This window comes from Anolis sagrei, chromosome 3 (assembly GCF_037176765.1).
Source record: "Anolis sagrei isolate rAnoSag1 chromosome 3, rAnoSag1.mat, whole genome shotgun sequence".
Taxonomy (NCBI): Eukaryota; Metazoa; Chordata; class Lepidosauria; order Squamata; family Dactyloidae; genus Anolis; species Anolis sagrei.
Window position 1 is genome coordinate 209,269,118 of NC_090023.1, and position 126,401 is coordinate 209,395,518.

Below are 126,401 nucleotides of genomic sequence, written 5' to 3' on the forward strand. Positions count from 1 at the left end.
CAGTCAGCTATTTAAACACATCTTGTGTTGAACTCCAGGCCTGGAAACACCTATGACCACCACACCACACAAGAGTCCATGAATATAAGCAAACAGTTTATTGTAAAAACATATAAAAAGCATATAAAAATCAGGAATAAGGAAGGAAGATATATAATCCAAAAAGGTTTAGCAACAGGTGATAACCAGACAATTATCCAAATGTCTCATAAAGTTCCAGAAGTGACAAAGTCCAGGAAGAGCCAGAAATCACAGCTACAGATTAGTCCACAATCCAGAAGGTCTAACTAGTAAAACTTGAACAGGACCATAGAAAACTTCCAGGATAAATTAAATCAAAAACCAAAGCTTGACTTGAACCAAGAACAAGAGAACTTAGACTTAGTTTCTCACTCTAACGCAATGTTACCTGAACTGACCTTAAGGTAAACAACTTATCTAATAGAAACCCATGAAATCTTTTGGGTTCCTGTGAATTTTCTTCACAACTTTCCCACGTAATCTCTCTGAACAATGCAATCTATTTTCAGCTCTGATTTGTAAACAAAGGCTTTTGTTGACCTCCGTAGCTACAAGTGGTTTATCATGGGAACCCTCCTTATTACTCATGAGCCCCCAGTGGTGTAATGGGTTAAACCCTTGTGCCATCAGGATTGCTGACCGACAGGCCAGTGGTTCGAATCTGGGAAGAGTGGGTTGAGCTCCCACTGTCAGCTCCAGCTCCCCATGCAGGGACATGAGAGAAGCCTCCCATAAGGATGGTAACACATCAAAACATCCAGGCATCCCCTGGGCAACGTCCTTGCAGATGGCCAATTCTCTCACTCCAGAAGTGACTTGCAGTTTTTCAAGTTGCTCCTGACACACACAAAAAACAGCTCTTCACTCGATTTCTTATCTGCTGTTGTTACTTCTAACTTCCCTAAATGCCCTTGAGGCCCTCATTTTCCAAGCCAGTTTTCTCACAGAGAGAACCATTATTTCACAGACTTAAATTTCCCATACTTGAGAGCCCATCACTTTGTGCTACAGGAAAGCACACAATCCTCTCTAAATTATCAGTTAAAACATCAGACTCTGGTTGATTTACAACATCTTGGCTCTGGATAACCCAGTGTCTCATCTCCAGATTCTGCTTAGAGTAAGTTCATTCTTCTTATTTGCTGAGATACAAACTCTTAAACAGTCAAATGCTACAACCTGATTTCCAACATGAAACCAGACATTACATCAGCCGCCATTTGCATATCAGTGAACTAGTAAATCCACTCTGGGCTTTAGTCCAAACTATAAAGCAGCTGTCCAATGTGGTGAACCCAATCCTTTTGAAACAGGTTAAGCATCATGGATAGCTCCTTTGAAAGTTGGATTAAAACTCAGGTTGGGTTCATTGTCCAATTGGCATGGGAGCCACCAGTTGCTGCTGCATTATACATGGATTGGATATTTGGGCTGGAGATTTTCTCCTTCTTTGTTCTTCATAAGAATTACTTCTCTTATAAGCAAGCATTTTTAGCTGTTATGGTTTCTAGGTCTTTCATGAATTGTTATTGGATTTAGAAGAGGATACTATTATAGCCCCACTTTATGTATCAGAATATTTGGATTTAGGAAGGCATTAAGAAGTGTTGTTGTATGTAGGAGAAATGAGAGAAAATTTGCTTGATCAAGGGCCATCAAGGGAGACTAGCACACATAAAATTAATAACAACAACAACAACAACAACAACAACAATTTATTTCTTACTCGCCTCTACTCAGGTCTCAAGGTGGATGACAATATAACTAAAAACACATAATCTGGTTCATTATATAAAATGCAAATATTAAAATGCATTTCTACAAAATATATACGATAATTACTTGAATCTAATGCTCACCCTTTTTTGTCTAAATGACCTTGCCAAAATTGGTATGTACATTAGATTCATGTCATACAGTAATCTTAGTGCTGAATCAAAACAAAAGGGGAAGGTGCTTCAGGAGCTGCTCCTGGAGCTCCTCTTTGAGGGACATTATCCCTAATTTAATAGCCATGGCCTGGTGCTATGCCATCCTGGGATTTGTAGTTTGGTGAGGCATCAGCATTCTTCAGCAGAGAAGGTTCAATACCTTGTAAAACTACAGCCCCCAGGATTCCATAGCATTGAACCAAGACAATTTAAGTGGATTCATTCTCTAGCATAGATGCACCCCAAGCTTTTCTTTTCCATCACTGCAAGTTTTAGTGTTCTAACACAACTATTTATAATGAATGAATTCTAAGCAGGCAGCAACTGTAATGCACACTTTTTTTTTTTTGGTCAAATTACAGAGAGCACACTTTGTGTCACTGAGCATTACATTCAGCAACACATATATTTTGTTTGTTTTCAGAATCTTGAAAATTGAGGTACTCATTATATTCGATGGCACATTAGACCCGAGTAAATAGGTGTATATTAAAATACACAGAAAAAAGTTTAAAATATGGTAAACACAAGAAGTGAGTTTAAAAGTCATGATTTACAGCATTTACAGAAGTAGTTCCCAACCGTTTTTGACCAGGAACTACCTGATCAGAGACCACTTTGACTAGTGACCACTCTCCAACATTAGTACCAAAACGGTTACAAATCGGTTTTTGGTCAACTCTAGTTTCTGATACAGAATATATGCCATCCAGTAATCACTATCTGCTCGCCCACAGAAAACCATATTTAATAAGCCTCAGCACTATAAGAGGGTTTTGCGAGACCAGTTGCTCTTGCTGCAACAGTATAGTAATGATGAGTCTGCGGACCATAGGTTGTGGACCACTGGTGGTCCATGGACCACAGGTTGGGAACCACTGATTTACGGACATGAGTCTTCTAGTCTAGCAGATATTCTGTATGTCTCCATCTGGGTGGCTGTCTCTCCCTCCCCATACTTCTCTGAAAGTGTGTTGGGGCAACTTTGTGCTCCATCAGCTTCAAGCAGGAGTTTGGTCTACAACTCACTAAATCTCAAAGTCAGCATGGCTGCTGGCTTTGCTGACTGGAATATTGTGAACGATATCGTCCTTGAAAGGAATTTCCTAAAGTTCTGTTTAATGTTGCATCAGTTGTTTGTTGGGAATACATCTGTACACAGTGTTTCTTCCCTTTCCCAAGCTGACAATAAGCTTCCTTTTCCTTTCCCCTAGTTGGCAATTGGAATTTACAATGTTGATCATTTATTCAGCCGAGGCTGTAGCCGTCTTATGCACAGAAGTGTGGAAAAGACTGTCATAAGGTAGCATGTCTGGGTCAAGATCAGAAAGAGAAAGAGAGAAAGTTATTATTTGCTATATGTGAGTAAACTCTAGCACATTACTGAACACCTTTTTCCACACCCCAGTGGACACTGTGAACACAAAGTTGCATGGCTATTCTGTTACATCTCCATTATAGTTTGGTTTCCAAGACTATTCTTATACCTATAAAGTATCTCAGGAGTTGGAGACCTTTTGAGTGTGATGAAGAAAAATTATTCACAAAATCCATGCTGTTTTGGGAGATGGACCTCCTCTTGCAACTTAAGAAACTAGGCATGTGTGAACCCTGGTTCTAAATGGTTCTAAAGTACTTACAAAACTATGAGGCGCTGATGCTTTGCTTCTAAAGTGTTTCTAAAGTTCTGGTGGTGAAAATTTCAGAACTCTAACAAAACTTTCATTTTTTTTATAAATGGCAGTCCCTAATTGGTTCTGTCATAAAAATCGCCATTAACAAAATAATAGTGAAAGTTTTGTTAAAGTTCTAAAGTTTTCACCACCAGAACTTTAGAAACACTTTAAAGGTAAAGCACCAACACCTCCTAGTTTTGTAAGTACTTTAGAACCATTTAGAACCATGGATTGCACCTGCCTAGTAAATACTACTGTGAAGCACAGGTAGAATTCAAAGATACACCTGTGTTAGTTTGGAATATGCATATGAGGCAGAGAGAAAGAAGTTGGCAGCATAAACTTTCAGAGACATATGTCTACTTCATCAGAATTAAATGTCTAGCATAAACTTTCATAGAGTGACATCTACTTATTTGTTTATTTATGTACAGCATTTATATTCCACTCTTCTCACCCCGAAGGGGACTTAGAGTGGATCACAGAACACATACACGGCAAACATTCAATTCCGTTAGACATAAAGGGCAGACAGACAGATAGAGATATATGTCAGCATTTTTTCCAACTTCAGCGTCCTGGAGGTTATGCTTGATTCCAGCCACAAGGGGGTGCTGTCACTCCATCCTTTATAACAATTAGCTTTTTCTATCAGACTTTTCTTTCTGTTCTTTGATCACCGACTTTTTTAGAGTTACGTAAAAAAACCTCCCTGCTTAAGCAGTGCCTAATTTCTCTACTCACCAATCATAGTTGTTTTCGAACTGCTTAGGTGGACAGTAAGCTAGGCTGATAGTCGGGTGCTCACCCCAACCCGGGCTCAAACTGCCAACCTTTTGGTTGGGAAAGATCTATTTTTGCTGGTGATTAACCAGATGTGCTAAAGCCCGGACCTTTCTTATTTCATCGGGTACTTCCGTTCTATGAAAACTTATGCTGCCAACTTCTTTTATTTTGTCTGAAACATGTAAAATGAAGGTATAATGTTGTAGATCTTTAGAGGGATATGTTTTGTTTATGGATTTCCACTGTTCTTTTCTCTCATTTTTGGAAGGATTTCCACTGATTTCTTCTGATTGGTTTCCAGTTTAAATGGGAAGAATCCCTCCTGGAATAGGAATGTGTACACTATGTATTTACACGTCACATTATTTTTCATCTCTGCACCCCTTTAGTTTGGTTCTGGAGATCTGAATCTAGAGTCTAGCAATACTGTTTACATTGGCCTTCGACAGGATCTTTTCCTACAGTTGAACGGCTATTGGAGAATTCGATCTCCAAGGAAGCTAACAGAATTTTGTCCTTGGAGATGCTGCAAAATCTAGCTTGATCACAGTTTTTTAAATTCAGACTTCTGCTTTTGTTTCTTTTCAATACCATTATGTTCTATTTGTACTTTTGCTATGCATTGTTTTTTTTAAATTTGTATATTACCTTGGGGGCTGTGAACATCAAAAAACTATCCTGAGGGGGAAAGCCTGGATGAAAGCATATTGCGATCATAATCAGATTGCTTTGGGCCAGTGTTAACAATGCTATCCTTCTACAGGAAAAGACTGAAAAGAACACGATGGCTGTGTTCTGTAAAACGCTGAAATGATGAGAAAGCCATGTCAGATTTCCAGTGGGTCAGTTCTGCTTTGGAAACAATGCTAAGCAATCCAGAATTTGAAAGCCAGAGAAGACAAAGGAAAACATTTAGAAGTCCACAGTATGTATTAATTTATGCAAAACAAGGAGGAAATGAAAGAAAGAGATAAACATGACTTTTCATACATTTGCCTGATTTTCAAGAAGAAAACCAGATATAGAGAGATGATTAAGTCAAAGACCACATTGTAGTAAGATTGTTGTGGCAGTTGGTGGTTTCCACATCAATGGGACGTTAACTATGTTCGATATTTTCTTCCAAATTTTAAAAGAGCTATCTATCCTTATGAACTTCCTCCAAGGGTGGCACCTTTGAAGTTCTGACTAAAACCCAAAGCAGATTCCCCTGGCATGCAAGCCACCAGCTCTAACTGCCAGGATTGCTTGCCATACAATGAAAAGTTTCATCATCACAAAGAAGCCTTCTCCAGCACAGGGAGTCCGGGGAAACTCAATTTCAAATATTTAAACAATTCTCTTTCTGGAGACGTGCCTATGATCTGTCAAGCTCCATGCCTCCGGCTGCCGTCAAAATATATTCAGATCCTGTTATAGTATGAATCATTGAATGATCTCTGTTCGGCAAAGTGCTACATCAAAGTGCTGCATGCCTCTTCCAAGGATGGGGTGGGCCACGCAGATGACTACAGGGAGCCACTGCTTTCCGTTCAGGAGTGGATGTGGGTGAAACATTCAACCATAGACTCATGGAGACCACAAGGGGCCATCCTGTCCATAGAATCATAAAGTTGGAAGAGACCTCGGGGGCCATCCAGTCCAACCCCCTGCCAAGAAGCAGGAAAATCGCATTCAAAGCACTCCCAACAGATGGCCATCCAGCCTCTGTTTAAAAGCCTCCAAAGAAGGAGCCTTCACCACACTTCGGGGCAGAGAGTTCCACTGCTGAACAGCTCTCACAATTAGGAAGTTCTTCCTCATGTTCAGTTGGAATCTCCTTTCCTGTAGTTTGAAGCCATTGTTTCCTGTTCTAGTTTCCAAGGCAGCAGAAAACAAGCTTGCTCCCTCCTCCCTATGACTTCTCCTTACATCTTGATACATGACCCTCATCGTGTCTCCTTTCAGCCATGTCTTCTGCAGGCAAAACATGCCTAGCTCTTTAAGCCGCTCCTCATAGAGCTTGTTCACCAGGCCCTTGATTATTTTAGTTGTCCTCCTCTGGACACATTCCAACCTTTCAACATCTCTCTTCAATTGTGGTGCCCAGAATTGCACACAGTATTCCAGGTGTGGTCTGACCAAGGCAGAATCGAGGGGTCACATGACTTTCCTGGATCTAGACACTATACTCCTATTTATACAGTTCAAAAACTCATTGGCTTTTTTAGCTGCCGCATGAAATTGTTGGCTCATGTTTAACTTGTTGTCCACAAGGACTCCAAGATCTTTTTCATATGTACTGCTGTCGTCAAACCCACTGCTATGCAGAGACACCCAATCAAAACACTCTCAACAGAAGGCCATCCAGCCTCTGCTTTAAAATCTCCAGAGAAGAAGACTCCACCACACTCCAAGGCAGCATATTCCACTGTCTTTTAATCAGAAGTTCTTCCTTGTGTTAGGTGAAATCTCTTTTCCTGCAATTTGAAATCACTGCTCCATGTCTTAGTCTCTAGAGCAGTAGAAAACAAGCTTGCCCCCTCTTCAATGTGACATCCTTTCACAGATATTTAAGCATGACTATCATGTCCTCTCGCTATCTTTTCTCTAAGCTAAACATATGTAGCTCCCTAAGCCAGTATTTATAAGACAAGCTTCCAGATCTGTTGGTTATACTGTGAGAATGTCATGGGAACCTTGTACAAGGCCTCACTGAAACCAAAATATGCCACATCCACATGGAATAATATGATCTTCTGCATTTTCTTTTACTTACTCCCTACTACCTCTTTTCGAGATTGAAAAGGTTACCTTTTGAACCACAGCATCTTGGACTTGTGGGTCAAAAAGGCACTTTCCCAAGCTCTAGCAATCACTTAAAATGACAAGAAGCAAAACTGATACTGATGGGCACAATCAGAATCTAAGGGTGTTATCCCATGCTGCCCCTCCCCTTTATAAACACTTATAATACACTAATTTAACAATGTTGAATGGACTTCCTCCTTGCATCCATAAAATCTCTTTAATAAATTGTTTCTGAAATTGTGTTTTTTTAAGGTTTTTTGGGGCTATATGGCCATGTTCTAGAGGCATTCTGATGTTTCGCCTGCATCTATGGCAAGCATCCTCAGAGGTGGTGAGGTCTGAGGATGCTTACCATAGATGCAGGCGAAACGTCAGGAGGGAATGCCTCTAGAACATGGTCATATAGCCCGAAAAAGCCTAAAAAAAACAGTGATTCCGGCCATGAAAGCCTTCAACAATACATGGTTTCTGAAATGTCTGGAAGCGACTCTTCTGAGCTCAGGAATTGCTATACTATTGGAGAAAATGACAAAAAAATGTAGGATGGGATCTGTCAGATTCCCCCCGTTGAACTGAATTAATGACATGGAGTAAGGGGCGATCCAGTGGGCGATCCCCTACCAAACATTTACATTTCTCTCCTGAAATCTGTCGCAGAAGTGGGCTTATTAACAAAAGACACGCTTCATACATGTACAGCAGAGTAACTTATTAGCAGTAGTGTGACCCAGTACCAGTAGCCCAAGGTGATAAAAAGAACAAAAACACAGAGACTAATGTTATCTCTTCCATAGGAAGCTTTTCTTTACAGCAAAATTGTTGCAACTCAGAGTAGGCATCACCTTGCTGCTAAACACCACCACACAAGAGCTGTAGATTTTGTAGTTTATTGAGAAAAAAATCCAAGTCAAAAACATAGAATAAGCGCTGCAAAGTTCCAAAGACAAAGGTTAAATGCAAAATACAGTTCCATAGGTCCACAGGTAAAAACATAAAACATAATCCTTTAAGCAATGGTCAAATCAGAGTCCTGAAACACAAGCCCCAAGAAATACGATGCCGGAAGCACAAAGCGTGCTGCTGTAAAGCCAAGATTATTCCATAGAAGCTTTCATGCCCAAAAGCCACGTTGAACTGATACTTTCTCTTCGTTAACTGGAAGCCTAAATACCTTTTGCTAACATGAAAACATTATGCTCTCGCCAACATGAAAGCATTGCAATGACCTTTCCCCAAGCTAGCTTCTCTTCTGCTGGCTAAGCGTGAACTCCTCCTGATCCGCAAATCAAGGCGTGCTTGCCGGATCAGGTCACTATCAAGGCTTTCTGCACTATCACCATGGAAAGGCAAAGGCCTCTCCACCTGTTCATTATCTAATTCATTGGCATTCTTTTCTCCTGAGAACTGCTTTGTTGACTCTCCAGCTGCACTATCTGTACTGTCTGTTGGAGCCTCAGAAAAAGACATAGGAACAGGTCCAGGAATCTGTGACACAGGAAAAGGGCCAAGAATCTGAATCCCATCATCCTCATCATCAGAGAACATCTCAGGCTCAGAATCACGCTGAACCACAACAAAAATAATATGGTTGCACTAGTTACAAAAACAAGGTTTTCATAGCACAAATAAAGTCCTTTATACTTCATTCTTTGCTTCCATGCTGGGATTCTTTCTCATGCAGATAAACAGCTTCACCCTCACAGAGCCTCCTCACACACCTTACTCAGGAACTTCACACAGTAGCTTTACACACAGCTTTACACATGTGTTCTTCAACCTAGGGCTTCTCTCACCAAAGCTTCTCATAGACAAAGGCCTACCTCACACTGTGAGGTCTTCTCTCACAGTCTAAGGCCTTCCTCACACTATGAAGCCTTCTCTCACAATCTAAGGTCTACCTCACACTGAGGCAAGCTACTAAGTTACAGGCACACCTGCTTATATAGAACTGCAGCTTTTGATGAGTCATTGCATCTATTTAACCCTTTCAGTGCTTGACTCACATCTTTGTAATTAAAAATACCTAGTTAATTTTTAATATTTCTGACAAAATCCTGCATCATGAGCCTGGCATGGTAATTTTTTTAACCATTGGAAATTCATATTATCATTGCTTTGTTCTTCCTGTCATTTCTCCTTCATGGTAATCTTGGCTTTCGAAATTGCGCTATGGCTAGCTTGTGAGATTGAGAGGAAAGAGAGGAGCCGAGAGAAGAGGGGGTGCAGATCAATGCCTTCCATCTCCTCAGGAGTTACAGAATTGGAAAGTCTATATCCCCACAGTTTTTTTCTCAAGCTTTTTTTTTTTAATTGAGTGGGTGGGAACCACACTCATTCATGTGATAAATCTGAAAATGGATTGTTTTGGGAGTAAAAGGCAAGAAAAAACAATGTGTGATGGGACATAAGAACAACACGATTTGCTTTCTAATGCAACAGGACATAACACTATGGATATATGATGCTTTCCCATCTCTTCCTGTGGGATAACATCCAAAACTGAGACACGTTTTGTTAGTGTCCTTGGCAGAGCCCTTTCAGATGGTCTATTCATGAATAGGCCCCACGTCATTATAAATGAAACATTAGTGTCAATATGATCATGCAAATACTAGAATCCCTTCTTGGTTTAGAGGACATTAATTCTGAATTCCGTGGGAAGTGTAATTTTCAGAACTGAATTCATCATGATGACCATGCTGCTAATGTGAGAAATGAGGGTGGGAGGGAACATATGAAGCTCCCTCATAAACAAGTCAGATGATACGAAGCTCCCTTGTAAAAAAGTCAGATGACTTGAAGCTTCCTCGTAAACAAATCATATGATATGAAGCTCCCTTATAAACACATCATAGACTCCATCTAAGATCTAACTCAGTACTGTCAACTTGGATTGTCGATAACTTGCAGGTATCTTCCTATCCTTTCCTAGCTGCATATTTGGAAGATGATCAGTGGCTGAGTTAGTACTCAGATGGGAGACCAACAGAGATGTCCAGGTAAGACTATGAAATAATTTTGCCTGAAAGACTGTCTGAAAGAATTGCAGGCAGAATTCTTTTCTAGTCTTTTCTGCACATCTCTAGCATTTCCTTGTCTTACTTGGACATCCTTTCAGGCAGAATTCTTTCCTAGCCTTACCTGGACATCCTGAGGAGCGTTCAGATATAATTCTCTCCTAACCTTACTTACCGTGGTGGCACAATGGGTTAAACTCTTGTGCTGCTGACCTGAAGGTTGGTGGTTCGAATCTACGAGATGGGTGAGCTCCCTTCTGTCAGCTCCAACTCCTGCCAGCCTAGCAGATTGAAAACATGCAAATGTGAGTAAATAAATAGGTACCACTTAAGCAGAAAAAGGCAAAGAGACACTCCAAGCAATTTTGCCGGCCACACAACCAGGAAGTGACAACGCAGGCTCTTCACCCTGAAAATGGAGACAGCATCTCACCAGAGCCAGAAATGAGAACCACCTCCAGAAGCTGGAAATGAAAGGAGAAGGCCTTTGTTTGTTTTCATGTGCTTCATTTTAAAGTCATTGAATGTTTGCCTATGTGTGTAAATCCACTCTGAGTCCCCTAGGGGAGAAGGGTGGAAAATAAACAAAATCTGTAGTTGTTGTTGTTGTTGTTGTTGTAGTTGTTGTTGTTGCCTGGGCATCTCTATTGGTCTCCCATCAGGTACTGCTCATCTGAAATCAGACAAGATCAAATGTATTCAGGATGGTATCCCTCTGGAAACCATACTTCCTGGAAAGAAACTAAACGTAGATTAAGATTTGTTTTGATTTTAACCCTCTTAAACTGGCTTTGAACTTGCCAAATTCCCTTTTCCTTTGGTCAGTTTTCTCAGCTAGAGCAGGAGTGAATCATAGCTCTGACTACTGAAAGGCTTTCTGACTAAAGCCTCTGATTCTATAGAAAGATCTCTGTAACGAAGGAAAATATCCTTGGCTTCTATTTTACCCAGTGAAGCCAGACCTGTTTGACAGATTTGATCACCGGTTGTTTGGCTTCAGTTTCGCTGCTAAAAGAAATGAACTGCCAATATCTACTCCACGGTTTAGAGAAGTGATTTTTTTGGAGGGGGGACTATAATCCCTTGAATCACCCAAGCAGCATGGCCAATGGCAATTCTGGGAATCGCAGTTCCCCAAAGTAATTTTCTGGGATTTCTTCTGCTATCCAGATGCCTGCCTCACAACCATAAAATCACTGAGAAGGAAGGCTCCTAAAGAACCTCCAATTCATCCCTTCCTGCACATTTCACTACATGGTAACCGATTCTGTTAACAATAAGCAGAAATTCCCTTCTGCCGATTGGGTCTTGATTTAATATCCAGTTTCCTTTTAACATGGTTTGAATTTTAGCAGTAGAGAGCTGGCATAGTGTAGGGCTGTGTTTCTCAACCTTCCTAATGCCACGACCCCTTAATTCAGTTCTTCATGCTGTTGTGACCCCCAACCATAACATTATTTTCGTGGCTACTTCATAACTAATTTTGCTACTGTTGTGAATCGCAATGTAAATATCTGATATGCAAGGTGTATTTTCATTCATTGGACCAAATTTGGCCCAAATACGTCATACGCCCAAATTTGAATACTGGTTGCATTGGGGGGGGGGGGTTGATTTTGTCATTTGGGAGTTGTAGTTGCTGGGATTGACAGTTCACCTACAATCAACGAGCATTCTGAACTCCACCAACAATAGGATTGAACCAAATTTGGCACACAGAACACCCATGACCAAGAGAAAATAATGAAAAGGTTTGGTGGGCATTGACCTTGAGTTTTGGAGTTGTAGTTCACCTACCTCCAGAGAGTACTGTGGACTCAAGCAATGATGGCTCTGGACCAAACTTGGCACGAATATTCAATATGCCCAAATGTGAACACTGGTGGAGTTTGGGGAAAATAGACCTTGACATTTGGGAGTTGTAGTTGCTGGGATATATGGTTAGCCTACAACCAAAGAGCATTCTGAACTCCACCAACAATGGGATTGAACCAAATTTGGCACACAGAACGCCCATGACCAAGAGAAAATAATGGGTTTAGTGAGCATTGACCTTGAGTTTTGGAGTTGTCGTTCACCTACCTCCAGAGAGTACTGTGGACTCAAACAACAATGAATCTGGACCAAACTTGGCACGAATATTCAATATGCCCAAATGTGAACACTGGTGGAGTTTGGGGAAAATAGACCTTGACATTTGGGAGTTGTAGTTGCTGGGATATATGGTTAGCCTACAATCAAAGAGCATTCTGAACTCCACCAACAATGGGATTGAACCAAATTTGGCACACAGAACGCCCATGACCAAGAGAAAATAATGGGTTTAGTGAGCATTGACCTTGAGTTTTGGAGTTGTCGTTCACCTACCTCCAGAGAGTACTGTGGACTCAAACAACAATGAATCTGGACCAAACTTGGCACAAATATTCAATATGCCCAAATGTGAACACTGGTGGAGTTTGGGGAAAATAGACCTTGACATTTGGGAGTTGTAGTTGCTGGGATCAAAGAGCATCCTGAACCCAGCCCACAATGGATCTGCACCAAACTTGACACACTACCTACATGGCCACCCTGGGCTTAGAGGGGTTGTTTTTGAATTCTGGGAGTTGTAGTTCCCCAACACCAAAAAGAAAGTGAGGGACAGGCGGAGAGATCTTCAGTCTTCTCTACCAAAAGGGTTCCAACCATCAGAAATACGTGTTTTCTGATGGTCTTTGGAGATCCCTCTGCAATCCCCCTTGTGACCTCCCCAGGGGTCCCGACCACTAGGCTGAGAAACACTGCTTTAGGGTTTCCATAAGTCAGAAATTACTTGAAGGCAGGCAATAGCAATTGTAACTGAGTACAAATCCAGCCACAGAGTTTGGGTTATTGGGTGATTAAAAAAAAGCAGTAAACTGAAACCCAAGAGATACAATTTCCATAGCTCTCTGATTCAGTTGCCATGGTTCCATCCTTTTCAATCCTGGGATTTGCAGTTTCAGATGAAGAGCTCTAGTGCTGCACCCAACTACAAACCCCATGATTCTGTAAGATGTTACCATGACAGTTAAAAATTGGGATCATCGTGCTATACTTTGGTGGTGTGTTTTGCAGTCATTTTGGTACTATTCCAAATATTTAAGTTTACATTTGTGGTTCCTTTGGAATGCTTTCTGTGCAGTTTTTGACTGAATCTTTTCTTTCACCTCTGAATTCTGAAGTGCCTTGGTCAGGGACGTTCTCAGCAGATGAAATATGTGCCAAGTTCATTCTTACCAGGGTAAGTGGGGAAAGAAACCCCTTTCCTATTAGTGGAGTTTGGGGAAAGCAAAGGAAATGAATGGCCAGGAAGAGTGCGAGGGTGCAACGACACCTAGTGGCCGCATCAGGTTCCTGCAGTAAAGTTTACTCTGTGGATCATTTCTGTCTCTTTTTCTGCTTTTATATCAGAAGTGCAGACTCCTACAACCATAACAGAGGGAATCTCAATGGGTGTAGCTAAAGTAAACCATTTCTCACCACAGAAGAAATCTTTTTCAGCCTCTCTCCTGAAATTTGCCTTCAGCCTCCATATTTCTAGCACTGCAGAGACAAAGAGACTGTTATTCTTACCTAGAAATCTTGTCTGTGTTCAATTACCCTCCTTCCTTTGGATGCCTACACTTTGCTTCTAAATGCATTTCTCAACTGGAGCTTTAATTTATTTGTGATGCTAGTTACGAAGGCCCCTTCTACACTGCCAGATTATCTAATTATCCAAAATCATCTGGCAGTGGAGACTCACATAATCCAGTTCAAAGCAGATAACTGGGATCAGATCCAGGGATATAGAGCAGTGTAGATCCAGTGTAGATTTCAACAGAAAGGAAAAAACCATAAAAATGAACAAAATCTGGTTACCAGTATTTAAAAACTCTAAAATTATAACAGTAAATAAAAAACAACTGAAACACAGGGGAACTCCAGACAAGAAACAATCAGGAACACTGGTCAGCTCTCAATAAAGGATTCCCCCAGGCAGTAACAAGCCACACCTAAAAACTGTCAGGCCATCAAATGCTAATCAAGGTGGCCAACTGAAACATTCACACCTACCTCCAACAGACAAGAGTTCTTTTTCCCACCCTGGACCTTCCACAGATATATAAACCCAATTTTTCTAGTTTCCAACAAACTTCACAACCTCTGAGGATGCTTGCCACAGATGCAGGTAAAACATCAGGAGAGAATGCTTCTAGAACATGGCCATACAGCTCGAAAAACCTACAACAACCCAGTATATTCAGTCTGAAGGAATATTTCTGGGGGGCATTCATGTTTTAGAAGTTTATCATATCAGAAGCAAATTGAGAATACAGTTAAAATGTATAGGAAAAACCACAAACAAAGTTTGAAACTTGGCATTATACTAAATGTCGTTTGACCAGAAGCCGGCCACTTCGAATACCTCTGGTGTCACTGTGAGAAGGTCCTCCACTGTGTATGTGGCAGGGCTCAGACTGCATTTTAGTAGGTGGTCTGTGGTTTGCTCTTTTCCACACTTTGTAGGCCCATTTCTTAATACTGTCTCTTCATCCCCTGGTCCCAGAGCGCACTCTGTTCAGCGCCTTTCAAGTAGCCTAGTCTTCTGTGTGCCCAGGAGGGAGTCTCTCATTTGGTATCAGACACTGATTGAGGTTCTGGGTTTTAGCCCGCCACTTTTGGACTCTTGCTTGCTGAAGTGTTCCTGCAAGTGTCTCTGTAGCTCTTAGGAAGCTGATTCTTGATTTAAGGCATTGGCTTGTTGACTGATATCTGAACAGAGAATGGGCTGGAGATGTCAATGCCTTGGCCCTTTCATTATTAGCTGCTACTTCCCGACTGATGCCAGGTGATGCAATACCAGCTAAGCAGTGTAATTTCTCCAGCAGTGTAGGATCTAGACATCCTGAAATAATGCGGGATATCTCATTAAGAGCCACATCCACTGTTTTAACGTGGTGAGATATATGCACACTGGGCATGCATATTCAGTAGCAGAGTAGCAAAGCACAAGGGCAGATGTCTTCACTTCATTTTTATAGGGGAAATGTCTTCATTTTGCCTCCCTCTAAAACCTCTAGAAATGTGTTACATCCATCTCCAATTGATGACTATTGACAGATTTACAGTAGACAAATGGCACCCCCAAAGTGTAGCATTAGTGCAATTTGACACCACTTTTAACCGCCATGGCCCAATGCTATGGAATACTGAGATCTCTAGTTTGGTGAGGCACCAGCATTCTTTGGAAGAGAAGGCAAAATACATTGCGAAACTACAACTCCCAGAAGTCCACAGCATTAAGCCATGGCAATTAATGTGGTATAAAACTGAATTCTACAGTGCAGATGCACCCTGGGTTTTGAAGGTTTGGAGTAATTTCCCAGTTTGAGGTAGTAAGCAGAAAAATATGCCCCTTTTCAAATGCGACACATGTATTTAAAGGTTTTGAAGTAGTGCAGCCTCTGTGAAGCAATAAACAGAAATCCTAAATCATGATTAAAGTTGAAGCAAACTGGCTGCCTAATGCTTAAAAGTAGATGCAATCTATGCCCGTTTCAAAAGGTTTACGGCTAGAGAGAATCAGCTAATGACTTTACAGCAGGACCAAGAAAGGGAGAAATATTTTTATAGGAAAGATGAAGTACGGGGATTAATACAGCCTCTCCAGGCACCATGGTGAATCAAATCATTGTGAAAGCGAACAAAGGAGCCGAGGGTGATGGCCAACTTCAGGGAGAGCAATAAGATCTCAATCTTGAAAACAGGTTTTACAACCTGACGTTGGAAACCATGCCTTTGGAGCTGTGGCAAATCAAAGAGCACCAGCTGAAGCAGTCGTCGTTAATGGCTGTCGAGTTCAAGTTATGGTGAACTCTGAATGAGAGACCTTTTAAGTATCCTAGGTAACAACAGTCCTTCTTGGGCTTTGCAAATTCTGAACCAGGCATTCCTTCACTGAGTTTATTCATTTGCAAACAGAGAGCAGTTTCCATATTCCACACTCAACTCTTTTCACTTTGGAGCAGTGGTTTGCCATCTGTGATCTGTGGACCACCAGTGGTCTGCAAGAACTAAAATATGGTCAGTGACCTCATCATTACTACACCATTGCAATGAAAGTTACAGGTCTCACAAAACCCTCTTATGGTGCAGAATTAATAAATATGGTTTTCTGATGGTGACTACTGGCATATGTTCTGTATTGGAAATTAAAGCTGATGTGGTCTATCCAATGCAATTTTCTGAATCAGCACCTTAGTCAAATGGTCTCTGGTCAAAGTGGTCCCTGCTCAAATGCCCTATATCCCAAGATCTGATCCCATATTATCTGCTTTGAACTGGATTATAGGAGTCTGTATTGCCAGATGATCTGGGATAAGAAGATAATCTGGGGTCAGATCCTGGGATGTAGAACAGTGTAGAAGGGGCCTGAGAGCATGCTAGCTTTGTTATGTATAGCCAGACTGGAATAGTGCAAACTCTTTTACACTATAAATACTATTCTCCAGTCATGTTACCTGTCCAAACGCATCTCCCCTTATGAACCATCTAGGATTTTAAGATCATCTGGGGAGGCCCTGCTCTCGATCCCGCCTTCATCACAAGTACGTTTGGCAGGGACAAGTGACAGGGCCTTCTCAGTGGTGGCCCCTCAGCTATGGCACACCCTCAGGTTGAGAACCATTGATCTAGACACTATACTCCAATTGTTGTAGCCTAGAACCACTTTGAGTCCCCCTAGGGGTGAGAAAAGCGGTATATAAATACTGTAAATAAATAAAATAATAAATTGAAACACATTGCCAGTTCTAGAATACTTGCCTTAAAAAATGTTACGCAATTAATGGTTGCCTTTCAATTGTTTCCAGCCTAATGTAAACCTATCACGGGACACGATCTGTTCTGAAAAGGGTTGACTTTGCTTTCCTCTGCAGGTGACAGGGCATGACGTGCCTAAGGTCACCCAGTGCTTTTCATTGATCGAGCAAGGATTCAAACCCATAGTACAATGCTCATTGTTCAAACCACTACACCATGCTAAGGTCACAGTAGCAATAGTTAGAAAACACTTCTAGACAAGATCATAGCCCTGTATTATCAATGGCCGTAGAAATTATCCTCTGCTCTTTCTAACCTTCCATATTTGTCCATGCGTCCTTATACATTAGATGTTCAGGCCCCTTCTACACTGCCATATAAAACCCAGATTATCTGATTTGACCTAGATTATATGGCAGTGTAGACTTATATAACCCACTTCAAAGCAGATAATGTGGATTATCTGATTTGATAATCTGGGTTATATGGCAGTGTAAAAGGGGTCTCGGCACCCATGGGCATAGGTAGATGTCAGATAAATGTTTTTGTTTGCTAGAGAATTGCTATTAAAAATAGACCTAACTTTTTTTTCCTGTGTTAGGAGCAACTTGAGAAACTGCAAGTCCCTTCTGGTGTGAGAGAATTGGTCACCTGCAAGGACGTTGCCCAGGGGATGCTTGGATGTTTTGATGTTTTACCATCCTTGTGGGAGGCTTCTCTCATGTCCCAACATGGGGAACTGAGGCTGACAGAGGAAGCTCATCCGTGCTCTCCCTAATTCAAACCTCCGACCTCCCGGTCTTTAGTCCGAGGGGCTCCTGGCTTAACTTATACTATAGCCCATACTATACCATACAATATACTCTGTATTGCCTTGATATTTATATTGAAAAGCAGTAATTAAAAGCAAAATACGACAAATAAAAACAAAAGTAACTTCATGTAACACAGTTTTACTGTATTATAAAAACAGCTTTCTGCATGGAGTATTACGTCTTCGATTTTTTAAATAGCAGTTGCTTGTGTTCTAGTTAATTAAGGCCCCTCGCACACTGCCGTATAAAATCCAGATAATCTGCTTTAAACTGGATTATATGGCAATGTAGACTATGGTGCCTTCTACACTGCCCTATAATCCAGATTATCAAAGCAGATAATCCACATTATCTGCTTTGAACTGGATTATATGAGTCTACACTGCCATATAATCCGGTTCAAAGCAGATCATCTGGATTTTATATGCCAGTGTAGAAGTGGCCTAAAAGTCTCTATTGCATTTTTTCCCTTACTCAACCATACACACACAAAGCATTGAGTAAAGAAAGATAAACTAGCTTTGAAATTATTATTTCTCAGTAGCACTTCTGGATAAATATTTCATCAGATAAGGTCACAAAGCAAATTAAAGCAAAGAGCCTAGCCAATACATGGGCAGAAGATCAAGTTAGCCTTATTACTTCAGAAGGTACAGTTAAGACCCCTTGTTAGGGCACGTGAAAACTAAACAATTTATTATAGCAGGAGCTTTTGTGGACTGTGACCTAAGTGTGTTATTTGAAACACAATGGAAACCTAAATCAGTAGCAGGGTTCATGCCAAATGCAGAAAGGAGCAAGAAAACCTGTATGAGAATGGCTGTAAGGCAACACTACATTAACACCTGAAGGCGAAAGCCACAGAAACCATTTGCACCAATTTAGAAGGAGCTGTAAATATTTCAAACCCAGTTACTTCAATGCTTTAGCATTTCAAAGGTTATGACTTTTAATCACAGAAAGATATATGTTACAAAGATAAACCTGGCCATCCACACCCTCACCTTTACTTTATTTATTTTACACCCTGCAGTCAGCCTTTGTTTTCAGCAAATTTATAGACTTACCAGTGTAAAGGTTGTACACCATATACAGTAGAAAGTAGGGATCTAAATCCTCAGTTACGCTCTTGAGTGTGAGGTTGAAACCTTACAGTAATTGATTTCCAGTTGCTGGTGAAAAAAAGTCTTTTTCTGCAGTATTCTCCCCATATTTGATTATTCTGAGAAGGAAAGTGGGTAAATTTCATGTCAAAATAACTCCCATTGGAAAACTATTTTCTACACAGAAAATAGGTTTTCTGCACAAACATAAATACGTTTTTTCCCATGCAGAATAGTTCTTTTACAGCATTTCAGGATGCTTGAATAACACACAAAAATGCAAAAAATACCTCTTGCTGGTCCATTATACTTCTTGACAAGATAACAAATAATTGTGAATATTCTTTCCATTCCTACTACAAAGGCTGTAAAAATTGTGTTGCAGGTATTTCTGTGCCGTGGAGTTACATTTCTTTAAAACAAACATCAGACACAAAGGAGTGTAGAAGGGGCCTAAGACAGGGAGAGTCTACCCATAACAGAACTATAGATTAGCTTATGGCTATTGAATGTTTGCCTTTTTTGTGTGTAAACTGCCCTGAATCCCCTTAAGGAGAGAAGGCAGTCTATACATAAATTGTTGTTGTTGTTGTTGTTGTTGTTGTTGTTATTGATTGTTAGAGTAAAAAGAGACTTCAAAGCTATCTATTTCAACTCCCGGCCATGTAGCATTATAAAACTAAAGCATCCCTTTGTTTACCACTACCAAAGGCAATCCATTCCACTGTTAAACCTTTCTTACCATAAAGAAGCTCTTCCTAAAGTTTAGGTGGAATCTCCTTTCTTGTGATTTGAATCCAGCCAAGCACAATCAATCATCCAAATCCTTTTCTGCTGTTCTCTAGACCTTCAAGGTCTCTGGGCCACACAAATAAATGGAGGTATCAAAATTCCCCAAATGGAAATATTTCATGTTGAATGTCTCTAGCAGGCTTATGCACGGATCTGTTTTAGCCATTTCCTTCAGCCAATCTGACTTGTTCGGCTTGGTCAGATGGCCGTAATGGCAAGGGCCCAGCTGTCACTTTTTTCATCCATGACCGGACAACGTGGCAGTCGATCACAGCTCCTCCTCTCCTATTCAGCATCACGTAGGAAGCCCAGTCTCCCTTGAAGGGAAGAAAGAAAAGGTTCCCAGGAATTGAAAGGGGAGCCTCATAAGTTCCCTATTGCTGCCAATGGGCTGTATCTAGCCACATTTTTCGGCTACAGACTGAAAATGGCTATCTGGCTACCCACTCATTTTTGGAAGGTGAGCAAACATGGATACAGAGGTCTACCATAATCCAGTCAGCAGAGACAGATCAAGATTCAGCCAAAATGCACAAGCCTATTCTCTAGAAATGGCCACTTTCTTCCTTAAGCCCTTCAACAACAACAAGAACAACAACAAGAACAACAGCAACACCTAAAACGATCACTCCCAAACACTGTGCACAACACCAAGTTACTTCTAAATATGAAAATAAACAATTTTTCTTCAGATTGATAGACCTATGGTATCAGGAAGGAGAGTAAAATTTCCCACATTCCTCATTTGTGGTTGTCTACTCTTATTCTAAGTGCATGCTAGATTCTTTAAAAGTTTTTCTACTTATCACATTGTCATCTGGCATCCTGGGAATTTTACTGAAAACTGGCCTAAAATTAGCATATACCCAAACACATGCTATGCACCACGCACACAGCTGTGTTGCAAAGATAAGTCTGAGCCATCCTAAAGATCCACCCTTTCAGTATATTTGCAATAATATCCTACCATTCCAGAGATATTTATCGCAGAACCAGTTTGGCTGGTGGGAAGCTGAGAAATACAATATTGACTCTTATGCTAATTTGTTTTGTACTAGTTTTTTCCTTAAGGGTGCATCTACACTGTTGAATTAATGCAGTTTGACATCACTTTAACTACCATGTCTCAATGCTATAGAATCATGGGAGATGTAATTTTACCAGGTCTTTGGCCTTTTCTGTCAAAGAGTACTGGTGCCTCACGAAATTACAAATTCCATAACATTGAGACATGGTCGTTAAAGTGGTGTCAAACTACCTTTAATCTACAATGCAGGTGCACCCTAAGCTAGGGACACTTAAAATGGTGATCCAAATATATCTTTTCCAAGCACTGATTCCCTGTTCCATCAAATATTGGAAATGGTCTGCATGCAGCAGTTCGCAATTCAATGATTTTTCTCACACGCATTTAGATTAAAGAGTGCTTCTCAACCCGATTATTAATTATATTGAGGAAATGCAGGTGAACGGGGTGATTAGTAAGATTTTAAAAATGGCACCGCTTCCTTTAATGAGATTACATACAGAGCATACCCCTGGAAGCTATACTAATTCTGACACTAGGTAAGAAAAATATATAAATCACAGCAGGTGTGGATTGTATAATCAGTACTGTGAAATATTCCTCTTTCAGCCAAGGCAGCTGCAGATGAAGAACGAGTGGTAACCAATATTAAAGGTGGGAATCTATCCATTTCTCTCCAATTTTTACCATCTTTCTTACACAGGGATTTCCAGCTATCACAGTTCAACACTTAAATAGTCTGAAAGCCTCTTCTTTGCTGCGAAGCACGATTTTCAAGCTTGAAACCTTGGCTCCAACTTAGAATTCAGCATTTTATTACAGACAAAAACTGTCTGCTACAAAACTTCCCTGCCACAGCCAAACCACAAAAGGCATACATTTATTGACCTAATAACTATGTACTCACAAATGCTCATGAAGAGGGAGGGTTCCCATGCAGAAGCAAAAAATACTTTGTGCATAACTGGAAGGCCTCAGTTTTTTCCCTGCGTCATTTTGCATGCATATTACGGATGTGCGCAGAACCATTTTCCTTCTGATCATCTGTTCTTTCGCTACCTTGGGGAGCATGTAACAGGAAGGCCCCTCCCGTTACTCACAAAAGTGAGTGGGAGCTCATTCCCAGCTCCTTGTCTGCTTTTTGTGAGCACGTGACACTCTATGGCTCCTTGCCTTGTGTGTGTGGCATGCAATCCCAGAAAGTGTGCACGCCTGCCTACAGCCAAGTGCCTCATCTAGAGTATGAAGGAGAACTTGCCTCCTTGCCTTGGAAAGAGAGTGCATGTGTGGCATGCAGGCCCAGAAAGCATGTGCACCTGTCTGCAGTGTAGCACCTCCCCTGGAGTAAGAGAACTTGCCTCCTTGCCTTGGAACGTGCATATGGCATGAAGACCTTAAAAACCACACATGCCTACCTGCAGCTGAGCACCTCTCCTCTAGAGTAAAACAGCTGAAATGCCTAAAATGACAGGAAGGGTGTCTAGGAAGCCTTCCCCCCCCCCCCATAATGGACCAATAGAAAATGAATATTTCGGCACCCCAGAGAAAAAACAGATATCTGCCCTCTCGATTTTGAGCAGCTCCCAAAAAATGGATCAGGGCCCCCACTGAAAGCCAGAACATGAAAGGGGTCAAGGATCCTTGATGTCTGCAGGGTTTGCTTCCAGGACTCTCATGGACACCAAAATCCACAGATGCTCAAGATCCATTCAATGCAATAGCATAGTACAATGATGCCCCTGATATAAAATGGCAAAATCAAAGTATGTGTTTTGGATTTTTTAGAAATATTTTCCAGCTGTGGAGGGTTGAATCCATGGATGCAGAAACTGTGAGTATGGAGAGCCAACTATATACCCAAAAGAAATTGGAGGTGCCCTCTAGAGTAACAAACAAGGATTAACCACATTCAAGAAAGGTCCAAATGAAGATGAAAAAGAACCATATGTGAATGAAACTGCTTTCCACTCAGGCATTTGCATCCAACCAGCCCTGTATAAATCTGAGTTTCTGGTTAAGGCATTTCATAGCTTACTTCTTAAAGGCCTCCAGGCTGCCACTCCATTAGGGTTCCTTCTAAATTGTCAACTAGTATTCACCAGGAGGCAGAAATTGGAAATTGGAAAATGAAGGAATTGTTCTTTCCCCATAAAAATTATCAGCAAATTTCTAGCATTTCAGAGAGTGAGACTGCAAATCATTCCCACCTAGGATTTATCTACACTGTAGAATTAATAAACTTTGATACCACTCGAACTGCCATGACTCAGTGCCATGGAAGCCTGGGAGCTGTACAATAATGAGGCAACTGCAATCTTGGGCAAAGAAGACTAAATGCCTTGTAAAACCGCACCTCTCGGAATACCCCAACGTAGAGCAGGCATGGGCAAACTAACACCCGAGGGCCTGATGCGGTCCCCTGTGTGTTTACCTCAGGTCCTCCTCATTTTCCCTGTCCTGTTTGAAGAAGGACACAGTGGCCTGCCATGTCTTTTGACAAAAAGATGGGGGAGGAAGGTACATAGCAGCTAAGAGCCTTCTGGAATGCTCTCAGCCATCATGTGTCTCGTCCTCCTCACGGCATAAGGACAATATAAGCAGCCCCATCCTTATGTCGGGAGGACACTCAAAGAAGGCATGCCGTGGCTGAGATCCCCTCGGAGCACTCTCAGCCTCTGCCTGTCTTGCCCTCTGTCTGGCATAATGCCAAGAGCACAGTCCAAGGATTTTGGAAGGAAGATTGGTGCAGTCGCCATGTGTCCTGCTTTCCTCCCTGCATAAGGATGGGTGCCAGGAGGACGACTTGAGGATGGCCTGGATCCTGCCCTGCCCCCTCCTGGGTCCTCCCCACCCAGTGTGTGTCTGCCCCCCCCCTTCCTGGCCGGCCCGCAATACAGCCCCAAGGCAAAAAAGTTTGCCTATGCCACCATGTGGTGTCAAACTGCATTAATTCTACAGTATGGGTGCTTTCTCTTTTTCGGATCACACTCCTTGGTAACATTTCTTAATCATAGAATCATAGAATCATAGAATCAAAGAGTTGGAAGAGACCTCATGGGCCATCCAGTCCAACCCCCTGCCAAGAAGCAGGAATATTGCATTCAAATCACCCCTGACAGATGGCCATCCAGCCTCTGCTTAAAAGCTTCCAAAGAAGGAGCCTCCACCACACTCCGGGGCAGAGAGTTCTACTGCTGAACGGCTCTCACAGTCAGGAAGTTCTTCCTAATGTTCAGATGGAATCTCCTCTCTTGTAGTTTGAAGCCATTGTTCCACGTCCTAGTCTCCAAGGAAGCAGAAAACAAGCTTGCTCCCTCCTCCCTGTGGCTTCCTCTCACATATTTATACATGGCTATCATATCTCCTCTCAGCCTTCTCTTCTTCAGGCTAAACATGCCCAGTTCCCTAAGCCGCTCCTCATAGGGCTTGTTCTCCAGACCCTTGATCATTTTAGTCGCCCTCCTCTGGACACATTCCAGCTTGTCAATATCTCTCTTGAATTGTGGTGCCCAGAATTGGACACAATATTCCAGATGTGGTCTAACCAAAGCAAAATAGAAGGGTAGCATTACTTCCTTAGATCTAGACACTATGCTCCTATTGATGCAGGCCAAAATCCCATTGGCTTTTTTTGCCGCCACATCACATTGTTGGCTCATGTTTAACTTGTTGTCCACGAGGACTCCAAGATCTTTTTCACACGTACTGCTCTCGAGCCAGGCGTCACCCATTCTTGCTCCTTTTCTCTGAGTGCTTAAATGTGATTACCAAATGCTTAACTGAAGTTTTAAACTACTGCAGTGCTATAAATTTGGAGACTGAGAAGCCGCATTCCTATTGGTAGTGGCAGTGTCATCATAGCTACAGTTCTAGGCTCAATATTTATTCATTTTTTCAAACTTTTCATGTTTGTTTGCTGTTCTTCTAAAAGAGGGAGTCCGGCTATATTTTGGGAAATACTCCTAGATCATATTTCCAGATTGGCACTTATTGATACACAAATATTTTTGATCTCTAATGAAAGGCTTCCCCAAGAATCATAGAGTTGGAAGAGACCTTGTGGGCCATCCAATCCAATCCCATGCCAACAAACAGGAAAATCACATTCAAAGCACCCCCAACAGATGACAATCCAGCCTCTGTTTAAAAGCCTCCAAACATGGAGCCTCCACCGCATTCCGGGGCAGAGAGTTCCACTGCTGAACAGCTCTCACACTCAGGAAGTTCTTCCTCATGTTCAGGTGGAATCTCCTTTCTTATTGTTTAAAGCCATTGTTCCGCATCCTAGTCTCCAGGGCAGCAGAAAACAAGCTTGCTCCCTTTTCCCTATGACATCCCCTCACAAATTTAAGGAAGAGAATATGTAACCTCCAGGATTTCAATTCTCATCAGCCCCAGTCACCATAGTCAGTAATATGTATGACAGGAGTTCAGGTCTGGGGAGCTATAGATGCCATATTTCTGTGGTAGACAATCATTTTACAATGGGACTTGGTTCATGTGCCATATCTAGCTATTGTCTCATCCTATTGTCCTTGAAAAAGTATAGATTCAGCATAGTGAATCCAAATGAATGTTATCCATTTAATCAGTTCAACCCACTTGTGTGGGGGATGAACAAAGGATGGGTGAGGCAAAATGTTAGAACAATAAGAAATGTGATAAAAAGCACACTGACCTTCCTATAAGTTTCCCAACAATTTTATTTCATTGTATTTTTGAACGAGAAAATACTGCTAGAACACAACCATACAGCCCAGAAACCACACAACACCCTAATTTTATTTCAGATGGAATATAATCACCCACAAATGCAACGTTCTGAACTGTTTTCACCAGACTGGTTGGTACAGAAAAGGCGTCACCTAACAAATATTTTCTATGGAAAGAAATATGGTATTTCGCAGTTCTTTCCCATATGAAACTGGCAAGGGCAAAAAAAGTGACATCATTCAATTCCGTGTAGGGAAAATGAAGTCACATTTTTGGACCAAAATATTTCTTTTTTCACCCTTTGAGATGTTTTGCTACATGAACGTGAGAGATAACCTAAATCCTAGAGGATTCACACAGCCGTGGAGGTGCAATCCATAGTCATCAGAGGCCGCTGTTAAAATACTGAGAATCTTGGTTGCTATTTCTTACAGAATTAAGTATTGCAATGCCAGAATATACGCTTGTTCCCAGCTTTTTCCTTAAACCTTGCTTCAGCATTTCTGAATCCTGTTCTCTGTGGTTCCGCCCTATAACTTTTAGCATTGGATTCTAGCCTATAGAGGGAGCCTTTGTGAAGGGAATTAACATAGAGTTGCAGTGATGGATAAACCAACACACTATTACCTAATAGCAATATCTAAACGATAGTTGAGCTGATATATTCATGCTTCTATATATAGAAGGGCATTTTTCAGTATCTAGAATTGAACTAAACTCTACTAAATAGAAGCTAAAAACTATGTGTCAATGATTACGAAATAAAGACATCTACATTGATAACTCCTAGACATTTATGCTCCAGCAAAGGATCACCGCCTTGTCGGGGCGCTGGAGCTTGAGCACCTCAATGATGTCATGAGCGAAACCGTGAAGGGACACCCAAGACGGGACGGTTGTGGCAGAGAGGTCAGACCAAGCGTGATCCCTGGGGAAGGCAATGGCAAACCACCCCAGTATCCTTGCCAAGAAAACTAAATGGACCAGTACAACCAGAGATATGTCGGTATGCCATTGGAAGATGGGACTCCCAGGTCGGAAGATGGCCAAAATGCTACTGGGGAGGAGCAGAGGATAAGTTCAACTAGCCCCAGATGTGATGACGCAGCTAGCTCAAAGCCGAAAGGAAGGCTAGCGGCCGACGGTACTGGAGGTGAACGACGAATCCGATGCTCTAAAGATCAACACATCATAGGAACCTGGAATGTAAGATCTATGAGCCAGGGCAAGTTGGATGTTGTTATTGATGAGATGTCAAGACTAAAGATAGACATTCTTGGGATCAGCGAACTGAAATGGACTGGAATGGGCCACTTCACATCAGATGACCACCAGATCTACTACTGCGGACAAGAGGAACATCGAAGAAATGGAGTAGCCTTCATAATTAATAAGAAATTCGCTAAAGCGGTGCTTGGATACAACCCAAAAAATGACAGAATGATCTCAATTCGACTGCAAGGAAAGCCTTTCAACATTACAGTGATCCAAATATATGCCCCAACCACAGCTGCTGAAGAAGCAGAAGTAGATCAGTTCTATGAGGATCTGCAGGAACTACTGGACAATACACCAAAAAGAGACATTATTTTCATTACAGGAGACTGGAATGCCAAGGTGGGAAGTCAAATGACAACAGGGATCACAGGCAAGCATGGTCTGGGAGAACAAAATGAAGCAGGACGCAGGCTGATAGAATTTTGCCAGGAAAACTCGCTGTGTATAACAAACACTCTCTTCCAACAACCTAAAAGACGGCTTTACACATGGACCTCTCCAGACGGTCAACACCGAAATCAGATTGACTACATCCTTTGCAGCCAAAGGTGGCGGACATCCATCCAGTCGGTGAAAACAAGACCTGGGGCTGACTGTAGCTCAGATCACGAACTTCTTATTGCCCAATTTAGAATAAAACTAAAGAGATCAGGGAAAATACACAGACCAGTTAGATATGATCTCACTAACATTCCCAGCGAATATACAGTGGAAGTGAAGAACAGATTTGAAGGACTAGATTTAGTAAACAGAGTCCCAGAAGAACTATGGACAGAAGTCCGAGACATTGTTCAGGAGGCAGCAACAAAGTACGTCCCAAAGAAAAAGAAAACCAAGAAGGCAAAATGGTTGTCTGCTGAGACACTGGAAGTAGCCCAAGAAAGGAGGAAAGAAAAAGGAAACGGGGATAAGGGGAGATATGCCCAGTTAAATGCGCAATTCCAGAGGTTAGCCAGAAGAGATAAGGAACTATTTTTAAATAAGCAATGCATGGAAGTGGAAGAAGACAACAGAATAGGAAGGACAAGAGACCTCTTCCAGAAAATTAGAAACATTGGAGGTAAATTTCAGGCAAAAATTGGTATGATAAGAAACAAAGATGGCAGGGACCTAACAGAAGCTGAAGAGATCAAGAGAAGGTGGCGAGACTATACAGAAGATCTGTATAGGAAGGATAATAATATTGAGGATAGTTTTGACGGTGTGGTGAATGAGTTAGAACCAGACATCCTGAGGAGTGAGGTTGAATGGGCCTTAAGAAGCATTTCTAACAACAAGGCAGCAGGAGACGACGGGATCCCAGCTGAACTGTTTAAAATCTTAAAAGATGATGCTGTCAAGGTGATGCATGCCATCTGCCAGCAAATATGGAAAACACAAGAATGGCCATCAGACTGGAAAAAATCAACTTATATCCCCATACCAAAAAAGGGAAATGCGAAAGACTGCTCCAACTACCGTACAGTGGCCCTTATTTCTCATGCCAGTAAGGTAATGCTCAAGATCCTGCAAGGAAGACTCCAGCAATACATGGAGCGAGAGTTGCCAGATGTTCAAGCTGGGTTTAGAAAAGGCAGAGGAACCAGAGACCAGATTGCCAATATCCGCTGGATAATGGAGAAAGGCAGGGAGTTTCAGAAAAACATCTACCTCTGCTTCATTGACTATTCTAAAGCCTTTGACTGTGTGGATCATAATAAATTGTGGCAAGTTCTTAGTGGGATGGGCATCCCAAGCCACCTTGTCTCTCTCCTGAGGAATCTGTACAAGGACCAAGTAGCAACAGTCAGAACTGACCACGGAACAACAGACTGGTTCCAGATTGGGAAAGGCGTACGGCAAGGCTGCATCCTCTCACCCAACCTCTTTAACTTGTATGCAGAACACATCATGCGATGTGCGGGGCTGGATGAATGCAAAGCTGGGGTGAAAATTGCTGGAAGAAACATTAACAACCTCAGATATGCAGATGACACCACTCTGATGGCCGAAAGCGAGGAGGAGCTGAGGAGCCTTCTAATCAAGGTGAAAGAAGAAAGCGCAAAAGCTGGGTTGCAGTTAAATGTCAAAAAAACCAAGATTATGGCAACAAGAATGACTGACAACTGGAAAATAGAGGGAGAAACCGTGGAGGCCGTGACAGACTTTGTATTTCTAGGTGCAAAGATTACTGCAGATGCAGACTGTGGCCAGGAAATCAGAAGACGCTTACTTCTTGGGAGGAGAGCAATGTCCAATCTTGATAAAATAGTAAAGAGTAGAGACATCAGACTGGCAACAAAGATCCGCCTAGTCCAAGCCATGGTATTCCCTGTAGTCACCTACGGATGTGAGAGCTGGACCTTGGGGAAGGCGGAGCGAAGGAAGATCGATGCTTTTGAACTGTGGTGTTGGAGGAAAGTCCTGAGAGTGCCTTGGACTGCGAGAAGATCCAACCAGTCCATCCTCCAGGAAATAAAGCCCGACTGCTCACTGGAGGGAAAGATACTAGAGACAAAGTTGAAGTACTTTGGTCACATCATGAGGAGACAGGAAAGCCTAGAGAAAACAATTATGCTGGGGAAAGTGGAAGGCAAAAGGAAGAGGGGCCGGCCAAGGGCAAGATGGATGGATGGCATCCTTGAAGTGACTGGACTGACCTTGAGGGAGCTGGGGGTGGTAACGGCTGACAGGGAGCTCTGGCGTGGGCTGGTCCATGAGGTCACGAAAAGTCGGAGACGACTGAACGAATGAACAACAACAACAGACATTTATGACCACTTTTTGCATAGTCACAGTGCTCATAGACTTGGAAGACATCCCCAAGGGCCATCTAATCTACCCCATCAGCATGAGTATTCACCACCAAAGCACCCTTGACATTCAAACTGAATCCTTATTATTATTATTATTTTACTGACACAAAAACACAGTATGTCACAGCAAATGAGATATATATGCTGGATTTCGTATCACAAAATCACAAGTCGAACACTTCCCAAGCATCTAGGACTGTGTGATGTATTTTCGAATGAGGTGCGCAGATCCAAGTAAGGTGACCCTTTTCAGTTGACAGATCGTGATTTTGTCAATGTTTATAATTTCCAAATGTCGGCTGAGATCTTTTGGCACTGCACCCAGTGAGCTGATTACCACTGGGTCCACCTATACTGGTTTACACCAGAGCTTTGCAGTTTGATTTTGAGGTTCTGATAACGGCTGAGTTTTTCCTGTTGTTTTTCCTCAATGCGACTGTCAGCTGGTATGGCGAATATCAATAATCCAAATTTTTTTCTTTTCCACAATCATGATGTCTGGTGTATTGTGTTCCAAAAATTTGTCAGTCTGGATTCGAAAGTCCCACAGAATTTTTGCATGTTCATTTTTCACGACCTTTGCTGGTTTGTGATCACACCAGTTCTTTACTACTGGCAGTTGGTACTTTTGACATACGTTCCAATGAATCATTTGGGCCACAGAGTTGTGCCTCTTTTTGTAATCTGTTTGTAGTTTTCTTGCAGCAGCTGCAGATATGATCAATGGTTTCATCTGCTTCCTTGCACAGTCTGCATTTTGGGTCATCAGTTGATTTTTCAATCATGGCCTTAATGGCATTGGTTCTGATGGCTTGCTCCTGGGCTGCAATAATAATAATCATAATAATAGTAATAATAATAATTATAATAGTAGTAGTAGTAGTAGTAATAGTAATAATAATTGTTGTTGTTGTTGTTGTTTCTGGGGAAGAGGAAGGAGAACAGTACATGAATGGAGTGTTTGCTGTGCTTCTTAAACTGTGGGCCCCATCCTCAAATGAGGCGCCCTTAGCTCAGTGTTGGGATCAAGAAAAAATTGGCATCAAGAAAAAATTGGCATCAGTAAAAGGTTTCTGAATGTTATCGTTTACACAAACCTATTAGCAACAACTTGCAGTGTTTACAGTGGACTTTGTAGAAAATGCTTCAGCAGTGCTACACAAAAAAAAGAAAATCAGCCTAATTAGCAAGCCTCACAAATGTTGAATTACAATCAGTAAGTGTTTGATTTTTTATACAAATTCTAACCCAGAAATGGGTTTTGAGTGTAAAAAGTTTAAGATGCCCTAATCTGTATAAATATAGATTGATATACTAATATATGATCAGCAAAACCAAAGCCAGACAGTTGATGATTAGTGTATTTAGTGTATTTTTGGAGATCTCTCATCCAGAGAGTAGCCATATGTTGAAGTTGACTTGATAACAAAATACAACAAACAACAAAGTTTGTGTATGTTGCTGTTGGTATTATTTAAGTACTATGGTTGTCCGGCCAATTAACTGTAAAAGCACCAAAATCTTTTTGAACTTGGAAGCTAAGCAAGATCAACTCTGGTTAGTACTTGGATGGGAGACTGTCAGTAAATATCACGTGCTATAGGCTATATTTCAGAAGAAGGAAGGTCTGAGTATTCCTTGCCTAAGAAAACCCAATGAAATTCATTGGATTGCCATACATCAACAGGTGACTTGAAGCACATATGGATATATGAATGAATGTTACTGTTACACTGTGTATTAAATAAATTTCAAATAAAGGCTTCATAATTAAGTTTTTAAAAGTATGGAATACTATGGTGGAAATTGGGCTGAAGGTGCTCTTGCCATCATAAGGTGAGAAGAGAAGAGAAGATAGTTGTAGTCCGCCAACAACTGAATAATTCCCAGCAGAGAAAACAAAGACATTCATAGACATCCACCCTCACAGAAACCACTAGTTCCTCCCTCTCAGACATTGTCATGTTGTGTGTTGATAACTACTGTACTCCCCAGCTCTTTGTAGATGCTGAAGTAAGATTGATTTGATCCCCAGGGCTTGGAGCAGAGCCCATAACAAATTAGCTGGCTCCTATTCCAGGGAACCGCAGTGGAATGTCCTTGTCTCTCTCCTGCACAGAATGGCAAGTCCTGTATCTGTTGTTGAAACCATCAGGAACCGTCACATATTAAAAATAACTAAGATGTCTTGGAGTGGGGAAATCATATCTACATTTATGCAGTCCAACGCTTGCTTTTTGGGGAAACCTAAATAATATATCATGCTTCTGTAGGCCCCTGGGGGGCTTTTCTGACTCCCAACCTACTGTGAGGTGGGTCTATCAGGAGGAGACAATGCCAGCCAGAAAAGTTAATTCCATCAGATAAAGTTTATAGTCTCCTGAGGGAATCTGAAAATGAGCCACCACCAAAAATCAACAGTGTATAGATTACATCTGTATGCTTTACACTGAACTGTTCATATCTACTAACTACCCATTGTGTTCTCTGAGCCTCTGCTTTTGTGCAAACAGGACTTAATATCATCATGGACTATTTTACATATTACTGCAAAACATTTTGCCTATCCGCTCCCTCTTACAGGGTGGACCTTCCAAATCTGATTTCAAACTAGCAAATGACAGCTGTTCATTTTTCTTGCCATCGAGGAGACTCCATCCATCTTTGATGTCATGAGGATTCCTCAGCTAATGAAGACCCAGATCCTGGTCAGATAAGTTTTCTGTCCAATCTGAGGAGGGCTTTGAATGGCTGTAAACAAGAATAAATGTCTTGTACTGTACTGCATGCTTTATGTCTAATCCTTTTGAGTGCAGACTCTGTATCAGACATCCTCTCAGGCCTGAAAACAATAAGCCTCTGTTTCTGTTGCCTTCAAACATGTATGTTCATTTGGTCTTCAAAGTAGCAGGGCATGTTGAGCCACAGCTCAGCCACATACCCAGTGAGTGGATAATCTAAGGTACATTTTAATGAACTGAAGGGGGCATTCCTATATAAATCTCAATTTGTGGTTAAGATATCTGAAAAACCATGTTCACCCATACAATCCGCAAGACATTTGAAATCCTTAGAGGAGGCCCTGTTGTGTGTCCCAAAACCATGTGATGTTAGATTGGTGGATACATGCAACAAGGCTTATTATATAGAAGTACCTCAACTATGAAACTTTCAACACAAGGACATTAACCTGGCCCCTTCTCTTTTAAGTTTTTGGTGGGCAGCCAAAATAGCACTCTTCTGTTTGGCATTCAGTGTTTAAAATTACTGCTTTTGCTGTTTCAAAACTGGATTTTAGGATTGTTTTGGACTGCATTTAGGCACTTTAGAGAGTATTTTAATGTGTTTTTTTAAATGATTTTGTCTGTGTATTGTTTTGATCAATGTCATTTGTCAATCACTTTGGAAGCCCCTGCAGGTTGGGATGTAATACAGAAATACTTTACCAGTAATTAAATAACAATAAATATCTTATAGGAATATCCTCAGTCAAGCAGTCCATGGACACAGATCTTCTTTCTAGGCGCTGACTGGCCAAATGCAATTGCCATTCTCTATCTAAAAGATACAACTGAATCAATGGAACTTAGATAAATGTATACTTACCAAGCTCCCGTCGATTTAATGGACCACAAAGACTGGTAGGGAAGATTGTGCAAAATTGCAGGCTTTCCACAAATCAGATCACATGGGGGAAGGTTTTAAGCTCAATAGGTTACCCAGATGCTTGTAAAAAAAATTAACTGGGATGCACTTTGTCATTATTGATTTTACCATCTAGAAGCAAAAAGCAATAAAAATAGGATATTTTTGCTATCCTTCAGAAAACTTGTAAAAACTTCTTTTTGCCTCTGTACAAATTGGGCCCTTGAGTGCAGCCCTTTTGCTGCTTACATCTGCCAAGTGCAGTGAGGTGTCAAAAAAACAGTTGCTTTCTGATTTTTTTCTTCTTCACATGCTCACAGAAAAATATTTAAAAGCTATTGTGTTCACAACTTGGGGTCCTATTTGGATTACCTCCCTAGATCATTGCAGATGTAATTTTCAGCCAGCCTCTGATATCTTTATAGCTGTAACTCCCACAGGTTGACGTTACTTGCAGACAGTTCATGCTTCACATTATTCTGGGTCATCATAAGAAAAGCACTTTTCAGGACATCCACAAACACCTTTCTGACTTTACTGCTAGCTGCTATCAATTGCATGATTATTGTAGCTCCAGGGCATAAAACCAGGCTGATGGAAAGATGGAATTGCCACATGCCAATGAAACTGCAGAAAATGAAAATCCCAAATCAAACCTTAAAAGGAGAGCCAGGTGCTCAAATCTGTGTCTCTAACAGAGAACCTACAAAGGACCAAAAAAGCTAATTTACTCTAAGGGTAAGACAGGCCCTCTAGCCCAGGATCTGATCCCAGGTTTTCTGTTTTTCTGTTTTTCCAATATTACTTTATTTACTTACTCAGGCGATATCTCTTAATCCGAGGATGATGGTCCTCCAAGTGATGTGTATTGCAGGTGGATACGTAGGTGGCTGTGGAGCCCTATTCTTGACCTGCATGTTCTCCCACAGTGAGGTCATCGGTTACCAGGTGGAAGGCAGTCCCGGTCAGGGTTGGCTTGATGTGTCTTCATCTTGGCACATTTCTCCCTTTCGCTCTGTATTTGTGCCTCTTCAAATTTTACAGCACTGCTGGTCATAGCTGACCTCCAGCTGGAGCATTCAAGGGCCAGGGCTTCCCAGTTCTCAGTGTCTATGCCACCGTTTTTAAGTTTGTCTTTGAGCCCATCTTTGAATCTCTTTTCCTGTCCGCCAACATTCTGTTTCCCATTTTTTAGTTCAGAGTAGAGTAACTGCTTTGGGAGATGATGATCAGGCATTCAGACAACATGGCCAGTCCATCAAAGTTGATGGCAGAAGACCATTGCTTCAATGCTGGTGGTCTTTGCTTCTTCCAGCATGCTGACATTTGTCCATTTGTCTTCCCAAGAGATTTTCAGGGTTTTCCGGAGGCTGCACTGATAGAATTGTTCCAGGAGTTGCATGTGACATCTGTAGACAGTCTACGTTTCACAGGCATATAGCAAGGTTGGGAGGACAATAGCTTTATAAACAAGCACCTTGGTATCCCTATAGATGTCCCGGTCCTCAAACACTCCCTGCTTCATTCAGAAAAATGCTGCACTTGCAGAGCTCAGGCGGTGTTGTATTTAAGTGTCAATGTTAACTTTTGTGGAGAGGTGGCTGCCAAGGTAGCGGAAATGGTCAACATTTTCTAATGTTACACCATTAAGCTGTATTTCTGGCATTGCAGACAGATTGGCTGGTGCCCCAACCTTAATTTCTGTCTTTATTGCTATGATACTTCATCATGTTGATGGAAAGCTTCCCACTGGAATGAAAATCATCTATCAGACAAACGGCAAGCTATTTAACCTCAACAGACTGAAAGCCAAAACCAAGGTTACTACAACATCTGTTATAGAACTCCAATATGTTGATGACAATGTCATCTGTGCACATTCAGAAGAAGACCTACAAGCCACTCTAAACACCTTCACAGAAGCATTAGAGAAACTCAGCCTGTCATTGAACATTGAGAAAACCAAAGTGCTTTTCCCAGATTATCTAGCAGTGTAAACTCATATGATCCTGTTTAAAGCAGAAAACCTGGGATGAGATCCTGGGATATAGGGCCTGTCCAGAAATATTTTTTAGGTCTCAGAGAACCCCTGCATGAAAAATGAATGCTGCTTTTGCTAATTGTCATCAAGTCAATTTGAACTTATGGCAACCCTATGAAAGAGACCTTTGAACCCCTGCTATATTGTTTAATAGTGACAGTCCAGAGTTTCAGAATTCTTCCCAGATCCACTTGCAGATGTCAAGGGATAAATCAGGCACCTTTGACAAACAAGACAGACCATACTAAATGGGTAGGCAAAGTTTTGTAATTTAAGTTCAAATAGCCTAAGTCCTAGGACCCATCGAAAAAGTAAAGGTTTCCCCTTGATATTAAGTCTAGTCATGTTAGACTCTGGGGGTGGTGCTCATCTCTATTTCTAAGCCAAAGAGCTGGCACTGTCCGTAGACGCCTCCAAGGTTATGTGGCCAGCATGACTGTATGGAGAGCCATTACCTTCCCGCCAGAGCGGTACTTATTGATCTACTCACATCTGCATGTTTTCAAACTGCTAGGTGGGCAGAAGCTAAGGCTGACAATGGGAGCTCACCCCGCTCCCTGGATTTGAACCACCGACCTTTCAGTCAGCAAGTTCAGCAGCTCAGCGGTTTAACCCACTGCACCACTGGAGGACCCATCCACATTAATATATAATACAGTTGAACTGCATTGAACTACATTATACTAGTCTACAGTTACCATATAATGCAGTTTCATACTGCATTCTATGGCAGTGTAGATGGGGCCCTAGTTACGATGAACCTGCCTAAACCAAGGGCATTGGGGTGGAATTCAGACCCTGAAAGAAGCTGGAGCAGGAGCTGAAATACGGAAGAGCCATGCAATCTCTCCTCAAAGAGAAAATGATAAATTATTAAAGTGTTTAAATGCAATCTGTCTGCTCCTGAATTTTCATGGCACACCCATTTCTCTGGAAAGTGCAAAAAAAGAGTCTAAATTCTTGCATTCTACCATGAAATGCTCGCTATTTTTTTTTTCCAAGGAGAGGACTCAGAAACGTATCTCTCTTTCCACCCGTCAAGTAAAAATGAAGCTGCCTTTTCAAGTTATGAGACATTGCATAATTTTCGGCTTTTCGCATTGCCCCGACACCATCTATCATCGTACTTGCATGAGCTCGCCCTAGGAGCTGGGATTACATCACCAGGTCGCATGCTGCCAGCTTGGGTGGAACTCTCTGACCTGTCCTGTATAATCCCCTACAGCCCGCAAATGCAACGCAGCACTTCTCTCCCATCCCAGAGGCAGACCGCATACCTCTGAGCCCTCACTCATGCAAAAGAGTAATAACCCATCTTGGCTTAACAACAGTGCCTCCCATAAAGAGGCATGAGGGCTGACTCAGTGCTTTGGGCTTGGCTGCAGCTATTAGTGAGTCCCTGCAGATGTTTATTGCTTCACGCAGCATAAATCAATAGAAAGAACCCTTTGGAGGAGGCACTCGTGTACACACAAAGCAAGATTTCAAAACAGCACCTTTCTTGTAAGTTGGAAAACTACTGCTGTTTTGACTTGAGCAGAATCTGGCTTTCTCAGCACTATGTACAGGAAGGCTCTGTGGCTTGATACTTCTGTAGGAATGAATATAGGATCTGTTGCAGAAATGGAGTTTGTGGAGCTGAATAAGAAAGGAAAGAGCCACAAAACGGTGGTTGTCAAGATCCTATCCATAGGTCCTGCCATGCTCTCTTTGACCTTCTATGTATGTCCACATCAGGCCTATAGCGAGGGGGTGGTTTTAGGGGTTCCAACCCCCCCCCCCCTGAAATGTTTCAGATTTTTAAAAAAAAAAACTGGTTTACTCATGAATTTTAACTGGTTAACCAAATCCCCATGCTAAGTCTATGAGATGCAAAAAATTAAGAGTCCCTCCAGAACTGTAAGCACTATCTCAAGCAAATATTGACAATTTATTCACACTGTCATTACTTGCAGCAATAGCCGATGTAGCGAAGCAACCAAGTTGAGGGGGGGGGGGTGTTGAATGCTCTCATTAAGGAGGCCAGACTTGGTGGAGGTGGTTGACAAGGGCGGAGCTGCAGGCTATTGAAGATTGCTCTGCCCCCTGCTGTGCTCTTTGCTTCAGCGTGAGCTAGGAGGCAGGTTTCAACCCCCCCCCCCCCCGAAATTGTCAACCCTCCCCGAAATTTTTTTCTGGCTACGGCCCTGGTCCACATATATCGACTATGCATATCCACAATGCATTACACCAGTAGTTCTCAACCTTCCTAATGCTGTGACCCCCCTAATACAGTTCCTCGTGTTGTTTGTTGCTTTATAATAAAATTATGTTTGTTGCTCCTTCATAACTGCATTTTTCCTACTGTTATGAATCGTAATGGAAATATCTGATATGTAAGATGTATTTTTCTTCACTGGACAAAATTTGGTATAAATACCCAATATGCCCAAATGTGGACGCTGGTGGAGATTGGGAAAATTTGGTAGTTGACATTTGGCAGTTGTAGTTGCTGGGATTTACAGTTCAGCTGCAATCAAAGAACCCCTTTAACTCCACCAACAATGGAATTGAACCAAACGTGACACACAGAACTCAGTTTATCAACAGAAAATACTGGAGGGATTTGGGAGGGATTGACCGTTATTTAGGAGAGATTAAGTTCACGTACCTCCAGACAACACTGTGAACCCAAACAACTATGGATCTGGACCAAATTTGGCAGAAATACCTGACACACCAAAATTTGAATACTGGTGAGGTTGAGTGAAATTGATTTTGCCATTTGGGAGTTGTAGTTGCTGGGATTTATACTTAACCAACAATCAAAGAGCATCCTGAACTCCAATAACGAGGGAACTGTATCAAACTTGGCACACAGAACTCCCATGACCAACTGAAAATACTAGAAGCATTTGGTGGGCATTGACCTTGGGTTTTGGAGTTGTAGTTCACCTACATCCAGAGAGCACTGTGGACTCAAATAACGAGGATTCACCATGTTGTTTCCAAAAAGGAAGAGAAGAACAGACCGAGAGATCTTCAGCCTTCTCTGCCAAAGAGGTTCCTTAGACCATCATAAATATGTGTTTTTGATAGTCTTTGGCAACACCCCTCGCGATCCCCCCCCCAAAGGTCCCAACACCTAGGTTGAGAAACACTGCATTACACTGTACTACAGTATATATCAGTTCTCAATATGCTTATATTGCACTATATTGTGATTGTTTGTTAAATGCTACTTGATACAATGATCATATATGCAATAGAGGTGACAGGTAATATCCAAAGCTGTTTGATCGAAAATAATTGCTTGGTACCAGGCTCATATGGCCAAAACATCATTAGTTAAGAATGCAAGCCTACCTTGTTTAGGCTGAGTTATGGGCCTTGTTAGAAAAGCAACGTAACTTAAAAGTTTTTCACATATGAAAGGCTAGAGAGAGAGGAAACAAGAAGCCAGTATTTTGACTAATGAAAAAATAATGTGCAAAATGTCTGAATTGTATGTACTATAACTATATTGTGCAAGCAACGCATGGCAGTTCTGACAATAACCGGGATATAACAACTTGTTTCTGTTTTTCATAAGTAAAGCTTTGCTGACTCAAAGTGAGCTTATTTCCTGACATGGAGAGAGCCCTATATGATAGTGGTAGATTTAGGTATATCTGCCGCCTCCAAATATGGAATTCAGATAAGAAATACCTGGACAATGGACTGCTAATCCAATCGTTATATATTACCTCTGGCTTCAGAGGCAGTATCCCCATTAAATAACAGTTGCAAAGAAACACAAGCAAGAAGTTCGGCTACTGCCCTCCTGTCCTGTTTATGAGCATCTAGTTAGCCATAATGCAGCAGAATGCAAAGAAGTCTTTGGTCTCATCTACATCTGATGTTCTTATATTCTCAGGAGCTTTGCCCCAAATCCTAGAAGTCAGTTGTCAGAGTAATTGTAGTTGGCTGAGACACAACGATGATCTCAAGCAGTATAAAAACAGCTCCTTATATCATATGGATTCTGTCCAGTGGTGGCTTTTAGCTAATCCTTTTCTCCATGCCAAATTGATTTCATGGGACAGCCCAGATCTGAAAATTGAGAAGAGGCTATTTTTATGAAAGATATGATTGGACGGGAATGGAGGGAACTGAAGCTAAGATTGAGGTGGGGTTTTTTTTTACTGGGTTTGAGTTGTCTGGTTTTAAGTAATAGACAACCCTCCATATCCATGGATTCCACCATCCACAGCTAGAAATTATTCCCTCCCCCAAAACATTTCAAAAACTAAATCTTGATTTTTACCATTTTATATAAAGGACTCCTTTTTACTACACTATTGTGTAGATTTTTGTATTCACTTGAGGTCCTGGATATCGAATGGATATCAAGGTTTCACTCTATATAATGCAATATGTATATTAGTCTTCAAAATTATTGTTATTGAATGTCTCGAACATCACTATGAGATTTGCAAATATGGGAAAAGGGTTAAAATATTGTACTGAATAAGTAAAGGAAAACTTGACAGATGTACACTGATGGAACCTTATGTTCTGACAGGTCCCTCACCTTGATAGATAGAGACATTTTGACACATGTCAGCATGCTGGAAGAAGCAAAGACCACCAGCATTGAATTGATTCTCCTACACTATCAACTCTGCTGTACTGGTCGTGTTGTCTGAATGTCCAATCACCATCTCTCAAAGTAGTTACTATACTCCCAACTCAAAAATGGAAAATGGAATGTTGGTGGACAGGAAAAGAGATTTAAAGATGGGCTTAAAGCTAACCTTAAAAACCGTGGCATAGATATAGAAACTGGGAAGCCCTGGCCCTTGGGCATTCTAGCTGGAGGTCAGCTGTGACCAGCAGTGCTGGGGAATTTGAAGAGGCACGAATGAAGGGCAAAAGGGAGAAATGCGCCAAGAGGAAAGCGCATCAAGCCAATTCTGAGCGGGACCGCCTTCCACCTGGAAACCAATGCCCTGACTGCGGAAGAGCATATGGGTCAAGAATAGGGCTCCACAGTCACCTACCTATCCACTGCTAAGACACTACACTCAGAAGTCCATCATACTCGGACAATGAGGGATCACCTAAATAAGTCAAGACAGAGATATAGAGATAGGTGGATAGATGGATAGATGAGAGAGAGAGAGAGAGAGAGGTGACTCCTCAGTCTTGAGCTTTTTGGTGTCTGCTTCACTCTGATAAATGTTTATTGAATCCTTGCATGAAAGGAAGCACACAAAAAAGCTACAGTCATTGTTTATAAATAATCGTTGTTGAGTAATAAATATCATATGCAAGATTCAGAATGAATGGAATAAAGAATTAGACTACTTTCTTGGATTGTTTAACAGTTGCTACCATACCCATTGTATCTATAAACATGAATTTGTGATTTTTTTCAGATATATATATATATGTGATAGTCTGAATTTGATAGGTCATCAACATCCCTCCTTGCTTTCAGAAGGAAGCTAAAAACCTGGATGTGGGACCAGGCCTTCCGGTAAGCTGGCAGATGGACAAAGACAACCAATGACGACCAGAGTAGGAAAGGATAATGACGATGCTAGATGGATTACGGACTATGAATTGGCGAACAATGACCACAAGATGATTTTATTGCTGCTAGTATATCATTTGACTGTTTTAATTAGTTATAATTGTTGACATTATATGGTAAATTTGTGTATTGTATATTGTATATTGTACTGTATTTTGTGAATTGTTAGGCATCGAATTGTGCCTTTTTGTAAGCCGCCCTGAGTCCCCCCTAGGGGGTTGAGAAGGGCGGGGTAGAAGCACTCCAAATGAATAAATAAAAATAAATAGCATTTACTACCTATAAATCTTATGTTGGTTGGCATTGTCATTCATCTGATGAATCTTTCCAATATAAGATTAGGTTACAGCTTCTTCTTAAGATGAGGTTGCTACTTGTATTTTTAATTTTAAGATGCCCATATGCTTTTAAACTGTCTTCTTGTTTCTTGGCAGTTAACTGCAGATCAGCAAGACTGGATTTGCTTACTGTGGCTAAAAGATTTATGCTGGAATACTGGAAAAATCAATGCCACCTTCTTCATTATTCAATGAAGATTTTATAGTCCTTTCAACATTTGAAGTTCTAGTATACTGGGGACGAATTAGTATGAGCATCCTTTGGCAACATTTGGATGCATTTTATTAAAATTTAAGCATTGTTAGTTTATTGTATAGCTTTCTTTTTTTCCCTTTGGTTTTTCCTCCTCTTTGTATGGTTTTTTAAATCAAGAAAATAAATGAATCAAAGTGCTAGAAGGTATTTTTCCCTCCAAGAAGAGATGGCCATAATAAAAGTGCAAAAGAGACCACAGAAAAAAACACAAAGCAATGATGAAGGAACCAAGGACAAGAACCAAAACTAGGTTTAATAAACTGCAATGAAAATGTTGTGAATACAACTCCATACATGTTGGAGGGGTGCAAGGTGTGAAAAAGCGAAACAGATGGATGGATGGATTCTCTAACTGGCAACTATTGCTCCGCTGTGTAGCAAAAACATACAGGCAAACAGGCTTTTGGATGTAACGTCCTTCACAGAAAGTGCAACAAAAAAGATTAAACCTCCCTTCCCCCTCACAATGTCATCTCAATCCTATTAAGTCCTAGCCTCGCTTCATGTGTGAGAGAAAGAGAGAGATACATCCATTCATCTTTGCTGTAACAGTGCTTTGAGTCCTGAATGTACTGGTTGTCAACACAGAGACAGCAGAAATTGGGTTCGAATTTATCACAATTTCATCAAACAGCAATGAAACCTGGAGCGTTGATGTAGAGCATTGTTTCTCAACCTGGGGTTGAGGACCCCTAGGGGGGTCACGAGGGGGTGTCAGAAGGGTCTCCAAAGACCATCAGAAAACACTGTATTTTCTGTGGGTCGTGGGGGTTCTGTGTGGGAAGTTTGGCCCAATTCTATACTTGGTGGGGTTCCGAATGCTCTTTAATTGTAGATGAACTATAAATTCCAGCAACTACAACTCTCAAATGCCAAGGTCTATTTTCCCCAAATATTTTCACATTTGGGCATATTGAGTATCTGTGCCAAGTTTGGGCAAGATCATCATTTGAGTCCACAGTGCTCTCTGGATGTAGGTGAACTACAATTCCAAAACTCAAGGTCATTGCACACCCAACCCTTCCAGTATTGTCTGTTGGTCATCAGAGTTCTGTGTGCCAAGTTTGATTCAGTTCCATCATTGGTGGAGTTCAGAATGCTCTTTGATTGTAGGTGAACTATAAATCCCAGCAACTACATCTCCCTAATGAAAAAATCTGTCCCTCCCCAACCCCACCAGCATTCTGCCAAATTTGGTCCAGTCACACTTTCTCAGCCAAAGGGAAACAATAGAATCCCTCAAACTTACCATGAGAGCTGATAGGTTATAGGGCCACTATAAGTCAGAATGGACTCAAAAGCGCATAACAACAAAAATACAATACTAAAAATGGCATTTGTTTGGAGAGCATAGATAGCAGTCACTCCCAAGAATGGTCAGGAAGTCTTGGTTATGAGTTCTTGGTCTCATCTGGTGGGAAACAGAAGAGAGTTTTCTGTGTGATTAATCCCAGGCTTTGGAATTCCCTCCCTAGAGAGGCTAAGATGCTCCCTCGTTGCTGGCCTCCCATTAGCAAGTTAAAACTTTTCAACTGTGACAGGCTTTTAGGAACCAACTGCAAGGGCTTTTAACAGTGTGCAGCTCCATTGATTTTTATCTTTAGGCTTCTTAATGGATTTGTCTTAAATGGTTTTGAATCTTTGAACAGTTTAATTGCATTTTAACTTTTTGTATGGTTTCCCTGATGTTCTTGTATGCACTTTTATCTGTATTTGTTTTAAGTGTTATTAAGTTTCCTCAAGTCTCTGCTTTGGGGGAAAGGCAGATATACCTATATGGGGGACAATGAGTACTGCTACTACTGGTTGTTAATTATGCAAAGACCTTGGTTGCCTGCTTTCCATGCTGTGTCATTCTGCCTGTGAACATTAGTTCTCACTCCTTCTGGTAATGTTCACCTTCATCTATTTATTTGGATCAGAGGCAAGGTGAGGCTTACAATCTTTTTTCTGCATTTCTCTTGGTAGGTTGTTGCAGTCACCCTGGGAGAATGAGAAAGGCTGAGATTTGTCTCATGATCTCAACTAGAATAAGACGGGGGAGAATAACACCACTTTGAGCTAGGATACTACTGACCATGTTTAGGGGTTGGACATTGCTAGAGACCATGGCAGTCATGCCAGTTCCTCAGTAATGATGTGAGAAGTAGCTTATGAGGCTGATGGGGGGGAAAGGAGGCAGCAGGAGGTGGTGATCTTGTGGCCCTCCAGATATTTTTGAACTTCAACCCTCAGCTGTCCAAACCTGCATCACCATTACTGAGGAATGCTTGGAGTTGCAGTTCAACAACATCTGAAGTGTCACACCATTCCTATCCTTAGTGGGCACATCCTGAACAAAACCAAACACCTGACAAAAGGACTGCAAACTGATAGTCTGGTAGCATTAACACAGTTGAGAAATGTATAAATCCCTGCTGCCTGTGGACACCTCACACTCAGACATCTCAGATTACTCTATCATTGCAGCATCCTGAAACAGAGCTTCTGCAAAGAATATTTTCTAGCTCGTATGACGTTGTCAACATCAAAACACAAAGTTTTTTAAAAAAATTACAAGAAAAGAGATCCCATCTAAGCATCAGCAAGAACATTTCTATAGGTCAAGAGTAGTTCAGTAGTGATGGTCTTCAAACAGAGGTTGGGTGGACATCTTTTAGAAGTATTATAGTTCTACATGCTTTCACAGCAAGGGGTTGGACTAGATACCCTTGTGGTCCTGTGAAGTCTTGGCTCTGCCTTCTCCTCACCTTTGCTTTAGTTCCCCCTGTTTATAGACCTTTACAATAGTGTAGAGACCTTTCTTTGTATTAGTTTTTGGGTGGAGCTTTAAATCCCCCCACAGGCCAGTTTTAGTTGGTCTATTCCATTTCCCTGTATAGAGCAATCTTGCCGGACTCCTCCCTTTCCTATAGTCACTAGAGCAGTGGTTCTCAACCTGGGGTCCCCAGATGTTTTTGGACTTCAACTCCCAGAAATCCTAACAGCTGGTAAACTGGCTGGGATTCCTGGGAGTTGTAGGCCAAAACACCTGGGGACCCACAGGTTGAGAACCACTGCACTAGAGGCTTGGGGCATTGTCTGGTGATCCTAGGCCAAGCAATCCAAAAACAGGCATTCTTAGCACCTGCATTTAGCAGTATTTTTATACTAGTCCAAAGGACAACAGAAGCTTTTGGCCAGCCTAAGCTTCACAAGGAAGAAGATTGAGACAGTTTATAACCATCGCTTTGCACCAGAGACAAGAGACTTTCAAAGATCCCAGAAAGATGACTGCAACCAGCAAAATCTCCTTTTTCCATGTATTGTTTTAAGTTACCTTATGATAGTCCCAGATGGAGTTAACCCTTTATTCATCTTGTTTCAGTAAACTCATTTGGTTATCTTTTAACCTTGCCTCAAAGTGCCTCTGTCTTAATCTTAACAGAAGGTATCAGATAGCCACCGAATAAAGCCAGACAATATAGTTTTCCCAAAGGCTTGGGCATGCCATCATAGGTCCCTTCCAACTCTACGATTCCATGATTCTATATAGTGGAGAAGTAGTTTGAAGAACATTATATTTGGGTAAAGATGAGCTGGGACAATTGATTGACTTAATCACACAGAAAGCAACTTGATAATAATTCAGAGCCTGGTTTCATAAGAGAAACATAATTGTCACCAATGAAGGGCTTTTAGAAAATGTGTTTTAAATTTACATACTACATGGCAGCCATTTTTTCATGCAAATGAAAAGAGGAAATGTTGAAAATTGTTTTTACAAATATAGCAGTTTGAGGGATTTTCTAAATTTTTCACTCAAGCTGCAGTCTTATACATTTATCCCAATAATAATTATAGCTAAACGGCCACAAAGAGAGGGAATTGCACAGTCTGTTTGTTATGCATCTTTCCAAAGTGTTGTTCTCAATCATCTCCTGATATTCTTCAATAGATCAAAAATGTATTCTCATAACTTGGCACTACAAATCCTAATGTTATCTTGGGGACATTGAGAGCTGGAGCCTAAAAAAGGAGAAAGGTTTCAATTTTCCTCCAGTATCCTCAACATATATTTCAGGCAAACAACAGACATCAGGTTCTCAAAAATGTGTTAATTACTTAGGATTTATCTTCATTGCCGAGTATTTATCCAGGAACTGTGAGGATCAGTCGCATTCATTATAAACTACATTTGAACCACATAGATCAGGATATTATAAAGATTGGGAGAATATGAATGATTACACAGATGCTATAAATGTTGGGGTGACAGTGCTATCTTTTAAGTACATAATGCCATGTTTGGTGAATTTTGGCACACTCTTATCTTAGTGAAACCCATATGATTAGATGGAGCAGAGATAGGCTAAAAATCTATACACATGAAAATAGCGCTGAACTATTCAAAGGGATAATTAAATAGCACAATCTGGAATAACCATCTGTTCGTACAAAGATTAAGGACCAAAAGCATCATTGCTTAACATTGGTTTCAAACCTTCTGCTGACAAAACAACACCTACTAGAAAATGGCTCTGAGGAAGTTACAGTGATCATCCATTTATTGGATATCACCCCTTGGAGAGATGTTATCCAATATTATCGTGGCTATTCTCCTCTTTCCTACTTCTAAACCTTATCTGTTAGTTTGTTTGATGATCACACTGATGCAGACAGGGTTTCATTTCTCCAACAAGATCAACAGGAGTTTAACACTCTTCTGATGTCTAGTTTGCCCTCAGCTATTGAAAAACAGAAGCACTCAAAAATCTGTCTGAGAAATAAAAAGACAAAGCAACTACAGGAGGCTTCACTCTTTGCAGAAGAGTAGTTGCTTAATCGTTTTTCTACTCACTCTTTTAACCCTCCCCGTGTTTTTCAGGTCTGGAGAGGTGGCTTTGAATGGAGAAATGGCCAAAATAGCCCCTTGTTCCTTCAAATGAAGTGTGGTCTTCTGTTCTTGTAACTGGGAACGAAGTGTGCACCCAGAGCTCATCCATAAAATGTCATTAGAAACTTGCTAATAGTAAGCTAGGATGGTTTTTATTTCATGGCAGGAGCAACTTGAGAAATTGAAAGTCACTTCTGGTGTAAGAGAATTGGCCGTCTGCAAGGGTGTTGCCCAGGGAATGCCCAGATGTTTTACCAGCCTGTGGGAGGCCTCTCTAATGTCACCACATAAGAAGCTGGAGCTGACAGATAGGAGCCCACCTCGCTCCCCAGATTTGAACCGCTGACCTTTTGGTCAGCAGTCCTGCCGGTACAAGAGTTTAACCTATTGCGCTACTGGGAGCTCTACGTTAGGATGGTACTGATAATACAAAAATGCTTCAAATTTACTATTTTTGTTCTTAGCCTTAAAACCTGACATATAAGTTCTCCTTGTAAAACTTCAACTCCTGTGATTCCATAACACTGAGCCATGAAAATTAAAGTGGTGTTAAACTACATTAATTCTACTGTTGATGCATTTGATGTTTGCTTGCTGCACGTTGCCTGGGAAGTGAGTGGGAGGCAATACTTTTTCAGAGACTTTGTTATACAGGTTGAGTATCCTTTATCCCAAATATTTAGTATAAGAAGCTTTTCAGATTTTGGATCCTCACCCCGATTTTTGTAATACCTGTATATTATACATAAAGTGTGGTACTGTCTTGGAGATGTCCAGGGAGACTGCAAATGAATGAGTAGAAGCACCCCAGCAGTCGCTATACAGCTCAACCTTCTTCCAGCCCAGGAGGCATCGCACAATCAGCAGAGTGAAGAGCAGGATCAACAATATTGTCAGAGAGGAAGAAAAGGATGAGGCGGCAGAAGAGTGATGAGGAGCAACAGGAAGCAGCAGGAGTTCAGGAAGGGAGGTCTTTTGCGGGTTCTCTCCCCTCACTCTTCTTGGTCGAGAACCTCTCTTGGACAGGTGGCCAGCATAGAGGAGCTCCAGGCTAGATCTCTGCAGAATCAGGTCAGCACTCAACCTCAGCAGCATGGGTAGTTTCTCTCAATGTCCTAAGTTTAAGCAGTAGCAACGATAACAACAAATTGAAAAACCCTAACTCCTTCTCAGGGTTGGCCAGCTTCACATTTTGTCCCAACTTCTCTTGTGGAGGCAGGGGCTCTCATGAAAAGAGATGGGGTGACTCGGCTGGGACTCATCCTCTTTCTCTTCCTCTTCTTTGATGCACTAGCCTCACATTTGCCTCCTTACGTACACAGAAAGAGGTGTCTATGTCTCATGTTAATAAAAGAATGGTGAGTTGGTGGCAATTTTTTTTAGTCTTTTGAAATTTTCCAGATTTTTGGATAAAAGATACAAGGTAAAGGTTTTCTCCTGATATTAATTCCAGTTATGTCAGACTCTGGAGGCTGGTGCTCCTCTCCATTTCTAAGCCAAAGTTGGCGTTGTCCGTAGACACCTCCAAGGTCATGTGGCTGGCATGATTGTATGGCGCACTGTTACTTTCCCGTCGGAGCGGTATTAATCCACTCATATTTGCATGTTTTCAAGCTGCTAGGTTGACAGAAGCTGGGACTGACAACGGGAGCTCACGCCGTTCCCTGGATTCGAACCTGTGACCTTTCATTCAGCAAGTTTCGCAGCTCAGCAGTTTAACCCACTGTGCCACTGGGGGCTAGAGATGCTTATCCAAAAATGATATGCGAAAGGGCTTGCTTGGTTTACCACAAGTACATGTGATCCTGGCAAAAATTGTTTTTCATAGAACATAAATCACAACTGATGAGAAGAAAAACAAATTTCAATGACACTTCGCTGCTTTTTTCTATAACAGATCATGCAGCACATGTATTATTGAATATGCCAATGAAGATGAGAATTCCCATAGGAGAGTGATTGAAATTAGTCTCCATGTTTTTGTTTCAGCAATGATATGTTTACTGGCAGGTTGCATCCTCCACTCCAAACCTATCAGGAATGATAATGAGACCACAAAAACTTGGAAGTCATTCTACAAGTTCCCAATGCTGGGAGGTTAAATGGAAAATGTAAAGTATGAGGTAATTTTGAGCTGCAGATTGCCTGCAGAGATACAGTGACTAGATACAAGCACAGGTAGCAATATTATGGTTTGACCTATCAGTTGGCATCACAGTAACAACACTGTAAAGGCAACAAAGATCAAATGAAAGGCATTCCAAAGAACTGCAGTCAAATGAATTAAATTATACAATCTTCCCGTGCTGATCTACATGTACATACCAGCCATATATGTGAAATTGTCTACATGGAACTCATAACTATATAGACATATTCATGGATGAAACAACTTTGGCAAGTTGTTAACTTTAGCAAGTTTCCACACATGAGAGAAACATTTAGTTCCCTCTTCTCATTTAACATCTGGAAACAACAGGCATGCAGACATCAACAGTGAGATGCTCAAAATAAAAGGTGTCACAATAAATTGTCGAAGTTCCTGTAACACTGCCTGGAATGTCACATCAGGGATATTACATTTTATATATAGAACCAAATTTTCCATATTAGCATGCAACTCATAATATAGTTTACAGCAACACAGAAACCAACCAGTTTACTTTGAGCAGCGGTGCTAACAAGAAATATCTAACTCTTTAACATCCTCTTAGAACAGTGTTTCTCAACCTTCCTAATGCCGTAACCCCTTAAGAGTTCTTCATGTTGTGGTGACCCCCAACCATAACATTATTTTCGCTGCTACTTCATAAATGTAATTTTGTTACTGTTATGGATCGTCATGTAAATATCTGATATGCAGGATGTATTTTCATTCACTGAAACAAATTTGGCAAAAATACCTAATATGCCCAAATTTGAAAACTGGTGGGGTTGGGAGGGGTTGATTTTATCATTTGAGAGTTGTAGTTGCTGGGATTTATAGTTCACCTACAATCAAAGAGCATTCTGAACTCCACCAACAATGGAATTGAACCAAACTTGGCACAAAGAACTCCCATGACCAACAAAAAATACTGGACGGGTTGGGTAGGCATTGACCTTGAGTTTTGGAATTGTAGTTCACCTACATCCAGAGAGCACTGTGGACTCAAACAATGAGGGATCTGGGCCAAACTTGGAATGAATACTCAATATGCCCAAATGTGAACACTGGTGGAATTTGGGGAAAATAGATCTTGACATTTGGGAGTTGTAGTTCCTGGGATTTATAGTTCACCTACAATCAAAGAGCATTTTGACCCCTACCAAAGATAGAATTGGGCCAAATTTTCCACACAGAACCCCTGTGACCAACAGAAAATACTATGTTTTCTGATGATCTTCAGCGGCCCCTCTGACATCCCCCTCACAACCCGCCTAGGGGTCCCAACCCCCAGGTTGAGAAACACTGTCTTAGAAACACCCCAATAAAACCATAGCCTTTTGGATTTGGAACCACATCTATCTATATTAAATTCATCTATCTATATTAAATTCAAATAATATAGTGTAATTTGTAACTAAATCAATTAATTAAAAATGCTGTTGTTGAGTGGTTTCTGATTTTGAGATTAATCCAAATGATAATAGGATTGCGTTCTACTGATATAACTCCTTTGCATGTCGTACTCATCTCCCCAGTGCCCGATAAGCTTCCATAAATCCACACAGCAACCCTACATTATCCTTATTACCCACCAATGAGGAAACTGACAGAATTGATTTGCAAAAGGCCACAAAGGAGGTCAGAGCCAGCATTAGGATGACAGAAGGAGTGGCAGAGAGGAAAAGGCAACACTATTAATAGCAGGCACTCTTTTACACTTCAGCAGGTGTAAAATTCAGAACCTTGCACGGATGGGTGACATTTTAGAACAAGAATGCTTTAAAGTTCTGGTTTCAAAAGATGTCAAGGTGTTTTGAGACAGCCACGTTTTTCCTCAAAGAATCTGGAATGCTTTTGCTTCTCTAATATTCTCACTTAACCTTGTGATAAAGTGAAACACTGCATACATCATTCGGGTTGTTTTATTGCCCTAAGCATTCCATGAAGAACGACCTTTCAATATGTGGACTCAGCCCACACTACCTAAAATGACATAATGAATACGAGCTGGAAAGTATTAAGAGAAAATAGTAGCTTTTGTATATGTGTCCTTGGAAGGAAGATCGCTTGACTCCGGGTAATGTTCCTTCTTTTCAATATAAGACATATAAGAATGCAATGTACATCAAAATCCTTTGGAGAGATTTTTTTTCCCCTTCTACCAAATGCAGTGATATAACCAATTGTTTCCACTGCAAGGCTTTCTAGGAAAAAACAGGAGGTAGAAGTTTTTAACCAAGATTCCTTTCTAAAGATTTACATGTTTAAATAACTTGCTTACTTTCAGACCAATTCCTTATCATGCAACTTTGGAAGTAAAGAGTAATACACATTTTAAAAAACCCTTAATGCTGGACAGAGGGGAATTTCTTTGAAAAATGAGGAATTATATGATGGAAATTAAAAACATCACTCATCCATGATGCTCCATTAAACCTATAGTCCAGTGTTTCTCAACCTTCCTAATGTTGCGGCCCCTTAATACAGATCCTTATGTTGTGGTGATTCCCAACCATAACATTATTTTTGTTGCTACTTCATAACTGTAATTTTGCTACTGTTATAAATTGTAATGTAAATATCCAATATGCAGGATGTATTTTCATTCAAGGGACCAAATTTGACACAAATACCCGATACGCCCAAATTTGAATTCTGGTGGGGTTGGGGGGAATTGATTTTGTCATTTGGGAGTTGCAGTTGCTGGTTAACCTGCAATCAAAGAGCATTCTGAACTCCACCAATGATGGAATTGAACCAAACATGGCACACAGAACTCCCATGACCAACAGAAAATACTGGAAGGGTTTGGTGAACATTTTTTGGAGTTGTAGTTCACCTACATCCAGAGAGCACTGTGGACTCAAACGATGATAGACTTGGCACAAATAAATATGCCTAAATGTGAACACTGGTGGAATTTGGGGGAAACAGACTTTGACATTTGGGAGTTGTAGTTGCTGGGATTTATAGTTCACCTACAATCAAAGAACATTCTGAACCCCACCAACGATAAAATTGGGCCAGACTTCCCACACAGAACTCCCATGGCTTGAAGGGACTTGCTGGCAAAAGCCTCCCTCCAGCCTCGCAGCTCTCCCTCGTCCGCACATGCGCACCACGTTGCCATACGCCAAGCATGCCTGCTCTCCCCTCCCAGCTTGGAGTCTCAGAAACAGCCCTCCCCTTGGCTCAGAGGCCAGTCAATCACAGCAGAGGAGGGCTTTTTGTGGGATGATTTGCCATTTGTTTCTGAAAAAGAAGAGAAGGACAAGCGGAGAGATCTTCAGCCTTCTCTGCCAAAGGGGTTCCTAAGAACATAAGAAACGTATGTTTTCTGATGGTCTTTGGAAACCCCTCTGAAACCTCCTCATGACCCCCCCCCCCTCCGCCCCAGGGTCCTGACCCCCCAGGTTGAGAAACACTGCTATAGACAAACGTAGACCACAATTAGAAATGCCCAAAGACTCAATGTAGCTCATTTACAAATATACTATTTATAATGAATACATTGATACAGAATGACTTATAAAAAAGCAAGGCAGTTTTTATAGACATAACAATCAACATTACAATAATTCTGAAAGTACATTTTTGTAGACTGTTTACACACTTTCATTTTCAATCACAAATCAGCGAGGCCTTACTATTAAACAGGCAGAATCCTGCACTGTCCTGTTCAAGACCCAAACACTGAAATAAGAAACAGAAAAATCACTTTGTAGAACAACAAAAAAGCCATCCGATTTTTTTTGCAATTATCATCATTAGTAATTGTTCTACATGTGCCTTTTAAAGTTGGTGTGTTGTGCAAATTACTGCCAAGTGTATGCCTAATCAATTGCAAGGTTGACATGCGCATTAAAGATACAATGGAAGTGCAATATTGACTATACAAATGCTCCGCACAATTTAGATTATTTAAGAGTTACAGAGACATTCTTCTTCTGATATCTGAAGAGAACAAATCTGCTCCAGTGTCCCATCCCCCAAAAATGAATAACGCCAAAAATGCTATTTCGGAATTTGTCTGCCTTTCTGGCAGAAATTCAACCCCTGCAGTTCTCTCTTCTTCACAAGATTCGGCGAAACAATTTTGGGGAGCGAGATTTCCTCCCAACCTGACATATTTGCAAAGATAACTGCGGAAAATAAAGTCTGAAGCATCAAAACAATAAAATGGCAAGCCTTCAGCAGAATGCAAATTTAAAAGCATTCCTCAAGAAATATGGACAAAGGTTGCTGTGAGTTTTCTGACCTGTATGGCCATGTTCCAGAAGCATTCTCTTCTGATGTTTCACCCACATCTATGGCAGACATCCTCAGAGGTTTTAAGGTCTTTTGGAAGCTAGGCAAGTGAGGTTTATATATCTGTGGAATGTCCAGGGTGGGAGAAAGAACTCTTGTCTGTTTGAGATAAGTGTGAATGTTGCAGTTGATCAACTTGACTAGTATTGAAGAAACCATGAAATGAACAAAATCTGGCTACCAATATTTTTAAAAAACCCTCTAATATCAGGACAGTAAATAAAGAACAACAATCAAAAACAGGGAAATTCCAGACAAGAAACAATCAGGGCCAGCTAATCACTTACCAACAAAGGATTCCCCCAGGCAGGAAGTAGCCAAACCTTGAAGCTGCAAGGCTATTCAATGCTAATCGTGGTGATCAACTGAAACATTCACACTTGCCCCAGACAAGAGTTCTTTCTCCCACCCTGGACTTTCCACAGACATATAAACCTCACTTGCCTTGTTTCCAACAGACCTCACAACCTCTCAGGATGCCTACCATAGATGTGGGTGAAACGTCAGGAGAGAATGCTTCTGGAACATGCCCATACAGCCTGGAAAACTCACAACAACCCAGTGATTCTGGCCATGGAAGCCTTTGACAACACAATGGACAAATGTCTTTAAGAGCCAAGGAGTTAGGCTGTAGCCTAACTTCTTTCCATCTCTTCAGCCTTGTCCCAAATTGTAGTATTTTGACTGACATTAACATCTCATGAGTGGTGTAAGAAGATATGAATTCTCTTCTAAAAGGAGTCACAACGCCAGCTAGGTCTTCATAACGCCTTGGTGTTTTAATCCAATCTTAGGAGGTGGGTGCTGCATTATTTTATTTATTCCTCACTAAAGCAGAATTGAATTAATCCTCCTTTACAGCCCAATCGATATGGCTGATTCAATACTGTAAGGATGATATGTACTGTTGTAGTTGAGATAATGTTTCCTCTGAAATTATGTGAAGTATATGTACACAGCAACTCCAACAAAGCAAATTGGTAGTGACACTGCATCATTACCCAAGTGATAATAACCATATGCATTTCATGCCAGTCAAAAGGATTTTACCTCATTGTTTCATAACAGCAGTTGGAGGACACTAGAAATGTTTCAAATTAATCTACTGCTCCCTGTATTACAAGATCCATATCATTTAACCAAAAAGAGAATGCAAGAGCTTCCAAATATACTTGTTTACTAAATATTGGAGGGTATGTATTGACTTCCACCAAAATTCTTAAGACAGATTGGGAAAGATTGTCGGCAATTCTGAAGCCTCACTTAAATATTAGAAACTGGATTGGTATCTATTACAAGAAGGAATCTCTTACGAGAGCAAATCTCCAAACGATTTCCAAAAATCAGTCCACTAAATCTATGTCCTTCTACCTTGATAGTGTCCCAATATCACAGATCTAGGAATTTCTCTCAGTTCTGTTTAGCAAGTTCAAATTTCAATCTATATGGCATACCTCCTTCATATATTTAAGTTGGCATGATCTCATTGATTAAAAAGAGCCCCGGTGATACAATGGGTAAAACCTTTGTGCAGGCAGGACTGAAGACTGACAGGCTGGAGGTTCGAATCCGGGGACAGTGCGGATGAGCTCCCTCTGTTAGCTCGTTTCTCATGTGGGGACATGAGAGAAGCCTCCCACAAGGATGATAAAACATCAAAACATCCGAGCATCCCCTGGGCAACGTCCTTGTAGACGGCCAATTCTCTCACACCAGAAGTGACTTGCAGTTTCTCAAGTCGTTCCTTACACACAGAAAAAATTGATTAAAAGCCATCAATTTGCCAAGGAAAAGTACCTACCATTGGGCGACCCAAGAATTTTCAATCCAAAGACCCTGTTTTAAAACCAAATGGCAATTATTTTGCATTATGAAAGAAATGCAAAATGTCAAAGCCCAGAATTCATTGCTACCTTCTTGTAAATCTGTTCCCTTTTCATCCTACAACACGAAACAAAAATGGAGGGATTGGGGAGCATGGGTTCAATGCTTAATGCTAGAATGTATTATGACTCCCGTGCACATATGATGTTGAAGTGTGTTTGTTTCATTATTTTTTTTTTAAAAAAACCTGTTATTTCTAAGTGTATCAATGAATAAATAAAACCAGTTTCTAACATGCAGGCATTTTTTCTAGAGAGAAACAGTCAGTCATATAATCCTTGGCAAGATGAACAAATGTATTCATATATTTACAGACAAAACAATCAATTCCACAAATACAACCCTACTTCATCTACCTGCAGTTCCACAAAGCGGCAGAAGAAGCCCGCTAACTAGATGCAAACTAACCTAATTCAATTTTTTAAAAGTTTCCAAAGAGATTCCTCTACCCAGAACAATTTTCAGTCCATGGCTAAACTCTTGAAAAGGGACAGATAAACCGTTGACTTGAAAAGATTTTTCCCATCCGAAAATAAAAATGCACGTGGGCAGCACATTAAGACATATGTACTGAATCAATGGAACAAGTTTCCAGCTTCAGCACAAAGTGGGCTTTAACTTTTGTAACAATCACTACACGCATCTTTGTATTTTCACTATTTGAATGCGTAGACAAGTAGGCTTTGCATACAGCTGAAACTATACATTTTTATAAACACGGAGAGTGAGATAGTTATTAATAGACTTTGTTATTAAAAGCGGTGGAATTTATAGTATGAACTCAGTTATATGTGAGGAGCAAAGCCAGTACAAGGCCACACTCACTTCTCCCCATGGCAGCCTCCTTAAAATGCTATACTGTTTGGGATGATTGAGATGGCCTGGGGTGCGAGAACCTAAAGGTTGGGCACCCATGACATATGTGGAAGGTGCCTCCGTCTACACCTCCTTCTTCTCCTTATCCCCTCCAACATAGCACAGTCCACCCAATTTAGCAAGTCCCCTGCTCCTTTGTGTAGCACAGTGGTTCCCAAACGTTGCCCTCAATGTGTTTTGGACCTCAGTTACCAGAATTCCTCACTGTTGGCTGAACTGTCTGAGGACCCTTCCAGACAGGCACTATATCCCAGGAACCCAGGTTTTCTACTTTAAACTGTGTTATATGTGTCCACAATGCCAGATATACTGAGATAAACAGAAAACCTGGGTTCAGATACTGGGATATAGGGCCTGTCTGGAAAGACCCCGAGGCTTTGGGAGTTGAAGTCCACAAAAACCTGGAGGACCAAGATCTGGGGACCAGTGGGGCAGTATTTTCAAGGCCATGAAGTCCACTTCCCCCTGCCCATTTTGGACTTGATAACTCTGGTGAAATCTAGAGTCATTTTTACTACCAGTGTAAGCCTTCTAAGATTTTATATCTCTATATGCCTTTAAGGATTTCCTCCTTGCCAGTGAAAACATTAATGAAAGCTAGAATTCACCTCAGAGAGAGCAAAAGCAAGGGAGTGATGATGGGCTCAACTCATAGAAGCTCAGGAGCATCCAAATCCCACTGAAAATAATGTAGACAGTGGTTCTCAACCTGTGGGTTCCCAGATGTTTTGGTCTTCAACACTCAGAAATCGTAACAGCTAGTAAACTGGCTGGGATTTCTGGGAGTTGTAGGCCAAAACACATGAGAAACACTGCAATCTTAAGCACATTTACTCAGAAATAACTGTGCTTTGAAGTGCAGCCTTAAGCACATAAGCAGGAGCTTAAATCTCATCAATGGAGAAAAAAGATGCATGACTATCTATAGATTGTGCCTATTATCAGATCATATTGTAAGAACTAAACAATAATAATTACAAAACCTACACAAGATGGAAACTTTCATCTGGCAACTATGATGTAATACTTGTTCAAAAGATGCCACACTCTCTAAATTCTAGTATCCCAGAAGCGAAACCATCATAGTAAATTGACAGAATGAAAACAAGTCTATCTGGAATGTAATTGCAATAGAAGCTTCCAAAAATGAAATTGAAATGGTACTCCAAGTGTAATAGCAAGTGTCTATTTCACTGCAGCATCATTAGCCCTTTATACAGCCATGAAAATGACACCCATTAAAGGTGAACTACTTTACTGGGTTTTTTTCTCTCTCTACCGAATGATCAAGTTCTAAATACAAATGAAAAGGTGTCCTTTTTTAAACAGACCAATCTTTAATACTGAGATTGACAGAATGAGGTTAAGAGAATAAATCATGGTACTGAACTGATTACTTTGAAGCAAGTGTCCCAAGCTGAAGGGAAAAGTGCATTTAGTTCAGCAGCAAAACAGCACAGCATGGAGATATTGTGCTAGGACACAGACGGCCCGTAAGAATGGAAGGATGTACAAGGCAAGGCAAGATATAAAACCAGAATAACATTGTCAATGAACCGTAAATCTTACATATACTGCAGTGTTTCCAAAAATGACACATTCATTATTTGTACAAAGACCAGGAAAAACTCATACAATTGCCTGTTGTATTTTACATCAATGCCACCTTATATATACATATAGATTCTCATCTCTTCGACCTTAACAGAACATACAGCTTTTCAACAAATCTGTCAATTTTAAAATCAGAATGCGTTGTGTATGCCAAATGCAGCCAAATGTAGAGCAAATGTTTCTAATATGATATGTTTATTATTGATACTGAAGACTTAAAATGAACTCGGACTTCGTCGGACTTCGTCATTTCCTGCTTTCCATTTTTTCTATTAAAATCAGTCAATTAAAAAGCCCTCGGCATATGCACAAAATTAGATATGATTGAAAAAGAGTAAATCAAAAAAGACAATAATTCAGTGATTTGCTCTTACTGTAAACAACATCCAAGACAATTCGCTCCAAGTTAAAAGATCTCAAGAACAAATTGCATCTCAAGGATTTTTGTCATTAAGAATACAAGCTGAGGGAAAAGTTCATGTCACCAATTTGTTGGGTTTCTTTTTTTTCCACAATGGGAAGAGGGCTCTATCTAAAACATCCTGTTCCTGACACTGGTCAGCAATGATGTGGCAATTGAATAAAGTAAACTGGTATCCCGAATTTCCCAGACATCCATTTAGTTCAGCAAAGAAAACTTAGACAAGCATGTTTACAATGAAAAAAAAAACAACAACCAATAAATGGCTATGTTTCCTCTATGAAACAGAAACACATAAACATGGTCTTAAATTTGCCTGTTTTATATTATTTATGTTTTATATATAATATAATATACACCCTATATATTATATTATATATACACACATACACAATACCAACAATGCTCTTTGCATTTTGTACAGTGTATGGGACAAGCCAACTTCTTTCCAATCCTGGCACCTTGTGGCCTAGATAATACTATATACACAGTGACACCCCCAAGTGCCATTTATATTTTGTACATCAATAGGGCAGATATCCATCAGACCATGGCACGATATGGCCCTTGCATCTTGAGGAACTGGATGATAAAGGAAGGTCCACCGGCAACGATCTGAGCTGGAAGAGTATTGAGTGGGCAGTTCTCAATGCTCATTATAGATAGTTTACTGCAGAGCGCAAGTTCAAAAGGTAGACTGTTTAGATGGGGGTTGTCGTTAAGATACAATTCTTCCAGATTCTCCAGTGTACCTGCAAAAGCCAAACATTGCAATTAATATTTTTTAAAAACAGAAAGAGAAAAGATGAATGTGACTTTTTAATACAAAGGTAATTAGCTCTTCAGTCAATTGTCAAATGACAGCAAACCCCTTCTTGTCTATGCTATTCAAAGTTGTTGTTTTTTTCGTGTCAGGAGCGACTTGAGAGACTGCAGGTTGCTTCTGGTGTGAATGAATTGGCTGTCTGCAAGGACACTGCCCAGGGGACGCCCAGATGTTTTACCATCCTGTGGGAGGCTTCTCTCATGTCCCCGCACGGTAAGCTGGAGCTGACAGACAGGAGCTCACCCCACTCCCCGGATTCAAACTGCCGACCTTTTAGTCAGCAGTCCTGCTGGTACAAGGGTTTAACCCATTGCATCACGGGGGGCTCCTTCAAAGATGAAGTGTGAATTCAAGATGCACTTGTGAAACTTGTTCCCAAAAGGTAACAAATCTATCTGAACAAATTTTACAGGAATCAGAAAAGGTCATGGTGAGGATACGCATTCTTTTGCTACAAAATGCAATTCTTTTCCCAAGCCCTGTATTAAAGACATTTGATAAATTTTGACAGTTTTGATCAGCAGATAACATTCTGCTCCTAGTCAATAATGTGCTGCCACCACGTTATTGGTACTTTTTGGAAGCAAACTCCACATTTATCCTACAATTACAGCAGAGCTCTGTGACTGACATGCAAAGAAAATTCAACTCATACAGGAGCAAACCAATGTGACACTTTAACTTGAAAATTCTACCCTTAAAGTCCGCATTATGCCAAAGATGTTCTAAAAGGTAAATCTCTGGAAAAGATTAAATTAGCAGTAAACCTATCATGTGTTTTCCAAAAGTTAGAAATAACATACTGCCCACATTTGGCCCCCCGGTGGCGCAGTGGGTTAAGTCGCTGAGTTGTTGAACTTGCTGAACAAAAGGTTATCGGTTCGAATCTGGGGAACAGGGAGAGCTCCCGCTGTTAGGCCAAGCTTCTGCCAACCAAGCAATTCGGAAACAAGCAAGTGTGAGCAGATCAATAAGTACCGTCAAAGGCTTTCATGGCCGGAATCACTGGGTTGTTGTATGTTTTTCCGGGCTATATGGCCATGTTCTGGAGGCATTTTCTCCTGACGTTTCGCCTGCATCTATGGCAAGCATCCTCAGACTTCACTACCTCTGAGGATGCTTGCCATAGATGCAGATGAAACATCAGGAGAAAATGCCTCCATAACATGGCCATATAGCCCGGAAAAACCTACAACAACTCAGTAAGTACCGCTTCGGCGGGAAGGTAACAGCGCTCCAGGCAGTCATGCTGGCCACATGATCCTGGAGGCATCTACGGACAACGCTGGCTCTTCAGCTTAGAAATGGAGATGAGCACCACACCCCAGAATCAGACACAACTAGACTTAATGTCAGGGGAAACTTTTACTGCCCACATTTAGAACTTTTGATAACATCAAGCAGTGCTGAATATTGAGTAGTTTGTAACTTCACAGTTCTTTCGTTAAGTATTCCCATGAATGTACACAATGTCTACCTCTCTGGGCTTTTCACTAGGACAAGCTTGTGGATTATAGCAAACAGACACAACATCGGCAACACCTCTAGAATGTCTCCCTATCTTGGTGGCAGCTGTAAGAATACTACATTCACGCATAAGCAAAAGTCAATCAATCACATCTTACCAATTTCCTCAGGAATCTGCGTAAGGAAATTCTCCCCAAGTCCAAGATGTGTCAGATTGATAAGGTGGCCAATTCCTCTAGGAAGGGTGCTCAACTGATTATTTGTTAGGATCAGTCTCTGAGGGAGAAATATATAGATGCAAACATCAAATGAATACATTTTTTGGTAACAAAAACCTTCCAGAACTAAAGTGGCGAATTTTATTCAGTCACTGGAAATTCAGTGTTCCTTTATTCCCAAATCATAATCCCTGATGACTTTCTAAGAACATATCTAGACAGATGTAGATGTTTGATCCAATTGTAAATGTCTGGGATGTACCATCCAGGAAACTGGGAACTAAAGTTTATTGTGGTGCTCAGGTTTCAGGTAAACTGTAAAGCAAAGAATTCTGACTAGGGCAGCTAAAGTGGTAACAAACTGCTATAAAACACAAACAATCTGACATTCCCTGCTTCATATGGGAGTGATTACCAGTATATCATCAACCTAACCAAACAAAAGGACTTTTTTCCATATGGCAACTTATACATTATTTAAGACAAATGTTTTCAACTGGCAAAAGTGATCATTTTCACCTGTAGATCCCTAAGGTAAGCTATTTCGTTTGGCAAGGATTCCAGCTTGTTTTCCTCCAGATCCAATTCTCTCAGTTTCCTCAGATTTCCAATGCCATGAGGGAGGCATCTTAGAAGGTTGTTTGACAAGATAAGAACCTGAGGGGGAAAACACATGTAGATTTTTTAGCCAAACTAGCAATTACCCGATATTACCTGTGTATGCTTCAGTGAACAAAGACAGATTCTCACTGCTGGTAAACATACTTTATGTCATATTGACGTTTGCAAACTGGAATCAAGAAAGATGATTCTTTCCTTACTGATATAAGTCATCTCCTTACTGATAAAAAGTAAGGAGAAAACACACAACTGTACATAATTTTAGTTATAGGAAGTGTTATACTTTCACTTTACTACTTTACTATCAGTAAGTTTGTATTGAAGTTGTCCAGGCCTTGCAAAAAAAAAAAAAAAAGAAAAGAAACAAGCTTAATGTTCAGTTTTTTCATCAATTCTGACTTTTTTCAATGTCTGAAAAGGATAATGGTGGAAGCCAGAGGTTGCTGACCCCCTGAGGCAGCATTGGTGCTTTCCCCTGTCCATCTGGATATATCCATGGGTCATTACAAAAATCTGTAATTTCGGCTGTCCTCAACTTACACATGAGGTTGATGTGTACATGGGTATATATGGTTATCAAACATATTAGGGAAAATCCACACATGATGGAAGAAGAAAACACAGGTGCTAGGTACCACAGTATGGGATCAACAACTGTGAAATCTGTGTTTAAGATGCCCTACATAAAACAGTGAGGAAGGTTGAGTACACAGAAGTCTGTCTTGCTCCAAGGTTACTCGTTGTTCCAACATGCATTTGACAGTTCTATTAATCCTCTGAAAGATTATGTTAGAAATCGGCAAACATCCTTGACATAATTTGCTTAGTTGGCCTTTTACTGTTTTTCACTCACCTCGAGGGAAACAAGCCCAGACACATCTTCTGGAATCTTGTTGAGTTGGTTTGTAGCTAGGTTGAGTTCAACCATGCTGGTCCATGTCCCGAAGTCCAAGGGAAGAGATGTCAGCTGATTGTCCTGTAGGTGAACATAAAGGCATATGAAGTTTTCTGAAGAAGCACAGACAACTTGGAGAGGACATTTAATTACACATATAAAAAGGAAAACCATTCCGGTTCTCACAAATTATTGTTCTGTGTAACCATTTTGTTGACTGCTAAATAATTTTTTAATTTTGCATCCCTTTTGATCAGCACTGATGTTTTTCTCCTTATTTTATTTTTGTTCTAATGTTATTTTAGTTTCTGTTATTATTATTTTTCATTGAAAATTTACTTGATTAGTACTTGATTATTTATTACACTGGGCAACACACATTTCTGGTGCCTCAAATGTTAGACCTGTATCTGGGTATAGCTGACCTGCTAATTCAAAAAGTGTCACCATCAGCTCAAGCTTTTAAAAAACAGAAGATATGCCATCTGCTCAGCCACAGAAAATCATGATATTTAAGTCACTAGAGCTGATGCTGTCTATCCAATACAATTTTCTGAATCAGTGTCCCAAATAATCCCAGAAACAGGACTAAAAATCAAGACACCAAGAAAAAATGTTGGTATGTGTTGTCGTTGTTATAGTTTGTCCCTGTTATTTTCATCTTATTTTGCCTATCACTTGTAAAAAGATTCCAATTCAGTCTATGATAGCAGTAGGCTGTACAATCAATCTAATGGTATGATCTAATGAGTATAATTATGAGTGTGGAAAAGAATAAGCAGAACTAAACAAAATGAATCTGAGCTATGGTTTATAATGATCAGAAAGCAGTTGTTCCAAGAGATCTAATGCTTAGCCTATGGTTATTACATATCTAGAGTATTAATGTGGTATGAAATCATCATGCAACATCCATCTGGGATATATTGAGTTATGATTACACTGGGTGTAAATAATGAGCCTTTTGCAGGAAAGGTCAGGGCCCACAGACTGCAGGGAATGCATACTTCCTTCCAAATGCACTTCCACCACTGGATAAATAGATTTTGCAAGCACTTAAACTGTAAATAGTGGTTGCTGGCTAAACGCAATTTCCCACCACCAATACCTCATCTCCCACTTGTAAAAGATAAGCATTATTTCAGTTTAGTGATCATTGTGGATTTCTTCAAAATAGCTCCCTTGATACCACTGCTGACATCAGACGCAATTCCCCTTCAAATAGACCAGCTGGTGGAAGGCGACAGGAAAAGGAAAATCCTTCTATACTGTCACAGGCAAATGGCCACTCAGGCATCAAGTAAAGTACAATACAAGGCTACTTCTTCTTTTATAGAGCGATATGTACATTTTAAATATATATATTGAAAAACATATAAACATATAAATATATTCATGTTGACAATGAGCAAGTGACTTACTGTTAATGTCCATAAATATAAAACAAATGTGCTGGGTTTAAAATATATATTACTGCTTATTTAACTAACAATAAATTTTAAAAATACTAAACATATTTTACATTGTTTAATTGGTGTTGTAATAGTACAACCAGTTTAACAGGTATCTTAAAATGTATAATTTAATGTGAAAATAAAAGAGTAGGATATACATCTATTTGTATTAATTACATTAATAGTCAGAAGATATGTAGAAAATTAGTGGAATGGGGCACAGAATCAGAGGGGGGGAAATATATGAAAAGGTGGAATGAAAATATAGGAAAAAACAATAAAAATGAAGAATGTGGAAAAAAATATGGAGAACAAAGATGAAATACACGTATGCAACAGACTTAAAAGAAAATTGGATTAAAGTGGAACACAGGTGGTACATGACCCCTCAAAAACTTTGAAAATGCTACAAGAATGTAAATACAAAATGTTGGAAACATGGAAAGATTGAGGGATCATATTTCCACATATGGTAGTCATGCACAAAATCTAAAATATATTGGAGAAAAATCCACGAAACACTACAGGAAATAATACATATAAGAATACCATTCAAACCAGAGATATTCCTATTAGGGATAACAGATCAAAAGTTAGATAAAAATATGGATAAGCTCCTTTTTCTATTGAATACTGCTGCAAGAATTTGCTACACAAAATTATGGGAGAAGGAAAAGATTCCAGAAGTCAGGGATTGGATAGAAAAAATCGTAGATATTAGAAACATGGATAGATTAACATATTTGATATCAAAAAATAAGGGGACCCCAATAAGAGAAAATGATTGGACAAAAGTGACAAACTACTCAAAACAGAAGAATGGAATACAATAATATTAAAAAGAAGAGAAAACAAGAGGGAAGAAAAATAAAGACGGAAGAAAGAAGAGGAAAATCCACTCGGAAGATACACAGGAAGTCAATGAAGGAGATATATATCATCTTTCTCCTGGTTTTTAACTACTCATCTATCTATTCTATTTTTTTCTTCTCTTTTTCTCGTTCTTTTCCCTTCTCTTTCCCTCGCTCCTTTTTTTTCTTTTTTCCCCCTTCTCTTATGTCATTTCTATTTTATTCCACTGTATTTTAAAAGAAAAACTTCTCAATAAAGATTATATTTTTAAAAAATAGTCAGAAATTTCCTGAAACAACACAGTGCGCTTCATTAAGTCCCATTGCTTATAAAAATTACAGTTATGTAGGAAAATCCTACAAATAAAATTCCAATAACATCCTTTTTAATTAAGGAATGTAAATAGTAAGGGGTCCAAAAGAGCAGCAAAGTGATCTGGGATCTTCTACATTTGGACTACACGTTCCATCATTCTTTGCCATTGACCATGTAGTCCTGCACAGATAAAAACTGAAGGTAATTGGCGGGCAAAAGACTTCCTCTTTCTGCTTTGTAGCAAAAATCAAGATTTTCATCAATGTTGTGATACTCTGCCTATCACAAAGTATTTGCAATCAAATCTAAACCATGTATTATTTGAAGTATTTGTCACAACATCTACCCAAGGATATCAGGTAGTTCCTCTAAAAATCTGGGTGGTGATTAATATTCAGACAAATTTAAAGTGTAATTTTACATTCAGAAGAATCAGTTCTCAGCAAAGGAAGACTCCTCACTCGTGTAATAAAATTGGCAAAGAGCTCCTTGGATTTAGATCTTCACCAAATGAAAGGAATAATGTGCTGCAACAGAGTTCACTGAGGCACCAAATAAAACAACAATAAAAACTTGCTTTCAGCAATTTAATACTTAATCCCAAGCATGAGCTTGCTTTTTGACCAAAAGGCATTTCTCGGAGAGAGCACAACCTGAATATTATACTTTTATGGACAAGCCAAACAGTCTGTGCCTCTGACACTGCCATTTACAATCCAAAGGCACACATAGTATTTTCTAGTATGCCAAGATATCATTTTAGCATTTGAACTAGAGCAGAAGCAAGACCTTCTATTTTTCACACTACCGATAACAACTGAAACAACTTAATATACTCAAAAGAATTTCAGGATATTATATGATATATCTCCTTATAGGAGAAAACAGAGTTCTTTGGTTCACAAGGGAGAGGATGAACATATTAGCATTTAGAATCTGAGATCGTTAAATGCTAATTGCTAAACTGGATATCTGTTCTTTGCAGGAGCTTGTAGCAGCTATGTAGATGGGAAAGGTGTCAACTACCAATTCCTGTTAGATGCCAGTGCATGTTCTGGGTCATGTTAGATATTTATATCAAACCTCAAATCAAGGATAAAATGAAAACATCACATGAATTGTTAAAAGTAGTAGCTTGTATTTTATACTGTATTTACAAATTCCATAATTTAGACGTAGAGAACCAGTATTCACTAATACAATTGTGTAGTGACAATTGTGGCACTATTCCCATAATTGTAAATGCCCTCCCAAACCTATTTTACCAGACAGAAGCCACACTGAAGGATGGAAGTGTTTTCTGCTGGCGACTGGGGTGCAGGAGTTTTCTACCCCTTCCTCCTGCCAGCAAGTGAGACCACGAAAAAGGAATTATGACAGCAGTTCTGTTTTTAATTTTTCAACCTTGCTTTTTGGAGGAAAGGAAATTGAAATATTCTTCTTCTGCACACTTGTAACAAGCTGAGTAAACCTCCATGTCTTAGTACAGTTGCTACCTGGTAAAGTTTTCTTTTGGGGGTGGGGGAGGTCGGTTAGATGACTATACTTACAAAATACATTTGTGACAGAAAACATAGTGCTAAGTTTTCAACTTTTAAACCTCAAAATTACCAACCGAAGAAACCTTATAGTGGTGTATTTTGGCTGTACTTTCAAAGAACATGTGAGGTTTTTTAACCATAGCAACCCAGATATAAATCAGATCCTGGTAAATAACTCACCTTCATGTTCAGTTTGCTCAACACTTTCGCTCTGGAAAATATTCCAAAAGGGATTTTATTGATGCGGTTATGCTCCATATTAAGCGCGTAGATCGTGGAGAATTGTGAGGGACCACCCACTGGATATGATTGGAAACAATTCCTTGCCAGAGTTAGACTAGTCAGATTCACAAGGCTGGATAAGAGACCCTGAGGAAAAGAAAATCATACATTCAGAGAAGCACTCAACACTCAAACACCACATTTAAATTGTTATTTTTTTCTGTTGCATAGAACCTGACTTTAATATATTATCTGAAACTTTAGTAGCTTTCCTTACATATTTTAGTTGTTTTTACTACAAAGAGGGCCCTCAAAGCCCTCTTTGTAGTAAAATGTAAATAAAGCATTTATGTAATGTAAATAAAGCATTTAAAACAGTTATACAACTTCTATAGAATATGTATTTTTCTTATTGATTTTACAAACACCACAATGACTTCTCAATTTTCCTTTCTAACACACCACTACACTGTCTCATGAGGAGATGCTTGGAGACTAACATCATTCTTGGGTGAACCTATCTCTATTCATTTTCCTTGACAAGAACAGATGACTACCATGGTCCTAGAACTGTAAACCAAATCCTACATTAAAAGAAGGGCATTCCCTGAAAACGATAGAGATGTTTTAGATTGTACAGAGTTTTGCCTCTATAATGCTGGTAGAACTATTCTTCATCAGTCTGAAAGAGTTATCTTTGTTCCCTTATTTATCATCGAACCCCCACAAGTAACTAGTGCTCATGTTCTGAGAGCTAAATAGCATGCAAGCAAAATATTTTTCTGTTTCCCGCTATATGTATCTATTTCCTTTTATCACTGAAGAGAGCCTTCTCTATATTCTGGCTATGAAAGAAGTGCATGTATCTCAAAGAAGTCCTTCTCTTTGGAGGCTCCCTGTTTTTTAATATTCTGCCATATGAAGTATATACAACACCAGTTCTGTACTCTTTTCAGTACCAGGTGAAATATTTCTATTTTCTCAGGCATTTAAAATTCAGTTTTGAAATCAAATTGGCATTTTCCCTACCAAAGCTGATATGAAGCATTGTCTGCTTGCACATGCACTTCTTTAACTGCTGATTCACGTGTACTTAAAAAATAAATGCCTGACATTAACAAAATAAATCAGTGCTCATTGTCATGGTAATATATTTCCCCAAAGTAATAGCTGAAAGTAAACTGTGAGCAACATGAAAACATAGTCGTAGCCTATGTAGTGAGGTAATGTCTAGATAGCTTAGCCAATTATCGTACAGTAACAAACTCAGCATGCTATCAATGGCACTAGGATGTACTTTTAAAGACATAACATATACTATCCTCACCATTTATCATCATATCTTCATATTATAGGAATTCATTTCATAGTGTATCTAATTTCCAGTGAAAGTCACTACTACCTCAGCTAAGCTATGGTATCATTTAAGCAACACAGTAAGTTCTACATTCTAAGATCCATAAGGTGCAGTCACCAAAGTTTAAAACTGAATCACCTGGAAGGGTTGGTCAAGTCATGAGAAGACTGGGTTCAACTTGGAAACTGTGCCAGGGAGGGAGCAGGGTATCTTCAAAAGAAATTCCAGGAGGCAACGGGACATAGTAGCAGCCCGCTGCCACCACCACTGATAGGGTTCCTTTCCAGACATCTGCACTCACACATGGATGCACCCTGTTCTGTGTGCACCTCGAGCCAGCTTGGCCAACAAGCAATGCCATACCATGAGAAAACCATGATAGCCCAAGAAATTTGCATCCAACTCCAACTCAGAGAAGAAGATGGAGGAAGGGGCAGCTTACAAGTGAAAGCACTGGGAGAGTGGAAAGGAGGAAGCAAAGGTGACGAGAGGGGGAGAGTGAAGAGAAGGATGCTGACATACAGAGTTTTGTAGCAGTATCACTACCCTCAAAGGCAAAAACAATGGAGGTGCAGCAGAGGCCACCTCAATGTGAGATAGAGATTTTTGCAGCAGCAACATGAATGTGTGTTGGGGGGGGGGGGCTTTTAAACATTTATGATTTGTCCACTTTCATAGTGATGCTGTACACCTGTGGATCCCCAGGTGTTTTGGCCCACAACTCCAAGAAATCCCAGCCAGTTTACCAGCTGTTAGTATTCCTGGGAGCTGGAGGCCTAAACATCTGACGACTCACAGGTTGAGAACCATTGCTGTACACCTAACCCATGCAAAAGTTTAAAGCCAACTGCACTTTTCTTCTGCCGCCACAGAGACTTGATCTAATGGACTACGACATTATACTAACATGTAAGTGGTTCCTTCTCAGCAATAATTATGACATATGCATCACTTGTGACTAAAGCAATTTTATTTTTTCAAAGAGTTTTGCACTTCGAGCCAATGTATCTTACAACAGAGCAATCTGTTTTCCAGTCAGTCTCCTTTGTATGTGTAATTATACTTCAGTGACTTTCATAATGTACTTAGGAGTGGCTTGGCTTTGTTCTTAAAAGCTTTGTTGTTTCTTCCATTAGCAATTTCTTCAAGCAATATTAATTCATTCCCAATCTGTGGTAACAGTAATCATTTACATCAAGTTTTGCAGATTTCAGCATTCTCTCAATTCTAGATCACTTTTCCTCATTAAAAGCCAGGCCAATTTCATTGCAACAGATCAATATATTACATTAAGCTGAAATCATTATCACGTGTAACTGCACAAGCAATTATGCATTGAAAGCAGTCTCCAAAACAAAACAAAACAAAATATTATTTTCTTTAGGGAAGAAGGAAATATCTAGCTAGCTGTTTTGAAAATTTACCATTTTTGTATCATGCCACAATTTGCAGGCAGATGAATACTGAAAAATACCAGCCAAAGCATTTTGAATATATATTTTCACATACTGTAGGCTTACCACAGTAAGTCTTTAGATTTAAGTATCCAAATTCACTCTATTGGTTAATCCCTGGACTCACCTGACAACTGGCTAATTTTTCAACAAAGGCTTTCATTAAATAAATCATCACTCAAACAAAATATAGAAAGAATTATTCATAAGAACTAGTCACACATTTCCAAATCCTGAAGCATGTCAGTTAGCATTCATTATGTATATGGACATCAAGTCTGTCTCTGTGCCGTACACACAAAATCTGACCCAAGACAACATGACACTCAGTCCTTAAGGAATGGGTTTACAACTATAATATGTGCGCACACACACACACCTTTCTTCATAGGCAACAAAGATTTACTTTTCAATGTCTTTTTTACACTGATTTTGTAAGAACTCTGTTCAATCAGCATGGTTTCTTACCTCTGGCAAAGCAGAAATAATGTTGTTCTCCAAATTCAGTTCATCGAGTTTACTGCACTGTGCTAGCGACCTGGGTATTGCTGACAGCCGGTTATATCTCAAACCAAGACTTTTCAGACTGGATAGATTTCCTTTAAAAAGTTATTAAGAGTTAGTTGAGCAATTGGAATAAGTGAACCAGATCATATCTACAAATTCCCAACACCTATGTTCATATTGGAAACAGAGAAAAAACACCTTTTCTACAAGACTATCTCATGAAAGCAGCAGTATGTTTTCAAAGTATTTCACAGAGAGGAAAAAACACATGAATAAATTAAGCACTATCCCATTTTGGTATGATTATTTTCTGTCATAAATTTTTAATTTCTTAACCGTTCTCTAAAGGCATACATCTATGATTCTTTATTTAAAAAACCGTTCACATTCACTACATTAGACCACTTTACACATTTTAGACTATATGAAAAAGGATATATACCAGAGCAAAGGGGTGAATATTAATAACTTTCAAAAGCCATGCAATAAAAGAGAGCATAATATCCTCAAAAATGAGCTACATGCCAGGACTTACTTAACCAGGAAAAGCTAATTTCTTAATGCAGGCTCAGCAACGTCCACTTGAAATTCCAAAATGAAAATGCCAGTACAGGCAGTCCCCAAGTTACAAACATCCAGCTTGCAACTGACTCATAGTTAAGAATGGGGGTGAAACAACAGGAAGTGAGAGAAATCTAGCTCTCGGAAGGGAAATTAAATCCTGGAAGAGGTGTCTCCACTGAAGCTTTATCTCTAGTCCTTGTTCCCAAAACAAACTAAATTTTTCAACAGCAAAGTGTCACAGGGACAGAAAGTGAGACGAAAGCTGAACAGGAACAAGGACAGCAAATCAAACACCACACAAACACCCATCACAATCCAAATCTATGCAATATATAGTGTTGGCTGCTGTTACACTTAAAAATGTACCTGTTCAAGTTACATACAAATTCAATTTAAGAACTAACATATAGAACCTATCTTGTTCATAACTTGGGGACTGACTGTACTCTAAAATCCAAAACTGACCACATCAGTGATTCAATGTACACAAACGTAGCTTCATGCATAGCATTATTTAAAATATTGTATGTAAAATTACCTTCAGGCTATGTGCATAAGGTACATATGAAACAAAAAACGAATATCTTATTCCTAACTGTATCCCAAGATATCTCATTTTGTGTGTGTGTGTGTATGCATACATACATATACATATACATACACACACACACATCACAAGTCTTGAATTCCTTGGCAGTTTTATTTATTTCCAAATTAATAGACAACAAATCAATGTGTTCATTTAACTGCTACATCACTAAATATTATTTTGCTATCCTGTTAATAAAATAACAAAGAGAATTATCTATGTTGAAATAATCACATCTGTTTACACCTCTGCTATGTCTCAGCTCACCATCCTGAAGGAATATATTTCCTGTCATCATAACTTGGTTCAACATGCATGTTCTTCTAGCTCTATACTCACTTTATTACCAAGCTCAGCAATTTCTAATCCATAAAAATACAGGTCTGCACAAGCCATACATGAAAATCTTCATGTCAATGTCTGTCTCTGAACCATCTTTGTGCACAATAGCAGTCTTTCCAGTCTTGGGAACAAAAGGTTTTCACTCATAACCTAATAATATTCCCTGAATGTTTATGACATAACTACACAAACAAAAAAGGCTATATGTGCAGTTTTTTGAAGAACAGATTACAAAAAGCCTGAAACATCTAAAACACAACAGTTCTGTATCTGCATACACATTTATATACAGTACTACATTATATACAAAAAAAATGACTGGAATTTTGTTCAATCCACACAATCAATCACTAATAAGCAAATATCAGCATTCAATAGATATATACACAGATGTATGTGCATGATGTAAAAAAAACCCCTATATATGCAAGAAGTGGAACAGTAGTAAGCACTGAAGATTTCCTGGACATTATTCATGAACTGCTTGATTAAAGAAAGTAATCTTTAAAGGGGAATTTGGGGGTGTAGGACCAAGACTAGGCAAAAAAACAACCAGCAAATCTTGAAGCAGGCATCATAGGCCAGAACAAGCAAAACAGGCTAAGCTGCTCCTGGAGCCAGAGAACTATTTCATACAGACTGCTGAATTGTGCCTAGGCATCTAGCACAGCATGAGTAATCCAGAAATAGACCAGGTACCAAGGTTACAGTGATGCTTGTAACCTTTGTCCAAGACAAGGCTTTGCTCAGAGCGGTTTATTAGATGCATGTATTGTACTTGTGTGGGTTTGTTTTAGAATTACAAGGCTTTACTGGCACAGCTTCTTTTTTATTTTAAGCTTCTCAGAGAAAGAGAAGATCGTAAACCTCCTCTCCATTTTGCAGCAAGCAAGTAAACGAATAACGAAGACTGCAATCCTTGTGCTCAGTGAATTACTGTGCACAAACACCCACAGATATTAATAGGATTTAAACTATGCAAGTATAGACAAGTTGAAAGTTCAGTATTTACTTCTTTCAGCTCACGACTATGATCTTCAAAAATGGAATAAAAATAGAAAGTTTTGGGGTGCTACCTGACCTTTTAAAAATAACACTGATACTAAAAGCATCTTATGAATACCTATGAGAATACAAAAAACAGCCTAGTAACCAAGGAGTAACGCCTAGTAACACATCTACTTTGTTAACTAAGGTTTGACATTATGCAATAATGAGGAGTACTAATGAACACTGGGTTTGATAGCTTGGGAGGGGGAAGGATTTAGAACCAAGAATTGTTGCCAGCCACAACAGCTCCTTCATGTGCAGAGCAGTGACTCTAGTTACTAGGCAAACGGTCCCTTGTAGAGAATGGGCATCATATCTGCGCTTCAAGGGTTATCTGTGTAGTTAAAAGTAAAGGTAAAGCTTTCCCCTTGACATTAAGTCCCGTCATGTCCAACTGAGGGGGAGGGTTTCATCTCAATTTTTAAGCTAAAGAGCCGGCGTTGTCCGTATACACCTCCAAGGTCATGTGGCCGGCATGACTGCATGGAGCGCCATTACCTTCCCGTCAAGGTGGTATCTATTGATCTACTCACATTTGCATGTTTTCGAAATGCTAGGTTGGCAGAAGTTGGACTAACCATGGGAGCTCACCCCTCCCCGAATTTGAACCACCAACCTTTGGCTAGCAAGTTCAGCAGCTCAGCGGTTTAACCCACTGTGCCACCAGCAGCTACTATCTGTGTAGCTAGCCACTGTTTATTCAAACAGAGTATTCTGGATACAATGGACGTTACTCTGAACAAACAAAGCAACTGGGCTGTTGTAGGTTTTTTCGGGCTATATGGCCATGTTCATAGATGCAGACGTTTCGCCTGCATCTATGGCAAGCATCCTCAGAGGTAGTGAGGTCTGTTGGAACTAGGAAAAAAGGGTTTATGTATCTGTGGAATGACCAGGGTGGGACAAAGGACTCTTGTCTGCTGGAGCTAGATGTGAATGTTTCAACTAACCACCTTGATTAGCATTTGATGGCCTGACAGTCTTATGTCCTTAAAACTATCATCACTATCTCCATGTATTCTACAAATTGGTGTGATATAACGTATTCTACTCTGAATCTCATTTTCCTCTTGGGAATTTGTATATAATTCTTATATCACTAGACAGCAGAATGAAGCTGTAAACCTATAACTCAGTACTGATGCTTTTAAAAACAGTGACTGACTTCCTGATTTAGAAACATGCAAAGTGAATCCTATAAGATATCTGAAATATAAAAGAGACTGACAGCTGATCGTAATTTATCACACTACAGAGATTCGATATTCTCTGCTGATCCTACATTAGGATTAAATAACTGATTCAGTCACGTAAATTATTCTCAGCAGTACTTCAATAAGAAGATTGGAGTCTCTTTCTCCCCCAAAATGCAAACTAAAATGCGAAGAGCCTTGAAGGATAGCATAAATAACACAATAACACACTTGAAACTATTTCTAAAATAAATTAAGAAACAATAGCTCATTAAAACATCGCAACATTGTTGTTCACAATTTAATAAGCAAACACATAAGTTTTTCATCATTTTTGTTCTTCATTTCATCATGTCTTTTTTGTCATTACAAATGCAATTGTTTCTCCAAACACTAACAAATCTTCTACACATCTTATTATGGTTAAACATGTTACTTATAATTGGACATATGTCTCAATGGCCCGCTGTGAACATGTGTCCCAAAACTAGCAAAACCTCTCTATATGTTCCCCGACTTCTGGAGTTGCTGTTTCCCTAGTAATATTAGCATCAGGGAAGCATCCCTCTTAATGGAAATCATCAGGGATGGGGGAGATGCCTTCATCTCCGTCTCATTACAGCAATTTATGTGCTCTCAGATCCTGGCAGGGAGAGAGAAAGAGTACAGGAAAGGGTGTGGGTACTGGAAGCCCATGAGGCCTCTGCTACAAAGTTGTGCACTCCTACTTTCCACAAAAACGTAAGAAACATAACTGATGCCTTTGTCATTTTGAATTCCACTGGTCCAAGATATGTTCGTTAGATTAATAAGGAGGATCTGTTCATTTAGTCAGCAAAAATTATTCTCCATTTCCTCTTTTAAACAGAATTGAAGGTAAATCACAAAAATTAAAAATGTAAAAACTGAGTCACAAAACAGGGAAGGGGTATATAAACCTCCCTGAACTCCAGAGAGGAAGGTGGCATAAAGATGTAATAAACCATTCTAAACAATAGGGTGTTGTGTGGTTTCCGTGCTATATGTAAACATTTACTGTTTTTTTTTATTATTTTAGGTGAAAAGGGGAAGAGAAAGTTAGAACTGTGACTAAGCAATGATAGGCCAACCAAAATGAAAAAGTGTGATGCTATAATTATGTAGGACAGATTGCCAAAATACCATTCATTGAAATGTATAGATTAAACACCACTGTTATATGGGAAATAATGCCATCAGTGTCTTAATACTAAAGGAAAAGCAGCAGCAAATAGGGAGCGAAAAGCTGTTCACATGGTAACAGAAGCCTAACCTGCAGTTACAGAGCTCAAACAGAAAGGACACGTATAGAAGCGTGAAGCCTAAAAAAGCACACCGTAAAACACTAAAAAATATATACTGTTCGCAAATGTTAAGACAGATGATTTGAAATACCACTGCATACAGAATTATCATGAAAATAATTGCTGTTGTTTTTTCAAACCCAGAAAATATTTTTTTAATTAATTACACCTGTACCTACCTATAGAGTCTGGAAGGTCCAAAAGTTCATTGTGCTGTAAATCAAGTTTGGTGATCTGTGTGCAATTTCCAATCTCCTTTGGAAGATGTTCAAGCTGATTGTGTGCTACATCCAACGTTATGAGGTTACACAACTCACCTGAAAGTACAAGTGGTAACAAGATATTATCATTCAGACTATCAGTACAGATGTAAAGGTTCACCATGTTTGACCTTCAATGGTGGGCTAATATTACAGGTCTAACATTCCAATGTTTGTCTGAATTTATTCTGATCAATGATACTGCGAGTGAATACCAAAGCAAGATTTTTACACAATATAATATTTGTGCCATGTTCAGTTTCTCTCTGTCTCCCTGTCACTGTCTATCTCAAGTTTTCTTACCCTATTCAGACAACAAACATGAAGTGAAAAATTGCAAACACTATTGTGGTAACAGAAAAAAGAGTGATAGTTCTACTGTGTCTGAATTCTCCCAGAACAATTTGCATTTTTCATTTCCGACTTTTGCTTTCATCAGCTAAACTAGCTTCTGCTGTACCTCCAGCTTTGTAAACCACAAAATGTTAAATCTGATCCAACATGGTATTTTCACGGGTAGTTTTTAGAAGATTTTCTTATTTCTTAAAACTGTTTCATCAATATATGTCACATGCCTGGACTTTTACTATTGGCTAACTATTAATAATAACAGGTTTAAAGATTGAACTTTAAGACTATGCAAATAAGAAAGATCTCAAACAAATATGGCAACTCTTCTATCTTCGGTCAAGTTTCACTTATGTATTTTTCTTAATAAAAATCAGTTAGCTAAGAGACAGTTCTTTGTCACTTTAGTACTAAGAGAAAGAGATTAATATTAATTTTCTTCTGCAACAATTTACTTGAGGGAAATCATGCTAGCAAACATTATATACAGGACAACCTGTTTCCCCACTGTATTAATTCTCCTGGTCGGCTCTGCTCACAATGTTTAAGCAGATTGAAAATTCTAAAATCCTTTACATCGTGATAAATCCTCTACCAGATGACAGAGGGAAAGGACAGAGTACTTTCATTAGGATGTATAAGAAAAAGGAATTATGAATATTAGCAATGTAAAAAATGTGTTGATTAGCACTGAAAAGAGTTGGTCCCGATTCTATTGCAAATTATGCTTGTTAGCACACTAAGACATAGATCTCCTACTTTTGTCAAAGCTGAAAAAGTCTTTCCTCTCTACCAATAGAAAGAAGGGAAACGATGTTCCGCATAACATAATAGAAAATAGCAAAGCACCACTATAGGTACCAGTGGTTAGTAAAACACCAGAATACAATTTTCCTCACTTCCCTCAGATACAGCATTTCTTGTGCTACCTTGTGCTATCTACTTTATGTGGAGCACTGACTAGCAATACTATGTGATGTCTGCAATCCTTCTGCCATTGGGTAGAAACTCAAAATGTGGTCCATATATCCCTAGGAATACTTAAAAATATATTTTTATTGAATATTTCAGATTTTTTTCACATAAAAAGGGAAAATGGAACAGTCAGGTAAAAAGAACAAAAAGGAAGGGTAGGAGTAATGGAGTTATTGTTAGTAGGTTAACTACTAACTAATATGTCACCAGGGAAGTAGGGGAGGAATGAGGTTGAGGAATGGAGGGTAAGACATTGTAAAATATTATAGTTAAGAAATGGCAATCTAGAACTCCAAGATCACCTGCTACTTATATCTTAAAATACAAGAATATTATCTATATCACCAAAGAAAATTATATAATAGGGAAAGTAATATATTAGGAAGTCTTAAAATAATTTCAGATTACAAAAATGAGCTGAATTTCTTCAGACACTCGAAATTGTTGTTTCATATGCTTCGTAGTTGGTCTGTGACTAATATTTCACATTCTTCTATCCCACTCTTCATCTTTGCTGCATCAATGAAACGGGTATTTCTTAGAGTACTATGGAAAACAAACTGCATCTACCTTAATAGCATGGTCTTCAGGGCTTTTGTTTTGTTTTGTTTTGTTAGGGAACACACATCTCAGCAGCAATAGCTGCTGCCGGAACATCACATCACAATTAAACTGAAGAATAAAACAAGGAAAAAAAGCTAGAATGGGGGGGGGGGGAGTGTCTTTCTGTGGCATCCTCTTGCTCTACAGTAGATGTAGGTAGGGACCACTCATACACATGGAACAGATAGGAGGTCTGGTTACCACCAAAACAGCTTATGAAAAAGCCCTAGAAGGTCCCGAGTTGTGCTCTGCGCAATCGCAGAATAATTCAATTTCTGTGATTCAGACACCACAAAAAAGAATGAACTACACTGAGCCCTCGTGGGCCATCCAGTCCAACCCCTTAACAAGAAGCAGGAAAACTGCATTCAAAGCACCCCCCAGCAAATATGAGGATGCCAACTGGGAAAAGAAACATATTCAAGTGACATGATGGCAAATACCAAATTGCAGTCAGCAAGCCTCCTAGATATACTGTATATCTACTTTCACCAAACAGGGAAATCACGGGTACACCACAAGTTATCTTTGACTGAGCTGCAATCTAAAAGCTTGAGCCAGAGTTTCAGCGAAATACCTACTGATATTAACCATACTCCCTATGGTCATACCACTTGAAATATTCAGGTTGAGAGAGAAGCAGTGTCAAAATAACAACACAAAGCACAAAATAAAATCACCCTAATGGAAAATTCAGCTAGAAGAAAATGCTAAAGACCACTCTTGGCCGAGATTCAAAGACTATCACTATAGACTATTGGAAGCCTAACCAAGAAGGCCAAATCAGTTATGGTGCATATGAGAAAGTCAAATTGCTACCGAAGTCTGTGCTCCCCTCTATTCCACTGAATTCAAAATGACCAGAGTTGTGTGTTATGGCTATCAATTTAACTTGTCCTAACTTGCAGACATATATGATTAATTTTCTGCTAGATGTAGATCTTCTGCTATAAGCAGCGAAAGTATATCATAATTACTATGATATACATAGTAATTGTATACTATGCAGAAATCTTCTACTGTGAAATGTGAAGATTAAACTAAGCCTAAAGGAGCTAAATCATCACAAAATGATACTTGAACAGTATGGGTTTCATTCCAGGCCATTAAAAATGGGCTACTTTATTCCCCCAGAAAGGTTTTTAAGAACTAAAGGTGACTTGAAAGTAGTCTCAAAACAACATTTTCCAACTGGGCCGGCCAAAAGATCTGTCTGGAGGCATACACTGTATAAACTGACATGCTCCAGCTGAAGTTTTTATTGTCGCTGGAACATACTTTGCAGTGCTCACAATAGTGGAAATTACTACAGGAATTTACTGGTGTGGTTTTGAGTCATACTCTACATGCTCACTGTACCAGAGAAAGTCAAAATGGATTAGAAGGAGCATACCTGCTTGAGTGGACCATTTTTAAAGTGTTAGCGACTCGAGATGCTCTATGTTTTGAATCAGTCATCAGATTGCTGATTGCAACGTTAGAAAAAATATAAGGATTTTAAAGAGAGAGGATTGTTGAAAGTTTTATGAATTTCTGAAAGAACACAAGGAACAGATGCTTGTCTTAGTTGTCAATTTGTTCAGAAAACATTTCAATTGTATTGACTGTACCTGTGCAGACTTTCACTCTTCATAAAAATTTTACAAGTTTTTATTTTACTCTCATGCAGTCTTACTTTTATAAACCAGTGGACATGAATATTAAACTTCACCCAGCTCTACAGATACTGTCAAATGATCACTATTTCCCCAAACAGAAGTATTTAAATATTACAGATTATAGGAAGAGGCTTGCAAAGTTTTCCAGAATTGGCAATTCATAGAATTACGCAGTGGGTTAAGCCCCTGTCCTGGAAGGACTGAAGACCAACAGGTTACAGATTCGAATCTGGGGAGAGCACAGATGAGCTCCCTCTATCAGCTCCAGCTTCTCATGCGGGGACATGAGAGAAGCTTCCTGCAAGGATGGTAAAACATCAAAACATCCAGGCAGCCCCTGGGCAACATCCTTGCAGACGGCCAATTCTCTCACACCAGAAGCAACTTGCACTTTCTCAAGTCGTTCCTGACATGACAAAAAAAAATTATGTATTTTTTTCTATCTATGTAGATTTTTATTTGAGACACTGATCAAGCTTTTTTTGGAACTGAAGCTAATTCCTATTCTTAAAAATGTTAAATGAGGTTTAATCAGCATGACATAGTTTATAACTTGTGGGTCGGGGGAGAGCTCACAGACCCAGAGCTGCTCTTGGGGACTCATCACACTTGAACATTTTTCCATTTCAATCCACTTTAAATGCTGTGACTGCCTCCTGCAGAATTCTGGGCTTGTTTAGGAAGGCCCAGAGCTTCTCTGGATGAGCAGTTTAAAGGTCCCTCCCTAAACTACAAGCCCCAGAATTCTGCAAGAGGCAATCACAGCATTTAAAGTAGATTAAAATGGAAAAATGTTCAAGTGTGATGAGTCCTTGGAAAGCAAAACCATTGCAATGGCAGGGAGCATCTTTGACTGCTGCAGGGAAAACCCTAACAAAGGGGGGGCACCTAAATAGCAGCTGGGGGGGGGGCAGAGTTGTCTTCTTAGAATTAACTACAGCCAGTCCCCAAATATCGAACATCCAACTTATAAACCACAGTAAAGAATGGGGGGGGGGGGGAGGTTGAGACAATGTACCCCTGGAAAGGAAAATTCACCCATGTAATGTTATCATGGGGGGAAAGTGTCTTCACTGAAGTATCCTTGTTCCCACAACAAGCCAAATTTTTCAAAATCCAATTATCACAGGGATAGAAAGCAAGGTGCAATCTTCTGAACAGGGGCACAGACCGCAAAACAAACACCACAGGGGTGTCAACCCTTATGCTATCCAAGGCAGATAGATAGATAGACAGATAGATAGATAGATAGATAGATAGATAGGGCTGGAGTTATACTTTAAAATGCATTTGTTAAAAACAAATTCAATGTAAGATCTGATTTGTAACTTGGGGACTGCCTGTATTTACAAGTAACTACTTGTACAACAATCATGAAAAGAATGTTACCTATGTTACCTAGCATTATCATCTTTTCCAGTGAATTTGAAGATGATGATGCTAGATAACTCTGAAGGCAGCAGGAAAACCAGAGAGCAGAACACAAGTGGGTTGATGAAATCACATCATGGCCACATTTACAAGAAATTAGTAGAGCCTTTAATAAAAAGGTGTCTTGGAAGTGTTCCAGTCTTACTGCTGCCCTAAATTAAAAGCTAACTTGACAAGAATTAGCAACAACAACAATATTCGTACCTTTAATGTTTGCAACACTTCTACAAATGACCATTGTACATTTGTAAACTATATACTTGCAGTTAATTACTTTTACGAATAGGCGAGCATAAATATTATAGCTCTTTGTCCCTTAGATTTTTTTCACATGTTGTTATATTACAATCTGTTAATTCAGTTAGCACTATTACAACTTAATGCATCCAAATGTTCAACACTTGTTAAGTTGCAAAATAATTGTTATTGTGACACAAATTTTACATAAGAAAAAGTAAACTAACATTTGTTGATTACATAAATTGTTCACCCTATTTGCTGTAATATGCCTATAAAAGGACTGGTATAAATCCAGTGCTTCCAGAAGTCCCATAAGTAGTTGAATAGGGTCTATTTGGATAACATTCCACTATCACATCATCTCAGTTTAAAGACAAAAGGTTTCTGCAAGGCGCCATGACTTATTGGAGATGATAGCTAAACAAACAGGATCATGAAAACCAAAGAGCAATCAAAAGAAGTCTAAAATTATTCAGAAACACCAATCAGAGTTGAGTAAGTTAAACAATCCCAATCTACAAACATCTCCAGATCACTATTAAATCCATCATTCCAGAATGGAGATACATTCAACGAACTCTAGTGACCAGATAAGGAGGGCATTAAAAGCAACCCAAAGGTCAACGGTATCTTTGAATGGAACCTCTGAAAAGGTTCACCTTTAACAGATAAAATTAACTTAAACATGTAGCCAAAACAACACATCAAAGCCTTGACCTCAATTTCAGAATCTGTAGAAAGACTATTCACCAATGGATGAACCAGTGAATGATGTTCACTGTCATCCAACTTGACAGAGCTGGTGCAATTTTGCCAAGAACAATGGGGAAATTGTAGTATCCCTATGTGCAAAATCAACAGAAATTTACTCAAAAGTCTCAATTGTAATTGCTACCAAGTACTAAATAGTGATGTGTATACTTATGCAACTAACAAGTTCCAATAGCTTGTAGCATTCTTTAAAAAAACATGGTACCAATCTATTTTTAAGAAATGAGTTGCTTTTCACAAGAACATAACTGTCATGATAACCAATTATTCTTTGGAAACTGGAATGAAAACTATACTTCATTTTTCCTCATCTTTACATACTCTTCTCCTTACTAGATTTCTAGAATTGTATCTATGGTTAACAGTTGAGAAACTGTCACAGATAAAATGAAGCCATTTCATGATTTCCAGAATGAAATATTTGTAACAAAAATAAATTACTGAACGTGATTGAAAATCAGTGAAATGAATAATTAATTAATTTGAATGCAAATGGATGAAATGCACAGAACAAAATGCAGTCATGTGGTTTAACAACTAAATGATTGTGTGTATCTAATTTAATTGTACTTTTCATTATACATTACGGTTAAAACCAAAATATGCAACAATGCCACTAGTGACAGACATGAGGCATCTAAATACTGATAATGCATTTGTTTCTATTCTCACCCACACAAAAGATGTAGTACAGGGTTTGAAAACAAAGTACTTACCAATTTCTGCAGGTAGTTGCTTGATTTTATTCTCCCGTATACTTAGCATTGTGAGCAATGACAAGTTTTTAATATCCTTTTCCACAGCTGTGATACGATTAAAGCGCAGATAAAGTGTGGTAAGGGAAGTTAGCCTGTATACCACTGGAGGGATTTCTCTGAGTTTGTTATGCCGTAGATCAACCATGCGAAGTTGCTTCAAGTTATCAAGAGAGTCAGGAAGGCTGGTGAGAGAGTTCTCACTCAGGGCCAGTGTCATCAGATTCACAAGACAGCCCACCTCAGGTGGTAGTGACTGCAGTTTGTTTCCATATAAATAAAGTTCTGTCAACTGTGTCAACTCTTTGACAGATGATGGGAGCAGATGTATTGACCTCTTGGCCAAGTCCAAGCGCACTGAATTTTCTTCCCGACATTTGTTTAGCTCTTTGATCACTTCGGCATTGCTGGATTTTTTACGAGCAGCTTGAGCTGGATTTGGTCGTTTTATTGTATTGTCCACTGAAAAAGCCACCCCTGGCTGTGCACTGCTGGCATCTTTCTTCCCATCTTTGGCTTCTTTCCCTTTGGTCTTAGGCTCTTTCTCTTTACCCTCCTTCCCAAAACCACCAGAGGCCTTTGCTTCTTTCTCCTTTTCTTTTGCTGAAGACACTTTGGAGTCCTTCTCCTTACAATCTTTTTCTTTGCCTAAACTGCTACTCATGGTTCCTTAGTTTAACCAACACTACATAAGATCCAATTTGAAATTTAGTTGATAAAATGCATTCGCCACCCAAAAAAAAAAAATTCAAATCCTAGAGTAATTCATTCACTGATGAAAAGCCTGAAAGACCTTGGCTAAAAGCAGCACATTTGATGGCAGGGTTGTCTGCTACATGTTGATTTCAGCGGTACTCTCTCCCAGCTTTCATATCAGAAGAGGCAGCTGTTGGTACTTAGATAATCAGTGGATCTCTAGCTGTAGTAAAGATACAAGAAGCAGATATTAATACATGGTTAATTTTTTCCTACTAACATAAAGGATTTACATTGGAAACACAGAAAGATGTTCCATAAATCTCATTAGTTACTATGCAAAATCAACATCTATCTAATTAGCAAAACATATACAAGCTTGTTTAGAATTAGTAATACTCAGTGGTAATATCTGATCAACACTGATGGATATATAATGATTACAGAGAGGATTATAGTATCACAAGACCATCCTCCCAAAACAAAGAATTCCCCTTTCTCCCATATAAAAAATACTGCTTCATAAGTAGAATGTATAGATATTAACAGTAAGACCTACATACCCTAAAGCAGTGGTTCCCAACCTGTGGTCCATGGACCACTAGTAGTGCGCAAGAATGAAAATATGATCCGCAGCCTCATTATTACTACACTGTTGCCTCAAACACACGTAGCAATGAGAACTATTGGTCTTGCAAAACCCTCTTATAGTGCCAAGACAACAGGAATGTCAGGAGTGGAGAAGCTGTCTACCCACAAAAGATTACTACTACCACATCAGCTCTAGATTATTAAATATGGTTTTCTGCACGCGAGCAGATGGCGACTACTGGATGGCATATGTTCTGTATCAAAAAACTAGAGTTGATGTGGTCTATCCAATGCAATTTTATGAATCAGCACCACAAATAACCAAACCAAATCTAAAGTTGGCCAAAAATAGATTCATGATCGTTTTGATACTAATCTTGGAAAGTGGTCCCTGGTCAAGCAGTCCCTGGTCAAAAAAGGTTGGGAACCACTGCTTAAACGAACCAGATCTCTCTGATCTAGCACAGTCCGCCCTGGCAGGTACTTGGATGAAACTATTAACATAAAGTAAGTGCTGTAGAAAGGACTTGGCTAAACCATCTACTTCTTTGCTAAGAAAATCCTATGAAATCCATGAGGTTGCCATAATGCGACAGTCATCTTAATGGTTCATAAACATACTCATGAACATAATTCATTTAAAAACAGAAGTAAAAGTGAGATGAGAAACTTATCAGGAAATATTTAGATATTACCACTCCACATCTATTAACAATTCAAAAGATTCTACATTTCAAGTGTTTTCAAGATTTGCAATCCCTACATTATACATATTCTATCTCCATGTGATGGCAAGTCTGTCACAGAAATGACTGTTTATGGACAGAGCCATTTTATTAGAATGTTCACAATAAATGTTTTTAGTTAGTACAGATTTCAGCAACCAATGTGTAAATCAACTTTTAGACTCAAATCCTTTTTTCTAATCTGCATTATTACACTTCTGGAAATTGGAAACAGTAGACCACCTGGTTCCTCAGCATGTACATGTCTTAGCTCTTTATCACTGTTGTCATAGGAATGTGTGGTGCATTGCAATTCTGCATAAGCTGTTAAACCTTGAGAGCCATAAATTGCTATGAGTGATGGTCTTAACTCCCATCTGATAACAGCTACATTACAAAAATATTAGCTCTGAGATATTGGTTGATATATGAGAAAGCAAGCAAAGGTTAACATGTTTTCAAAACCAAGTTATACTAATTTCAGTTAAACACATTCGGGTTAAAGAGAGAGATGTGTTAGAGAATATGAGGAGCAAAACTAATTCATACAATCATACAGTCAGTCATACAATCAACTGGAATTTTTCAGTTACACTCTTTTTTCTACACTACTTCTAATGTTACACATTTTCATCTGATTGTCTCCTTAGATTTCTTCTAAAAGAAATGACTTCAAACATTGCAGCTTATCTGAGACAGTTGTTCTAATAATTTCCTGATTATTTTATTGCTCATTTGTATGCAGTTCAATATACATTCTGAAATATGGTCACATGAACTTTATACAGTATTCTAACTGTAGTCACACCTTAGATCTCGAATCATAGATTTTGAATTCTCTCCCAAGTATCACGGGATTAAAAGAAGAATATGTGTACTATTAGAGCACATAATATAATGTAATCATGTGCAAAAGACCAGCGTTGTGTACATTAAGAATCCACTTCTACAACCGATGAACCAGATTTACAATTTCATCCAGCCTTAGTCCTAACTACAAAAGTCCAGAGAAATTGATAGAAATTAAGTTTGTTGTGACTATTTATTTATTATTTGCTTAATTTATACCCCGCCTTTCTCCCTGTGGGGACTCAAGGCAGCTAACAATCCCTCACTTTAGTCATAGTTTAAAAGGTTACCTTCCTGCCAAAGTGGTACGTATTGATCTACTCACATTTGAATGTTTTCGAACTGCTAGGTTGGCAGAAGCTGGGCTAACAGCGGGAGATCACCCAGCTCCCCGGATTCAAACCGCCAACCTTTTGGTCAGCAAGTTCAGCAGCTCAGTGGTTTAACCCACTGTGCCACTGGGGGCTTCTAAAAAGTGCAATACAAAAACTAAAAAGCAACAAAATAATACAGCGTGGATTAAAATATAATACATACACTTTAAATTACCTTTAAAACTCACACCCCCCCCCCCTGCCAAATCCCACCCAGCAGCACACCCCTTATTCTTCCCCAAATGCCTACTGGCAGAAGGAGGTATTGACATCTCATTCACTTCCGGTGGTCTTCTTAATGTTGGATTTAGCTCTTAGAATTAGCTCTTCTTGAAGAGTTCCCAGCAATTTAAATCACTTTGAGGAGAATCTCAACAAATGCACATAATGAAAAAACTCTTCCCACATTTTCCAAAGGCCTTCCTTATTGTTGGAGATTGAAATCATAGTAAATTGTCCCTTCCTGCACTCCCACATATAGACTTATTCTACTTCTCAAAATTATTCTGACTCCCAAGTATGTATGAATTAAAATTTTATGCCAATTTATTATGCTTTAATATGAAATGATCTAAGTGGTCCCATTACTTTTATTTATCTGCTGAAATTAAGTTCCTGAGGTTGGATTTAATCCATAATTTCCAGGATTGATGAAAGGCTGGTGAGAAGCCTGTACTGAACAGATACTACACTTAAGCTTCTTCCTATCTGCAAACAAAGATATTGTTCAATCAAATCTATGATCTTCCCCTCAAGAAACACTGATCCTTCTGTGGTGTTCTACTGTTTTTTAAGAGTTATGGAACCATAGAACAGGGGAACAATAGTAAGGAAATTGAGATGTGGGGAGGTTTTTTAAAAACCCAAGTAAAAATTCTGGAAAGCTATGAAAAGGTAACTATGGAAAGGTAACTATGCAAAGACATTATCTACAAAACTCATTTTATAACTGACCTTGCTATTGTAACTCAAGGACAAGTGGAGACTTGGTTATGGAAAAACATGGATCTGTTCATAACAAATGTTTAACATTTTGCATAGCAAGCCTTTCAAATTTTTAACCCAAAAAACCAATGTGCAGGGATGCCACTGTTCTCACAAAACACATTTGCTGTGATTGCATTACTATCTGAAAAGATTTCCTATATACTACCTTGAAATTATAACCCAGTGCTATACTTGGAATTTCTTAAAAGCAAGTGATTGATTAAAGTACTATGGTTTCTTTTTCCAGGTTTAGGAGAGCCAGGTTTTATTAGTTATGAGCTCTATAGTAGAAAAGAATGAAATAAAAACACTGCTCTTCACCAGCATGGCTTCCCAGGAGCAGAGAACACAGTCACAAAAGGACACACAATGGGTTTCTGTCGCTAAGCAGGGATTCAAATATGGACTCCGGTATCATAGTACAACATTTAAACAACTAAGCTACTCTGGCTCTTAAGTCCCATTAAATTTTTTCAGCAGATAGAACTCCGCAAACAGAATCCTGTTTTCCTAGCATATCTGCTATAAAATGCCTAATTCAATGCTTTTATTAGAGTCAGTTCTGGATTATAAATACTGTAAAATTTTGGCACCTTGTATTTTTTGCCTGTAATTGTATACTTGAAAGTCACTAAGTTATACTTCTCAGAAAGTAAGGATAAATATGAACAAGGAAATGTTTTCCGCTCATGTCTGAACAAGAAAAGTAGAGTATCCATATATTAATAGGAAAGAACAAACAGAAGCTGACACAACGAAAGTGGGCACACCCTTTGTGTCTATATTCTATCTAGATTTCTGCTGTTAATAAAAGACAAATTCTCAAAAAAGGAAAATGATGTAGCATTTCTATGAATGGCTGGCAACTGTTTCTAATTATTAAAACAAGAAATCCCTTCATCTGAGATCAACACATTTTATCATGGCATAAGCTTTTGTGGACAATAGCCTGTAATGCATTTTCTATATTTCAGATGCAAGACCCGTTACTAGTTTTCTTACAACAGACCAGCATAATGTACTATTCTAAAAATTGCTCCACTTCTTAAATTTAACTTGAAATACACACCAGTTCCAATTGTCCTAGGGGTTGTTTTTATTTTACAATCTCTATTTTGGGAACCAAATGAATAATCTTTGCAAAAAATGCTAAAATCCCTCCTTTGTGCATATCAGACTTTTTACAAGTGGGTTTTAGGTTCAGAAATCCATAGTATTTCTAGAAAGCTACTTCATTCTGTATAGCAATCATGCCTGTTACGTAAACATATACTGTAAAAAGTATCACCAGGAATACTGAGGACATGCTGAGGAAATTATGGCCAACATAATGGTTTTGCATATATGTAGCAAATGTTATCTCCATATAAAGAATCTAAAAGAAAAGGTCATCACTAGAGAACTTTGCACATAAATTATTTACCCATATGGATGTTACATCACAATTTCTGTAACAATAAAGAAACGGGTGTGAAACCAGCTTGAGTGTTGAACTATAACTCTGGAGACCAGGATTTGAATACCCGATTGGCCATGAAAACCATTGAGATGTCCTAGATGTGGCTTGCATTAGGGTTGCCATAAGTTAGATATTTCTTGAAAGCCCACAACAACAGGTGATGATGGAGATAATGAAGGAAGAAAACAATAACACCATGTAACACGATTTTTGTTCCTGGGTTATAAATGTCATTTCCTAATTGGTCCTATCATAAAAACATGGAAAGGGTTTATTCAGACTTTGGTTTTGCAGGACATCCTGCAGCACATTTTGCTATAGTTTTTCAATTAATATTTCATCAAGTCTCAACCAATTCAACGTAGTTTGTGGCAGCCACAAAAACGAAGTTTCTGGAGTATAACAACTATTTTCAAAGTACGTATATTTTAATGTTAACTCATGTTATTAGTGTTATCATGTCTTAGTGGATTATTTCATTCTGTTTTCATTTCAATGCTTAATTCTTTTGTTGTAAGTTTACTGTGATTATTGTGTATTACTTTGCTTTTGATGTGTCTGTATTATTTTGGGCATTGAATGGTTGCCATTTTTTTCTGTGTGTAAACTGCCCTGATTCCCTTCGGGGAGAGAGGGCAGCCTAGAAATTAAGATGGTGATGATGATTATTATTGTTACTATCATATAAGTACTGCAAGAATAACACTTTCAAACCAAGAACAGAAAACTTTTCAAATTTTGTTACATAATATAATAACTGGAACATAGGTGCAAAAAACTGACCATTCTGGCAAGATGCAATAAACCATAGTGTGGTCTGTTGAAATCTGGACATAAGAATCTGTATGTATATACAAAATAGGCTATAATTTCATCTATGGTTTGATGCCTTGTGAACTCTAGCTTATTTAAACTCTGGCATCTGAATCCAGAACCCTCACTTGTTTCATCAAAGTCTGCCTTGAAGCAGAAGTAGCTGGCAATAACATCACTACTATTTTGAACAAAATTAGAGATTATAGGATGACCTTACATCTTGAGGCTCAGTAAACAAAAGAGAAATACGGGTTCCAAGTGAAGATTCAATGGCAAACTGACATCCCCACCAGTTCTGCCTGACACAAGAAGGTTTTGGTGTAATTATCACCAGTTTGGGGGTAGGACAATCTGGCTAGCAAAATTTTCCCGGACTACAGAAAAGCTTGCCCCAAATCCTGTGAATGCTGTAGTTGGGTGCAACCAGAGAAGAGAGCTTGGGAGTAATATCTGGCTCAACCACTAAAGCAAGCAATTCTCCCAGCCAGCATGGCCAACTGCTGCAATTGGTAGGATAGGATAGGAGCTGCAGGCAAACACATTTAGAGGGTGAAGGATGGTGCACGAAGAAACTTGTTTTAAATGGTCTACAAGTTTGAGTTAAGCATCTGAATTCTCATCTAAGCACAGTATTTAGACATATTTTACACAGAATAGTCTTTAGTATTGCACTGGAGACCTCCTTCACAGCTGTTCAATGATCGTCCTTTGGGCCAAAATAGCTCATGTTGCTTAAAAACCTTATTGCTGACTTTTAGGAAAAGCACAGGTTTTACACAGCACATTTTTTCACTTGGCCTTTAGTATTGTTAATTATAGTAGTGAATGCATTTTGGCCTGACCGCTATAATCTCCAAGTGAGCTTTTAGACTGTTTTTAATCTACTTTTATTGGTGCTATACACCATCAGCCTCAAAAGGTGGTATAGAAAGGTTTTTAATAAAGCTAAGACAAAATAAATGGTGTCATGAGAAACTCAGCAATATCCAAAGATCTTGTTCCGAGTGTAGCTGAGGGCTTAAAAATCTTTTCACAACAGATTCTTCTACGACTGTTACGATGTACCACGTTTTAAAACAGAATAAACGTGTTCAGTGACATTTCTACTGTGGGGAAGGAGGAAAAGCAAGTCCTCTTACCATATGCCAGTTAGATATTTCATTCTTCAGAATACTGAAGACGTCCAAAAATACAAAAACCATATAATATAAAAGCCATATGCTTCTGAATTAAGAAAATGTTCCACAGGTTTATCAACTTAAAAACTGGACACATAAATCTAAAATCATTTTATTATCTGGTCATACATAATATAGTTCTTAATAGTTTCAGGTTTCTAAATTAATCAGGATGGAAACCGCAGAGTGAATATCAAAAATTCATAAATACTTCTTAGTTAAAAAATAATTTGAATGCATGGATCTACATTAACATCTTTGTACTTCTCTTTGTATTTATAATTAATATTTCACGGAGAAATTATAAATGCCCTGACAAAAAGCAACTTTTCCACTGCCTCAACATATTTTCTAAATTAATTTTCCAAATTAAATGGAAAAAAGATAAGCTCTTGCTTTAAAAAAAACTCTATGAAATACAAGGAATTACCCTAATTTGACAAGTGACTTGAAAACACTTACACACACACACATTTGTACGCACATTATTCATATCTTGTCAGAAATCTAGCCAGTGGAATTTCATGATGTGCTCAAATTTAACTTTATACCACAAACAGGGCAGCAGAGAATATGACTTTATTAAAAATTACTTGCACAGATAAGCAGCCTTTTTTTTTCTAATTGTAGGCAACTGAAAGCTGTGTTCCTGGAATCCTCCCTACATAATCTGAAAAGATCCCAAAGGCAGTGGTGACCATCCCAGAATTAGGCAGGAACACCTCCTTCTACTACTAAGAAGAAGGAGAAGCTAGCATAAACTCTAATTAGGCATTTCTCCCGCTCCTACTCCTACACATAACTATGTTAGAATTGCAGCAGATCACCACAAGAAGCTGTTAATACAACTTTCATGACCACAGTACATTTAACTCTGTAGTTCTCAACCTGTGGTTCCACAGGTGATTTTGCCTACAACTCCCAGAAATTCCAGACAGTGTACCAGCTGTTAGGATTTCTGGGAGCTGAAGGCCAAAACATCTGGGGACACATGGGTTGAGAACCACTGCTTTAACTGATTACAATAAAATAATCATATTCAAGCCTCAAAAAATCAGTTTTCTTAAAAAAATCTAAGTTTACTAGGTAATTTGACATTTATATGGCACTTTGGAAGATGCAAAGCGTCACACTTTCTCAGTATTCTTTCCAGTGACTTAGTAAGATAACTCAATATGGTTTTTGGTGGTGTGTGCCTGTAAGTAGTTTCCTATTTATGGTGACCTTAAGGGGACTTTATCATGGCGTTTTCCTGGCAAAATTTGTTCAGAGAGGTTTTGGGGGTTTTTTTGCCTTCCTCTGAGATTGAGGAAATAAGACTTGCCCAAGGAAACACATGAGAAAGTGGTGATTCAGAACTTAGTCTCCAGAGCCCCAGTTCAATGCTCAAGCCACTACACTATATTGGGTCGTAAGACAATATCAGAACACAGAACACCATAAATATGATTGCTAGTGGTTATTTTGCGCTGAATTCTGACAACCATCTTCTCCCTTTAAGGAAAATCACAATCTCCTTTAAAAAAAAATACGTTTTTTTATTGCAGACACAGGTAGAATAATATCACAATCGATCACCATTTCAGAATACATATCAAATTTTATTTTCTTAGTGTTCTTATCCTTGCCTATTCCACCTTTATCTCCAACTTGTGTCTATCAATTTTACACCCCTCCCCACACCCTCTGAGAACAGTACTTGCCTTCATTCAAATATTATGTTAATTGAACAATAGCAGAAAGAGAATGGTTACATTCTTTATATTTTTCTTTTCCTTCGACTTTATCAATCTTCCCCATTTCAGAACCCAATTCTTCTTGATTTGGCATGATATATTTTTGGCTCTTCTTTCAAGGATGTAGTCCTGGAGAATAAAGTCTGATAGGTATCCATACTATTTTTTCAATTCCCACTTTCTGTGGTCTTTCCACACCAAGGCCATAGTTGCTTGGGCAGCAAGTATCATGTATTTTATAATTTTCCCCCAATCTTTGGTGTTTTTGTTCTATCACAATCTCATGTTCACTTCACATCAATCTGTAGGAGGAGTGTGACATAGCACATTCTTCCCTTCCCCAATGCTGCTGCATGAAGACTTTACATGATGATGTGGGAAAGACGATGTGTCAACAGCAATGGCAAAACTTTAGTAAGATTATAGTTACACAGACATGTGTGTATACATATATGTTTGCAGGGAACTGTTGGCTCAATATTGTTCCATGAGAGAGTGTTGAATCCAGTGTTTATAGCAGAAATGACTTGCCATTAACTAAGGATGTTTAACTCTCTAATATTATTCTGACTCACCCCATAATTGGCAATACTATTACATCACCTCTATTATGGTGCAAAAAATGTATTATATGCTAAAGATTTTATGTTTTTATATACCATGTAGGAGGACTTAAAACAATCACAGCCTCACAAGTCTCCCAGCCCCCTCAAACCTGTCCTCTCAAATGCTCAAACCCATTTCTTCCTCATAATATTTTCTGTGTCAATCACATCAAACTACTCTCAACTTTCCTCCAACCCCATTTCCTGTCCCCCAAAATGCAAAAGAAGATATCATCATTGGTATTGGTAGCCTTTTTTCAGAATTCTGATTATTCAAAAAAAAATCAGAAAACTAACAGCCGCTCATACAGCCTATTTTACATCACAAAGTGAGCAAAGATGCTTATCACCGTAAGGACTATTACACTTTCTTCTCTACATCTACAATATTTCATAAAATAAAACAACTGCTAAATGATTGCCGCTATAAAAATCTATCAACTTTAATCAACTCAAGTCTACTCCAAGCAGTTGAAAGTGCAACATTATAGAATTACCAGGGAGCAACTTCATTTACTTTTTTGAACACAGAGAAGATACCCTATGACAAGATGTTACAGCTTTTATTTAAGGACAACATGATGACAGCACTTTTCCTGTCATTGTTCTACCTTTTAGAATTCTGAAATTTGTAGTTTCATGGGAATGCTTTAGTTTTCCATCCAAACTACAAACCCAAGGATTTTTCATAATGCAGTATGGCAGTTAAATTGGTGTCAAAGTGCTACAACTGTGTATATTGCGATGAAACCTAAAGCACCTTCTTTTTAAACTACTAAAACTGAAAACTTTGTTACAGGTATGGCATATTACATTCCTATAATCAACAACCAAAATAAATAGTTTTTTCTCTCCTAGGTTTTTCTTTTGCTCCTAATACTGAAACACAGGCAATATCTAAAAATGAGCAAAAGTAAACACAGCACAGTGGAACCCCTGGTGGTGCAGACGGTTAAACCACTGAGCTGCTAAACTTGCTGACTGAAAGGTTGGTGATTTGAATCTGGAGGGCGGGGTGAGCGCTCACTGTTAGCCCCAGCTTCTGCCAACCTAGCAGTTCAAAAACATGCAAATGTGACTAGATAAATAGGTACCGCTCAGGCGGAAAGGTAATGGCGCTCCATGCAGTCATGCCGGCCACATGACCTTGGAGGCATCTACGGACAACGCTGGCTCTTCAGCTTAGAAATGGAGATGAGCACCACAGAGTCGGATGCGACTGGACTTAATGTCAAGAAGAAACCTTTATTTTTAAACATAGTACAAAGCTCACAGTGATGAAACAGTGAGTTAGCGCTCAAGTTTCACAGAACACTTTCTCAGACTAAGGATAAGAAGATATTGCTAGGTAGCAAAACGCATGGAAGGCAACTTCTGAGGTCAAAACTGTTTATCTCTATCTAACAGAAACAATATGTTTTTGCATTTCTTCCTCATCAATGGCTTTCTTAATTTTTATTCTCTCTAAGTGGTCTGCTGAAAAATGTATTGTCAACAATAACCTTTTAAAAATATTTTAATAACCCCCTTTTTAAATATTCCAAGATTCTTTCAAATGTAAAGTAGCTGTGTTGAGTGGCTAACATATATTTGTAGTACACATATATGCAAATAATATTTTTAGAAATAAAAATATTTTTAAAAATTGGTTACTACTAACATCTATTTGGACCAAATATAAACATTAACAAGATGATGCTGAAGAACCCATTTTTTCCACTAAAAAAAACAAAAAAAAAAACCCAGTATATAAATGATAAAATACGGAATAAGAACTTGAGAACTTCTCGTTTTGGATTTAATAATAATAATAATAACAACAACAACATTGGAAGGTCTATCAGAAGGTCCAATGTGTTCAAGTCTACCATCTAATTGGAATGCAAATCTGAAACAAGGACATTTTAAAGCATCTTCAAAAAGGATACTTGCTACAGTAATTAGCAAGTCAGAATAGAATGGAGAGTTGCCAGGGAAGCAAAAGATCCATCTGTATGAAAAAAATACTACATTATACTGCTGGCATCCAATGCTAAAGAAGATGAACAAGACCTGAACAAACAGCTAAATATAGCCGTTGGAGACTGACTGTACCAGGAATGGGCTACAGGGGAAATGGTGGGGGCCAGTTTAACAACTCTATGCCCTAAGCAGGCAGTACCAGTAGGTCAAAAGCATCATTTTCCTCCCTATATATATTTCCAGGCACTTTTTCACCCCCAAAAGCCTCCAAGCTCAAAAGGACTGAAAAACATATTACATTCTCCCAGACTCCCAAGTCTTGATAAGACACCAGAAGCCAAAAAAGGGCTAAAATATCCAAAATGTAAATTGGAAGCTATATCACTTCCAGTTTTGATTTCAGTCTATTTGGCCTTTTTAAAAACCTCTCAGCAGTTTTCAATCTAATGGGGGGCTAAGCCACTGTATTTTTGTCCTTCTTTTGAGTCATTTTGAGGATCTGGGGTGAAATCAGCCTACAATATTTTTCAATTAGGGAGGTTAGAGGACCTCTGCGGTTCATAGGCTGCACTTTTGAGCACCATATACTTTCCAATTAATAGTACCAACAGAAGAAGACTCGCTGAATGTTACTTATGCATATGAACAGGGTATTTACCTGTAACTGTGATCATTCTGCCAACTCACACACATGGGGTTATCAACTACCATATTATTCAGAACCTTGTAGAGATAATATACAAACATTTCGGTAGTAGCTCTGCCTATCCCCCTGCATCCCACAACACCATACTAGTATGCTTCCTGCCTAAACCCTCAATTCCTTAGATGCTGAAGCAAGGATCTAAAGACAGACAGAACACAACAAAGGGAGAATGGGTGGGGTTGTATCGGTTTACAGGTGAACACTTAAAGAACCACAGTTCCAGGTAAGCAACCTGTTCTGCTTCATTGTCTCTATGACTCATACAAATGTGGAGATTAGCCACATAAGGAGTGTTATGCCACACAGGAGAAAAGCACCACACACAAATGCAGCCTCTGTCAGAGACACAGTGCCCAGCCTGTAAGTTTAATGCCCAAGGTTGGTACTTCATAGCAGCTCTACAGATGTCGTGCAGTGGTATCTCTCTCTCTCTCTCTCTCTCTCTCTCTCTCTCTCTCTCTCTCAAAACAAAAATACAACACCATCATCATCACAATGAGTTCTCATTCAGACAGGAAGTTGCTTTCTTGTAAGTTTGAAAATCAGGTGACTAGTACCCACAACTCCATTGGATAGTTTTGAGACAAGACAGGAAACCCTTCTTGTTGTACAACTAGTGCACAAAGAGTTGCAATGATTTCCAGAAAGGGACCGTATTTAATTAAAAGGCCAGAATATCCAAACTGTGAAGAACACCTTTCAAATCTGCAGGCACTGCAGCTATATGAATTAGAAAAAAACTTACTTTTCTTCTTTGTTTACTGAAATGTAATTTTCGTGACGTTTTAAAATGCACAGTATCCATAGTTATCAAATTCAGCTTGGCATAGTACACCAGCTATTTGGAGCTAGTCTCTACAATTGTGTATACAACTTCATTTTTTTCATGTAGACCAAATCAATGAAAGATTTGTTCATAATTTCTTAATCACCTGCACAAGGTAAGGCAAAAGTGGAAGAAAAGCCAGAGATGGAGCTTTACTCCGTACGTGGGTTCTGATTGTGGAACCTGCAGACTGAAAGACCAGACCAGGTGAAGCACATGGTCCGCACAAGTTCTGCCCTGCAGTTGCAATAAAAACAATGCACTCTATAGGCGCAAATAACCCCATGAAGAAACCATTGATTCAATGGTTCTATTCTAGTTGGGAGTAGCAACAGGATTTAAGTCTCCATAGCCTTGTTCTATCATACAAATATTCTTCCTCCAATATACTCAAGGTACAAAAAGTATGTCACTCAAACCCTTCTTTCTGGAACTACATTAATGCAGTACTACATCCAGAACTTCCAAATTTGTTCACCACTACAAAATTAATAGAGCGCTCATGACATTCAATACCATGCACATACTAGAAATACGTTATAATTCACAAATAGCACAAAGTACACAATCTCAGAGAGGGCCAAAATTGTGTAGCTAAACTCTGGGAGATCAAGTTTGGAATTTCTCCTTAGCCACAAAAAACGAGTACGTGACCTTCAACAGACACACTCTCTGTGTCACAGAGCAAACCTACTGTGATGAAATCTTGCCAAGAAAACCCTGTAAGAGGCTTGCCATAAGTTCATCTGAAGGCATATAAACAACTGTATTTTGGCTCTCCCCTCTGAAGGCAGACTGATCTCACATACCCTTGCCCCAGGCCCCATGGGTACTCCCACAAATCTTACATTTATGTTGCCAGAGATTCAGTGTCAAGAAAGACTTGATGGGTCTGAACAGGATGAGGTGTGGGAAAATCAGGGGAGACTTTGGATGTGAAGGATCCAAAGCCTTTAAGTCTCCAAATGTGACCATTAAGCCCCAAATAAAGGAGTTGACTCCAGCCTGAACTCATGTCAAAAAATATCCCTTTGCTTGAAATGGAAAGGAAACAGTTCAACATAAAAACAAAACCAAATGAGGAACTATAACAAAAACCACACAGAACCTCCTTCTTTTCCTTCCTGTCAGCAGGACCTAGCTGGGCTTTTCATCTACCTTCAAAACTGCTGTCCATGCTATGCTGGATTGTTCCGAGAAAGAGTGAAGAAGATATAAAGAAAAATCTGAAGCAGAAAGTTACCTTATCACATTTTGGAAAATGAAATATTTTACTGTAATGCCTACAGATTTTCCCCAACATTTTAAATACTAAATAGACTATAGAGCACAAGGTGGACCAAAGTATACACAAGAAAGTCATTCTACTAATTTTTTGAAAAGAAATTTGCCCGTTTTGTATTATTATTATTATTATTATTATTATTATTATTATTGTCGTGTCAGGAGCATCCTGTTGTGAGAGAATTCGCCGTCGCCCAGGGGACGCCTGGATGATTTTTGATGTTTTATCATCCTTGTGGGAGGCTTCTCTCATGTCCCCGCATGAGGAGCTGGAGCTGATAGAGGGAGCTAATCTGCCTCTCCCCGGATTTGAACCTGCGACCTGTCGGTCTTCAGTCCTGCCAGCACAGGGCTTTATTATTTACCGCATTTATATCCCACCCTTCTCACCCCAAAGGAGACTCAGGGCAATTCACAACAAAGGCACAATTTGATGCCTTGAGCACATACAAAAATAAAACAACATATACTTTAAAATCACATAATTAAAACATACTACTTAAAATAATTACGTAAAATCAAAAGAGTCCAAAAGCATATTCCAGGAGCCATTCCTATTGTCATTTGCATTGTTCATTATTGTACAGAGAGATCATTGTTGCACTGGGAATCATTGTATAAAGCCTTGGTCCCACAATCATGTCTTCACTTTCTTCCTGAAGGTCAGGAGAGAGGGGGCTGATCTAATTTCCCTGGGGAGGGAAATTGCTGAGAGGCTACCACCAAAAAGGCCCTGTCTCCCACCAGTCATGCCTGCGAGGGCGGTGGGATCGAGAGCAGGACCTCCCTGGACGATCTTAACCTCCAAGATGGCCCTAAATGCAGAACCAAATGCCATCTTGTTCAAAAATATATGCATTTTCATCATGCAATATGCTATGTGAAAGAAAAAATGTGCAAAGAAAATGACAGAATTCTACAATGTAAACTAAAAGGTGACTAAAAGGTGCAACAGAAGCAGAACCAAAAATATTTAAGATGAAAATCAAAGAGCCACAATGAACACAAGATTAACAAATGCGGACTTCTTGGCCAAAACGTTTCATTATGAAATTTTTGCTTCACATTCGTATCAATTTTCTATAACTTTTGACCTAAATATCATATGCTGGTATCAGTCCAAGATGCTGAAATTCAACACATGCCTTACCAGAAGAATTTGGGGACCCTTGCCTTGCAGCTTTATTAGTAGTTGAAGCTATACCTGTTAACAAAATGTCTTTACCAAGCATTTCTGAACATTTGTGTATGGCCACTAGTTATGTGTAACTTCAAGTTGTAGTTGATACTTGACAGTTATTTGCAATGTTGCATGTATATATTGGCTAAACCAAACTACATACTACATTTGAGGTTCACAGTAAACTTTAGAATTATGTTTGAGAAAAGACAGAGTGGATAAAAGAAAACAAACATGACAAAGTAATGAGTACCAGATCACAGAGAATGAGAAAAACCAGTGGTGAAGGAAACACAGACAACACAGAACATCTAAGAAATAGACACTGTCTAACTAATATAAACACAGTTATTAAATAGTACTTCACTAAAATGTTCCAAGCAGCTTGGAGAAACAAAATAACATGCAGTTCCAATACAGCCTTTTTATAGCATACATTAACACAATATCTCTCTTATTACTTGAAGAGCAGAAATCCCGAAGCCCTCATTTTATAAGCCAACGTATGTTTTCACTTATCAAAATTCATCTTTAGGTTCACTTTTTTTTGTTGGCAATTTGTGTGTGTGTGTGTGTGTGTGTGTGGCTGCTGTTCTCATCTATATATAAAGAACAGAGAAATTAAGAATGTGGTTCTTAGAGGAGGAAGCTATTCAGGGTTATCATTGCTGGACATGCAGAAAAATAAAACAGAACCCAGAATTCATTACTAATGGTTGTTAAGCCATTCATCTATGAACAGAGGGATGATAGTCCCAAGAAGTATAGCCTGACTGAACAAACATGGCATGCTTGAAAAGCCACTACAATTTTTTAAAAGCCACTCACCCAAATTCTTTTTTTTTTTTTAAAAAAAAGGATACCTAGCATATGTACAAGACAGCCCTTTTCAATGGCTTGCAAATTATCTAGATGTACCATTGCTCCAGTCTTCCAGTACACAATATAAACTTCTAGAAAGGAAACTGGAATAATTGGGGTCACAGATCATATAAGCTCGACTGTACAAATTTCCCGTTTCACAGAGTGCAGGCAATGCAATGCACATAATGTTGGCAGCAGGATTTCTGTGCTTCCTGTTCACATCTTCAGGGAATAATAATAATAATAATAATAATAATAATAATAATAATAATAATTTTATTTTTGTACCCCGCCTCCAACTCCCCGAAGGAACTTGGGGCAGCTTCATGGGGACAAGTCCGGTCAACATTGATAAAATAACACATTAAAATTAATAAAACAGCAACATGAAACAAAATAAAAACAAAAACAATCAGACAAGAGTATAACACAATATAAAAACAACTATCATAAACAACCAGTAGTCTGAACTAGCAAAACAATTCTGGGCTTTTTTTGGGGGGGGGGGGGGCGGCAAATAGTTGTGAGGAAACAGCTGATAGATAAAGTACCAAATAACAAAATTGGGGATAAAGCACAATATGAGGTGGAACACTATATCTCTGGGCAGGGGACAGTAGCAAAGTTCAGGGAGTGGAGGCAAGGTGGGTGCTAGCCTGATCTCCCTGAGGAGAGAATTCCAGAGCCAGGGGGGGTGGGGACCACTGAAAAGGCCCTCTCCCTTGTCCCTGGAAAGGTAGTTGATCAATACCCTAATAGACCTTCAGTGGCATATTTCCCCAACTGTTGAGAAACAAGTAAGTTTCTTAACATGTATACTTTTTTCACTGCTCACACCGCACAACCAAAATATAATTTATTCTCAGTCTTCCCTAAACTGGGACCCTCCAGATGTGTCAATTGTTGTTGTTCATTCGTTCAGTCGTCTCCGACTCTTCGTGACCTCATGGACCAGCCCACGCCAGAGCTCCCTGTCGGCCGTCACCACCCCCAGCTTCTTCAAGGTCAGTCCAGTCACTTCAAGGATGCCATCCATCCATCTTGCCCTTGGTCAGCCCCTCTTCCTTTTGCCTTCCACTTTCCCCAGCATAATTGTCTTCTCTAGCCTTTGCTGTCTCCTCATGATGTGGCCAAAGTACTTCAACTTTTTCTCTAGTATCCTTCCTTCCAGTGAGCAGCCGGGCTTTATTTCCTGGAGGATGGACTGGTTGGATCTTCTCGCAGTCCAAGGCACTCTCAGAACTTTCCTCCAACACCAGAGCTCAAAAGCATCGATCTTCCTTCGCTCAGCCTTCCCTAAGGTCCAGCTCTCACATCCGTAGGTTACTACAGGGAATACCATGGCTTTGACTAGGCGGATCTTTGTTGCCAGTCTGATGTCTCTAGTCTTTACTATTTTATCGAGACTGGACATTGCTCTCCTCCCAAGAAGTAAGCGTCTTCTGATTTCCTGGCCGCAGTCTGCATCTGCAGTAATCTTTGCGCCTAGAAATACAAAGTCTGTCACGGCCTCCACGTTTTCTCCCTCTATTTCCCAGTTGACAATCATTCTTGTTGCCATAATCTTGGTTTTTTTGATGTTTAGCTGCAACCCAGCTTTTGCGCTTTCTTCTTTCACCTTGATTAGTAGGCTCCTCAGCTCCTCCTCGCTTTCGGCCATCAGAGTGGTGTCATCTGCATATCTGAGGTTGTTAATGTTTCTTCCAGCAATTTTCACCCCAGCTTTGCATTCATCAAGCCCCGCACATCGCATGATGTGTTCTGCATACAAGTTGAAAAGGTTGGGTGAGAGTATGCAGCCTTGCCGTACGCCTTTCCCAATCTTGAACCAGTCTGTTGTTTTGTGGTCAGTTCTGACTGTTGCTACTTGGTCCTTGTACAGATTCCTCAGGAGAGAGACAAGATGGCTTGGTATGCCCATCCCACCAAGAACTTGCCACAATTTATTATGATCCACACAGTCAAAGGCTTTAGAATAGTCAATGAAGCAAAAATAGATGTTTTTCTGAAACTCCCTGCCTTTCTCCATTATCCAGTGGATATTGGCAATCCGGTCTCTCGTTCCTCTGCCTTTTCTAAACCCAGCTTGAACATCTGGCAGCTCTCGCTCCATGTATTGCTGGAGTCTTCCTTGCAGGATCTTGAGCATTACCTTACTGGCATGAGAAATAAGGGCCACTGTACGGAAGTTGGAGCAGTCTTTCGCATTTCCCTTTTTAGGTATGGGGATGTAAGTTGATTTTTTCCAGTCTGATGGCCATTCTTGTGTTTTCCATATTTGCCGGCATATGGCATGCATCACCTTGACAGCATCATCTTTTAAGATTTTAAACAGTTCAGCTGGGATCCCGTCGTCTCCTGCTGCCTTGTTGTTAGCAATGCTTCTTAAGGCCCATTCAACCTCACTCCTCAGGATGTCTGGTTCTAATTCATTCACCACACCGTCAAAGCTATCCTCGATATTGTTATCCTTCCTATACAGATCTTCTGTATAGTCTCGCCACCTTCTCTTGATCTCTTGTCAATTACAATTCCAAAAATCTCCCAATACCTTTTGGTTATTGCTGTCTTAGCTGAGGCATATTGAGTATTTAAAACATCTGTAGCTTACCAGCATGGAGAAACCTTCCTCAAGTTGATGTTCACCTCAGTTTTGATTTTGAAGTATTATTCCATGAAATATTAGACAAAAAATTAATCTGGGGGATACTGTGACGTGACAAAAAGCAGACATTCTTTGTTTAGGTCAATTCATGTAAAAGAAAAACTGATAGCAAACGAGTAACTCTTTATTGCTAGTGTGGGCTGAAAAATACCATCTGCTGCAATTAGACTTGCTTCTCCTATTTTGCAATAAGAACATTTTAATTTCTTGGTACTAATTTTTTTATTTGGCATCCAGTGCGAAGAGGCTTACTCAAACCAAGCACATTAATCAAATCTAGACCAATATGAATGTCAATCACAAATATCAGAACAAAGTAGGGAACCTCCTGTTCCATGCTTTTGCAAATTATTTCACACTTGGGTTTTAATCATGTAGTCAAGCAGTATGGTATATCACTATAGAGCTCGTTCACACATGCACGACCAAAAACTTATGGGAAACAGCTGAGAACACAAATCTAATTCCTGCTGCAGGTGTTAAGAGTCACCTTGGACAGGCTTAGCACCTATCCAAAATGTCCTCTGTGCACACTTTTATTTTCCCATGCAAGAATGAATGATAACAATGCTCAAGGCAACGTGCTGCTTCTGAACAATAAATAGGCTGCACTTTTCATACATAGGGAGACCAGTGGGATATTCCCTGTAATTGTATTGTGAACAGCAGCTATCGTGCTGGTGGTAGATCAACACATCCTTTGGGATCGAATGGCCATCCAATTCACTCAGGTTGTTCTTGACTTCACAGCAATTCCTACAAAATAAATGTATTACCATCTAAAATTCTTTGCACCCTTTAATTACAGGCTCTTGAGGAAGGCCTGAAGGCTCTTTTTCTTCTTTACCTTTTTCTTGAGTTGTGTGTAATGGACTATGGGTGGTTTTAGTTACCTTTATCTACTAAAGTTGAATTGTAATCTGTACTATGAAATATTATTTAATGATCATTTATTGTTATTGTTATTTCTTTATATAAGCTGTTTTGAGAGGGTTTCTCCATAAATATTTTAACCAAAAAAATCCTACATGAAACACACTGCACTTCCTATAGTATTATCTCCTATATTTTTCAAACCTGGTTTTGCTTCCCAAAGCAAGGAAGTCAAACAAATAAAGTATTGTCTAAGAATCACTTTAGACCACAGTGCTGTTTGCAAAATATTAAAGCAATGTAGGACTACTTATTGGGCAATTGCTCACAAGCCAAGTTTAAAGTATTAGATTGCACCACACAATAGACTATAGACCATTCTTTATATCTTTTGCAATTACGGTTTCCTTTTACTGTAGGAAGAGCTGTAGGAAGTAGAACAGCTCTAGTAAGGCCTGCATTTATGCTAGAAAAAATGCATTAGACTTCTTTCTTCTATCAAAGTGTACCACCAACTACTGCTTCCTGCACCACTTCTTTCATAGTTGGCTTCCTATACTGTGGAAGAGGAATTTAACATTGTTATTTAGCTCACTATGCCTCTCCTAGAACATTTTACTGCCGTTATTCAGAACAGATAAAGTTTTCAAAAGATTACATTTGAGTGTTCATTTTTTCCCAGTAGCAAAGAATTTGTGTTCTAAATATTGACTATTTCAAGATGACAAGAGCCTGCTAATGTTAACAAATAAAGTTTTAAGGTAAAACTGAAGAAGATGCCACATCTGAACTGTGTTTAGAACAGTTGGAAACAGTTGCAATTCAGCATACATTTTGAGAAACATCCTATTGATTACAAACATCTTAAAGTTAAATTTGTGAATTGTTAACCCCAAAAAATTTCCCCGAATAGAATTCACTCTCTGTTCAAATGTAAACAAAACTGTAAGTCTTAGCCTTTTGTGTACTGATTGTAGCTAGCTGAAATTATTTTACATTATCATAACATCCCAAATTAAAATTTGAGAAGCAGATGTCTATAACTGTAGTAAAAGCTGCCGGCAGGTCTAGTAAACATGCATGCTGCTGCTAACAATTTGTTTTACAGACTGCAAAATGCAATTCAGAGCTTTCCCCATATTTCCACCATGACAAGCTTTTCAGCACACACAGCCTGTCTATGTATGTAGTACTATAGTTTTACACAATTCTAGTTTGTGCTCCCCACAGTGTGCCATATTAAAATACCAATTTTGTTTTCAAAATGTGTTTCCCCAAGAAACTCATGTTTAACTGCTTGTGTCATGTTTATGAATACCTAGAAGGGGCTATAATATAATTATAGCACACAACACATTGGAACCAAAGTTTTAACACATTCTGTGTGTCACGTTTAAAGGTTTTTATTTATTTATTTAGGAAATTTCTATGCTGCCTTTTTCTCCAGGTGGACTCCAATTCAGATTTCAGAACAATGTATAAATAACATATTACAGCAATAGTAAGGTAAAAATATGGCTAATAAAATCACACCAACAAGAATAAAAAAAATTAACCTAAAGTCTAAAGGTGGGTGTAGAAGAACTCTCAGATGATGAAGTTCATCTTTAGGGATAGTGTAATTTTATCTAAATTACCTGATCAACTTCTTACTGAGTGGACAAGATATCTACTTTCAATGCCTGCAGTATTGAAAGTGAATTCACTTGCAGATACACTATTTTTCTTGGTTGTAAATGTTTTTGTTTGTTGGGAGGCAGGCTCAGTTGCATTACATTATTTCATATTAGTGTACCAGTTCACATCCCTTCCTCGAAAGGTTCTCCTTATTACTGCAACATCTCGTTCAATTGATTCCTGCACAAAACAGGAAAAAGCCTAATCATAATAGTGGAGCTCTTACTTGGGGTAAAAGGAATGGAAATGTGAGGGTGTTGCAGTGGGAAGAATCTGAAGATGTTACTGTTTACACATGATGGCTCCCATTGGTGGTGGAGAGAGATCTTTATCAGCCAGAACACATCTGCCAAAAAATGTGGCCAGGGAATAAGGAAAGACAAGGCTTTGCTGACAAAACAGAATGTCACCACATGAGATGAACAAAAATGCATGAGGGATTATGGGGCAGCAAAACCCAACCTAACCCAAAATAACTATAGGAACTAATTTAAATGCATGGCTCTTTCTGACAAAAGAAAAAATGCTGCTGATGGAGTTATACTGCTGGAATAGTTACCAATAGTTTTGGATATTTGTGTGTATCATGTGAATGGAAATGGAAAGTTTCAATTTACTGGCTCTCATCTGATCTCTTACCAACTTTAGACCATTAGTTCTGTACTTCCACAACATCAGCTGACTTCAGTGAGAATGAAAAATAATTTGACTAGTTAGCATAATCTGGTCAAATACAGTAACAAAGCAGAAATAAGTATACAAGGAAAGTGGCACATAGGGATAAGACAGCCATTACAGTGTAGTGGTTTGAGTACTAGATTACAACTCTGGAGACCAGGGTTTGAATTTGCCATGGCAAATTATACTCTTTCAGCCTCTCAACAAATCTTGTAAAGAAAACCCTAGGTTAGGGTAACAATAAATTGGAAAAAAATTGAAGGTGCAGAACAACTAGATCACACTCCTTCCTTCTTTTGCCCTGACCACCTCCAGTCTCATCCAGCAGTAGCCATTGCCACTTCCCCCTCTTTGGCTGATGAGGCTCTGCATTTATACTCCTTCTCTAGCACCTTCTCCCATTCTGGTGGTGCCACTCTCTCCTCCTTTGGCTCTGAGTTTCTGAGTTTCGAAAAAAAAGCAATTTTTCACAAATGGTGAGATGCAATGAACTAGGGTTGGCAATTCTACAACTAGATATAATTTTAGATGGTCCAAGAGATAATAAAAAGAAGAGAAAGGAAAACATGCAGTCCTGTTTGAGTTTTCCAAAACAAGAGATAAAAATAGAACTAGCTCACTGATTCAAAGTAAACCAGAATTATCCAAGCAGTTAATACCACAAATCCTCAAACATTTGCACAGGTAGGCATAATTAAGGCCAATGAGAGTCTATAAACCTGAAAGAAAGTGCCTTTGCTGTGAACATAATGTTCACCCCACTTATGACTCAATTGCTGTTTGTGCTGGACATTAAGTAAGCCTAAGGTAAAATTTTGTGTCTAAAATATGGGGCAAACAACACACAGTAAAATTAGCAACTCTACTTCTGTCTTCATTGAGTTTCATATTCTAAAAGAAAAGGATAAGAAAACTCTCATTGAAAAACCCTTGTTATCAAAGATAATGTGGGTTTGCAAGACAAATTCTTAATATTCTATACTGATCTTACATTTTTACAGTGTTTTAGTACTGGTACTCTCTGGAAACTTTTATACAGCCTTGTTCCGAAAGTGACTTTTAGGCATTCTATGCTTTTACAGAAATGTTTCTAAACTGTGTGCATGCAAAACAAGCTGTCTCTCCACTATAATAGCTTTCACTAACAAGAAGGACCATCAATAACAGAAGTGAACCTTTATACCAGGGGTCCTCAAACTTTTTAAACAGAGGGCCAGGTCACAGTCCCTCAAACTGTTGGAGGGCCGGATTATAATTTGAAAAAAAAAAAAGAATGAATTCCTATGCACATTAAACGTATCTTATTTGTAGTGCAAAAAAACACTTAAAAACAATACACTAATTAAAATGAAGAACAGTTTTAACAAATAGAAACTTATTAGTATTTCAATGAGAAGTGTGGGCCTGCTTTTGGCTGATGAGATAGGATTTTTGTTGTTGTTGTTGTGTGCTTTCAAGTCGTTTCAGACTTATGTTGACCCTGAGCGAGGGCCGGGTAAATGACCTTGGAGGGCCGTATCCGCCCCCCGGGCCTTAGTTTGAGGACCCCTGCTTTATACATTTATGTTACTTGTCATGAAAACAGGAATGTATATGTATACAGGCAGTCCCGAAGTTACAAACATCCAACTTACAAATGACTCACAGTTAAGAATAGAGGTAAAACAACAGGAAGTAAGCAAAAACTACCCCTCGGAAGGGGAAATTCACTCCTGAAAGAGTTATCATGGGGAAAAGGTGTCTCAAATGAAGCTTTCCCACCAATTCTTGTTTCCATAACAAGCCAAATTTTTTCAAAATCCAATTATCACAGGGACAGAAAATTAGGAGAAATCATCCGAACAGGGGCAACGACAGCAAAGCAACACCACAGGGGTTCTAACACTTCACTATGCTTTCCAAAGTTTGATTGATAGATAGATAGATAGATAGATAGATAGGAGTTACACTTTAAAAATGCACCTGTTCTGTCACCCCTGGTTAATATTTGGATGGGAGATCACCACCAGATTCCAGGAGCTGTGTGTTGTATTTCAGAGGAAAAAATGGGTTAAAGTACCTATGAATTGTAACATTCCTTGACTAAGAAAACCCTATAAAATTCCTACTGTCACCTTAAAGATACATATACACACATAAGAGATACTTAATATGTCCTTAAGCACACAGTACCAAGCATATAAAGAGGGGTCTATATATACTGTTTGCACCAAAATTATTGTAATACACATCTTCTAAAAGTACACCTTCTAAGGGTTTATCCAGAATTTGAATCTAAATATTTCAACTTTTGGTTAAATGTATTAATAAATACTATATGTAGCCATTACTGTTTTCACATGATTAAAACTGAAACAAGTTTTGTAAATACAACTCATTCACCTCTCAAATTACCTTTCCTGTATTTTTCACATCTCAATTGGAATTATTTTCCTTATATTCATAAGACTTGTTGGCATTGAATTTTGCCATTATGATGTTGGAAACCACTTTGAGTCTCCTTAGGGGTTAGAATGTGGTATATATAAATGCAATAAATAAATAAGACTTACTATAAAATTCTTACACTTTTTTGCCCCTCAGATGCAAAATTGCCTTTACTAGCTTTGTCTCCATTCAACTGAAGAGCCCAAGGCCACAGAAAATGATATTCATAGCAGCATGTTGGTGCAAGTACACCTAATACTATATTCTTAGGCAATCCTACTGATTGGCTCATGTTTAAATAAATATGTAAACAAAAAAATTAATGTGTAAGCAATTTATTTATTCATTCTAGTATTCTCAAACCATATGAAATGACTTTCTGAAGGATTGGAAAAAGTCTTTTCTTCTGTTGGTCATGAGTCTAGAGCAGTGGTTCCCAACCTTCAGTCCTCCAGATGTTGTGGAGTTCAGCTCCCACAGTTCCTAACAACTGGTAAACTCACATTTCTAGGAATTGAAGTCCAAAACAAATGGAGGACTAAAAGTTGGGAACCACTGGTATAGAGGAAATTGGGGGAGAACATCTAATTGTTCATACACTGATATATAATAAACTCTACACATTCTAGATACATTCAAGTACTGCAGCATGCAAGGCATATTCATACTGTATCTCAAAATAATTTTGAAATTTGTTTGAGCTCAAATCAGTCCAAGGAATTATTTAGAAAATAACATGTCTACAACAGAAAAGGTACCAATAGCCTTAACTTCTCAAGCACTTTCAAATTCAAGATTATCAACAGAAGACATTTCAGAGTTTAATAAATCACAGACATGTGTTACTCATTGTCTGAAACATATACAGAAACTGAAGAGTTCAAGAAAATTGTATTTTCTTAAGTATTTATTAACCACTTTTCTTCCCACCAGGCTCTTAAGGTAACGTATTGTTAAGTACTGTAAAATATATTTTTAAAAACTCCAAGCAGATAAAATGTATCAGCGAACAGCAGTGATGTTGCAGTAATATGGAATACAGTGGACTACATCTTCTCAGATTAGGGCCTTAGGACCCCCACAAAAGTGAAAGAAACTCTAATTTAAAAATCACTATTTTTTTACCTGTGAAAACACCTATCTAGACATTTCTAAGTCCTCCAGCAAAATTATATGGTTATTTTCTGCTGGAAACTGATTAGAGTTGCACTGAAGGACCTAGAGAATCCTAGGGAGAACATATCAATCAAATCCACAAATAATCAAATCTGCAAATGTCAAACAGGACGCTTGGAAGTAGCATCCTGCATATTCACCTTTTAATGGAACACTGCCAGCTATAGTAATCTCTAAGTACACAGATAACATATTTAAATGTGTGAAATGTGACATTATGTTTAAGTTTTTACTTTTGCTATTATTGGTTAGTTATTGTACGTTTATATTGTTCTTGTTTTATTTATTGTATTGATTATTTGTTGTTTGTCTGTTTTTATGGCATTGAATGTTTGCCACTTTGATAGAAACCACCCTGAATCCCCTCCAGGAGATAAGGTGGGCTACAAATAAGGTTTGCTGTTGTTTATTTGTTCAGTCGCTTCCAACTCTTTGTGACCTCATGGACCAGCACAAGCCAGAGCTCCCTGTCAGCCATCACCACACCCAGCTCCTTCAAGGTCAAGCCAGTCACTTCATATAAGGTATTATTATTATTATTATTATTATTATTATTATTATTATTATAAACAAGTATATAGCAAGCATGAACTCAACTGTTCAGCATGCAGTATTTTGTAAGTGACAATTGTACAAATACTTTAAAATGTCCTTACATCATATAAAGGACACTACATCCTCAGGATATGTGATCTACTATGGAAAGAACTGGAGTTGACAAATGACAACTACCAGGCTAACTCAGGCTGTGAAGTGACTTTGACACAATATAACGTAAGTAAATGTTTCTTAGCAGGCTACAGTATAAGATTCCGTCGAAACTACTGCAAACACTAGTTTCCTATTCAGAAAGCACTTTCATGTATAAGAATACCTGAATTACATACACTGATGGATATCACTAAAAGCCTACATGCTGAGAAACTGCTATTAGCTGCTTGAAAATCATAACACTGGGCATACATGATCACACACCTATGTACAGACAGTTTCTTGCACAGGAGACTTTCCTCAAACTGAAGCACTTTCTGTTATAATTTGTCATACTTTAAACAGTTGATCTGGGTGATTTAAGAGTATTTGGGGCCAGAATTTTAAGAGATCTTGCACAACAGATGGAAGAGTAATCACCATGTTTGGTGCTGTCTGGGAAAATTATAGCAGGGATTTGAGGCTGTTCTAGCTCTGGAACTCCCTACCAAGGAATGCTGAGGCAGCCTCCTCCCTGTTATCCTTCTAACAATAAGCAAAATCCCTTTTACCCAAGAGACAACTATTTCAGTTGCTGTGGAAGGGGATTTTAATGGAAACGTGCTACTATTGCACTTTTAATTCAATTATATTTTAATTATGTGTAGCTTTCTATACCTTTTTTAGTTTCTCGTTCTGTGAAAAGCCATACTTGTGTATTGAACTGTTAGTAAAAAAAAAAATCAACCCCCAAAATATGGATTGACACATTCATACATCAGTGTGACCACTGCACCATAACTCTTGTCAAAAAAGGAACCATCTCCTTCTCTGAGTAGAGTGAGGTAAGGCAAGAGTTTAGACCCTGTGTACTCCCTCTGTGTTGTATCACTTCTGGTTGTTTTTAATGCATCAATGGGGAAATAGCCATAGCAACCAGGGACTGGTGCTATCCCTCTCCATGGAATGATTCTAGACTTATCTATGGTTATTATCAAAATCCACAATTTCAGCCCTAAAATCTGCACTTATACATGAAATTAACTTATATACAGGCAGTCCCCGAGTCACAAACATTCAACTTACAAATGACTCCTACTTAAGAACGGGGGTGAGACAAGAGGGAGTGAGAGAAATCTACCTCTAGGAAGGGAAATTCACTCCTGAAAGAGTTATCATGGAGAAGAGGTATCTCAACTGAAGCTTTATAATCAAGCCTTGTTTCCATAACCAGACATATTTTTAAATTTTTTATCACAGGGACAGAAAGTGAGGTGAAATCTTCTGAACAGGGCCATAAACAGAAAAACAGATATTGCAGGAGTATTAGCCCTTCCCTATGCTATCCAAAGCATATATGCATGTGTGTTTGCGTGTATGTATGTATAGTTGGGCGAGTGAGCCTATTAACAAAAGACTTTCCTCATAAATGAAAGCAGAGTAACTTATTAGCAGCAGCATGACCCAGCACCAGTAGTCCAAAGTGATAAAAACAGCAAAAACACACAGGCCAATGTTATCTCTTCCTTAGGAGGATTTTCTTTGTAGGAAAATAATATGGTTGCACTATTCACAAGAACTAGGCTTCCATAACACACATAAATACACAGTAGCTTTACATGCAGCAGCCTACACACTGGAGTTTTCTCACACAAGGCTTCTCTCACACCAAGGTTTACCTCACACTGCTCAGAATGACACTAGCTTTGGCCCATTGACTCTAACAGGCTTTGGCCTACTCTTTCAGTTATTGACTCACACTTTTGTAATCAAAATTCTCAGTTAATTTTTAAGATTTCTGACATGTATGTATACATATATATATGGCTGGAATGACTCTTAAAAATGTACCGACTTACAAACAAATTCAGCTTAAGAACAAACCTAGGGAACCTTTCCTGTTCATAACTTGGGGACTGCCTGTATATGAGTATGTATTTTTCCCATGGGGGGGAGGGAAGCAAATCAAAAGCAATTGCATAACCCTACTATATGACAAAAGCAAACCCTTCTTCTGCAATTTATGCCTCTGTTCCCTCAAAAGAAATATCTACATGTATGCTGCTTTGCTTCCAGGAAGAAATTCCTATGGGTAATTTGGAACTACTTTTGGTTCCCACTGAACATGGGGGAAGAACATATATATACTTACATGACTAGTCTACAGAACTTAAACAAATCAGAATAAGACCCCACAAATCATAACAAAACATGAAGGATTGTTTGTCTCTATTGTGGGGTTCAAGTATCATCCTCACTCCTCAATAAGCTTCACTTAAACTAAATATGGTACTTTTTCTTGCAACTATTTGAAATTGTTTTTTTTTTATTTAGCACAAACTTCTGCTTAACTGTTTCACTGATAAAGAGAAAATAAATTAAACACAAATCTTATGCTGTTTCATAACAAATATTTTTCCAAATATTTGATGTATCACCATGAAAAGAAAAAAAGGCATTTAAACCATGCAAAATAAGTCATACTATCGAACTTTCATAAAGTATAAAACATTGTATAAAACTCTCTATAATTGAAAATAATATATGTAAACAAAAATAGTTAATGTCTAGGATTAACACAGAACTGATTATAACCAATACAATATTTACATGAGAAGATTACTGGAAAAACACATACTAATAATACAGAGGTTTTTATGATGGAAAGTTCCTCTGTTTCAAGCCAATTTTCGTACTAGAGGTGTGTCTGTCGGAAAAAAGGATTGTGGGCAGTACACAGACATGAAACAATGTAACCCCAAACACTTACCATCCTAATAAAATGTCAGTGTAAGCAGAAAATGAAATATAACAACTATAGCAGTCACAGCAATTTGAACTATAACACAAAGACAACTGACTGAGTCTTATTTGAGCACTTTCCAACAAAAACCCAACCCAAGGATCCACCGAAACTCTCTTACCAGGGAAAAGCAAAGGGCTGGTGCACACAGATAGATTACTCTTGCTGATAGTGAGAGCAGGGAAGCATACCATGGAGCTTTATTTTGTGATTCAGTTGAGCTACGTGAATTGTGGGGAAGACTGCTGCTATTCAGGTTTTATTTTCTCCCACTATCCAATGCACCAACGACACACACTTTTATTACTTTGGGGCGGTGGGGGGGGGGGGGGTGTGCAAAATTGCCAAACTTTGGAACAAGGTTGAAAGGGATTCCAAATAGGCTTGTTTAGTTTTAAAAGCTATCTATACATGAGATGAACCAACCTGGACATGGAATATTATTTGAGAACACAGAAATGCTGGACCACTCTTGACAACCAAATCGTCAGATACATGAGAAGTCACTGAAATCCACAAGTATATGGACAATTTCAACAGAAAAGAGAAAACCATGAAAATGAACAAAATCTGGTTGGCAGCATTAAAAAAACAAACACTAGAATCAAGACAGTAAATAAAGAACACCATTCAGTAACAGGGGAATTCCAGACAGCAAACAATCAAGTGCCAGTTAACATCTCCCAAACAAAGGATGCCTCCAGGCAACAACACTGATTGACTTTGCAACTACATGGCTACTCAATGCTAATCAAGCTTGCCAACTGCAACATTTACACTTGCTTCAAACATACAAAGGGCTGTCAAAGGCTTTCATGGCCAGAATCACCGGGTTGCTTTGAGTTTTTCAGGCTGCATGGCCATGTTCCAGAAGCATTATTTTCCAACATTTCACCCACATTTATAGCAGGCATCCTCAGAGGTTGAGAAGCTTTCCCCTGTGTTTGGGAAGTGCAGACACTCACTGCCAATTCCTATTTGAAACTGGTGGTGTGTGTCTCGACAGCCATGCCATGCTCCCTGGGATCAGGTGACCGAGGGACATGGGATCGCGATCTCTTCCTGCCCTCTTCCACCCCTTTGCTGCCACCTAGAAGGAGGGAAATGGCACCTAGCTGCACCTCCACGGTTTTTCTTCCTGTTTCTGTGCCATGTGATGGGCAAAATAACCTGAGAGCGGGGGGGGGGGGGGATCACTCTTCCCAGGTGCCTTTGCCAGTCACATGGCACAAAACTAGTAAGAGAAACTGCCAACAAAGAGGTAGATGCTTTTTTTTCTACTTTTTAGCTGGAAGGTAGAGCCCCCGGTGGTGCAGGGGGTTAAACCCCAGTGCCGGCAAGACTGAAGACCGACAGGTTGCAGGTTCAAATCCAGGGAGAGCTCTCTCTGTCAGTTCCAGCTCCCCATTCAGGGACATGAGAGAAGCCTCCTACATGGATGGTAAAACATCAAAACATACTGGTGTTCCCTGGGCAACGTCCTTGCAGACAGCCAATTCTCTCACACCAGAAGCAACTTGCAGTTTCTCAAGTTGCTCCTGACATGAAGGGAAAAAAAGCTGGAATGGGATAGGATAGAGGCTGGAATTCAGACCCCTGCCCAATGATACCAAACTGGCTTTGGTATGGCTGGGCAGTATGGATGCTCTTTCACAGTCAAGGTGCCTCGTGGTGTCCCTGTAAGGCCTCAATGCATGACTGAACAAATATTTTGCATGCCAGTTCCATCCCACATTTTGTAGAACCAGACAAAGAAACTATTCAAATAATGAAAATGGGAGAAATCAGCATTCTACCATTTTAACCCATCATCTAATACCAAATTTAATGCTGTAATATGACACTTTATAGCAGACACAGTGGTGAAGGACTGAGCTCATACATAACTTTTTTCCCATGGTCTCACCCAAATCAACAGAGAAGAAAAATACAATTCTGATATATAGAAGAAAGAGTGATGCAAACTATCAGAAGAACAGTTGACACGAAAAGAAAGTCTCAATTTGCCATCTACTTTATATAACCAGGAAATGAAAAATGAGAAATCTGATCCTATAATCTATGTTCACTGTTAAAGCAAAACATTACAGCATCTGCACTATCCCCAAACTCATTTCAAACTCTTCTTGGAAGACTTTCGTCGTCAAACAGTATTTTCAGCCCCCTAATTTGGAACCAAGCTACAATGTTTGTCTTACTATCAATTCTTGGTCATATATTACAATATATGCCGCCACATACATTGAAATAATTTCTTATAACATCAACAATCAAATTCTAATTAGAAAAGTAATCAAATGAAACTGCAAGAAGTACACGAAGAAAACTAGGAGACATCCATAAATCAAAGACTGTTGCAAAATGTATTCATCTGTGCATGGAAGACTTGTCTGCTATACCTAAATAAGAACCAGATTTTAATGTCACACAGATACAGTTTCTAGTTGGATGCCTATCCCTCCGTGCATTACATTTGTAATCTGAAGATAAAACTGCACTGTTCAACAACCTTCCATCACCATTATGGCACAAATAAATCATTTTCTATGTGCATAAACTAATAGGGGTACATAGTATTATATCCTCATTTTAAACTATATATCTGCATTTTCATTCTGTAACACTCCAAGCACAACACACTCACCCTCCATCTCCTAAACTGCTGTCAGCCTGTGTAAATGACCACAGCCAGTTCACTTCACTTGTTAAATCCAGAAAAACCAACAGCCCAACAAAGCCAATTAACATGTGATGATTATCACAAACCAAAATGAATCCAGCTTCCATCTGTTAGATAATCTTCTTGATTTACTGAAACATAGATTAATCCATTATCAAATCTAAATATTTAAACCCATGTCAGCAGTAACAAACCTTTAAAAATGTTGCTTATTTTAAATTGAACCATAAATGTAATAAATTTCACAAAATGTCCTTGATAAACACTGGGCAGCAGTCCAGAGATTAGGAAGGTATTTATCCCTAAAATATGGCTGATGGTATAGTATAACTTTACTAGTATTAAGTGAAATACAATTGGTACAGAATTTACAATTACAACAGTATTGCTCTGTACATAAAATAATTTCTAACTTAAACAAGGCTTATTTTATGTATAAACTTGCAGCTTGTAAAATCAGTATATTGAACTGACGAGCATAGAGACCACAACCGGTTTTGACTCTAGGTCTCCCTCGGGTGAATTTATAATTTTACATTCTCATGAAAAACACTTCTCATCCCTTCCAAAAGGTTGTATTTATGTATCCTTTTTCAATGGTGGGTTAGTGTATAAGTTTCATATGCTCCGATGAGACTCTGCTGAATCTGTTTGTCCTTATTGAAAGTCTGTATAAAACCGGTTGTGGGTTGTAGGTTTTTCGGGTTGTATGGCCATGTTCTAGAAGCATTCTCTCTAGAATGCCTCTAGAAAATGGCCATACAACCCGAAAAACCTACAACAACTCAGTGATTCTGGCCATGAAAGCCTTCGACAATACATTAAACCGGTTGTGGTCTCCGTGGTCGTCAGTTTAACATATTGATTTTACAAGCTGCAAGTTTATGCATAGAACAAGCATTGTTTAAGTTAGAAATATAACAGACTATTTACTATTGATATTGCATTTTTGTGTCTGTGGGCAAATATTGTTTTGGTCATAGTCAGGAACCCATTTACTTAATAATAGTTTAACTTTAAACATGATCAACACGATTGAACTTACATATTATTTTTATTTATTTATTTAGATAGATGGATATCTCAAAGAAAAACACAAAATGTATTTCTTCTTGTAGAAAATGACTGACAATCTATAACAACTACAAAAAAAGAAAAAAGAAAAAGAAACATTCACAACTAAGATAATTTATGACTACAAACAACAGAATACAGTACACAATCAAAATCCATTCACAATTATGATGCATCTATGGAAGTATATATTTTCAAATATAAGCCGTTATTTCAAATAACTAGTTCACTTTCCATGCAAAAATAAATTTTAAAATGTATTTAATAAAATATTGAGTTGACAGGAGTTCTAATCAATCTTTTAAAATTTTTAAAACTAATAATAGCATTTGTTTTAAACAAACACCTGGAATGAGCAAATCTGAAATACACAAAGTTGAAACTATTTTTTTAAATCTATGTTGGACTATATGCTTAGTGGACAGTAGAACCTTGGTATCCACACTAGGGTTTGGTATCAGGATTCTCATAGATACCAAGATTTATGGAAGCTGAAGTCCCATTATATACAATGGCATAATAAACTGGCATATAAAATGGCAAAACCAAGACTTACTATGTGGATTTCTTTTGGGCATGTTTTAAAGCTGTGGATAGTTGAATCCATGGATATAGAATTTGTAGATATGGAAGAGCAATTGCATATGAAAACAAATACCAGTTGACTGAAATGATAATCCAAAAGCAATATACAGATATCAAGTCCTTTACATTTTACCTGAAAAATACTTCAATACAGGTCCAACAGAATTGACAAAATAACTACAGCAACACTACACATCTCTTTGAAAGGGAGAGTCATTCAGATACATTTTCTATAATAAATGGAATTACTGCTCTCAAATAAAAGATTCAAGTCATCAAAAGATTCAAGTCTTTACCCAACTTTTATTTTCCTTTCATCCTCACGAGAAAGACAATATGCCCTTCTCAACTCCCTTATCTAGCACAATCTCTACAAGACACATATTTTGAACAAAGTATTTTCCAAATCATAACCTCGCCCAATAAAAAGACCTGATAATGTCAATCCGATATAGCTTGCTGAAATTCAGCAGCAAATAAGGGGCTAATAAAAATGTTTACCAGAAATCTATTTTGTTCTAGCAGTCGCACTCTCTGTATCTATCTGTAGAAATAATGCAGTTTGACATCCCTTTAACTGTAGTGGCTCTCTGCTATGGAATCACAGGAGTTAAAGTTTGGTGCAGCAACAGCACTCTCTGGCAGAGAAGGCTAAACTACCAATCTCACTAAAATGGTGTCAAACTGCATTAATTCAATAGTTTTTCTTCACTGAACAATGGTATCTTATAAATTTTCACATGTGGTTTTGTTGTTATGTGTTTTCAAATTGACTCTAGCTTATGGTGATAGTGTGTCAGAGGAAATTAGTCAGAGTGAGATGTGCCATTGCCTTCCACTGAGGCTGAGAGAGTGTGATTTGCTGTCTTGCACACACTCTTCAACTAGATGGAGAATGCCAGAAGTGGATCTACACCAGGCATAGGCAAACTTCAACCTTCCAGGTGTTTTGGACTTCAATTGTGGGAGTTGAAGTCCAAAACACCTGGAGAGCTGAAGTTTGCCCATGCCTGATCTACACTGTTAAAGGAATGCACTCAACAGCAATAGCTCCATACTATGGAATCCTAATTGCTGCAGTTTGGTGAGGCACCAAGCACTCTTTGGCAAAAAAGTCTAAAGACTTCGTAAAACTACAACCTTCATGATACCATAGCACTGAGCCACAGCAGTTCGAGTGGTGTCACACTACATTCGTTCCACAGTGTAGATAGGGGGATGAATCAAATCCATGTTTAGCCACTTGAAGAGGCTGTCTGTGGCAATGCTACCTGCTCCAAAAGGGTGTGGGTGCTTTTTGTGATCCAGAGGTTTCCTGCTGCTCCTCCTCGCCTTCCCCTCTCTTTTCTTTCCTTTTCTGCAGCTCCTCCCGCCTGGTGCTCTCCTAGGCCCAACCTCCTCCAGGCTTTGCAGCAATACCACCAAGCACAGCCTTCCCTCAACTCCTCTGGGACATACACACACACGCACACACGTCTCCCTTCTTTGCGGGAGGCTGAGGCGTCCTTTGTACAGGTGGAATCCCTCTCTGAAAAAGGGAGCAGAACACTGTCACCTCTCCCTCCTTTGACTCCCCCCACCCAATTTCTTCACTGAGTCCTTTATAGCTGATACTTCCCTTCCCAAGGCATTCATGCAATCCCTCTCTAAAAGGGGAGGGGTCAGGCATTCCCGATCTATGTTCCTTTCCCTCCTCTACACAGCTCATTTCCTCCTCTAGATCGCATTTTCCCCTCTAAACATATCTTCCACCTTTAGACCCCACTTTCCCTTTCTAGAACCCTCCAGATCCTCATTTCCCCCTGTAGATCCCAAATGTCCCCCTCTAGACCCTTTATACACCCTCTAAAGCAGGCATGGGCAAACTTCAGCTCTCCAGGTGTTTTGCACTTCAACTCCCATAATTCCTAACAGCCGCGCATTGAAGTCCAAAATACCTGGAGGGCTGAAGTTTGCACATGCCTGCTCTCTCTCTCTCTCACACACACACATATGTACATATATGTAATCTCTGAGGCCACAGAATGAAGAGGGCAACCAGGAAGACACAGCTCAATAGTATCTCGTCCATCAGCAGTTGGAATTGATCCCCGGAACAGACGGGAGGACAACTGGCTATAGGGTCACAAGGGCTAGCAACCCGAACAATATTGCTGCAGAATTGAATTGCTAAAATATCAAAGCCCAAATATTCTCCAAATTTAAGCTATTTGGTGAGAAATGGAAAGGAATAGCACAGGATCATATATATTTTGTCAAGATTTGGGTGAAGCCTGAAGGAGTGAATTGACAACAAATCAGATAAAGGATAAAGGAATATACATACATATACATGTGTGTGTGTGTGGATGGCAAGAATTTACTACCTCTCTTCCTTTCTAGAACCGCTCCAGACCCCATTTCTCTTTCCCCCTGGGCCCCCATTTCCCCTGACCTGGCCTTTCCACCCTTTAGGCACCCCCAAACCCCTCTAGAACACCATTTCCCTTTATCCAGTGTCCCCCTCTTGACCTACTCCCCAGGCCCTCTTGATCAGGCATGGGCAAACTCCCTCTCCAGCCCAGAGACTTCAATTTTCCCCTCTAGACTCCCCCCCCCCCCAATTTTCTATTGGCTATTAGGAATGGTGAGAGTTGATGTTCAAAACACCTGGAGGGCCAAATTTTGCCCATGCCCGATCTAGTGGGTCTGGGGGCAATGGGTCAAGAGGGCGGGACTGAATAAAGGAAAACAGCTGATTTGCCTATGCCTGCTGTAGATTCCCATTTCCCCCTCTAGAACCCAAAGGTCCCCCTCTAGACCCTCATTTCCCCCTGTAGACCCCTATAAATGTGATAGATACAGAAAACATTTGCTACTTCTGTTCTTTTCACCTCACTTCAGATCCCATTTATCATGGACCCACCTTTCCACCCAAATCCTTTAGACCTCACTAGAACCCCTCTAGAACCTCATTTCTAGAACTGTATCTCCCCTATGAACCATCCCGGGCATTAAGATCTTCTGGGGGTGCCCCACTCTCAGCCCCACCTTCCTCACAAGTGTGGCTGACGGGAGTAAGGGACAGGACCTTCTCAGTGGTGGCCCCTCAGCTGTAGAACTCCCTTCTCAGTGAAATGAGATCGGCCCCCTGCCTCCTGTCCTTTAGAAAGCAAGGGCCCTTCCACACAGCCCTATATCCCAGAATATCATGGCAGAAAATCTCACAACATCTGATTTGAATTAGGCTATCTGAGTCCCCACTCGGATAATGTGGGATTTTCTGCCTTGATATTCTGAGATATAAGGCTGTGTGGAAGGGCCCCAAGTTAACCAAATGCTGGCTATGGAACCAAGCTTTTGGAGAGGGTTATATGCATCTAAAAAGTGAATAGAAATGTGATTGGAACGGTTTCTGAATTATGATTTTGTGTCTATGTGCACTGTTTTAACAGCTTATTTAATGTATTTATTTGTCTGTTTGATGATTTTCATGCTCCCCTAACATTAAGTCTAGTCGTGTCCAACTCGGGGAGGGGGATAGTGCTCATCTCCATTTCTAAGCCATAGAGCCAGCGTTGTCTGTAAACCCCTCCAAGGTCATGTGGCCAGCATGACTGCATGGAGCGCCATTACCTTCCTGCAGAAGAAATACCTATTGATCTACTCACATATGCATGTTAACAAACTGCTAGGTTGACAGAAGCTGGGGCGAACACCCTCCTCTCTGGATTCGAACTGCCATCCTTTCAGTCAACAAGTTCGGCAGCTCAGCGGTTTAACTCTCTGCGCCACCGGAGGGTGGGAGGGTTGAACAGTATATTGTAATTTGTACTTTGGGGAGTCTGATCTGGCAACAATGGTCCACGCTCTTGTTACATCGCGAACAGATGTAACAAGAGTTACTAAGTGGGGCTGCCTTTGAAGACTGTTCGGAAACCTCAACTAGTCCGACGGCTGCAGCCAGATTACTAACTGGAGTGACATACAGGGAGCACACCACCCCCTTGTTGTGTCAGCTCCACTTGCTGCCGACCCACTTCCAAACTCAATTCAAAGTGCTGGTTTTGACCTATAAAGCCCTATACGGTTCTGGCCCAGCTTACTTGTCCAAACACATCCTGCCTCGCAGTTTAAGATCATCCAGGGAGGACCTGCTCTCCCTCCCGCCAGCGTCACAAATACGTCTGGCGGGGATGAGAGACAGGCCTTCTCGGCTGTGGCCCCTCACCTACGGAACTCGCTTCCCACTGAGGTAAGATCAGCTCAATCCCTCCTGTCACTTAGGAAGAAATCGAAGTAGTGGTTCTGGAACCAGGCTTTTGGACAACAGACATAGATAGCACTTTGGATATGGAATTGACTGGAATGATGTTACAGCGGTTAATACTGTTTTTATTGTTTTAATCAATGTTCTATTTATTGTTTTAATTGTTGTTATATTGCTTTGTTGTTGTTGTTGTTGTTTTGTCATGTCAGGAGCGACTTGAGAAACTGCAAGTCGCTTCTGGTGTGAGAGAATTGGCCATCTGCAAGGACATTGCCCAGGGGACGCCCAGATGATTTGATGTTTTTATCATCCTTCTGGGAGGCTTCTCTCATGTCCTCGCATGAGGAGCTGGAGCTGATAGAGGGAGCTCATCCACCTCTCCCCGGATTCGGACCTGCGACCTGTCAATCTTCAGTCCTGCCGGGACAGGGGTTTAACCCACTGCACCACCGGGGGCTCCCGCTTCGTTATATTTAATGGCCAAATGTAAGCTGTCCTGAGTTCCCTTTCAGGGGTTGAGAAGGACGGGGTAGACATGCTGGAAATAAATAAATAAATAAATAGGTATGTTTTTATGTTAAAAGTGTCGTTGAATTATTGCCGATTTGGAAGCCACTTTGAGTCCCCTTTGGGGTAGAGAGAGCAGGGTTAAAACACAGTAAATTGCCTTGATCAAATTCCCCCTTCTAGACCCATTTCCCCCTAATTTCCCACTCTGGATACCCATTCCCCACAGACCTTCCCTCTAGACCCCCCCCCCCCAGACTGTATAGAGCAGGCATGGGCCAACTTGGGCCTTCCAGGTGTTTGGGACTCCAACTCCCACCATTCCTAACAGCCTCAGGCCCTTTCCTTTTCCCCCTCAGCCGCTTAAGCAGCTGAGGGGGAAAAGGAAGGGGCCTGAGGCTGTTAGGAATGGTGGGAGTTGGAGTCCCCAACACCTGGAAGGCCCAAGTTGGCCCATGCCTGCTCTAGATCTCGCCAGACCCCCTCCAGGCCCCCCATTTCCCCCCTCCAATCTCCTGCTCTTTTTCTCCGCCCTTCCATGTAGATCTTGAGGTGAAATGGCGCCCCTTCCCCGCTTTCCCTTTCCCCCTTCCGCCTCCCTGGCCCCTTCCTTACCTCTCCGGCTCCCTTCAGCTCCGCCGGCCTCTGCTTTCCCTCCCTTTCCCTTTCCTTCCCTCCTTCCTCCCACCAAGCCTTTCTTCCTTACCGTCCGCCATCTCCTCCTCCTCCTCCTCCTGCTCCTCCTGTTTGTTCCTTCGCTCTTTCGCTCCTGCCGGCCACCGTCACCGCGGAACCCGTCACGGGACTCGCCGCCCACAAGGCCTCCGCCGTGACCATAGAGACGCGGGAGGGAGGGCAGGTGGAGCGGCGCGTCCTGGGCGCCGCCATCTTGAGCGGGCGGGCCTCCCTTGTTGCTACGGGCAACGGGCAGGCGCTGAGGAACATCAGGCAAGGAGAGAAGGCCCGGTTGCGTGTGTTCTTTGGAAAGGAAGGGTTTTTTTTTTTATTGTGTACTAGCTTGGGTGCCCCAGGTTATTTAAAAAAGTCAATTCTCTGTGCCAAGTTTGGCCCAGATCCATAGGTGTTTGGCTTCACAGTGCTCTCTGGATGTAGGTGAACTACAACTCCCACAAATCAGGGTGAATTTCCCCCAAAGACCTCCAGTATTTTTTGCTGATCATGGGGGCTCTGTGTGCAAAGTCTGGTGGAGTTCAGAGTACTCATTAATTGTACTCATTAATTGTAGGTGAGGGTGGAGGGCACACTTTCCCTGGTTGTGGGTGAATTACAACTCCCAGAAAGGAAGGTCAATGCCCCCCCCTTTAAAAAAAACCCTCCAGTAATCAAATTTCAGCAAATCAGGTATGTGTGCAAAATTTGGTCCAGATCAATTGGTGTTTGGGTTCACAGTCCTCTCTGGATGTAAGTGAACTACAACTCCCACAAATCAGGGTGAATTTTCACCAAAGACCTCCAGTATTTTTTGCTGGTCATGGGGGCTCCATGTGCCAAGTTTGGACCAGGTCCATCATCGGTGGAGGTCACAGTTTCCCTCAGTTTGTGGGTGAACTATAACTCCCAGAAAAGAAGGTCAGTTAGCCCCCTCCCCCCAACCCCTCCAGTAATCCAATTTCAGCATATCAGGTATGTGTCCAAGTTTGGTCCAGATTCATCGGTGTTTGGGTTCACAGTGCTCTCTGGATGTAGGTGAACTACAACTCCCCCAAATCAAGGTGAATTTTCCCCCAAAGACCTCCAGTATTTCTTGCTGGTCATGGGAGCTCCATGTGCCAAGTTCAGTCCAATTCCATCATTAGTGGAGTTCGGAGTGTTCATTAATGGCAGGTGAACTATAAATCCCAGGTTCTTCAACTCCAAAATGCCCAGCCCAATTTCCCTTAAAACCCACTAGTATTCAAATCTGGGCATATTGGGTATGCATGCCAAGTTTGTCCAGATCCATCGTTGTTTGATTCATAGTGCACTCTGGATGTAGGTGAACTACAACTCTTATAAAGACATCCACTATGTTTTGTTAGTTATGAGGGCTCTGTGCACGAAGTTAGATCCAGTTAGTGGAGTTCAGAGTGCTCTCAGATTGCAGGTGAACTACACATCCCATTACCTACAACTCCTTTAAATCATGGTAAATTCTCCGCAGACCTCTCTAGTATGTTCAGTTGCAGATCAATCCTGTTTGCTGTGTGCCATAGAAAATAATAGGAAAGGGCTAAGGGAGAGGCAATGGGTGGGGTCATGCAAATTCCACACCGATAGAGAGAATCAAAAGCATGGGATGTCTGTTGTGGTGGAAACACATGAAATTTAGGATGAAATTGTCCCCGTATAAAAGCCTTCACTTGGGTGGTGGGCAGTATAGCATTTGTGGAAGACACTGACAGAGATCTTGGATATGTTTACAGTGGTCACTATAACCTGTAGTGTCACTGGAAGGAAGGCCTTTGGAGTAGTGGGAGCTATAGCTTTTGTGGAGGCAGGAGCTTGCCTGTGTAAGTAGACACCACCACCCCCCTTGTATATTTATTTAGGGGCTGAATAAATAAGGAAAGCAACCCCCCTCAAAGAAAAAAAATCCAAATGTTAGAGTCAAAAGGATCAATCCTAATAGACCCTTCTTACTGATATATGTTTAACTCATCCTTAGTATGTGAGGTTTATTGTTAGGATGTTTATGATGGGCACAAGCATTCGGTGACATTTTCATAGGGGTTGAATAGGAATCATTGCAGTTTAATGCCACTTTAACTGCCGTGGCTCAATGATATGGAGTTGTAGTTTGGCAAGGCACCCAACACTCTTTGGCAGAGAAGGCTAAGGATCTTGTAAAACTACAACTGCCATGATTCCATAGCACTAAGCCATGGCAGTTAAAGGGATGTCAATCTGCATTCATTTTACATTTAGTCAATAGATGTCTTGTGAACAACATTCAAAGAAGGAACAATATATCTGGAACCACAAGGGGTCAGGCTTTCATAAATATAGGAGCCTGCGTGTACCCTAAATAGTGTCCTTTTGAGTTAGATTCCATTTCATTTACAAGGGATATAAAATTGAAGACTTCCTCAATGTAAACAAGAAAACAAAAAAATGGCTCAAACATTTCCCTAAAATCTTTGAAAAGTGGGCACATTGGTCCATTAGAAATCCACCTAAGCAAAATCAACCAATTCCTTTTTTTCATTAAGAACAAGAATACTATGTATTACTGCTATAACATTTTAAAATGCATCTCTCTTTAATATATCGCCCACTATTCTTCCTCATTTAAAAAAATTATAAGTTAGCAAGTAAGTAATCAAGTAGTCAGATTGAGAAGCGAACTGGAAAGGCCATTTGGCAAAAGAAATAAAAAAAAAATAACATTTGCTGTATTAGTTGCACAAATTTATCATGCAGATGGTGAGTATGAAAACTGTACGTTTTGTACATAATTCACCAACTGAACACCTGGCTTTGTAGAAGTCAGTGAATGTTTGGTATAATAAATGAAGTGTACATCCTCTCCGCTCAAATAAATAGGCATTTAGACACATTATAAAAGAGGACAGATGCAATAAACCAACATGTCTTAGGCAATACTACCACGAAGCTGTTATTTTATAGCCGAGTAAACAGTTTTATTTTCCCTCCATAAATATTTGTTGTACTACAGAAATCTATTCATGATGTTTCAACAATTATTATACAAGAGAACCAGGACATTTTTCTTCCTACTGAGATAGTAGTAGTAAATTTTATTGATTAGCTCTTAGGCCATATCACAATACCAAACCAAACAAAAGGGCTTGATAAAACTTGATTACACTCCATATAGTAAGTTAAGTAAAATATTTATATCATGTTTCCGCATAACCCCTACAATTTACCCCAATCAGCCCCACATATTGCTCAGACATATTGCTTTGCTTAAAAACAGAACTGTTTTATATGTTAGTTTTGGATCTTGGCCACACATAAAATATGTTGTTCTGGTGTGGGATTCCCAATAAATTGTCCGTTTGATATATGAACCAAAGTACAAGTATCTCACTTTCTGGTACAGACTACAAGCAAATAATATGTGTGCTATATCCTCAATTTCAGGTGCTCCGCAGATACAAATCCGTTCATTATAAGGGATGCTGTTAAACCTCCCATATCTCACTGACCATTGTATCAAGCTGATCAAATCTAGCTCGAATAAATACCTCCCTAAACCTACTGAGATATATAAAGTCAGTGTTGTCTTTGTGCCATGATTATGTGATAGTTCTGCTTCCCAAAAATCTTAGTTTTCATTTCTAAATACTGCCCCTCTGCTGCACTAATTGGCAAATATACATGGATGCTAACACATAATGTACCTCAAAATAAGGGTGCATCTACACTGCGGAAATAATGCAGATTGGCCACACTTTTAACTATCATGGTTCAATGCTATTGGAATCTGCACAGTTGTGAGATGATAGCACTCTTTGGCAAACAAGGCTAAAGGCGTTGAAAGACTATCGATCCTAGGATTCCATAGTGTTGAGCCATTGCAGTTCAAGTGGGATGAAACTACATTAATTCTACAATGTAGATGCATTGTTAAGTCTAATTCAGTTGTAACATAATAAGGGTTCACTTCATTTGTGGCATATACATTGTTCGGTATGTTTAGAACTGTAGGTGTCCTTTCATAAATGGTGAAGGAATAGGGCATGTGCTGTTTAAGTGTCTGTCCAACTGCATAGTGACATTGGCCACCTGGGACTATGTAGGACTGTGTAGTTTAATTGGGACTTTGGCCCTATCTGTTTTGACCATTTAATGTAGTTCAGAGGTAGCTTCAAGCTGCAGTGATCAGACAACAAACTCCCACAAAAGCATGCAAAAGAAAGCCCTTAATGTACACCTGTGCTCTGTCGTTTGTGTAATCACTATCTGGGCCTCAAACTGGTTCCAGGATTTCCTATTTATTCATAGGCACCACACAGCACTGCTTTCTTCAAATAGCAGTTTAAAACTGCATTAAACACTGCAGATGGCCCTTTTGTCACCTTGAACAAGATACCTTGGAATACTTGGTCAAATGTATCTGTAAAAGCTCATGGGTCTTCACATGATTTGTATGTTTGTAGAAGAATAATGCCATTGTATAAAACAAAATTAGGAATGGGTTTTAAGGTTAGAAAAACTGAACACAATGGATGCCTATGTAATGAGCAGGGAATTTTCGCAAACACATGGACCTCTGTGCTTTGGCAAATTTTCAGTGCATTATCCAAACCATAATTGCTGCTGCAGGAACCAAATGAAGCCAATATGGAAATCAGCATGAGATTGCTAAACTGGAGTACTTTGTACACGTTAAAATCCGTGGAAGTTAACAGAACTTTAATTTGTCATAGGAAGGAAGTACCCAGCTGCAACGGATCTGAAGAAGAAAAGGATTTGTGAACTGATAAAATTGCTCAAGTCCTGCTCTGCTCAATGCCTTTCCAGCAAATACTTTCCATGTGCCTCCATAATTTACGGCATGCTACAGATGGCTGAAGCCTTCCTATTTAGAGAGGAAAAAAGAAAGTGCCTTTTCAAATTTGACATTTAAAATGCCTTATTCTATTAATCTCTCACTCACACACACACCTTGTCACAAATATTTATTTACATCAGGGGTGCTTTGTTTCTGCCTAAAAGCAGATTCCAAATCAGAAAGTTTTTACAATTTGTCTCTTTGCACTTTATATCTGCGGATATGGATACATTTCTCCCAAGTAAGAAACATTTTAGAATCCAATCTATTTCAGCCCCTTTGAAAGAAATGATAGTAACCATCCGCCTTCATTTCACAGTTACCAATTGCTATTTTTCTCAAAGGTTGACAGTTTGGCATATAGACAGGCTTAATGTGAGAGTACAAGTTAAAATGAACAAGGGAATGGCAGACTTTTGTCAGATTTAATTCTCACATAATCAGAATTTACTGGATTACTTTCTCAAACATCTGCTGCAGCCAACCTGGTATTTTCCAGATGTTTGGACTGCAACCTCCATCAGCACTAGTCAGAATCAGAAATTATTTTATTTTATTTACTTATTGTATTTTACTCCGCTCTATCTCAAC

At 39.5% G+C, this 126,401-nt stretch overlaps 1 protein-coding gene across 2 annotated transcripts; it reads right to left on the reverse strand.

Moving 5' to 3' along the window:
* Positions 1–51,912: 51,912 nt before the first annotated feature.
* Positions 51,913–121,141, reverse strand: SHOC2 (SHOC2 leucine rich repeat scaffold protein). Of its 2 annotated transcripts, none has more exons than XM_060768398.2 (9): positions 120,996–121,141; positions 81,329–82,286; positions 74,506–74,643; positions 69,228–69,358; positions 65,907–66,095; positions 61,523–61,645; positions 60,568–60,705; positions 59,989–60,106; positions 51,913–58,289 (listed from the first exon to the last, which is right to left on the reverse strand). In XM_060768398.2, the coding sequence occupies exons 2-9, from the start codon at positions 82,029–82,031 to the stop codon at positions 58,081–58,083; spliced, it is 1,749 nt and encodes a 582-aa protein (XP_060624381.2). In that variant the 5' UTR covers positions 82,032–82,286; positions 120,996–121,141; the 3' UTR covers positions 51,913–58,080. The 2 variants fall into 2 exon arrangements, with proteins under 2 accessions (XP_060624381.2, XP_060624382.2); XM_060768399.2 differs by lacking the exon at positions 120,996–121,141 and adding an exon at positions 113,839–113,917.
* Positions 121,142–126,401: the final 5,260 nt, after the last annotated feature.

Coding starts and splice junctions, on each gene's coding strand:
- SHOC2 (XM_060768398.2), bottom strand. CDS start 82,031: ATGAGTAGCAGTTTAGGCAAAGAAAAAGATTGTAAGGAGAAGGACTCC. Junction 66,096..69,227: donor TTATTTCTGCTTTGCCAGAG/GTAAGAAACCAT, acceptor TCTTTTCCTCAG/GGTCTCTTATCCAGCCTTGT. Junction 58,290..59,988: donor GCAGATTCCTGAGGAAATTG/GTAAGATGTGAT, acceptor TGGCTTTTGCAG/GTACACTGGAGAATCTGGAA.